General features: G+C 42.4%; 5 protein-coding genes, 2 non-coding genes and 1 pseudogene across 12 annotated transcripts in view; 6 read left to right on the forward strand and 2 right to left on the reverse strand.

Annotated features, from left to right (window-relative positions):
* Positions 1-1,550: 1,550 nt before the first annotated feature.
* Positions 1,551-76,170, forward strand: LOC110507804 (CD166 antigen homolog A). Of its 2 annotated transcripts, none has more exons than XM_021588080.3 (16): positions 1,551-2,152; positions 62,821-62,927; positions 66,087-66,288; positions 66,456-66,520; positions 66,980-67,067; positions 67,353-67,511; positions 68,555-68,679; positions 68,933-69,065; positions 69,639-69,751; positions 70,039-70,165; positions 70,440-70,561; positions 72,005-72,137; positions 72,728-72,757; positions 74,274-74,385; positions 74,495-74,645; positions 74,753-76,170. In XM_021588080.3, the coding sequence occupies exons 1-15, from the start codon at positions 2,101-2,103 to the stop codon at positions 74,607-74,609; spliced, it is 1,683 nt and encodes a 560-aa protein (XP_021443755.2). In that variant the 5' UTR covers positions 1,551-2,100; the 3' UTR covers positions 74,610-74,645; positions 74,753-76,170. The 2 variants fall into 2 exon arrangements, with proteins under 2 accessions (XP_021443755.2, XP_021443754.2); XM_021588079.3 differs by having other exon boundaries at positions 1,816-2,161.
* A 1,201-nt stretch (positions 76,171-77,371) lies between these two features.
* On the forward strand, positions 77,372-88,599 carry LOC110507801 (dual specificity tyrosine-phosphorylation-regulated kinase 1A). 4 transcript variants are annotated; one of them, XM_021588063.3, is made up of 12 exons: positions 77,372-78,763; positions 79,753-79,822; positions 81,797-81,993; positions 82,178-82,270; positions 82,447-82,635; positions 82,779-82,926; positions 83,049-83,335; positions 83,542-83,688; positions 83,816-83,956; positions 84,081-84,384; positions 84,585-84,709; positions 85,035-88,599. In XM_021588063.3, the coding sequence occupies exons 2-12, from the start codon at positions 79,813-79,815 to the stop codon at positions 85,593-85,595; spliced, it is 2,202 nt and encodes a 733-aa protein (XP_021443738.1). In that variant the 5' UTR covers positions 77,372-78,763; positions 79,753-79,812; the 3' UTR covers positions 85,596-88,599. The 4 variants fall into 4 exon arrangements, with proteins under 4 accessions (XP_021443738.1, XP_021443737.1, XP_021443740.1 ...); XM_021588062.3 differs by having other exon boundaries at positions 77,372-77,935; XM_021588065.3 differs by lacking the exon at positions 79,753-79,822.
* A 451-nt stretch (positions 88,600-89,050) lies between these two features.
* Positions 89,051-89,122, forward strand: trnap-cgg (transfer RNA proline (anticodon CGG)). The gene has a single exon. It is a non-coding gene; the product is annotated as a tRNA-Pro (tRNA).
* Positions 89,123-89,342: 220 nt separating this feature from the next.
* Positions 89,343-89,414, reverse strand: trnap-agg (transfer RNA proline (anticodon AGG)). The gene has a single exon. It is a non-coding gene; the product is annotated as a tRNA-Pro (tRNA).
* A 359-nt stretch (positions 89,415-89,773) lies between these two features.
* LOC110507800 (52 kDa repressor of the inhibitor of the protein kinase) lies at positions 89,774-94,052 on the forward strand. Its single transcript, XM_021588061.3, has 5 exons — positions 89,774-90,085; positions 91,228-91,348; positions 91,507-91,614; positions 91,769-91,805; positions 91,901-94,052. Exons 1-5 carry the CDS (start codon positions 89,997-89,999, stop codon positions 93,802-93,804), a joined length of 2,259 nt encoding a protein of 752 aa, XP_021443736.1. The 5' UTR covers positions 89,774-89,996; the 3' UTR covers positions 93,805-94,052.
* A 5,753-nt stretch (positions 94,053-99,805) lies between these two features.
* On the forward strand, positions 99,806-102,524 carry LOC110507138 (protein Wnt-11-like; annotated as a pseudogene). The gene is made up of 4 exons (XR_016492431.1): positions 99,806-99,964; positions 100,795-101,104; positions 101,328-101,582; positions 101,749-102,524. The product of XR_016492431.1 is annotated as a protein Wnt-11-like (transcript).
* Positions 102,525-117,488: 14,964 nt separating this feature from the next.
* Positions 117,489-125,328, reverse strand: LOC110507812 (diacylglycerol O-acyltransferase 2). The gene is given in 10 exon segments (XM_036965609.2): positions 117,489-119,751; positions 120,618-120,637; positions 120,639-120,806; positions 120,955-121,129; positions 121,309-121,513; positions 121,637-121,707; positions 121,808-121,911; positions 122,255-122,381; positions 122,585-122,626; positions 125,208-125,328. Coding segments are annotated over 10 exon segments (1,188 nt in total). The 3' UTR covers positions 117,489-119,596.
* The window catches only part of LOC110507809 (microtubule-associated protein 6 homolog), a 10,896-nt gene continuing 8,016 nt past the window's right edge, over positions 125,193-128,072 (forward strand). Inside the window, exons 1-2 of the mRNA XM_021588092.3 lie at positions 125,193-126,483; positions 127,597-127,822. Of these exons, the coding sequence (XP_021443767.2) occupies positions 125,735-126,483; positions 127,597-127,822 (975 nt within the window). The 5' untranslated portion in view covers positions 125,193-125,734. The remainder of the gene's footprint in view (positions 126,484-127,596; positions 127,823-128,072) is intronic.

Consider the following 128,072-nt stretch of genomic DNA (forward strand, 5'->3'; position numbering starts at 1 on the left):
TCATTATATTTGCCGATGACACAACAGTTGTAGGCCTGATCACCGACAAAAACGAGGCAGCCTATAGGGAGGAGGTCAGTGACCTGGCCATGTGGTGCAATAACAACAACCTCTCCCTCAACGTGATAAAGACAGAGGAGATGATTGTGGACTACAGGAAAAAGAGGAACGAGCATGCCCCCATTCTCATCGACGGGGCTGCTGTGGAGCAGATTGAGAGCTTCAAGTTCCTTGGTGTCCTCATGGTGTCCACCAACAAACTAACATGGTCCAAGCACACCAAGACAGTCGTGAAGAGGGCACAACAAAACCAATCCCCCCTCGGGAGACTGAAAATATTTGGCATGGGTCCTCAGATCCTCAAAAGGTTCCACAGCTGCACCATCGAGAGCATCCTGCCTGGTTGCATCACTGCCTGGTATGGCAACTGCTCAGCCTCCGACCTCAAGGCACTACAAATAGTGCGGATAGCCCAGTACATCACTGGGGCCAAGCTTCCGGCCATCCAGGACCTCTATACCAGGTGGTGTCAGAGGAAGGCCCTAAAACTTGTCAAAGACTCCAGCCACCCTACTCATAGACTGTTCTTTCTGCTACCACACGGCAAGCGGTACCGGAGCGCCAAGTCTAGGTCCAAGAGGCTTCTAAACAGCTTCTACCCCCAAGCCATAAGACTCCTGAACATCTAGTCAAATGGCTACCCAGAATATTTGCATTGACTCCCCCCCTCCCCTCTCCACACCACTGCCACTCTCTGTTGTCATCTATGCATAGTCACTTATTTAACTCTACCTACATATACGTACTACCTCAACTAACCGGTGCCCCTGCACATTGACTCGGTACCGGCATCCCCCTGTATATATTGTTATGTTTTACTGCTGCTCTTTAATTACTTGTTATTTTTATCTCTTATTCTTTTCCATATTTTTTTTAAACTGCACTGATGGTTTGGGGCTCTTAAGTAAGCATTTCACTCTAAGGTCTACTACACCTGTTGTATTTGGCGCATGTGACTTATAACATTTTATTAGATTTTATTTGATTTAAAGTAATGATTGACTGTCGTTTCTCTTTGCTTATTTGAGTTGTTCTTGCCATAATATGGACTTGGTCTTTTACCAAATAGGGCTATCTTCTGTATACCAACCCTACCTTGTCACAACACAACTGATTGGCTCAAACACATTAAGAAGGAAAGAAATTCCACAAATGAACTTTTAACAAGGCACACATGTTAATTGAAATGAATTACAGGTGACTGACTACCTCATGAAGCTGGTTGGGAGAATACCAAGAGTGTGCTAAGCTGTCATCAAGGCAAAGGGTGGCTACTTTGAAGAATCTCAAATATAAAAAATATTTGGATTTGTTCAAAACTTTTTTGGTAACTACATGATTCTTTATGTGTTATTTCATAGTTTTGATGTCTTTACTATTATTCTAAGATGTAGAAAATAGTAAAAATAAAGGAAAACCCTTGAATGAGTAGGTGTGTCCAAACTTTGACTGGTACTGTAAATCAAACTAGAAGTTGAAATGAGGTCTGTGCCCATTGGGTTATTTTGGCCGTTGTGTGTGTGGTTGCTTACATTTGTCCTATTTCGAAATGTTTTTTTGTTGTTGCATATCCCACTCTTCCTGAGACCCTCGGAGAGTGGGGTCATGGCCAGGGTCTGCCATTATCAACTTATTAAGTGCCTTGCTCAATGGCACATCATTGACAGATTTTTTCCACATTGTCGGCTCGGGGATTCGAACTAGCGACCTTAAGTTACAGTGTGTGTGTGTGTGTGTGTGTGTGTGTGTAATGCAGTGCGGAGTGGGGTCCACAAGACAGTGGTAGATCCTGGGCGGAGTTGCTGTAAACCTCTACCCTACAGAGCTTCCCGTCGTCGCTCACTCGACGCGCTCCCGCATTTTACCTGTTAGCCAAGCCAAGCGACAGAGCAGATGTTATACAACTGTAACTGAACACAGTTAGTGAATATCTCAGTATTTAACCCTGACCTTTACGGAAGGAAGTTAACTGATCGATATCAACGAACATATTATCAAACTTTAGGAACAGCGGAACAAGGATATCTGACATTTGCCAGGATGCACTTTTCCAGCTGTCTGTGTACCCTCCTCGTCGCGCTTGTCTACCAAGGTACTTACTGTATGTAGCCTAACATGCATCATATTTTACATTGTTTGAAAGAAAACTGTTACATTTTATCAACATTTTTTATAAAAACTTCATGGGAACTACATGGGGATTATGAGAATGTAGACGACACATCTAAAGTGAAAATGCTTGTTATTCGATTAGCAATATTGATTTCCACGGAGGTTTGTGAAGACACATTTGTAGTTAGTTATAGTCATGGTTAATGTTTTTTTAAACAATTATTGCACATAGCATAACAAACTGTGTAACTACAAGTTGAATAGTGCATAAGTGTGTACAGCCTCTGGCCACACTTCGTGTGAGTGTAGAATTGGTTTCGCCAGGTGATAGTGATGTGCTCTCAATTTGGGAGATCTGTCCTCTCATTTATTACAATACTTACAACAGTAAACCGAGTTTCACAAAGCAGCTGTCTAATGCAACACTTGATAAATTATTATGTACTGCTTAAATAATAGAAATATATGCCTTTCAAATTAGGAATGTGAGTGAATTACTATTTGAAATTTGGACCTGATTTGGTGCATAACCGAGTTGCAGTCAGATAACCTGCTATCTGACATATCTCATAGTAAGATGTTATTCCACACACCCTTTTCAACATTAACATGATGGATATGTGTTGTGTTCCTTCATGGAGCCCCATCCCGTGTATATTATACAGTCTATTGACCCAATAGTAGCTGAAATGATTTGAAGCCCCTAAGAGTTAAGCATTTCAGTGTTTTTGTCATGCTGAATGGGTTCAATTGAATGAATGTTGGAGATGGGTGGGGTGGTGTTATGGGGTGATTTCGTGATGAGTCAGTTCTAGGAACTGGGGGCAGGGATGATGGGGTATTATAGGAATGAGAGTGCTGTGTGTTGGGGGAGGGGGGTAACTACATCAGATGAGGAAAAATATTGAAATTTGTCTGTTTTACGTTCTGTACATTTCTTTAAAGAAATACTTTCCCCAAGCCAACAGGTACACACCATGTGTTTAAACATTCAGTCTCAACATTTAACCAAACTGCAGTGGAGCTCTGAATAGTCCACCGGGAGAGGCAAAGGAAACCTGGTCTCAGAGCATTTCGTAATATTTTGCATGTAAATCCGAGACACTCCATTTAGTATGATATGTTAAGTTTCGTATGTTATGTATTAATTTGTGTGTGTCCATCACCCATTTCATTAGTTAGGCTAGGGGTTAGGGTTAGGATTTGGATTAGGAGTTAGGTTAAAGGGTTTAGGTTAGGGGAAGGGTTAGCTAAAACGGGAAAGGTTAGGGGAACAGTTAGCTAAGATGCTAAGTAGTTGCAAAGTAGCTAAAAAGTAGTAAGTAGATGAAAAATAGCTAATTTGCTATAATTAAAGACAACTAAACTATGAGATTTGATCTTGCAACCTTTGGGTTGCTAGACGTTGGCGTTATACGCCCAACCAACCACCCTCATTTTGTTTTAGTCTTAAGTAACTATGTGTCTTATGTAACCATACTATACGTAACATATCGTACTAATGGAGTGTCTCGGAATAACGTACAGAATAATACAAAATGCTCTGAGACCAGGTTCGGAAGGGAGGTGGGTGATCTGACTTAGGTCCTCCTCTGTCTGACACTGTTACATGACATGCCTGTCATTGTAAATTACAGTGTGCCTCACTTGTCACTGTCACCCACTCTCAGGTGTTTTTATTTGAACTAGGTGGAAAAAAGAGCATCCCCTATGACAATAGCATGTCACGTGTTGACAGTTTTTCTAGTTGGACTGTATGTTGTAGCTCCGTTGCCAGTTGCCACTGGTTTTAATTTGGTTTATAGCCCTCCACACCAACATTTGATGAGTAAACATGATGCTGGCACACAGGCCGTCCTCCATAAATGGTGAAACCATGTGTCTGTTTGCTTGTTCTATGGAGAGTTGATGATAACTTTTCAATGTGCTGGTTACTCATTACACCTTCATATGCAGTCTCATTTTAAGAAGCACTAGGCAACCATCTAGTTATCTATCTTCATCAAATCACAGAATCCCGTTTAATCTATCACCATATGCCTCATTGTAAATGTTGAATTGTAGGTTTTAAACTAAGTGCTCTGTTTGTGAAGGTAGTATTCAGAATAGACACAATCAGTCAGTAATTAGATACACTGTTGATCTTTTATTCCAAAAATTATCCTCTGGCAGGCGGTTCAGGTCAATCATGACCAAAGCCTCCTACCACCTGAACAGTTTCGTTCCCTGGGCTGTGTCCCTCACCAACCGGCCATCTGGCCCATAGTAACTAAAGGACTGTGCACTCTATGCTGTACACAGCTACTGTATCTTTGAATTGTACACAGAATAACTGCACTATTACTGCATGTAGATACAGTTGAAGTCCTATGTTTACATACACCTTAGCCAAATACATTTAAACTGAGTTTTTCACAATTCCTGACATTTAATCCTAGTACAAATTCCCTGTCTTAGGTCAGTTAAGATCACCACTTTATTTCAAGAATGTGAAATGTCAGAACAATAGTATAGAAAAATCGATCATCACATTCTCAGTGGGTCAGAAGTTTACATACACTCAATTAGTATTTAAATTGCCTTTAAATTGTTTAACTTGGGTCAAACGTTTTGGGTAGCCTTGCACAAGCTTCCCACAATAAGTTGGGTGAATTTTGGCCCATTCCTCCTGACAGAGCTGGTGTAACTGAATCAGGTTTGTAGGCCTCCTTGCTCGCACACGCTTTTTCAGTTCTGCCCACAATTTTCTATAGGATTGAAGTCAGGGCTTTGTGATGGCCACTCCAATACCTTGACTTTGTTGTCCTTAAGCCATTTTAACACAACTTTGGAAGTATGCTTGGGGTCATTGTCCATTTGGAAGAACAATTTTAACTTCCTGACTGATGTCTTGATGTTGCTTCAACATATCCACATCATTTTTCTTTCTCATGATGCTGTCTATTCTGTGAAGTGCACCAGTCCCTCCTGCAGAAAAGCACCCCCACAACATGATGCTGCCACCCCCGTGCTTCACGGTTGGGATGGTGTTCTTCGGCTTGCAAGCTTCCCTCTTTTTCCTCCAAACATAACGATGGTCATTATGGCCAAACAGTTCACTTTTTGTTTCATCAGACCAGAGGACATTTCTCCAAAAAGTACAATCTTTGTCCCCATGTGCAGTTGCAAACCGTAGTCTTGCTTTTTTATGGCGGTTTTGGAGCAATGGCTTCTTCTTTGCTGAGTGGCCTTTCAGGTTATGTTGATATAGGACTCATTTTACTGTGGATATTAGAGGTCGACCGATTATGATTTTTCACCGCCGATACCGATACCAATTATTGGAGGACAAAAAAGCCGTTACCAATTAATCGGCCGATTTTTTAAATGTTTTTGTAATAATGACAATTACAACAATACTGAATGAACACTTATTTGAACTTAATATAATACATCAATAAAATCTATTTAGCCTCAAATAAATAATGAAACATGTTCAATTTGGTTTAAATTATGCAAAAACAAAGTGTTGGAGAAGAAAGTAATATATGCCAATATGCAATATGTGCCATGTATGTGCTATGTAAAAATGTGTGCCATGTAAAATATGTGCCGTGCAAAAAAGCTAACGTTTAAGTTCCTTGCTCAGAACCTGAGAACAAAGGAAAGTTGGTGGTTCCTTTTAACATGAGACTTCAATATTCCAAGGTAAGAGGTTTTAGGTTGTTGTTAATATAGTATTTATAGGACTATTTCTCTCTATACCATTTGTATTTCATATACCTTTGACTATTGGATGTTCTTATAGGCACTTTAGTATTGCCAGTGTAACAGTGTAGCTTCCGTCCCTCCCCTCACCCCTACCTGGGCTCGAACCAGGAACACATCAACAACAGCCACACTCGAAGCAGCGTTACCCATCGCTCCACAAAAGCCACGGCCCTTGCAGCGCAAGGGGAATAACTACTCCAAATCTAAAAGCGAGTGACGTTTGAAACGGTATTAGCGCACACCCAGCTAACTAGCTAGCCATTTCACATTGGTTACACCAGCCATTAGGCTGATAGGCTTGAAGTCATAAACAGCGCTGTGCTTGCGAAGAGCTGCTGGCAAAACGCACAAAGGTGCTGTTTGAATGAATGATTACGGGCCTGCTGCTGCTCAGTCAAATCAGACTTAATTATAACATAATAACACAGAATACGAGCCTTTGGTCATTAATATGGTCGAATCCGGAAACTATTATTTTGAAAACAAAACGTTTATTATTTCAGTGAAATACGGAACCGTTCGGTATTTTATCTAACGGATGGCATCCCTAAGTCTAAATATTGTTGTTACATTGCACAACCTTCAATGTTATAACAACTACTCCAAGTCTCAGAGCGAGTGACGTTTGAAACACTATTAGCGCGCACCCCGCTAACTAGCTAGCCATTTCACATCACATCGTTACACCAGCCTAATCTCGGGAGTTGATAGGCTTGAAGTCATAAACTGCAGAGCTGCTGGCAAAACGCACGAAAGTGCTGTTTGAATGAATGCTTATGAGCCTGCTGGTGCCTACCATCGCTCAGTCAGACTGCTCTATCAAATCATAGACTTAATTATAACATAATAACACACAGAAATGCGAGCCTTAGGTCATTAATATGGTCGAATCTGGAAACTATCATCTTGAAAACAAGACGTTTATTCTTTCAGTGATATACGGAACCGTTCCGTATTTTATCTAACGGGTGGCATCCATCAGTCTAAATATTCCTGTTACATTGCACAACCTTCAATGTTATGTCATAATTACGTAAAATTCTGGCAAATTAGTTCGCGGTCCAAACTGTTGCATATACCCTGACTGCGTGCAATGAACGCAAGAGAAATGACACAATTTCACCTGGTGAAATTTCTCACCGATGTACATTTATCTCTAGGAGACAGAACGCGTCTCCTTCCTGAGCGGTATGACGTCTGCGTTGGTCCGATTGTGTTTTTACTATTGTACTATTGTTTGTACAGATGACCGTGGTACCTTCAGCCGTTTGGAAATTGCTCCCAAGGATGAGCCAGAATTGTGGCGGTCTACAATTTTTTTGTTGTTGAGGTCTTGGCTGATTTCTTTTGATTTTCCCATGATGTCAAGCAAAGAGGCAATGAGTTTGAAGCGTCGGCTGGAGTGGTGTAAAGCTCGCCGCTACTGGACTCTTGAGCAGTGGAAACGCATTCTCTGGAGTGATGAATCACGCTTCACCATCTGGCAGTCCGACGGACAAATCTGTGTTTGGTGGATGCCAGGAGAACGCTACCTGCCCTAATGCATAGTACCAACTGTAAAATTTGGTTTAGGAGTAATAAGACCTGGGGCTGTTTTTCATGGTTCAGGCTCCTTAATTCCAGTGAAGAGAAGTTTTAACACTACAGCATACTAGATTATTCTGTGCTTCCAACTTTGTGGCAACAGTTTGGGGAAGGCCCTTTCCTGTTTCAGCATGACAATGCCCTCGTGCACGAAGCGAAGTCCATACAGAAATGGTTTGTCGAGATCGGTCTGGAAGAACTTGACGGCCTGCACAGAGCGCTGACCTCAAACCCATGAATTGGAACGCCGACTGAGTTCCACATATTTATTGCAAAATGAAACCTTAATGATGAATTGGAACGCCGACTGCAAGCCAGGCCTAATCACCCAACATCAGTGCCATGTTCCAACATCTAGTGCAAAGTCTTCCCAGAAGAGTGGAGGCTGTTATAGCAGCAAAGGGGGGACCAACTCCATATTAATGCCCATGATTTTGAGAATTGTTCAACAAGCAGGTGTCCACATACCTTTGGTCATGTAGTTTATATTCATTCTGATACTATAAATATTATTTGTGTCACGGTTGGCGTAAGGACCAAGGCACAGCGTATGTTGAGTTCCACATATTTATTGCAAAGTGAAACTTAAAGAAAAAAATAACAATAAATCAATAAACAAACAACTAAATGTGACTACGTGGTGCACATGCACAAACACAAAACAATATCCCACAAACACAGGTGGGAAAAATATCTACTTAAATATGATCCCCAATTAGAGACAACGATTACCAGATGCCTCTAATTGGGAATCATACAAAACACCAACAGAAAATATAAACCAGAACAAAACATAGAAATATTAAACTAGAATACCCCCTAGTCAAGCCCTGACCTACTACACCATAGTGAAACAAGGGCTCTCTGTGGTCAGGGGGGGGTAAGGGGGGGTGACTAGTTTCGGTGGCGGCTCCAGTGCGGGTTGTAGCCCCCCCCCTCCAGATCCCGGATCCGACCATTGCGCCAGGCTGAACGCCGTGCCTGGACTGGGCATTGGCGCAAAAGAAGGCTCCGGCCATGGAGCTGGGCACCGGCGCAGAGGAAGGCTCCTGCCATGGAGCGGGACTGAACATCGTGCCTGGACTGGCCACCGGCACAGAGGAAGGCTCCTGCCCTGGAGCTGGACTGGACACCTTGCCTGGAGGTTCCGGACCATTGACTGTCGCTGGAGGTTCTGGACCGTTGACTGTCGCTGGAAGTTCCGGATCGTTGACTGTCGCTGGAGGTTCCGGACCGTGGACCGTCGCCAGAAGCTCTGGACTGTGAACCATCGCCGGAAGCTCTGGACTGTGAATGCGCACTGGAAGCCTAGTGCATGGAGCCGGTACAGGTGGCACCGGACTGGTGACACACACTTCAGGGCGAGTGCAAGGAGGAGGCGCAGGACGTACCGGACTGGGGAGGCGCACTGGAGGCCTGGTGCGTGGAGCCGGCACAGGTGGCACCGGACTGATGACACGCTCCTCCGAACGCCTGCGTTGCCACATACTCCTAGCCAACTCCATTCTCCGATATCCCTCCTCACACTGTTCCATCGACTCCCAGGCGGCCTCTGGTACTCAACTTGGGTCGACCGACCACCTCTCTATCTCCTCCCAGATGTTCTCTGGCTCTTCCCTCTGCTCAGCCGCCAGCTCCATGTGTCCCCCTCCAAAAAATGATTGGGGTTTCTGTGGCCGCGGTCCCCGTCGTCGTCGCCGTCCTTCTTGCGTCCTCTGCGACTCCTGCCAAGGAAGGGTCTCCTGTCCTTCCATGATTTCTTCCCAGGTCCAACTTATTTTTCCCATCGTTGCACGTTGCTTGGTCCTTGGTTGGTGGGATATTCTGTCACGGTTGTCGTAAGAACGGGACCAAGGCGCAGTGGATGTTGAGTTCCACATATTTATTGCAAAGTGAAACTTAAAGAAAAAATAACAATAAACGAACAACTAAACGTGGTGCACATGCACATGGGAAAAATATCTACTTAAATATGATCCCCAAATAGAGATGATGAAACAATGATTACCAGCTGCCTCTAATTGGGAATCGTACAAAACACCAACATAGAAAATATAAACTAGAACACAACATAGAAATATTAAACTAGAATACCCCCTAGTCACGCCCTGACCTACTACACCATAGCGAAACAAGGGCTCTCTATGGTCAGGGCGTGACAATTTGTATATTTGTTTACCCACTGCTCATTCTCTTATAGTGTTATTCTCACTCTACCTAGTTGTATATAATGTAGATAAACTTTGTTTAAATTCCTCCGTCTGTATTCTGTCTCTGTTGTCTATTACTAGCAGCACCATATCACCAAGTCATATTCTGAGTATGTGTAAATGTACTTGGTGATTCTGATTCTGTTGTTTTAGAGAGAAACAGACGCTCGAAAAAGCTACACCTGTTCAGGTTGTTAAAAGCAGTTCCTCCGGCTCAAACACTGAGAGCTGTGACACCCCCCCCCCCCCCCCCCCCCCCCCCATGGAATAGACACCATTCAGTGTCACACCTGGTATTACTCGTCAAGCAAGTGGGGCTCTTCATTTGCTAAAGGACTACTCCGGACCCTGTTCTCGTGGGGACCACACGGTTTCATTGTCTGAGTGAAACCTCCTTGAAATGTATTCATCCACTTTCTCACTCTCCGCAACCAGTTTTTGTCATGACATTATAGATAAATGTTCAGATGACTGGTGCAGAGGAAGACTTGGACGATCTGTATTCTCAGTTTGCACTTTTGATTTTGTACCTGTTTATTTGTATGACTGTGCATTTCACGTCTTGTTTAGAGGTGGTTGTTCTATCTCCCATTGACTCCTTATGCAATGTGACCCTTCATGCAACATTTTGTTTCATGGATGGAAAGCACAATAACATGAATCTATTCATCCTTAATCGTAGATGTTTATGATCCAGATTCTATTTACAAAGCAAATTGTATGCAGGTGGTGCAAGACAGTGATATCAGATAATACAAATGTAATATAATTATTAACTAGATGTCCTACAGTGATATGCTAATTACTTGTTTTATGACAGTATTACAGGGCGGTGACATGTTAGAATATAACTTTTGTGCTATTAACCATGAGGAAAATGTCACTCTTCTTAGCTCTGAACATAGAGGATGTCACTCATGATGACATCATCATTTTGTACATTAACCTTCAATTTACAGGCCTTCAATCTGCAGATCATGATATGATGTGAGAAATGTCATGATACTGAAAATATGGATGTTTTTAGTTAGTTATTTGTGCCTTGCATTACAGTATCGCCAGTTTGGTATACAAGACTATAGACTTATTCCTATGAGTGTCTTTCACGCCTTTTCTGAATTCATTTCCTACCCCTCATTTAGATATGAATTATTGAAAAGGGCCTCAATCACACATCATACCCAATAAACATACCCCTTTTATCCAGCTTTACAAATTCTCAACTCACACTGGTAGCTCTTAATTTCCTTCAAAGGCATTGCGGGACCGTCAATGTTGTGTTTGAACTGACATTTTATGTATGTCATAGGAAATTGCCATGAGCAATGTGTTAGAGTCTAAATTAGAGGTCGACCGATTATGATTTTTTCAACGCCGATACCGATTATTGGAGGACCAAAAAAGCCGATACCGATTAATCGGCTGATTTATTTATTTATTTGTAATAATGACAATTATTAGCACCCCCACAACATGATGCTGCCACCCCCGTGCTTCACGGTTGGGATGGTGTTCTTCGGCTTGCAAGCTTCCCTCTTTTTCCTCCAAACATAACGATGGTCATTATGGCCAAACAGTTCACTTTTTGTTTCATCAGACCAGAGGACATTTCTCCAAAAAGTACAATCTTTGTCCCCATGTGCAGTAGCAAACCGTAGTCTTGCTTTTTTATGGCGGTTTTGGAGCAATGGCTTCTTCTTTGCTGAGTGGCCTTTCAGGTTATGTTGATATAGGACTCATTTTACTGTGGATATTAGAGGTCGACCGATTATGATTTTTCACCGCCGATACCGATACCAATTATTGGAGGACAAAAAAGCCGTTACCAATTAATCGGCCGATTTTTTAAATGTTTTTGTAATAATGACAATTACAACAATACTGAATGAACACTTATTTGAACTTAATATAATACATCAATAAAATCTATTTAGCCTCAAATAAATAATGAAACATGTTCAATTTGGTTTAAATTATGCAAAAACAAAGTGTTGGAGAAGAAAGTAATATATGCCAATATGCAATATGTGCCATGTATGTGCTATGTAAAAATGTGTGCCATGTAAAATATGTGCCGTGCAAAAAAGCTAACGTTTAAGTTCCTTGCTCAGAACCTGAGAACAAAGGAAAGTTGGTGGTTCCTTTTAACATGAGACTTCAATATTCCAAGGTAAGAGGTTTTAGGTTGTTGTTAATATAGTATTTATAGGACTATTTCTCTCTATACCATTTGTATTTCATATACCTTTGACTATTGGATGTTCTTATAGGCACGTTAGTATTGCCAGTGTAACAGTGTAGCTTCCGTCCCTCCCCTCACCCCTACCTGGGCTCGAACCAGGAACACATCAACAACAGCCACACTCGAAGCAGCGTTACCCATCGCTCCACAAAAGCCACGGCCTTTGCAGCGCAAGGGGAATAACTACTCCAAATCTAAAAGCGAGTGACGTTTGAAACGGTATTAGCGCACACCCAGCTAACTAGCTAGCCATTTCACATTGGTTACACCAGCCATTAGGCTGATAGGCTTGAAGTCATAAACAGCGCTGTGCTTGCGAAGAGCTGCTGGCAAAACGCACAAAGGTGCTGTTTGAATGAATGATTACGGGCCTGCTGCTGCTCAGTCAAATCAGACTTAATTATAACATAATAACACAGAATACGAGCCTTTGGTCATTAATATGGTCGAATCCGGAAACTATTATTTTGAAAACAAAACGTTTATTATTTCAGTGAAATACGGAACCGTTCGGTATTTTATCTAACGGATGGCATCCCTAAGTCTAAATATTGTTGTTACATTGCACAACCTTCAATGTTATAACAACTACTCCAAGTCTCAGAGCGAGTGACGTTTGAAACACTATTAGCGCGCACCCCGCTAACTAGCTAGCCATTTCACATCACATCGTTACACCAGCCTAATCTCGGGAGTTGATAGGCTTGAAGTCATAAACTGCAGAGCTGCTGGCAAAACGCACGAAAGTGCTGTTTGAATGAATGCTTATGAGCCTGCTGGTGCCTACCATCGCTCAGTCAGACTGCTCTATCAAATCATAGACTTAATTATAACATAATAACACACAGAAATGCGAGCCTTAGGTCATTAATATGGTCGAATCTGGAAACTATCATCTTGAAAACAAGACGTTTATTCTTTCAGTGATATACGGAACCGTTCCGTATTTTATCTAACGGGTGGCATCCATCAGTCTAAATATTCCTGTTACATTGCACAACCTTCAATGTTATGTCATAATTACGTAAAATTCTGGCAAATTAGTTCGCAATGAGCCAGGCGGCCCAAACTGTTGCATATACCCTGACTCTGCGTGCAATGAACGCAAGAGAAATGACACAATTTCACCTGGTTAATATTGCCTGCTAAACTGGATTAGTAGTTATGACTAGTGATTATGACTGATTGTTTTTTACAAGATAAGTTTAATGCTAGCTAGCAATTTACCTTGGTTTCTACTGCATTCGCGTAACAGGCAGGCTCCTCGTGGAGTGCAATGGTTAGAGCGTTGGAATAGTTAACTGTACGGTTGCAAGATTGGATCCTCTGAGCTGACAAGGTGAAAATCTGTCGTTCTGGCCCTGAACAAGGAAGTTAACCCACCGTTCCTAGGCCGTCATTGAAAATAAGAATGTGTTCTTAACTGACTTGCCTAGTTAAATAAAGGTATAAAATAAAAAATAAAAAAATAATTTGGAAATCGGTGTCCAAAAATACCGATTTCCGATTGTTATGAAAACTTGAAATCGGCCCTAATTAATCGGCCATTCCGATTAATCGGTCGACCTCTAGTTTAAATGGTTTCATTCTCTGAGGGTATCTCTTGATTTTCTCAGTCTTCCCAAAGTATCATTCATGTTCTGGGGGGAAAAATAAAATAACTTGTATATTTCGATAAGGGTCTTCTCGCTTTTGGCAATCTGGGAGCGGGAGGACATATTCATTCATGTAAAGCAATTGCACTATTGTGGCTCTGCGTCTTTTTCATTTAATTCAGATTAGGGTCACAGAGACTAATTTAGTTTTAATCCACTTTGAGGCCTCTTGATAAAAGGGGTGGGTCAAAGATAGAACCTATCCTTTTACCCAAATGCAGTGGATGAGGGTGAGCTAGCCAATAGGGCAGGGTTCCACAACTGGCGGCCCGCGGGCCAATTCGGCTGTCCCCAAATGACAACCCATTTTGGTTCTGGGTAGAACCCTTTTGGGTTCCATGTAGAGGGGTTCTACATCGAACCCAAGAAAGGGTTCTACCCAGAACAAAAATGGGTTCTTCAAAGAACCCTTTTAGGTTCTAGATAGCACCTTTTTTTCTAAGAGTGTACCTGAGTGAGAATAGGATGTGATATGCACACGTCTAGCATAGTAGATTTATTCACTCTGGTTCACTCTGATTTATCCCCTGAAATGTTCAATTCTCAGTATTCACTTAGTTTAGGGAAAAGTATTGGCACTTTCTGTTAAGAGCTCAGGATTCACTGACGTGATGTAAAATGTTTCAGAACTACAGAACTGTAGTCAGGCAACAATGAGAACATGTAAGCCAGCCCAGAAAACAGTGTTTTTCCGTAATGTAAAAGAGAGTATTTACAGACTGGACACACACAGCGATAAGATGTACAGCTTTGCTTAGAGAAAATGAAAGGGCTTGTGTGGACAATGTAATCAGTCTCAAGCAATGACTCACCGGTGAAAAAAGTATGTTGTCTGCCTGTGACAGTTTTACACACGAGGGTATCAGTAAAACAGCCAAAGGAGTCTCAATTACACTAGCTAGTGTGATTGGCTCGTCCCAGTTTTAGAGAGGAGTGGGAGATACGTTCTGTTTCAACAGTCACGATTGAGATTTCCCCTTAATCCCCCCCTTATCCAGAAAACTCACAACTCGGTTTGTATTGTCACTGGTTAGACAGGTTATAATGGCCTGGGTGGGTTTTCATTAGACAGCTTAAGATATAGGACATGTTTTACATATAGATTACATTTCCAGTCACACATTCCTGCGTGAAAGCCAAAATGTTACAATTTTGTAGAAAGGCACAGAACACCCTGGTATTTCTTTGAATGAAGATGCCAGCCTTAGAGTCTCTATCTATTTCACTCCCCATTTTCTCACAGCAATCTTTCTTCATCATAGCACTTCTGCTATTCACACACAAAAAATGCCTTATTTGTTATATGAAGGGAGTGACTACATTTTCGAGAAAGCCTTAACAACAGGAGTGAAATGACTACAACAGCACTCTCTCACTAGTCCCGTATGCCAAAATGCACCCATTGAAATGCATGAGGATATCTTTGGTTTTGGTGAAAGCCTACAGCGCACTGAAATCAGCTCTGCCCCTGTTTTGGGACAAAAATGTGAGGTTGTTTCTTGCTTTTGTTATTCACACTATCCCTCCTGCTTTCTCTAGTTTCCTGCGGACTCCCCCCGACGGTATTGTGAAGCAAGTTTCTTTTGAAACAAATGCATGGTATGATGGTGACTTCTCCTGCCGACTCCTCTCTTTGTCATGAAGATGGAACAGCACACACCCCTCTGGGAGGGCATTGAGGATCTTCCCCCTGTTTGCCCACCTCTCATATGCGCAAGGCAAGCCAAGCCTACTGGGGGAAAGTAGCTCTGGTCCATATGAAAAGCTAATGACATGGCTCATCCGAATGACACAATGATCTTAGTTGAAATATTACATTGGAAAGCCGTAAGCTTTTTACTAGGTGTGATTTAATTAGAATAGTTCATTAGCTATACCATTAGCTGGATTGGTAGTCACACATGGTTCCCCAAGGACCCGCTCTTTTTGGCACGTGAGTTCTCAGAACTCATAGAAGATCATTTCTCTTCTTCTTCTTTTCCTCACATTGCCTGATGTTTTCTGAAAAGAGACAAAGCAAAAACAGTGTGTCCCATTATTGAGAGCCTATTAAGAGCCAGGGGAGCCCCAAGCACTAGGAACTTAACCTGACCCACTAAAGGTCAATGGGTAAACGGCCAAGATTTACACTCCCCATAAAGTGATTATATTGCCACATATTTACATGGGGTCAGGGCTGAAACGGATGGTACTATCACTCTGCAGTCCAGAGTGGTCTATTGTGATGACAATGGCATTGTGCTAAAGATAAAGCAGAAATTCGAAGCGGTGGGCAATAAAATGTCATGCAATTTTCCCTTTCACTTTTAAATCACTTTCTGTTTGGCCAGTAACGTCAGTAGTGACTGGTCTCTATTCAGTCCAATGTTATTTTGCAATTTTCAGCCATGAAAAGACAGTGTCATATTTAGTGTTGCTCCATGAAGAATCCTGCCCCAGGGATCCAAACAGAAGTGTTTTATGTCTGCATTTGACCTCAGTAGTCCCCCATTCTAGCACTGCTGATGTCCCTCATCTATCCTTCTGAGATGGCGGCACACTGTGGAGCCTGGAGCTATCTATGATTACATGCTGCTTCAGATGAACTTGCAGGAGTTGTCATTCAATCCCAGAGTCCCTAACTTTAAACAAGGGACAGACATGCAGTCACTGCATATCTCTGCTTTCTGGAGAATAAACACCTGCCATTTTTGCATGCCAGGGTATGTAAACTGGTAAACATACAGCACATTCACATGTCAAGAGTGCAGAGTGTACTCTTCCTTAGTTGCTTTGAAGCATTCTTTTAGGTCTTAAACATCTTGCTCAGGAAGTTTCAAATGCATGCTTCCTCTCATGCGTTGGATTCCTGGCTGTAAATCCCAGGTGGTAAAGGGCTTTGTAAAAGAGTGGTTTTTATGCTGAAACTTATCTGGCTGTGGAGCTCTCGCTGCCTGGAATTCAAAGTCTTGTATTAGCCTTGGATGTATGGAGTTCCTTCACCTGATGCGTACATGAAAAAGCCAGAACCAAGGCTTTTGTGATCATTTGTAACAATACATTTTAGTGAATATTTTTATAGATTCTAAACAGAAAGCTGAATTCTTCCTTTTACCAAATGACAAAAAGTACTTTAAAAGGTTTGAGGTTGAGAACTAGATATATTCACTGGTCAGTCACTGGTTGATTCTGGTCTTAAGGGCGTGATACTCTTAAAACTACACAGTGAGCGAGAACTGCAATTTTCTGTTTATATAGAAGGTATATACAGTACAGTGTAGTTTTAGAATGAACTCTAAATACTCTGAATTCTTCACACCAGCCCTATTATCTTAGATGTTGAACCATTTCACGTTTAGTGAAGTAAAATTATGCTCTTGCAAATGTGTCACTGTATGGACGCCGTTGATGATGAATGCCATGTAAAACTGGGTTTGATTAGCTAGTTGCTACTGTGCAGTAGTTGTATTTTAACACTTCCATTGTGTGTCACACCTGCTCCCGCTCTTCCACCCTGGCGCTCAAGGGCGTCAGGCTGGCCTACATTACGTACTCCTGCCACCATCCTTTACGCACACCTGCCTTCCCTCGTCACGCGCTTCAGCGATATTAGACTCACCTGGACTCACTCAATCACCTGTTTATTACCCCTATATTTTGTTAGTTCCCCAGCTCTGTTCCCCGCTGCAACATTGTTTGTCATATGTCCGTGTTACCTGTGTGCTGACGCTGTTCCTGTCTTGTTCTATGTCTGTTCCTGAATAAATGTCTGACTCCCCATACCTGCTTCTCCTGTCCGGCGTCGGCTCTTACAGTCAGACATTAGTGGGTAGGTGAAGAACCTCTTGTGCACTAATTAGATGGAGAACCTAATTGTCTAATGGGACCCATCTTGAGAGGTCAAGTAGCCCCATGCTCCTGCAGAGAATTCTAAAAAGTACTTTAACTCCCACCGGAGCTGTTAAACCAGGGTTTCCCAAACTTGGTACTCGGGACCCCAAGGGGTGCGCGTTTTGGTTTTTGCCTTAGCACTACACAGCTGATTTAAATAATCAACTAATCATCAAGCTTTGATAATTTTAATCAGAACCCTTGGGGTCCCCAGCACAGAGTTTGGGAAACACCGTGTTAAACCGTGACATTTTCCCACTCATCTTTCGAGACCGCTTAAGATGGAGCACAGGAATTTGCAATGAAACACTAGAATCTGCTCTACAATGGAGTCTTTTGCTTTAGAAAAACCCTTCATGTTAGAGAGAAGGAATAATGTTTTCTAAGGAATCACAAATAAATTCAGTTGCATAGTTCCGTGTCAAGTAAATGCTGCATTATTCGAAGTGCCAGCCCAGTATATGAGAGAAAAGGAATTGTAAAATAAACTTCCAGGTGTTTCATTTTGAGTAATGGAGGTGCCATAATCCATTATGAATTTGTTTGCGTTCTCCTCTGTAGTAGATACAGCGAGGAGAGGATATCGCTTTTCCTAATGTAATGATAGTGATTTCATTTAAATCCTCCGGGTTATGCAATAAGAGATTCTCACAATGGAAAATGCATAACAATTGACTAGTCATATTAGTTTATGTGTTGTAGGGATGAATGGGTATGGCATCCCCCCCCTCTCTCTGAAGAAATCTCTGGATTACCTATCCCATGCTCCAGGCCTTGCCACTGTGTGTTTGCCTATAAACAGATATGACACAGGCAATGCATCACAGCGGAGATCATCACTACCCCTGTCTGCCATCACATGCACATTTACCCAGACAGTAATGTCTCCAGATGTCCTCACCAGTAATTGGATCGCTTTGTCACCCTTCGGCACCAGACAGCACTTTTCCGGGTTCTGATACAGTGCCTTGCGAAAGTATTCGGCCCCCTTGAACTTTGCGACCTTTTGCCACATTTCAGGCTTCAAACATAAAGATATAAAACTGTATTTTTTTGTGAAGAATCAACAACAAGTGGGACACAATCATGAAGTGGAACGACATTTATTGGATATTTCAAACTTTTTTAACAAATCAAAAACTGAAACATTGGGCGTGCAAAATTATTCAGCCCCCTTAAGTTAATACTTTGTAGCGCCACCTTTTGCTGCGATTACAGCTGTAAGTCGCTTGGGGTATGTCTCTATCAGTTTTGCACATCGAGAGACTGAAATTCTTTCCCATTCCTCCTTGCAAAACAGCTCGAGCTCAGTGAGGTTGGATGGAGAGCATTTGTGAACAGCAGTTTTCAGTTCTTTCCACAGATTCTCGATTGGATTCAGGTCTGGACTTTGACTTGGCCATTCTAACACCTGGATATGTTTATTTTTGAACCATTCCATTGTAGATTTTGCTTTATGTTTTGGATCATTGTCTTGTTGGAAGACAAATCTCCGTCCCAGTCTCAGGTCTTTTGCAGACTCCATCAGGTTTTCTTCCAGAATGGTCCTGTATTTGGCTCCATCCATCTTCCCATCAATTTTAACCATCTTCCCTGTCCCTGCTGAAGAAAAGCAGGCCCAAACCATGATGCTGCCACCACCATGTTTGACAGTGGGGATGGTGTGTTCAGGGTGATGATCTGTGTTGCTTTTACGCCAAACATAACGTTTTGCATTGTTGCCAAAAAGTTCAATTTTGGTTTCATCTGACCAGAGCACCTTCTTCCACATGTTTGGTGTGTCTCCCAGGTGGCTTGTGGCAAACTTGGATATCTTTAAGAAATGGCTTTCTTCTTGCCAGTCTTCCATAAAGGCCAGATTTGTGCAATATACGACTGATTGTTGTCCTATGGACAGAGTCTCCCACCTCAGCTGTAGATCTCTGCAGTTCATCCAGAGTGATCATGGGCCTCTTGGCTGCATCTCTGATCAGTCTTCTCCTTGTATGAGCTGAAAGTTTAGAGGGACGGCCAGGTCTTGGTAGATTTGCAGTGGTCTGATACTCCTTCCATTTCAATATTATCGCTTGCGCAGTGCTCCTTGGGATGTTTAAAGCTTGGGAAATCTTTTTGTATCCAAATCCGGCTTTAAACTTCGTCACAACAGTATCTCGGACCTGCCTGGTGTGTTCCTTGTTCTTCATGATGCTCTCTGCGCTTTTGACGGACCTCTGAGACTATCACAGTGCAGGTGCATTTATACGGAGACTTGATTACACACAGGTGGATTGTATTTATCATCATTAGTCATTTAGGTCAACATTGGATCATTCAGAGATCCTCACTAAGAGACTCCAGCCATCCAAGTCATACATAGTTCTATCTGCTACCACACGGCATGTGGTACCGGGACCAAAAACCTCCTGTGTTTTCGTAGTTGTCTACATACCACCACAGACTGATACTGGCAATAAAACCACACTCAATGAGCTGTATACCGCCATAAGCAAACAGGAAAATGCTCATCCAGAGGCGGCGCTCCTAGTGGCTCCTAGGCTCCTAGTGACTTTAATGCAGGGAAACTTAAATCAGTTTTACCAAATTTCTATCAGCATGTTAAACGTGCAACCAGAGGGAAAAAACTCTAGACCTGTAACGGCTGTCTTGGGTGGAAGAAGAAGAGGACCAAAGCGCAGCGTGGTTAATGTTCATCTTTTTAATAATAATCAAAACTGAACACTGAATAACAAAATAACAACCGAAACAGTTCTGTCTGGTGCTGACACACTAAGACTGAAAATAACCACCCACAAAACATAATTGAAAACAGGATACCTAAATATGGCTCTCAATCAGGGACAACGATTGACAGCTGCCTCTGATTGAGAACCATACCAGGCCAAACACAGAAATAGAAAATCATAGAAAAACTAACATAGACAACCCACCCAACTCACGCCCTGACCATACTAAAACAAAAGACAAAACAAAGGAACTAAGGTCAGAACGTGACAATACCACCTTTACTCCACACACAGAGACGCGCACAAAGATCTCCCTCAAACTCCATTTCGCAAATCTGACCATAATTCCATCCTTCTGATTCCTGCTTACAAGCATAAATTAAAGCAGGAATCACCAGTGACTCTGTCTATAAAAAAGTGGTCAAATGAAGCAGATGCTAAACAACAGGACTGTTTTGCTAGCACAGACTGGAATATGTTCTGAGATTCCTCCAATGGCATTGAGGAGTACACCACAGCAGGGGCTGGCTTCATCAATAAGTGCATCAATGACGTCGTCCCCACAGTGACTGTACGTACATTCCCCAACCAGAAGCCTTGGATACAGGCAACATTCGCATTGAGCTAAAGGGTAGAGCTGGGACTCACATCACCATTATCCCAGAAACCCTATACCCACTCCAGTTTGCATACCGCCCAAACAGATCCATAGATGATGCAATCTCTATTGCACTCCACATTTCCCTTTCACACCTGGACAAAAGGAACACCTATGTGAGAATGCTATTAATTGACTACAGCTCAGCGTTCAATACCATACTGCCTTCAAAGTTCATAACTAAGCTCAGGACCCTGGGACTAAACACCTCCCACTGCAGCTGGATCCTGGCCCCCAGGTGGTAAGGGTAGGTAACCAAACATCCGCCACGCTGATCCTCAACACAGGGGCCCCTCAGAGGTGAGTGCACAGTACCCTCCTGTACCCCCTGTTCATTCATGAGTCATGGCTACATTTTCCGATGACACAACAGTGGTAGGCTCTCTGCGCTTTTGACGGACCTCTGAGACTATCACAGTGCAGGTGCATTTATACGGAGACTTGATTACACACAGGTGGATTGTATTTATCATCATTAGTCATTTAGGTCAACGTTGGATCATTCAGAGATCCTCACTGAACTTCTGGAGAGAGTTTGCTGCACTGAAAGTAAAGGGGCTGAATAATTTTGCACGCCCAATTTTTTGTTAAAAAAGTTTGAAATATCCAATAAATGTCGTTCCACTTCATGATTGTGTCCCACTTGTTGTTGATTCTTCACAAAAAAAATACAGTTTTATATCTTTATGTTTGAAGCCTGAAATCTGGCAAAAGGTCGCAAAGTTCAAGGGGGCCGAATACTTTCGCAAGGCACTGTATACATACATTCTTCATTGATGTTCATGCTTCATACAGTGTTGTCTTATGAATGTTGCTGTTGCTTGTTCTTTTGTCCGTGTGGACTATTGAGAGGCTGTTGTTCTGTACGTACGGAATGTTCTAGAGGAGGTTTTTCATTTGACTATTCAAAGTATGAGGATCCGGCCCAATTGCTCTCCAAGCCAACAGACTCTTTAATCAGGAGATGTTTGCTGAGGGGATTGATTTTGTTGGAAGGATATGAGTCATACAGCTGAAATGTTGCTTATCGACAGGCTTCTGTGAAGTTATTGTGTCTTTCTGCTGCTGGTGATAGTGAAGGCAACTCAGCTCATTATCAGGGGAATCTGCAAAGCTCCTGTTCAAAAGCACCAGTGTTGAAAATTGTTCTCTATAGACAAACAGGAGGGGATAATAGGGAAATACGCATAGCATGGCGCCAGGCTAAGTGGTTTAAAGCACTTATGTTGATATATGGCTGCTCTCGTGTGATGATAGCAGGAGAAAAAGTAATGGCCATCAAGTCATTTGTAGTAAAACTAATGAAAATATGTTACGCCTGAGAATGAATGCTCATAAGCAAGAGACATCGAAGTGAATGGTAATTTTCAATGTGCGATGACAGTTCTAACAATAGATTGATTTGAAGTTAAAATACAAGTGTTCAACTTCTTTCCTTTGAATCTGAAGAAGGTAACAATCTTACCAGATTATAACCTTTTTATACAAGTCCAGATTTAATGTTCTCTATCCCACACAGTATATAAAGTGTATTAATTGTAGTTTTATAATACCCCTGTGTTTTCAAGCCTTTGAAAAAGGTGTAATTGGACGGCAGTCTGCAGTGAACTTACATAAGCAATTTTGCTTGTAATTGTGAAGGGAAGTGTCGCTGAAGTATGCCATTTTCTTGAAGAGCTTGAATGACATTTGAATGTATGCAATTTCTCATACATTTTTGTGGCAATGCCACGTTTTATAATAATGGGTAAAAGGCAAACATATATTACTCTTGTTGTGTACTGTATGTAGTAGACTTACCATTTTAGGCTTACTGGAATCCCGACAAAATCACAACACAGAAATTATTACAAATGGCGTGCGCCTAGCATGCGCCATTGCGCGCATGTTGATTTTGTACCCCCACACCAGAAACGATCAGGACACGCAGGTTGAAATATCAAAACAAACTCTGAACCAATTATATTAATTTGAGGACAGGTGGAAAAGCATTAAACATTTAAGGCAATTTAGCTAGCAAGCTTGCTGTTGCTAGCTAATTTGTCCTGGGATATAAACATTGGGTTGTTATTTTACCTGAAATGCACAAGGTCCTCTACTCCGACAATCAATCTATATTTTCTGTACAGTTGCCTGTTGGGGAACCGCTTTGCATTGCACACTTTAATTGAAAAACACATCTGCAGGTATTAATACCTACTGACCCCAAGCTGTATAGCCTGTATCATGCTCAACCAGTTTGAAAAATACCATCGTTTTTTGTCAGAAGTTGTAACTGTCGCCCTTTGCCAGCGAGGCCGGGCGTGGAGACAGTGAAAGTCTTGTGTTTTCAACTCGTGCTGTCCTGGAGGGATTCATGTTAGTCAGTGGACTGTGTACTCAGTCTGTTATTGGACCTACACAGCGTTCTTTCTCTCCTTAATCTCTGTGTTTATCTCTCTGAGGGAGTGGGGGGGGGGGGGGGATCTCTACTCTAGATCCATGGCTCAACATTGACCTTAGGGTCAACAGGCAGAACCTTTGGCAGCCTAGCCCAGAACCTTAGAATGGCTGTTTGTGACCTGGGGTGGGCTCTCCTTTGAGGAAGGTGGGTCATTATTTGGTGTTGGTGACATGCGGGGCCAGCACTGCTCATCAGTGATGGACGTCGGTCACACCTGTCCCAGGTGAATTACTACACACAAATCTTACTCCCCAAGAGGGATATCTTTCACTCATAATCCAGCTAAAGAATAACACATTCTCGAGTGATGTTCGTTTCTCTTCCAAAGAGTGTGCCAAATCCCAGCCAAAGAGTGTGCCAAATTGTCCAGCACATTGGATGCTACTTCCCGTTAAACGCTTTATTTGGTTAGTGCATCTATAAATTATCTACAGACTATCAGTAACATTTCAACTAACCATCTACTAACCCTAGCTTTAACCCTAACCGTAACCCTTATCCTAACCCTAAACTTCACCATAGCCCTAACCTTAACCCTTACCCTAACCCTTATTCTAAACCTAACCCTAACCTAAGCAAGCAGTTGCTTATCAACAGATAGTTTGTTGATAGTATTACCATCTGTAGAGCATTTGGACTATCCATTTTCTAAAGCAGAGTAAACAATATTATTTCTGCAAGGAAGACACTCAAGACATATGTTCCTTTTGGAATTGATAGCAACAGTAACTAGGAACATGATATCCCCCTCGTAAATCAAATCAAATGTAACACAAGAAAATAACAATAACGAGACTATATACAAGGAGTACCACTACCGAGTCAATGGCAGGGGTACGAAGTAGTTTAGATAAATGAGGTAATACAGTATGTACATGTAGGTAGGGGTAAAAGTGACTAGGCAGTCATGATATATAATAAACAGAGCGGCAGCATATGTGAAGAGTGTGTCTTTGCGTGAGTGTGTGTGTGTCTGTGGCGTCAATATGCTTGTGTGTGAGCATATGTAGTGTAATTATGTGTGTTGGAGTGTCAGTGTAGTATGTGTGAGTGTGTGGGTAGAGTAGTGAATGTATCAGGTATCAAGGGAAGACCCAGATGCAGACACGTCGAATTGACAATGGTTTAATATTCCAACAGGGGCAGGCAATAGACAGATCAAGGCAGGCAGGGGTCAGTAAACCAGAGGTGGGGCAAAGGTACAGGTTCGGCAGGCAGGCTCAGGGTCAGGGGCAGGCAGAGTGGTCAGGCGGGCTTAGAGTCAGGACAGAGTCAGGACTGATACCCCAGGGAACACTCAAACGGATATAGGCCCATGGCAGAACAGGGAAGAGTGTTGCGGGGTACTCAACCCACACCATCTGCTGGCTCCAGGAGGTGGTGTTGGCAGAGACCAGGCAGAGCAGAGTAGTCTCAAGATCCTGGTTGGCTCGCTCCGACTGGCCATTGGACTGTGGGTGGAACCCAGAGGACAGGCTGGCCGACGACCCAATGAGGGCGCAGAATGCCTTCCAGAACCGGGACTAGAACTGAGGACCCCGGTCAGAGACCATGTACACGGGCAGTCCATGGATCTGGAAGACGTGCTGCACCATGAGCTGGGCCGTCTCCTTGGCTGAGGGTAGTTTGAGGAGAGGAATGAATTGAGCGGCCTTGGAAAACCAGTTGACCACATGGCACTGTTGCCCTCAGATGGGGGGAGACCCGTGATGAAATCCAGGGATATGTGGGACCAGGCCCGGTAAGGGACAGGCAGTGGTTGCAGAAGATCAGCTAGAGCTTGCCGAGGAGTCTTATTCTGAGCACAGACAGTGCAGGCGGAGACAAACGCAGCAACATCCGGAACCATCGTATGCCACCAAAAGCGTTGTCGCACGAAGGCCAGGGTGTGACGGGAGCCTGAGTGGCAGGCAAGCCTGGAGGAATGGGCCCACTCCAGGACGGCAGAGAGGACAGCATCAGGCACAAACATCTGATTACCAGGGCCTCCCCAAGTTTCGACTGGGACCTCTGCGCCACCCAGACCTGTTTACCTATACCCCAGTTGAGTGCTGTCACCAGGCACGAGGTGGGAAGGATGGTCTCGGGCTCTGGGGTGGTACCCGTGGGGCTATAGCGGCGGGACAGTGCATCCGGCTTAACATTCTTGGATCCCGGCCGGTACGAAAGGGAGATGTTGAACCGTGTGAACAGCAGGGCCCATCTGGTTTGCCTGGAGTTGAGGCGCTTGGCGGTACGGAGATACTCCAGGTTCTTGTGGTCGGTCCACACGATGAATGAGTGTTCTTCCCCCTCCAGCCAGTGCCTCCATTCCTCCAATGCCATCTTCACCGCGAGGAGCTCACGATTCCCCACATCGTAGTTCCTTTCTGTGGCGTTGAGGTGGTGGGAGAAGGCAGTGCAGGGATGTAACTTGAGGTCCCGGACAAAACGCCTGGACAGGACCGTCCCCCACTCTGACATATGAAGCACAGGGGATTCATGGGGAAGATGGGCGAAACCTGAAGGGGGGTGGAGACAATTACAAGGACAGGTGAAACAGATCTGGGTGTGACAGAGTGTGCACAAAAAATAAATATATTAACTCAGCAAAAAAAGGAATATCCTCTCAATGTCAACTGCGTTTATTTTCAGCAAACTGTAAATATTTGTATGAACATAACAAGATTCAACAACTGAGACATAAACTGAACAAGTTCCACAGACATGTGACAAACAGTGCATCTTCTCCTCATGGACTGCACCAGATTTGCCAGTTCTTGCTGTGAGATGTTACCCCACTCTTCCACCAAGGCACCTGCAAGTTCCCAGACATTTCTGGGGGGAATGGCCCTAGTCCTCACCCTCCCATCAAACATGTCCCAGACGTGCTCAATGGGATCGAGATCTGGGCTCTTCGCTGGCCATGGTAGAACACTGACATTCCTGTCTTGCAGGAAATAACGCACAGAATGAGTAGTATGGCAGGTGGCATTGACATGCAGGAGATGCATGTCAGGATTAGCCTGCAGGAAGGGTACCACATGAGGGAGGAGGATGTCTTCCTTGTAACGCACACCATTGAGATTGCCTGCAATGACAATAAGCTCAGTCCGATGATTCTGTGACACACTGCCCCAAACCATGACAGACCCTTCACCTCTAAATTGATCCCGCTCCAGAGTACAGGCCTCGGTGTAACGCTCATTCCTTCATCGATAAACGTGAATCCAACCATCACCCCTGGTGAGACAAAACCGCGACTCTTCAGTGAAGAGCACTTTTGCCAGTCCTGTCTGGTCCAGTGATGGTGGGTTTGTGCGAGGATCTGCCTTACAACAGGCCTACAAGCCCTCAGTCCAGCCTCTCACAGCCTATTGAGGACAGTCTGAGTACTGATGTACCATCCTGGTGTAACTCAGGCCGTTGTTGCTGCCATCCTGTACCTGTCCCGCAGGTGTGATATTCGGATGTACCAATCCTGTGCAGGCGTTGTTGCACGTGGTCTGCCACTGCGAGGACGATCAGCTGTCCATCCTGTCTCCCTGTAGCTCTGTCTTAGGCATCTCACAGTACGGACATTGAAATGTATTCCCCTGGCCACATCTGCAGTCCTCATGTCTCCTTGCAGCATGCCTAAGGCACGTTCACGGAGATGAGCAGGGACCCTGGGCATCTTTCTTTTGGTGTTTTTCAGAGTTTAGTAGAAAGCCCTCTTTAGTGTCCTAAGTTTTCATAACTGTGACCTTATTTGCCTACCGTCTGTAAGCTGTTGGTGTCTTAATGACCGTTCCACAGGTGCATGTTCATTAATTGTTTATGGTTCATTGAACAAGCATGGGAAACATTGTTTACCCTCTCTGGGATATGTGGGACGGTAGCGTCCCAACTGGCCAACATTCAGTGAAAATGCAGGGCGCCAAATTCAAATAAATTACTATAAAAATTAAACTTCCATGAAATCACACATTCAATTTTCCAAATTAAAGCTACACCTGTTGTGAATCCAGCCAACTTGTCAGATTTAAAAAATGCTTTACGGCGAAAGCAGCACCCGAGGATAGCACCCAAGCAAACAAACACAGACCATCATATTTCAACCCTCCAGGTGCGACACAAAACGCAGAAATAAAAATAGAATTCTGTATGCTATATACAGGGGGTACCACTACAGAGTCAATGTGCGGGGGCACCGGTGTCGAGGTAATTGAGGTAATATGTACATGTAGGTAGATTTATTAAAGTGACTATACATGATAAAAACAGAGAGTAGCAGCAGTGTAGAAGAGGGGGGGATGCAAATAGTCTGGGTAGCCATTTGATTAGATGTTCAGGAGTCTTATGGCTTGGAGGTAGAAGCTGTTTAGATGCCTCTTGGACCTAGACTTGGTGCTCCGCTACCGCTTTCCATGTGGTAGCAGTGAGAACAGTCTATGACTAGGGTGGCTGGAGTCCTTGACAGTTTTTAGGGCCTACCTCTGACACCGCCTGGTATAGAGGTCCTGGATGGCAGGAAGCTTGGCCCCGGTGATGTACTGGGCCGTATACACTACCAGCTGTAGTGCCTTGCAGTCGGAGACTGAGCAGTTGCCATACCAGGCAGTGATGCAATTTGTCAGGATGCTCTCGATGGTGCAGCTGTAGAACCTTTTGAGGATCTGAGGACCCATGCCAAATCTTTTCAGTCTCCTGAGGGGGAATAGGTTTTGTTGTGCCCTCTTCACGACTGTCTTGGTGTGCTTGGACCATGTTAGTTTGTTGGTGATGTGGATGCCAAGGAACTTGATGTTCTCAACCTGCTCCACTACAGCCCCGTCGATGAGAATGGGGGCATGCTCGGTCCTCCTTTTCCTGTAGTCCACAATCATCTCTTTTTTTCTTGATCACTTTGAGGGAGAGGTTGTTGTCCTTGCACCACATGGTCAGGTATCTGACCTCCTCCCTATAGGCTGTCTCATTGTTGTCGGTGATGTGGCCTACCACTGTTGTGTCATCGGAAAATGTAGCCATGACTCATGAGTGAACAGGGGGTACAGGAGGGTACTGTGCACTCACCTCTGAGGGGCCCCTGTGTTGAGGATCAGCGTGGCGGATGTTTGGTTACCTACCCTTACCACCTGGGGGCCAGGATCCAGCTGCAGTGGGAGGTGTTTAGTCCCAGGGTCCTGAGCTTAGTTATGAACTTTGAAGGCAGTATGGTATTGAACGCTGAGCTGTAGTCAATTAATAGCATTCTCACATAGGTGTTCCTTTTGTCCAGGTGTGAAAGGGAAATGTGGAGTGCAATAGAGATTGCATCATCTATGGATCTGTTTGGGCGGTATGCAAACTGGAGTGGGTATAGGGTTTCTGGGATAATGGTGATGTGAGTCCCAGCTCTACCCTTTAGCTCAATGCGAATGTTGCCTGTATCCAAGGCTTCTGGTTGGGGAATGTACGTACAGTCACTGTGGGGACGACGTCATTGATGCACTTATTGATGAAGCCAGCCCCTGCTGTGGTGTACTCCTCAATGCCATTGGAGGAATCTCAGAACATATTCCAGTCTGTGCTAGCAAAACAGTCCTGTTGTTTAGCATCTGCTTCATTTGACCACTTTTTTATAGACAGAGTCACTGGTGATTCCTGCTTTAATTTATGCTTGTAAGCAGGAATCAGAAGGATGGAATTATGGTCAGATTTGCGAAATGGAGTTTGAGGGAGATCTTTGTGCGCGTCTCTGTGTGTGGAGTAAAGGTGGTATTGTCACGTTCTGACCTTAGTTCCTTTGTTTTGTCTTTTGTTTTAGTATGGTCAGGGCGTGAGTTGGGTGGGTTGTCTATGTTAGTTTTTCTATGATTTTCTATTTCTGTGTTTGGCCTGGTATGGTTCTCAATCAGAGGCAGCTGTCAATCGTTGTCCCTGATTGAGAGCCATATTTAGGTATCCTGTTTTCAATTATGTTTTGTGGGTGGTTATTTTCAGTCTTAGTGTGTCAGCACCAGACAGAACTGTTTCGGTTGTTATTTTGTTATTCAGTGTTCAGTTTTGATTATTATTAAAAAGATGAACATTAACCACGCTGCGCTTTGGTCCTCTTCTTCTTCCACCCAAGACAGCCGTTACAGGTCTAGAGTTTTTTCCCTCTGGTTGCACGTTTAACATGCTGATAGAAATTTGGTAAAACTGATTTAAGTTTCCCTGCATTAAAGTCACTAGGAGCCTAGGAGCCACTAGGAGCGCCGCCTCTGGATGAGCATTTTCCTGTTTGCTTATGGCGGTATACAGCTCATTGAGTGTGGTTTTATTGCCAGTATCAGTCTGTGGTGGTATGTAGACAACTACGAAAACACAGGAGGTTTTTGGTCCCGGTACCACATGCCGTGTGGTAGCAGATAGAACTATGTATGACTTGGATGGCTGGAGTCTCTTATATAGCCTTAGACTTTGGGCGACTTTGGTAGAGTGCTGTAGCTCATGTTCATTTTCAACCTGTCACAGCAGTCCTCCAAAACATGTGATGTCAGTTAGTGGACATTTAAAAATACACAGACAGGATGCCCATGCAGGTATTTAATCCTCTGTGTTTATTATCTGCATTCCGTGTGCTCATTCATGTTATCTGGCCTGTGTAGTATTCTGAATAACCTCTGACCCAGTGTTTAGAACGTCAAGCAGAACACAAATGCTCCGAATTCAACCACTAATGCCCTCTTATTACCAACCAGGCTGTGGAACTTATTGGAATGGAAGACAGGCCTGGTCTGTTTCATTGGGAAGGGTTGAAAGATCAGTTCTGTCATTAGATGTTCCACAACACAGTACACTACTTTCTGGGATCATAAGGAATCATCAAGCACCGCTATGGCAATTACACAAGATGAAAGCCATCGCCGGTAGTCAGTTGAACAAATGGGAATATTTGTATTTGCTTTTTTACAACATAAGACATATATTATTGATAGCCAAAGTGGGCCTTGCTTTAAAATCGGACAATAATGAAACTGTAGGTTCTGCTGAGTGTATACATCCATTAATCATTCATTTTGCATTAGGGAAATGTCAGCTCCTGCTTCTTACAACATCTAATGAAGCACTTTCAGATCAATAGCTGGACGGTGTTTTGTTTACACATTGATATTAGTGATCAGCCTTGAGGTCTTATCACCTGACTCCCTCCACACACGCCGCCATCTACACAGCCAGGGGAGGAGTGGGGCTGCTAGCATGATCCAGGCTAAGGAAAAGGTTTAGTTTACCCTAAACAGAGGTATTTTGTGGCACCAATTGTGATCGGTACAGTGCCTTGCGAAAGTATTCGGCCCCCTTGAACTTTGCGACCTTTTGCCACATTTCAGGCTTCAAACATAAAGATATAAAACTGTTTTTTTTTGTGAAGAATCAACAACAAGTGGGACACAACCATGAAGTGGAACGACATTTATTGGATATTTCAAACTTTTTTAACAAATCAAAAACTGAAAAATTGGGCGTGCAAAATTATTCAGCCCCTTTACTTTCAGTGCAGCAAACTTTCTCCAGAAGTTCAGTGAGGATCTCTGAATGATCCAATGTTGACCTAAATGACTAATGATGATAAATACAATCCACCTGTGTGTAATCAAGTCTCCGTATAAATGCACCTGCACTGTGATAGTCTCAGAGGTCCGTCAAAAGCGCAGAGAGCATCATGAAGAACAAGGAACACACCAGGCAGGTCCGAGATACTGTTGTGACGAAGTTTAAAGCCGGATTTGGATACAAAAAGATTTCCCAAGCTTTAAACATCCCAAGGAGCACTGCACAAGCGATAATATTGAAATGGAAGGAGTATCAGACCACTGCAAATCTACCAAGACCTGGCCGTCCCTCTAAACTTTCAGCTCATACAAGGAGAAGACTGATCAGAGATGCAGCCAAGAGGCCCATGATCACTCTGGATGAACTGCAGAGATCTACAGCTGAGGTGGGAGACTCTGTCCATAGGACAACAATCAGTCATATATTGCACAAATCTGGCCTTTATGGAAGAGTGGCAAGAAGAAACCATTTCTTAAAGATATATATAAAAAGTTTTGTTTAAAGTTTGCCACAAGCCACCTGGGAGACACACCAAACATGTGGAAGAAGGTGCTCTGGTCAGATGAAACCAAAATTGAACTTTTTGGCAACAATGCAAAATGTTATGTTTGGCGTAAAAGCAACACAGCTGAACACACCATCCCCACTGTCAAACATGGTGGTGGCAGCATCATGGTTTGGGCCTGCTTTTCTTCAGCAGGGACAGGGAAGATGGTTAAAATTGATGGGAAGATGGATGGAGCCAAATACAGGACCATTCTGGAAGAAAACCTGATGGAGTCTGCAAAAGACCTGAGACTGGGACGGAGATTTGTCTTCCAACAAGACAATGATCCAAAACATAAAGCAAAATCTACAATGGAATGGTTCAAAAATAAACATATCCAGGTGTTAGAATGGCCAAGTCAAAGTCCAGACCTGAATCCAATCGAGAATCTGTGGAAAGAACTGAAAACTGCTGTTCACAAATGCTCTCCATCCAACCTCACTGAGCTCGAGCTGTTTTGCAAGGAGGAATGGGAAAAAATGTCAGTCTCTCGATGTGCAAAACTGATAGAGACATACCCCAAGCGACTTACAGCTGTAATCGCAGCAAAAAGGTGGCGCTACAAAGTATTAACTTAAGGGGGCTGAATAATTTTGCACGCCCAATTTTTCAGTTTTTGATTTGTTAAAAAAGTTTGAAATATCCAATAAATGTCGTTCCACTTCATGATTGTGTCCCACTTGTTGTTGATTCTTCACAAAAAAATACAGTTTTATATCTGTATGTTTGAAGCCTGAAATGTGGCAAAAGGTCACAAAGTTCAAGGGGGCCGAATACTTTCGCAAGGCACTGTATCTACCAGCACCGTATGCAACCATATGCAGATAGTATAAATACAAGGGGCCCCTCCAGCACCCATGGAAGGCAAATGTTCAAAGCACCAGGTACTGGGGGAGAGAGAGCGAGAGAGAGGGAGGGGGTAATAGTGAACTCTGCAGGGGATGCTTTAGGAGAAGACACTACCTGCAACTGAATCAAATCAAATCAAACCTTACAGTGAAATGCTTTCTTACAGGCTCTAACCAATAGTGCAAAAAAGGTATTAGGTGAACAATAGGTAGGTAAAGAAATAAAACAACAGTAAAAAGACAGGCTATATACATTAGCGAGGCTATGAAAGTAGTGAGGCTACATACAGACACCGGTTAGTCAGGCTGATTGAGGTAGTATATACATGTAGATATGGTTGTGACTATGCATATATGATGAACAGAGAGTAGCACGGGCCGTACGCACTACCCTCTGTAGTGCCTTGCAGTCAGAGGCCGAGCAATTGCCGTACCAGGCAGTGATGCAACCGGTCAGGATGCTCTCGATGTTGCAGCTGTAGAACCTTTTGAGGATCTGAGGACCCATGCCAAATCTTTTTAGTTTCCTACGGGGGAATAGCCTTTGTCATGCCCTCTTCACGACGGTCTTGGTGTGTTTGGACCATTCTAGTTTGTTGTTGATGTGGACACCAAGGAATTTGAAGCTCTCAACCTGCTCCACTACAGCCCCGTCGATGAGAATGGGGCTGTGCTCGGTCCTCCTTTTCCTGTAGTCCACAATCATCTCCTTAGTCTTGGTTACATTAAGGGATAGGTTGTTATTCTGGCACCACCTGGCCAGGTCTCTGACCTCCTCCCTATAGACTGTCTCGTCGTTGTCGGTGATCAGGCCTACCACTGTTGTGTCGTCAGCAAATTTAATGATGGTTTTGGAGTTGTGCCTGGCCATGCAGTCGTGGGTGAACAGGGAGTACAGGAGGGGACATAGCAAGCACCCCTGGGGAGCTCCAGTGTTGAGGATCAGCGTGGCAGATGTGTTGTTACCTACCCTCACCACCTGGGGGCGGCCCGTCAGGAAGTCTAGGATCCAGTTGCAGAGGGAGGTGTTTCGTCCCAGGATCCTTAGCTTAGTGATGAGCTTTGAGGGTACTATGGTGTTGAACGCTGAGCTGTAGTCAATGAATAGCATTCCTTTTGTCCAGGTGAGAAAGGGCAGTGTGGAGTGCAATGGAGATGGCATCATCTGTGGATCTGTTTGGGCGGTATGCAAATTGGAGTGGGTATAGGGTTTCTGGGATAATGGTGTTGATGTGAGCCATTACCAGCCTTTCAAAGCACTTCGTGGCTACGGACGTGAGTGCTATGGGTCTGTAGTCATTTAGGCAGGTTGCCTTTGTGTTATTGGGCACAGGGACTATGGTGGTCTGCTTGAAACATGTTGGTAGTACAGACTCAATCAGGAACATGTTGAAAATGTCAGTGAAGACACTGACATTGTCAAAAGACACTGACATTGTCACAGTGAAATGTCAGTTGGTCAGCACATGCCCGGAGCACACATCCTGGTAATCCGTCTGGTCCCGCAGCCTTGTGTATGTTGACCTGTTTAAAGGTCTTACTCACGTTGGCTACGGAGAGCGTGATCACACAGTCGTCTGGAACAGCTGATGCTCTCATGCATGCCTCAGTGTTGCTTGCCTCGAAGCGAGCATAGAATTGATTTAGCTCGTCTGAAACATACTAGGTATCTGAATGCAGGTAAAACACCAGTCATTCATTGTCGAAAGGCAATGGGTTAAGAGCAGCCTATAGCTTTATGCTTGTTCTTCTCTGTTTTAAACTGACTACTCCAAAGGTCCTCTCCTTGTCGTTGTTGACATAATAGGCCAGCTACGACGGTTTTGGGGGTCCAGGTTTACTTGTGAAGTGGTTTGTTACAGGGACATTGTTAGAAAGAGCTTCTAATGAAATGGAACTGAATGGTAAATTGAATATCAAACGAACTCAGTCTGAGAGAGAGGACAGATACTGGCCCTAGAAATTGTGCTCATGCTCTGCTGCTTCTGTGCTAGCTTTGCCTCAGGCAGGGAATAATAAGAGAATCATTTTATGGCTGGTCATATGGAGATAAAAAGTCAGACACCTCCTGTCTGATGCAATACCTGTTGAAGAGGTGTGTTGAGAGTAGGAACACTTTGATGTCAAGAATGTTGTCTTCAAGTGCCAATACCATTTTGAAGTTGCCTCAATAACACTTTTGTCACAGCGCAGTCAGACCAAACCTGTCATATTGGACCAGTGTGCTATGTAATGATATACCTGTGAGGAGGCTAATGTCTTTGTAAAGAATAGAAAGGCCCGCACACTTTTATGCTCCCAATTCACCTCCTTGTCTTTTCCATAGACATGGCGGAATCAATTCAATTTCTGCAGCAATTAGGAGAAACATGTTCTTTAAAGGTCACATGTCGACATAGGTGTTGAGCCTCCTGAGGTAAGAATGTCTGATTTGTCATCAAGTTCATTCAAAGTCAGACTCCAAAATGTGGTTCTGACTTGGTGGTCAAGCCCTCCCACACTGTTCTTTCACTCTGTAGTCTGACTAGTTCAATGTTACATTAAGTGCTTCCCTAATATACTGTACGTAACCCATAGACTACTAGACTGAGGTAATCTCAGCTTCTGCAGAAACAGCAGAATGAAGTCATTGCTAAAAACCTGGAGGCGGTGAATTAGTTTAGGAGTTAATGGACCACAAGGGAAGCAGTGTGGCTGTATTTTGTTAATGGTATGATGTTGGCTTTAATGGCACCCCGTTAATGGGAGATATTGTTGGATCTTTGGGGTCAGTGCTGCGAGCCTCCCATGATCTGCCCTCCCTTGTCTGGAGAGACATTCCTTAACCACCCCTCCCCTGGGGTCCCACTCCCCAGCTGCACCCCTCAAATACATAATTCACAACATAATGGATGTGATTTCAGAGTGCAGAGTGCCCAACAGAAGGCTGCTGTTTCTGAAAGCAGTTCCTGTACCCTCCCTGCTCATCCACGGACGTAATTTATGAGTTTTTTAAAGAGGCTTTACTGGAACTTGCGTCGGGTTTGAGTGCATAGAAGAGAACATTTGAAAGACTAATGATGCCCACAAGATCAATTTCAGGGCAGCCAGCCTCATGCTGGTCTTTCTAAATTGGTGGCTTTTCTTTTTTCTTACAACGCCTGTCTGTCTCGTCTACATACATACGCTAACATACCCTCATTCACCCTAATGGCTACTGACCATCCTCTTTTTTGTAATGCAGTATGGCCTTTTGGTCCTCAGATATAATGGAAAATCACAGCATAGATATAGCTTTGTAGTGTCCCAAATTCATAAATCCAGCTATACTAATATACAGTGGGGAGAACAAGTATTTGATACACTGCCGATTTTTCAGGTTTTCCTACTTACAAAGCATGTAGAGGTCTGTAATTTTTATCATAGGTACACTTCAACTGTGAGAGACGGAATCTATAACAAAAATCCAGAAAATCACATTGTATGATTTTTAAGTAATTAATTTTCATTTTTTGCATTTCATAAGTATTTGATCACCTACCAACCAGTAAGAATTCCGGCTCTCACAGACCTGTTGTTTTTCTTTAAGAAGCCCTCCTGTTCTCCACTCATTACCTGTATTAACTGCACCTGTTTGAACTCGTTACCTGTATAAAAGACACCTGTCCACACACTCAATCAAACAGACTCCAACCTCTCCACAATGGCCAAGACAAGAGAGCTGTGTAAGGACATCAGGGATACATTTGTAGACCTGCACAAGGCTGGGATGGGCTACAGGACAATAGGCAAGCAGCTTGGTGAGAAGGCAACAACTGTTGGCGCAATTATTAGAAAATGGAAGAAGTTCAAGATGACGTCAATCACCCTCGGTCTGGGGCTCTCACCTCGTGGGGCATCAATGGTCATGAGGAAGGTGTGGGATCAGCCCAGAACTACACGGCAGGACCTGGTCAATGACCTGAAGAGAGCTGGGACCACTGTCTCAAAGAAAACCATTAGTAACACACTACGCCGTCATGGATTAAAATCTGGATGATCCAGAGGAGGAATGGGAGAAGGTCATGTGGTCTGATGAGACAAAAATAGAGCTTTTTGGTCTAAACTCCACTCGCCGTGTTTGGAGGAAGAAGAAGGATGAGTACAACCCCAAGAACACCATCCCAACCGTGAAGCATGGAGGTGGAAACATCATTCTTTGGGGATGCTTTTCTGCAAAGAGGACAGGACGACTGCATCATATTGAGGGGAGGATGGGTGGGGCCATGTTTCGCGAAATCTTGGCCAACAACCTCCTTCCCTCAGTAAGAGCATTGAAGATGGGTCGTTCCAGCATGACAACGACCCGAAACACACAGCCAGGGCAACTAAGGAGTGGCTCCGTAAGAAGCATCTCAAGGTCCTGGAAATCTTTGGAGGGAGCTGAAAGTCCGTATTGCCCAGCGACAGCCCCGAAACCTGAAGGATCTGGAGAAGGAGTGGGCCAAAATCCCTGCTGCAGTGTATGCAAACCTGGTCAAGAACTACAGGAAACGTATGATCTCTGTAATTGCAAACAAAGGTTTCTGTACCAAATATTAAGTTCTGCTTTTCTGATGTATCAAATACGTATGTCATGCAATAAAATGCTAATGAATTACTTAAAAATCATACAATGTGATTTTCTGGATTTTTGTTTTAGATTCCGTCTCTCACAGGTGAAGTGTACCTATGATAAAATTACAGACCTCTACATGCTTTGTAAGTAGGAAAACCTGAGAAATCGGCAGTGTGTCAAATACTTGTTCTCCCCACTGTAGGTAGCTAACAAACTTTCTATAAAAAAAATATCAAACTAAACTGTAAAAAATATATACAGTTGAAGTTGGAAGTTTACATACACTTTGGTTGGAGTTATTAAATCTAGTTTTTCAACTACTCCCCAAATATCTTGTTAACAAACTATAGTTTTGGCAAGTCGGTTAGAACATCTACTTTGTGCATGACACAAGTAATTTTCCCAACAGTTGTTTGCAGACAGATTATTTCACTTATAATTCATTGTATCACAATTCTAGTAGGTCAGAAGTTTATATACACTAGGTTGACTGTGCCTTTAAACAGCTTGGAAAATTCCAGAAAATTATGTAATGGCTTTAGAATCTTCTGATAGGCTAATTGACATAATTTGAGTCAATTGGAGGTGTACCTGTGGATGGGCCTACCTATATCGACAGTAAAACAAGTCCTATATCGACATCACCTGAAAGGCCTCTCAGCAAGGAAGAAGCCACTGCTCCAAAACCGCCATACAAAATCCAGACTACGGTTTGCAACTGCACATGGGGACAAAGATTGTACTTTTTGGAGAAATATCCTCTGGTCTGATGAAACAAAAATAGAACTGTTTGGCCATAAGGACCATTGTTATGTTTGGAGGAAAAGGGGGGGGGGGCTTGCAAGCTGAAGAACACCATCCTAACTGTGAAGCACAGTGGTTTATTTTACCTTGATTTAACTAGGCAAGTTAAGTTAAGAACAAATTCTTATTTAAAATGGCAGCAGGTTAACTGCCTTGTTCAGGGGCAGAACAACAGAGTTTTATCTTGTTTGCTCTGGGATTTGATCTTGCAACCTTCTGGTTACTAGTCCAATGCTCTAACCACTAGCCTACGGTAATGCACAAACAATGCACAGACTGCTGGGGTCGGAGTGTCATGTTGTGGGCGTGCTGCAGGAGGGACTGGTGCACTTCACAAAATAGATGGCATCAGGAGGAAAGAAAATTATGTGGATATATTGAAGAAACATCTCAAGACTTCTGTCAGGAAGTGAAAGCCTGGTTGCAAATGGGTCTTCCAAATGGACAATGGCCCCAAGCATACTTCCAAATTTGTGGCAAAATGGCTTAAGGACAACACAGTCAAGGTATTGGAGTGGCCATCACAAAGCCCTGACCTCAATCCCATAGAAAAATTGTGGGCAGGACTGAAAAAGCGTGTGCGAGCAAGGAGGCCTACAAACCTGACTCATTTACACCAGCTCTGTCAGAAGGAATGGGCCAAAATTCACCCAACTTATTGTGGGAAGCTTGTGGAAGGCTACCTGAAACGTTTGACCCAAGTTAAACAATTTAAAGGCAATGCTACCAAATACGTATTAAGTGTATGTAAACCTCTGACCCACTGTGAATGTGATGAAAGAAATAAAAGCTGAAATAAATCATTCTCTCTAGTATTATTCTGACATTTCACATTCTTAAAATAAGTGGTGATCCTAACTGACCTAAGACAGGGAACATTTACTAGGATTAAATGTCAGGAATAGTGAAAAACTGAGTTTAAATGTATTTGTCAAAGGTGTATATATCATGTATTTGTTTCAGCCTCATGGTAAGCATTTATTCCTACTTACTCACAAAACTAAGGTAAACAGCATCCCTATATATTCCTCTTTCTAAGTGAGTACTCTGCTCAAGCATGTGAACATTTTTAATTAAACAGTTTCAGTTATTTGGAAGTTAGAGATACAAGATTTTCTCTCACGATTGCGCTGTCAGCAAGATTCAAAACATAGGATAAATTGCAGGTTGGAAATGGAAAATTCAAGTATTAATAATTTACAGAAATGATCTGCCAATGCTTTCCTCGTTTCATCACTGTAAAATTGACTGAGCTATTTTCGGCATTTACTGTTGGCAGCAAAGATCAGTAACACACATTTTGTTCTGTTCAGTAACTCCTGATCTTGAATGCTATTGAGCTGGAACCTGTGTGAATATCAAGGCCTGTTTTTTTCTCTGTGACACTGGGATGTGGAAAACTTCTCTCATGGGACGGCAGATGGGGGAAAATGAGGCAACTGTTCACAAACAATGCACAGACTGCTGGGTAATTTGTTTGCCTCACCTGGTGATGGCTTAGGGTTCAAAGGAGACAAGCAACAGAGAGAGGCTTCATATTGTCTGCTTCTGTGTGTTTACTCTTCAAAATAAAATCTGGTGATGGAGAATCTAGAATAGACTTTTCAGCAGGTGTTGCTGGTACCTGTATTGTCGAGTGATAGAAGAAATGTGTTAAAGGAGAATTCCAGCACTTTTCAACATAATTTTCCTTATCTCCAGTACCATACCGGTGTCACTGTCTACATATGTGAAAACGGTGCATTTCTACGCTTTATAAAAATAAATATGAAGTTAAAAAGTTCTACCCGATGACATCATCAATAGGTTAAACATTTTAGAAACAGTGATTTTCAAACACTAGGAGATTCGCGGTGACATAGGGAGCAAGAAGACACCCTCCCTCTGGCTAGAAACTCATTGAAGTTTTTGAAAATCACAGTTTTTTAAAACTTTTAATCGTACCCTTATTAGTGGAACCCTGTTGGGTGTCTTTTCAAGGCCACATCTTAGAGAGTAGTAGAATAGTATCATTATGCACCGGTCAAACAAGCATTGGTAACTGTGTATCGTGCACCACAATATTATTTTATTGACATTGAGCAGTTGAATGATGACTAGTTTCTACTCTCTCATGTTCCTTGGTCTTTCTTGTCCTTTTTTCCCTGAGTATTTCCTGCTACCACAAAGAGAGGGAAATGGGGGACCTGATCTTGTCTAGTGGCAAGTCTGTACAGGTATTGATTGAGCTCTCCTCGGGAACTGTCTTGGACAGAGATGACAGGAGGGGGAATTTCAGTCATTAGATGACGCAGGACGCAGGACAGGTTGGACTGCAGGCTAGGTATGGTATGAGCCCTTACACTTAAGGTGTTGACTTCTTTACATGAAGATCTCACCAGTCATCACTAACAGGCACAGAGGCTCAGCTCAGGAGAAGTCCCTTTTCAGCTGAGGTATATTGTCCCTGCTCCTCTCAGAGCTGCATGTTCAATATGTCTTGTACTTTTCTGGAGTGACTGTCAGTGTAACACAACCGTTTTTTGGTGTGGTTAGTGAATAGAGTATTCACTATAGCTGCTCCTCTCAGAGCTGCATGTTCAATATGTCTTGTACTTTTCTGGAGTGACTGTCAGTGTAACACAACCGTTTTTTGGTGTGGTTAGTGAATAGAGTATTCACTATAGCTGCTCCTCTCAGAGCTGCATGTTCAATATGTCTTGTACTTTTCTGGAGTGACTGTCAGTGTAACACAACCGTTTTTTGGTGTGGTTAGTGAATAGAGTATTCACTATAGCTGCTCCTCTCAGAGCTGCATGTTCAATATGTCTTGTACTTTTCTGGAGTGACTGTCAGTGTAACACAACCGTTTTTTGGTGTGGTTAGTGAATAGAGTATTCACTATAGCTGCATCTTTCCTTTGTGTTATTTTGTTCTTCTGATACACAGGAGGAAGCATTTACAGGAACTCACAAGGACTGTGTTTCTTACAAGGCCCTTCCGTGCATCAGCAACTTCGTATTATTTACTACTCGTCATAGAGGCTGCAATTTTGTCAGTTCTGTCAGTTGTTTCGAAAATGGGGCTGTAAGGCCTAAGTGTTGCTATACTAGCTGTGTAGAAAATAAAGCCAATGTTCCAGATAGATTGCACTCTGCACTGTATATTTACTTTTTAGCACATGACTCCTTTGTGTTCATCCAGACCCCATAGCCATTACAATCACTACACAAGGTCATAGCCACGAGAAGTAGTTTGGGGGTGGGGTCCTGAAAAAATCATGTAGCCCTCGCTACAGATGGCTATATTGGTCCGCTAATACAGGACTAGTAAAGGCCAGGGCACTACTTTTAAAAAATATATATATTTTGTTCACAGATTTTTCAGGGGATGCTGCAACACCATCAGCACCCTTACTTCCCGCGGCTATGCACAATTTTATTTCATAGTCAGTGAAAATGGCCAGATATTGATCTAATATATGTTATCCTTCTGGAGGTTTTGTCACCATACATGATTGACTAATATCTGGGGAATCTACAGTAAGTCACATCTGCTATAGAGGACTGATTCATCAATGCAACATATGCTAGTTTTGGTCTCAGTGTTAAAGAAACTATATAAACATTTAAATGGACCTTTTTCAATAAGCAATTGATTGCAAAATATATAGTGAGTGAGAAAGTGAGAAAGGAACCTTGGGTTCCTCCTAATTTTTCTGCTTCTCAGACTCTCAGTACAAAATGTTTCAGTCATAATTGCCCTCGGACCTAGAAGTGTTGACCTGAATTGATAAGAACCCAGATTAAACCAGTCTATAAAAATCTTAATGTGTGTGCTTTCTGTTTTCCCACTCATTTCAGTTGTCTTTATCCTGTGTGTCATGTCTAATCATGTCTAGCTGGACTGGAGCTAGGCTGCAGAACAACATGTTGCTTGTCAGGGGATAGCATCAAGCAGAACAACATGTAGCTTGTCAGGGGACAGCATCAAGCAGAACGACATGTTGCTTGTCAGGGGACAGCATCAAGCAGAACAACATGTAGCTTGTCAGGGGACAGCATCAGGCAGAACAACATGTAGCTTGTCAGGGGACAGCATCAAGCAGAACAACATGTAGCTTGTCAGGGGACAGCATCAGGCAGAACAACATGTTGTAGCTTGTCAGGGGACAGCATCAGGCAGAACAACATGTAGCTTGTCAGGGGTCAGCATCAGGCAGAACAACATGTAGCTTGTCAGGGGACAGCATCAAGCAGAACAACATGTAGCTTGTCAGGGGACAGCATCAGGCAGAACAACATGTTGCTTGTCAGGGGACAGCATCAGGCAGGACAACATGTAGCTTGTCAGGGGACAGCATCAGGCAGAACAACATGTAGCTTGTCAGGGGACAGCATCAGGCAGGACAACGTGTAGCTTGTCAGGGGACAGCATCAGGCAGGAATAATGGACACTAAAAAGCACAACACAGATGGCCGGGTGCTCCCATGGTATAGCCTGTGTGGTGCGCTGAACAAAAAGGACCCTGTGTGATAAGGTGTGCTGTCAGTTATCCATCAGTGAGATGATTACATCCCTTCCTCAGAGTGAGAGAGAGAGAGACAGAGAAAGGGAGATAGAAAGAGATGTACAGCTGTTTGTCACAAACCTGTTCAACTGGTAGCTCTATGCATGTCAAAAATGTTTACAAACAGGAATCAGTTAAACAACATGGTTGTGGTCACAGCTGTAGCCCTGCCATTGTAAATTGGCTTACAATGAGCTTGATGAATCATTGACTGAACCCCATTGATAAAGTATGGACAAGACAAACATACAGTAGTTCAGCTTTTATCTTCAGCCTCACATTCCAATCTAGTTACATTAGTTAGCTCATAGTACTGAACAGCAATGAAGAAATGGTAGGCTAGGCTAAACAGCTCTGTATTGTTTTGTTTTTTCAGATTCTAGATGAAAAAGATTGAGTTTGTTAAATTACTGTTCTCTGTGCTCACTCAAGAGACTCTAGGGATATGGGAATGAAAATGCTGTGCTTCTTGGTTAATAATTCAAGAATAGATGGAAGGAAAAGAAAAATGTCATGCAGAGTTAAGTTTCCTTTGATTTCTGCTGCCTATACAAGTAGTGTTAACTGTAGGAGTCTGGCCTTTCTGCAACCAGTATTGATCTAGTTAGAGTGGTTCTCCTAGCTGCTCTCTAACCCCTGCATTCCCAGCTATTTGCCATGGTGACTTTGTGGACATGCACCATGGGATCACCATTCATTGCACAGCCCATCAGTTTCAGCACTTAATAAGTGTGAGCTTATTTTTGTATCTCTCTCCGAAGAGGTGTGTGGCACAGAAAGAGAGGGATATAGAGAGGAAGAGGAACAACCAGGGAGAGGCAAAGGAGAGGAGTGCAGACAGGGTTTGGTGTGTGTGTGTGGGGGGTGGGTGGGGGGGGGGGGGGCTGATTTCCCCAGTGAGGGTGTATCTCCTCAGGGACAGGGCCACCTTAATCAGGAACATGAAAGTATCTTCTGGCCTGTGGTGCCGGCGCCTCTCTGTCTGTCTGTCTGTCTGTCTGTCTGTCTGTGTGTCTGCCTGTCTGTCTGTCTGCCTGTCTGTCTGTCTCTCTCTCTCTCTCTCTCTCTCTCTCTCTCTCTCTCTCTCTCTCTCTCTCTCGCTCTCTGCCTTTCTTTTATTTAATTTCCCAGTTCCACTGTATGCAGTATTAACTCATTTTACATTGAACCTGAGGATTTGACTTTGCAGATGATTTCACATCAGAACTGGTCTGAACTTATTAAAAGGTCCAATGCAGCTGTTCTTATCTCAATATCAAATCATTTCTGAGTACAGTTAAGTAACTCACTGTGAATGCTTTCAATAAACATTTTCAAAAATAAACAAAAATAGCTTCTTAGCCAAGAGCCATTTCTCACTCAATAATTTTGCAAGGACTGTCTGGGAGTGGGGAGGGAAAACTGAAAACAAGCTGTTATTGGCAGAGAGGTTTGAAACTCTATTTGTTATTGGTCTATTAGCTAATGTACAGGCAGAAATTTAGGGAGGTCTATTTAAATAGCTTTTACACTAAAAGGGCGTTATCAGCATTTTCACCATTTCACAGTATTATTCCAACCTCATAGTGTGGAAATATATATACAACATAGGAAAATCACTTTTTTTGACTGCAATGGGCCTTTAAAGCTTCAGAGGACTTAGGCTGATAGGATAATGTGTTACAGTATGGTTGTGACACTATGCTAATGTAGCAGATGTCCCACAAAGACAAGAAGACTGGTCTCGGCACCAGTGTAACAGATGTGATTGTACTTCTTAACTCTCTTGCTGTGTGTTTAAAAAAAAAAGACTGTCCAGCTAGCAATCCCAGTGGATTGGTGTTTATTCTGACGATAGACACAAGGAAGCACATTAGATGTTCAGGACAACAGTATGTTGATGGCTGTAGATTCGGGAACTAACATTAAATTGGCAGTTGAATATGTGTGGTTATTAGGCCTACTGTGGGTCGATACTGATAGTGACTAATATTTAACCTGATAGAAATAGGAAACAGAGAAAGTCGGGGGGGGGGGGGGTAGCCTATAATTAAGAAATTCGATAGTGCCCATCCCTGCAAGTTAAAAAGCCGTACAATTTAAATTCTGCATTTCATTAACTTAACTGTAGGAAAGTTGATGTTGGTGTGCTTCAGTTTGCTGCCATATGACTGGTTTCACATTTGTCTTCAGCGATTATAAGGTCAAATATATCTCAAATAAGTATCATTTATATTTACAATTCCATGATCCAAATGGATTACTAATTTACCTACTTCTTATCAATAGCTTTTAACAAGCTGTAAAATACAGTGCAAAGAGAATGGTGTTATTTCTATCAGGAAGAAATTTGTGCTTTTTCCACTTGGAACCGGAAGGTTCGTTAGACCTTATTCATGGTTTCCCTGCACGTAAAGGTGGTGGAATTATGAGGGGATTAAGTCAAGGTCAGGATAAGGCGTATCTGTGAATGGCATGCTATTCTCATGCTTAAGTTCATGGTCAGTATACGCGTAGAGAGAAAAGTGCATAAAAAGGGAATTGTGTTCCCCATATAGAATTTTGTTTGGATGTCAATGCAACCAAATATCAACATTTGAAGAATATCTTTTGTGCCACTGACTTAGTCTGGCCTTAATTCCAGTTTGTCTACAAATGAATACTTCAACTTGTCTGTTAGCATGGAAATAACTGAATTAGCAGGGAGCTAATGCGACCATAACATTTAGAACATCAAATCAAAATCAAATCAAATTTATTTGTCACATACACATGGTTAGCAGATGTTAATGCGAGTGTAGCGAAATGCTTGTGCTTCTAGTTCCGACAATGCAGTAATAACCAATGAGTAATCTAACCTAACAATTCCAAAACTACTACCTTATACACACAAGTGTAAAGGGATAAAGAATATGTACATAAAGATATGAATGAGTGATGGTACATAGGCATAGGCAAGATGCAGTAGATGGTATCGAGTACAGTATATACATATGAGATGAGTAATGTAGGGTATGTAAACAAAGTGGCATAGTTTAAAGTGGCTAGTGATACATGTATTACATGAAGATGCAGTAGATGATATAGAGTACAGTATATACATATACATATGAGATGAGTAATGTAGGGTATGTAAACATTATATTAAGTAGAAATAACATACACACAAAAGCACATCACTGGAAGCCCCCAATATCTAAACGGGTACCGTAAACATACATATATATCAATATATATATATATCCAACATGTAATTAATAACACACACACACACACACACACATACAGTACCAGCCAAAAGTTTGGAGACACCTACTCATTCAAGGGTTTTTCATTATTTTTTACTATTTTCTACATTGTAAAATTATAGTGAAGACATCAAAACTATGACTGTTGAAAAGCATTCCTCATGAGGCTTGTTGAGAGAAAAAGGGGGTCTGAATACTTTTTCACTGTATATATATATCTCAATGTCTGTCGCCAAGTGAACTCGTTGTAAATACTATTTCAGAAGGTGACCTACTACTTGCATGTCAATATCAGACTGGGAAGAATTGCCGTTCACAATCTCCCCCCCCCCCCCCCCCCCCCAATGGTATAACACCTTATTAATATGTACATTCAGCGAACCAATGGGAATACATAAACATCGAATACATATTTTTGCAGAGGCAAGTGGAAACATAACCAACCTTGTTACACTCATTATAGACCGGACATTTTAAATATATTTCACTATTTAACTCCTGAAAAATACCATGACATGTTAATGTCATAATTCCACTGTCCCGCAGCCCAGGTAGGAAGTTCATAAACTTGATCTCCCTCTGAAAAATGGTGTCTAAACATTATTAGTTCATGCTACTATTTGATTTGCAACAATTGGGGGTTGTATAAACCTAACTGTGCAGCAATGTATCATTTTACAAATGCGATCTCTCCTGGACCAGTAGGGTAGCTAGCCCAAGAATGAACATGAAACTAATAATTCACCATGGAAACCGTAAACTCTCAGAATTCCATTAATTAATTAACCAGCACAGTGCGGCTAGCACGAGTGCCTTCAGAAAGTATTCACACACCTTGATTTTTTCCACATTTTGTGTTGCAGCTTGAAATTAAAAAATGGATTAAATCTTCTTTTTTTTCACTGCCTACACAGACTACCCCATAATTCCAAAGTGAAATTATGTTTTTCAAAATTGTTATTTATTAATTAAAAATGAATAGCTAAAATGTCTTGAGTCAGTAAGAATACAACCCCTTCGTTATGGCAAGCCTAAATAAGTTAATGAGTAAGAATTTGCTAAATAAGTCACATAAAAAGTTGCATGGACTCACTCTGTGTGCAGTAATAGTGTTTAACATGATTTTTGAATGACTACCTCATCTCTGTACCCCACACATACAATTATCTGTAAGGTCCCTCAGTTGAGCAGTGAATTTTAAACACAGGTTCAACCACAAAGACCAAGGAGGTTTTCCAGTGCCTTGCAACTGTCTGGTGAAAAGCAGACTGAAACAGGTTTTCCTCTAGGATTTTGCCTGTGCTTAATTGGTAAATATTGGTAAAAACTGCACCTATTGGTAAATAGGTAAAAACAGACATTGAATATACCTTTGAGCATGGTGAAGTTATTAATACAAAGTGTTATGTTTGGGGCAAATCCAATAGAACACATTACTGAGTAGCACACTCCATATTTTAAATTCAAGCATAGTAGTGGCAGCATCATGTTATACGTATGCTTGTAATCGTTAAGGACTGGGGAGTTTTTCAGGATAAAAAAGAAACGTAATGGAGTTGAGCACAACCTGATTCAGTCTGCTTTTCACCAGACACTGGGAGATTAATTAACCTTTCAGCAGGACAAGAACCTAAAACACAAGGGCAAATCTACACTGGAGTTGCTTACCATTTTCAATACATTTGCAAAAATATCTAAAAACATGTTTTCACTTTGTCATTATGGAGTGTTGTGTGCAGATGGTTGAGAAAATGTTTATAATTATTCCATTTTGAATTAAGGCTGTAACACAGCTAAATGTGGATTAAGTATAGGGGAATGCATACTTTCAGAAGGTACTCAGAAGGTACTCTAGATGCCAATGATTTGTTTAGCATAGCTATGTCAAATTAATAGAATGATTAGACTTAACGACTGGGTCAAAACATGAGAAAATAACTAGCAACTTGTTGGTAGTTGTTGGAAGGATTGGACCAAGGTGCAGCGTGGAAGGCGTTCATCATATTTATTAATGTGAACCAGCAACAAAACAAATGAAGAGTAACAAAACGTCCAGCTTTGTAGGGTTCAAAAGCAACAATACCAAATTAAGATCCCACAAACAACAGGTGGGAAAAGGCTGCCTAAATATGATCCCAAATCAGAGACAACGAATGACAGCTGCCTCTGATTGGGAACCATACTAGGCCAACCTAAAACCGAAAAAACTAGAATTTCCACCCTAGTCACACCTTGACCTAACCAAATAGAGAAATAAATAGATCTCTAAGGACAGGGTGTGACAGTACCCCCCCTCCCCAAGGTGCGGACTCCGGCCGCATACCTGACTCTATAGGGGAGGGTTCTGGGTGGGCATCCAGCCTTGGTGGCGGCTACGGTGCGGGACGTCGACCCCGCGCCACTCGCGGATCCGTCTGGTTTTGGTGACGCCTCTGGTGCGGGGATCGTTGCCGGAAGCGCCGGACCGTGGATCGGCGTCGAAGGTTCCGAACCGTGGATCATCGCCGGGACTCTGGACCGTGGATCGTCGCCGGAGGAACCGGACTGTGGATCGTCGCCGGAAGCTCCAGACCGTGGATCGTCGCCGGAGGAACCGGACCGTGGATCGCCGCCGGATCGTCGCCGGAAGCTCCGGACCGTGGATCGTCACCGGAGGAACCGGACCATGGATCGTCACCGGAAGCTCCGGACCGTGGGGACTCCGGACCGTGGGGACTCCGGACCGTGGGGACTCCGGACCGTGGATTGTCGCCGGAAGATCCGGACCGTGGATTGTCCCTGGAGGAACCGGACCATGGATTGTCGCCGGAAGCTCCAGATCGTGGGGACTCCGGACCGTGGATCTCCAGACTGTGTATCGTCGCCGGAGGAACCGGACCGTGGATCGTCGCCGGAAGCTCTGGACCGTGGATCGTCGCCGGAGGAACCGGACCATGGACCGTCGCCGGAAGTTCCGGACCGTGGGGACTCCGGGCCGTGGATCGTCGCCGGAGGAACCGGACCGTGGATCGTCGCCGGAGGAACCGGATTGTGGATCGTCGCCGGATCATCGGCGGAAGCTCCGGACCGTGGATTGTCACCGGAGGAACCGGACCATGGATCGTCACCGGAAGCTCCGGACCGTGGGGACTCCGGACCGTGGATCGTCGCCGGAAGCTCCGGACCGTTGATTGTCTACGTCAGAATCGGACCGTAGATCGTCCCCGGAAGCTCCAGACCGTGGGGACTCCGGACCGTAGATCGTCCCCGGAAGCTCCAGACCGTGGGGACTCCGGACCGTGGATCGTCGCCGGAGGAACCGGACCGTGGATCGTCGCCGGAAGCTCCGAACCGTGGATTGTCTCCGTCGGAACTGGACCATAGATTGTTGCCGGAAGCTCCGGACCGTGGATCGTCGCCAGAGGAACCGGACCGTAGATCGTCGCCTGAAGATCCGGACCGTGGATTGTCGCCGGAAGAACCGGACCGTGGATCGTCGCCGGAGGAACCGGACCATGGATCATCGCCGGAAGCTCCGGACCGTGGGGACTCCGGACCGTGGATCGTCGTCGGAGGAACCGGACCGTAGATCGTCGCCGGAAGCTCCGGACCGTGGATCGTCACCGGAGGAACTGGACCGTAGATCGTCGCCGGGAACTCCGGGCCGTAGATCGTCGCCAGAGGCTCCGGACTGGGAACCGTCGCTGGAGGCTCCGGACTATGAACCTTCACTGGAGGCTTCGGGCCATGGATCATCACTGGAGGCTCCGGGCCATGGATCATCACTGGAGGTCTGGAGCGTAGAGCTGGCACAACAAGTCCTGGACAAATGACCACCTTTGCACGGCAAGTGCGGGGAGCTGGCACAGGACGCACTGGGCTGTGAGGGCGCACTGGAGACACAGTGTGTAGAGCCGGAACAGGATGTTCTGGACCGTGGAGGCGCACTGGAGGTCTGGAGCGTAGAGCTGGCACAACGTGTCCTGGACAAATGACCACCTTTCGCACGGCAAGTGCGGGGAGCTAGCACATGATGCACTGGGCTGTGAAGGCGTACTGTAGGGCTCAAAAGCAACAATACCAAATCAAGATCCCACAATCAACAGGTGGGAAAAGGCTGCCTAAATATGATCCCCAATCAGAGACAACAAATGACAGCTGCCTCTGATTGGGAACCATACTAGGCCAACCTAGAAATGAAAAAACTAGAATGCACACCCTGACCTAACCAAATAGAGAAATAAAAGGAACTCTAAGGTCAGGGCGTGACACAACTTCAGAATTTTTTAATTAAAAAAAGTATAATATTTGTATTAATATGTTGGCAAGCATTTTATAAAAGCAATAAGGCCCTCGAACCCGGCGACGATCGTGTGAAAACTCCCTACTAAGGGCTGTTCTTAGGCCTGAGGTGATAATCCTTATTTGGCTTATTTCTTAAGTAGTTATACACACCGTTCTACTATGAATGTTCTTTGTTTTTATACAGTGGCTTGCAAAAGTATTCACCCCTTGGCATTTTTACCCCTTACAACCTGGAATTAAAATGGATTTAAAATGGAACATGCCTACCACTTTGAAGATGCCAAATATTTTTTATCGTGAAACAAACAAGAAATAAGACAAAAAAAACAGAAAACTTGAGCATGCATAACTATTCACCCCCCAAAGGCAATACTTTGTAGAGCCACCTTTTGCAGCAATTACAGCTGCACATCTCTTGGGGTATGTCTCTATAAGCTTGGCACATCTAGCCACTGGGATTTTTGCCCGTTCTTCAAGGCAAAACTGCTCCAACTCCTTCAAGTTGAATGGGTTCTGCTGGTGTACAGCAATCTTTAAGTCATACCACAAATTTTTAATTGGATTGAGGTCTGGGCTTTGACTAGGCCATTCCAACACATTTAAATGTTTCCCCTTAAACCATTTGAGTGGTGCTTTATCAGTATGCTTAGGGTCATTGTCCTGCTGGAAGGTGAACCTTAATCCCAGTCTCAAATCTCTGGAAGACTGAAACAGGTTTTCCTCAAGAATTTCCCTGTATTTAACACCATCCATCATTCCTTAAATTCTGACCAGTTTCCCAGTCCCTGCCGATGAAAAACATCCCCATAGTATGATGCTTCCATCACCATGCTTCACTGTTGTGATGGTGTTCTCGGGGTGATGAGAGGTGTTGGGTTTGCGCCAGACATAGCGTGTTTGCTTATTTTTTTCTTTAAGCAATGGCTTTTTTCTGTCCACTCTTCCGTAAAGCCCAGCTCTGTGGAGTGTACGACTTAAAGTGGTCCTATGGACAGATACTCCAATCTCCGCTATGGAACTTTGCAGCTCCTTCAGGGTTATCTTTGGTCTCTTTGTTGCCTTTCTGATTAATGCCCTCCTTGCCTGGTTCGTGAGTTTTGGTGGACGGCCCTCTCTCTGGCAGGCTTGTTGTGGTGCCATATTCTTTCCATTTTTTAATAATGGATTTTATGGTGCTCCATGGGATGTTCAAAGTTTCGAATATTTTTTATAACCCAACCCTGATCTGTACTTCTCCACAACTTTGTCCCTGACCTGTTTGGAGAGCTTATTGGGTCTTCATAGTGCCACTTGCTTGGTGGTGGCCATTGCTTAGTGGTATTGCAGACTCTGGGGCCTTTCAGAACAGGTACAGTGCCCTGCGAAAGTATTCGGCCCCCTTGAACTTTGCGACCTTTTGCCACATTTCAGGCTTCAAACATAAAGATATAAAACTGTATTTTTTTGTGAAGAATCAACAACAAGTGGGACACAATCATGAAGTGGAACGACATTTATTGGATATTTCAAACTTTTTTAACAAATCCAAAACTAAAAAATTGGGCGTGCAAAATTATTCAGCCCCCTTAAGTTAATACTTTGTAGCGCCACCTTTTGCTGCGACTACAGCTGTAAGTCGCTTGGGGTATGTCTCTATCAGTTTTGCACATCGAGAGACTGAATTTTTTTCCCATTCCTCCTTGCAAAACAGCTCGAGCTCAGTGAGGTTGGATGGAGAGCATTTGTGAACAGCAGTTTTCAGTTCTTTCCACAGATTCTCGATTGGATTCAGGTCTGGACTTTGACTTGGCCATTCTAACACCTGGATATGTTTATTTTTGAACCATTCCATTGTAGATTTTGCTTTATGTTTTGGATCATTGTCTTGTTGGAAGGCAAATCTCCGTCCCAGTCTCAGGTCTTTTGCAAACTCCATCAGGTTTTCTTCCAGAATGGTCCTGTATTTGGCTCCATCCATCTTCCCATCAATTTTAACCATCTTCCCTGTCCCTGCTGAAGAAAAGCAGGCCCAAACCATGATGCTGCCACCACCATGTTTGACAGTGGGGATGGTGTGTTCAGGGTGATGATCTGTGTTGCTTTTACGCCAAACATAACGTTTTGCATTGTTGCCAAAAAAGTTCAATTTTGGTTTCATCTGACCAGAGCACCTTCTTCCACATGTTTGGTGTGTCTCCCAGGTGGCTTGTGGAAAACTTTAAACAACACTTTTTATGGATATCTTTAAGAAATGGCTTTCTTCTTGCCACTCTTCCATAAAGGCCAGATTTGTGCAATATACTAATGATTGTTGTCCTATGGACAGAGTCTCCCACCTCAGCTGTAGATCTCTGCAGTTCATCCAGAGTGATCATGGGCCTTGGCTGCATCTCTGATCAGTCTTCTCCTTGTATGAGCTGAAAGTTTAGAGGGACGGCCAGGTCTTGGTAGATTTGCAGTGGTCTGATACTCCTTCCATTTCAATATTATCGCTTGCACAGTGCTCCTTGGGATATTTAAAGCTTGGGAAATATTTTTGTATCCAAATCCGGCTTTAAACTTCTTCACAACAGTATCTCGGACCTGCCTGGTGTGTTCCTTGTTCTTCATGATACTCTCTGCGCTTTTAACGGACCTCTGAGACTATCACAGTGCAGGTGCATTTATACGGAGACTTGATTACACACAGGTGGATTTTATTTATCATCATTAGTCATTTAGGTCAACATTGGATCATTCAGAGATCCTCACTGAACTTCTGGAGAGAGTTTGCTGCACTGAAAGTAAAGGGGCTGAATAATTTTGCATGCCCAATTTTTCAGATTTTAATTTGTTAAAAAAGTTTGAAATATCCAATAAATGTCGTTCCACTTCATGATTGTGTCCCACTTGTTGTTGATTCTTCACAAAAAAATACAGTTTTATATCTTTATGTTTGAAGCCTGAAATGTGGCAAATGGTCGCAAAGTTCAAGGGGGCCGAATACTTTCGCAAGGCACTGTATATATATACTGAGTTCATGTGACACCTAGATTGCACACAGGTGGACTTTATTTAATTAATTATGTACTTCTGAAGATAATTGGTTGCACCAGATCTTATTTAGGGGCTTCATAGCAAAGGGGGTGAATACATATGCACGTACCACTTTTCAGTTTATTTTTTATTTTTTAAGTTATCTTTTAAATTTCACTTCACCATTTTATACTATCTTGTGTATGTCCATTACATGAAATCCAAATAAAATGTAATTTCAATTACAGGTTGTAATGAAACAAAATAGGAAAAACGCAAAGGGGGGTGAATACTTTTGTAAGGCACTGTAGCTTACAGTTTATTCACTGTTAGTCAGCACCTCTACACTAAATCATTTTTGTTATGCTTTTTATTAGACTATTTTTTATACTAAACTTTAAATGGAGTGCACACATCATTTGTAATTAAAAACAGAGTGGGGTGTTAAGGCTAGTAATTTAAATGGCTGATTATTCAGTTTATGGTTACCATTGTGTCATGTTGATGGTCACCTGCTCCTGTTGCTGAGGATAACCTTATCTTAACAGGCAGCAGGAGCTTTATCCTTTGCAATTGTGTAATTTAGCACATTGCGATTCGTTCCCATTGTGGTCCATTGCACTCTGGACAGTCTTTTTTTCCATCCAAAATCATTTTAAGTTCTCCAAGAGGGTGAACACAGCTTTATTTGACTATTCAAAAATAACAATTTGAATATGAAATACAAGGAGTAGCTAATATCCAATGGAAATAGGATAACTTGACAACTGCTGTGTTCGAGATTATACTGTGTGGTTTTGTGTTCTTGGGGGTGTAAGGTTTAGAACTTGGATTTCAGACTTTTGGTTAAACATTTATATTGAATAATGTTGTGTTCTTTTGTAAATCCTTGTAACTCCTTTTGTCACTGTCCAGTATTTGCAGGTATACCAGGTTCTATTACTGTGTTCAGTTTGATGTGTAACAGAAGGGGTATTGAGTGTTGAAAATCCCACGTTGGGCTATTAGATCTGATGTGCACATACAATACAGGCTGCAGGATGCCACTGGTCACTCTGGACAGATCTGTGTGGAAGCGATGGTAACCATGGTGAAAGCATTTACTCCCATTCTAAAGGGATTCAAATTCAATGGGGCATGGGAAACAAATGAAAACACTTCCAATGGTTGCTTACTGTTTGCTAACAGGAATCAGTGTTTTTCTTTGGGGAAAAATAAATACTAAATTGATGTGGCATGTGCAAGCAGCAGTGCTTGACTTGGACCGGAATTGTCCGGAGCGCTGTACCGCCACTTCAACATTTTGGGAAATTGCGTACCACCTCTATAAACCTTTTTAACGGCTTTTTGAGGAGCAACGGAAGTGAACCCTGGAACCCCAGAGATTTTCCGGTGTGTTTGTAAACAACAGCTGAAAATAGCTAGTTGGCTAAGCTAACTTAGTCTAGTTGTTTTTTCAAGGTCAGTGTTTTTTTACCATAGCATTCGCAGGTGGGATGGTCCTTACATTTCCCAAAGAAGCCTCGCAGTAGGCTGCATTGCCTGCATGGATAGTAACATTAGCAGCAGCAGGAAGTGGCAGAGCCAGGATAATGTGTAGCACACGGGTAGTTTTTTTTAATCAAGTTCTATTCCTCTATTCTAGTTCAATCAAGTTCTAACCCTCTATTCTAGGTAATATCAGGTAGCTAGATACATATAAAATGATATACAGACATCCAATATGAGTTTATTTAATGACACAAAGGTTAGCTTGATCTGCTAAAAATGACAAGTTAACTACCTAGCTAGTAGCTAAGATATCTAGCTGGCTAATGAACAAGTTTTCAGTCCCAAAGAGAGAGCTATGACAATATAAAAATACAATTTCAACGAAATATCAAATGTCACAGTGGGGCAAAAAAGTATTTAGTCAGCCACCAATTGTGCAAGTTCTCCCACTTAAAAAGATGAGAGAGGCCTGTAATTTTCATCATAGGTACACTTCAACTACGACAGACAAAATTAGAAAAAAAAATCCAGAAAATCACATTGTAGGATTATTAAGAGAGGGACCGACCTCGGAGGAAGTCGTGACGGTACCCCGGAGCCGCGCGTCGACACCGGCCTCGGGGACGACCTGGAGGGCGAGGCGCAGGGCGATCCGGACGAAGATGGTGGAACTCCTGCAGCATTAAAGGGTCCAACACGTCCTCGACCGGAACCCTGCACCTTTCCTCCGGACCGTACCCCTTGCATTCCACGAGGTACTGAAGGCCCCTCGCCCGACGCCTCAAATCCAGTATGGAGCGAACGGAGTATGCCGGGGCCCCCTCAATGTCCAGGGGGCGGAGGAAACTCCCGCATCTCAGACTCCTGGAGCGGGCCAGCCACCACCGGCCTGAGGAGAGACACATGGAACGAGGGGTTAATACGGTAATCGGGGGGAAGCTGTAACCTATAACAAACCCTGTTCACTCTCCTCAGGACTTTAAATGGCCCCACAAACCGCGGACCCAGCTTCCGGCAGGGCAGGCGGAGGGGCAGGTTTTGGGTCGAGAGCCAGACCCGGTCCCCCGGTGCGAACACCGGGGCCTCACTGCAGTGGCGGTCTGCGTTCTCTTTTTGGCGCAGCACGGCCCGCTGAAGGTGAACACGGAGAGCTTCCCATGTCTCCTCTGCGCACCTGAACCAGTCTTCCACCGCAGGAACCTCGGTCTGACTCTGATGCCAAGGCGCCAGAACTGGCTGGTACCCCAGTATGCACTGGAAGGGAGAGAGGTTAGTGGAGAAGTGGCAAAACCCTCACGTCCTTAGCCAAGGTAGGCCACCATTACCTCCCGCTCAAACAGCGCACTGTCCGACCGATCCCAGGATGACCAGACGAGGGTGACGTGTGGGCCCAATAGATCAACCGGTCACGAACAGCAGACGGGACGTACAGACGCCCAGCGGAACAATGGAATGGGAGTGGGCTCTGCACGTAACGCCTGTTCAATGTCCGCGTCCAGCTCCAACACTACCGGCGCCACCAGGGGATTGTGGGAGTGGGATCTATGTCCTGCTCCTCTGTGTCGTACAGCCGGGACAATGTGTCTGCCTTCACGTTCTGGGAGCCTGGTCTGTAGGAAACGGTAAACACAAAACAGGTGAAAAACATGGTCCACCTTGCCTGAGGAGGTTTCAATCTCCTCGCTGCCCGGATGTACTCCAGATTGCGGTGGTCAGTCCAGATGAGGAAAGGGTGTTTAGCCCCCTCAAGTCAATGTCTCCACGCCTTCAAAGCCTTGACGACAGCTAACAGCTCCCGGTCCCCCACATCATAGTTTCGCTCCGCTGGAATGAGCTTCTTCGAGAAGAAAGCACATCGGCTGAGTTTTGGTGGCATACCCGAGCGCTGAGAGAGCACAGCTCCTATCCCAGCCTTGGACGCGTCCACCTCCACTATGAACGCCAAAGAGGGATCTGGATGGGCCAGCACGGGAGCCGAGGTAAACAGAGCCATCAGGTGACGAAAAGCAAACGCACCGGGCCCCCCTTCAGCAGTGAGGTAATGGGAGCCGCTACCTGACCAAACTCCGGATAAACCTCCGGTAGTAGTTGGCAAACCCTAAGAACCGCTGCACCTCCTTTACCCTAAGAACCGCTGCACCTCCTTTACCCTAAGAACCGCTGCACCTCCTTTACCGATACCCTAGGAAGGAGACGGACTGCTGGAAGAACAGGCACTTCTCAGCCTTGACGTACAGGTCATGCTCCAACAGGCGACCAAACACCCTGCGCACCAGGGACACATGCTCGGCTCGTGTAGCGGAGTATATCCGAATGTCATCAATATACACCACTACACCCTGCCGGTGCAGGTCCCTGAAAATCTCATCTACAAAGGCCTGGAAGACTGATGGCGCATTCATCAACCCGTACGGCATGACGAGGTACTCATAGTGCCCTGAGGTGGTACTGAAAGCCGTCTTCCATTCGTCTCCCTACCGGATACGCACCAGGTTGTAAGCTCTCCTGAGATCTAGTTTGGTGAAGAAGCGCGCCCCGTGCATGGACTCATTCACTGTGGCTATGAGCGGTAGCGGGTAACTATACCTCACAGTGATCTGGTTCAGACCCCGATAGTCAATACACGGGCGCAGACCTCCCTCCTTCTTCTTCACAAAAAAATAAACTTGAGGAAACGGGTGAAGTGGATGACCGAATGTACCCCTACCCAGGGATTCGGAGACATATGTTTCCATAGCCTCTGTCTCTGCCTGTGGAGAGGGGATACACGTGACACCTGGGAAGTGCAGCATCTACCAGGAAATGTATCGGTGCAATCGCCCCGTTGATGGGGTGATAATTGAGACGCCTTCTTTTTGGAGAAGGCGAGCGCCAAATCTGCATATTCAGGGGGAATGCGCACGGTGGAGACCTGGTCTGGACTTTCGACCGTAGTAGCACCAACGTAGTAGCACTCTCGCAACCACCCCGTGAGAGCCCTCTGTGGCCAAGAACCAGTGGGATCATGACAAGCTAACCAGGGTAGGCCTAGCACCACGGGAAATGCAGGAGAGTCAATAAGGAAGAGACTAATTCTCTCCTTGTGACCCCCCTGCGTCACCATGCCCAGACGAGCGGTGGCCTCCCTGATCAACCCTGACCCTAATGGTCGACTATCGAAGGCGTGAACGGGGAAGGGCACAGCCAAGTGAACAGCCATGTGAACAATGGGGATCTCTAAACTATGGGTGAACGATCTATCTATAAAATTCTCTCAATCGCCTCAATCGATGAGCGCCTTATGCTGGGAATGCGGGGAAAACTCAGGAAAAGTGACATACACAAACATGTGCAACAGAGGGTCTGGGTGAGAATGGTGCCGGCTCACCTGGGGTGACGCCAGAGCGCCCTGGATGGACAGGTCCACCAGCTGGTCGAACGTGAGGGTGGTGTCTCTGCAGGCCAACTCCCGATGGACGTCCTCGCGCAGACTGCAGCGCTAAATGTCGATCTGGGCCCTGTTTTTCCATCCCGCGCCGGTAGCCAGGGTCCGAAACTCCAGGGCGAACTCCTGGGCGCTCCTCGTCCCCTGCCTCAGATGGAAGAGGTGTTCGCCCGCCGCTCTACCCTCGGGCGGGTGGTCGAAGACTGCCCGGAAGTGGCGGGTGAACTCCTCAAACTGGTCCAACTCTCTTCACATGGTGTTGGCCAACTCCAGGGCTTTCCCGGTGAGGCCCGAAGGAGCCGGGTGGACGGTTGCCAGGTATAACTCCAGCTGCAAGAGGAACTCCTGGCAGTTCGCAGCTGTCCCATCGTATTCCTGGGGAAGGGAGAGACGAATCCCACTGGGACCAGGAGAAGGAGGGGCGTGTAGTGGAGACCTTGGCTGTGCTGGTGGAGGTGCTGGGAGGTGCTGCGCTGTCTCTCCCAGCAGTCCATTGTCTGGACAATGCGGTCCATGGTGGTGCCAAGATGGTGGAGCATTGCTGCGTGCTCCCGGACGCGCTCCTCCACCCCTATACCCGGGGTACCTGCTCCTGCTGACTCCATAAGTGTGGTCCGGAATTCTGTAAGGGGTGCATACTGGCGGCAGAGAAGTCAGGCGCAGAAGAGCAAAACTGATTTACAACGGCGCAGTTTAATAAATAAAACCACCGTTAACAGTACAATAATCAATGGGTAAAACCCATCACACACCAGCATAATGTGCACAAGCATTACAATAACCAATTCCGGACAAGGACATGGGGGGAACAGAGGGTTAAATACACAACATGTAATGATGTAATTGAAACCAGGTGTGTGGGAAGACAAGACAAAACAAATGGAAAATGAAAGGTGAAGATCGGTGACGTCGACCGCCGAACGTCGCCTGAACAAGGAGAGGGACCGACCTCGGAGGAAGGCGTGACAACTAACCATTTACATAGGTGTTCTTTGTATGATATGAAATAAAGTGTTTCATTAAGCATTGTGTACCTAGGATGCCTAGGATGCACCTAGGATGCAACCCCTGTACACAACAGCATTTCATACCCACAAAGCAGCATCCATTATCATACCAAAACTATGATCTTGGTTGAGCTAAGATAACCATACTTTAGGTCTGGGCAAGTGAGATCACCACACGATGGCTTCTAGGGCTTTCTTACTTTGTCTTTCCTTGATTACTCGCATCCTATCTCCTCACCTTTATTGTATTGCAACTGTATTGTCCCTCCCCTCTCACCTTCTTCTCCAATGGGTTTTTAGAAGGGGATGAGGAAAGGAGTCGAGGAAAGATGAATTGAGAAAGAGAGGAAGAATAGCCTAATTGAACAACAATCTCTCCCAAAACATGAATATCCAATCTTATAACAGCCTACTTTATCCATTTGATCCCTGATTCGTTGAATGAGGGAATCATTTTAGAAAGACATAATGTTGCAATATTTTATATCAAGGGTGGGAACCATCCTCCAGGATAGCTACTGGGTATGCAGACATTTGTTCAAGCCCTGGTATAACTACATTGTAGCCTAAACATCAGCTGCTCAACAGGACCTTGATCAGCAGACTTGGGCTGGATCAATAGCCAAGCATGCACACCCAGGAGCTCTCCAGATGGAGGGTTGACCATATTTTGACAACATGTGACTAACAGTGCAGTTCTACTTTGTGGAGCGGTTAAGTGCCTTGATCAAGGGCATAAGGGCAGGAGATGGTAGGTCTACATGGGATCAGACACAGCAGCCTTCCAGTGTCAATAATGTTTACTTTTTAATGTAGATTATAATAATAGTCATGGAAAATGTGTAACAGTGAATAATCAGGTCTCTATAGCATTTAGTCATTTGTGAATTTTAGTAAACATAGTCTAATGGACCGACTTGGAAAAAGACAGCACTTCTTTCATCCCAAATCAAGCACTGGAATGCAGTGTAGCTGTCACGGTCTTCATAAAGAGGAGACCAAGGCGTAGCGTGGTAAGCGAACATAACTCTTTAATAAAAGAGAGAACACTGAACAGAACTAAACAAACCATGACGCAATATGGCTAGTGCAGCACAGGCAACTAAACATAGAATAACAACCCACAAAATGACCAAAGCATATGGCTACCTAAATATTGTTCCCGATCAGAGACAATGACAAACAGCTGCCTCTGATTGAGAACCAATCTAGGCAACCATAGACATATAAACACCTAGACTAGAAAAACCCCTAGACATACAAAAAACCCTAGACATACAAAAAACCCTAGACAATACAAAAACTAAACAAACCACCCTTGTCACACCCTGACCTAACCAAATAATAAAGAAAACAAAGTTAACTAAGGTCAGGGCGTGACAGTATCGTCTGTAGAGATAGCATACTCTGCTGCTTTTGTTGGGGAGATGCTGCAATGGAGGTGATTCATTTAATGTAAAATTAAGGACAGTTGAGTACTTGGTTTATTGTTTACGTATGGGGTTAAGGCTTTTTACCAGTAAATCTAGCAGATACAGTTTGTTAATTTCCGTCCTTTAGCCTCCAGTCTAGGTGTTTTATTAGTTCTATGGCTCTGCTATGTCATTTCCTTTCCTAACCACCCCCTAACCCCGACCTGAAAAGGCTGAAATGTGAGTGCTGTTGATGGCTAGCTGAGCAACACCTTGTATTCAGTTACTCCATGATGTCGTGTCTTTAAACGAATCATGTAAATTGAATTAACTAGGAAGTCGGGGCACCACAGAAGATCAGATTACAAAGTTATACTTTTCCAAATATAACTCTTCAGATATTTTAATATCTGATCAATTAGTCTTCTATTTCTGAATTATTCTTTACCTCACGTCACTCATTTGAAAGTCGAAAATTGTTGGTTATCTGCACAAACCCCGCCTTTACTATAAATCATCCATACACCAATTGGCTTAATCATTTATTTTACTAACTAACTAAATAATCACAGAAATGCATAATCAAACAAACAGTAGATATTGGTTACTAACAGATTCCCTAGTGGGATAAGCCAATATGACGGCTTAGTGGACAAAGGGAAGTGGGTGTGGACTGAGAAAGTGCTGGAAAGACAAAATGGATTCATTACATAGTCTATAATTATCGACATTGAAATGCTAGTCATTCGCACAGGAACGGCCGCTCATTCGAGGATAATTGCAAGTACATATTTACGGTGTATGTCATTGTTGTCTTCTCTATTGGAATCCGGTCCGTCTGCTGGAGAATTCATCCGAGTCTCTCTCTTTCTGTTTCCCTGAAGATCAAAGTATTTCATGATTAGAATGGATACTTCAGAGTACCATTCAGAAATGTTCTCATAGAATAGGTGTTTCGGCGGTTGTCGGTATTCTCGTCCCAGGTTTACATAATTTCTAGCTGCAGACTAGTAATTTGTATCTAACATTTGCTCTTATTCTGTAGGGATTAATAGTCTCAGAGTTGAACCATTTCCAGATGTGTAGCCAATGTTCCATGTGGTATAGTTTTTTTGTTTTGGGTCTCAAACCTGTGCTACCTCAGTTTACACCGAGGTATGCATGGTCTTAACTATTCGCAATCACAGCTCACACTGTGGGTTTGCTTAGTCTGAAGAGGATTTCCTCAGGAGGGGTTTTTATTCGTAACAATAGAAAAGGTGGTTCCATGACGCCAGATCATGTCTGTGCTCACGGGGACGGGCCAATGACTTAGTTAAACTTTAAAGGGAATACAATTCCCTCACATAAAATGTTTAACATCACATTATATCATTTCACAAATAGTTTCATCTTTACTCATTCAGTTTATACAAGAATTAGATGCAAACACAGTAATTGAGAAATGTACACATTCAGAGATATATTATGTGTGTTTCCTGTCCTTTGTGAGGTCACCAAATGAAACACATTCAACATAACTGTCCCTTAAGTGTCCACTGACCCTTCCCACATTCTCACAAGTGGACATATAGTTTCATTTTGGGGATTTAGGAGTTCGGCCACGTGAAATCCTTTGTTCACTCTGTGGTCTCTCTCTCTGCATGAAAAGGGGAAGAGAGTCTCCGCCAGGAATTTACGACCTGAGATAACAGAACCTGGGTGTAGGAGAGAATGAGAGAGGGGGAAGCTACGATCTACACCCAGAAAGGGCCACATCATGACAATGAGGACCTCTTTTTTTCCCTTCTCTATGCCTGTGTGACAATCCCTTCCATCAGTCTCTCTCTCTCTCATGCTGGACTTTGCCCCTGTTTTCTCACTCTCTCATGCTGGACTTTGTCTACACAGCAACATATTGTACAGATTGGGGGTGGGAAAGGATGTGAAGTAAAGTGGCTGTAAATAAGCCATTTCAAATGTTGGCTACACTTGTGCATTTTGTTAATGTGCTACAAGGTAGACTGACACCTGTCAATTAACAACCTGATAGATATTTATGAAGATGAGTTGACATTCCCCACAACAGTCAGTAAGACCTGATTTCATTTGAAAGTCAATAGATCTCGGGCTGTGTTAAATATAATTAGATTTTCCCACAGACAAGGCCTCCTGAGTGGCGCACTGGTCAAAGGCACTGCATCGCTATGCTAGCTGTGCCATTAGAGATCCTGGTTCGAGTCCAGGCTCTGTCGCAGCCTGCCGTGACCGGGAGACCCATGGGTCGGTACACAATTGGCCCAGCGTCGTCTGGGTTAGGGGAGGGTTTGGCCGGCAGGGATGTTCTTGTCCAATCGTGCACTAGCAACTCCTGTGGCAGGCTTGGCGCAATGCATGCTGACATGGTTGCCAGGTGTATGGTGTTTCCTCTGGCACATTGGTGTGGCTGGGTTAAGCGGGCATTGTGTCAAGAATAATTTTTGCATATATATTTTTTACTTTTACCCCTTTTTCGTGGTACCCAATTGGCAGTTACAGTCTTGTCTCATCGCTGCAACTCCCATACGGACTCGGGAGTGGCGAAGGTCGGGAGCAGTGCGGCTTGCCTGGGTTGTGTTTCGGAGGACGCACTGCTCTCGACCTTTGCCTCTCCCGAGTCATACGGGAGTTGCAGCGATGAGACAAGACTGTAACTGCCAATTGGATACCACGAAAAAGGGGTAAAGGTTTAAAAATAAATATATAAAAATATATTTTCCTGACTGAGTAAATGACCAGTAAATTCCTTTTCCTGACTGAGTAAATGACCATGTGTTTTTCTCTCTCTCTCAGTGAGCGCTATGGATACTGTTATCGGCCTGTATGGAGAGACCGTTGAGGTGCCATGCAACAATGGAGCCCCCAAACCAAAGGACCTGTTCATAACAAAATGGAAATACGTAAGTTGTTGATATACACTGAGTATACAAAACATTAGGAACACCTTCCTAATATTGAGTTTCCCCCTCTTGCCCTCAGACCAGTCTCAATTCATCAGGGCATGGACACTGCAAGGTATCCCACAGGGATGCTGGCCATTGTTTACTCCAATGCTTCCCACAGTCGTATCAGGTTGGCTGGATATCCTTTGGGTGGTGGACCATTCTTGATACACAATCCATCCACCTGACAGGCGTGGCATATCAATAAACGTATTAACCTCTCTAGGGTACGTGGGAACGTCCCACCTGACCAACGTTCAGTGAAAGTGCAGGGCGCCAAATTCAAACTACAGAGATCTCATAATTAAAATTCCTCAAACATACATGTATTATACACCATTTTAAAGATAAACTTGTTGTTAATCCCACCACAGTTTCCGATTTCAAAAAGGCTTTACGACAAAAGCATACCATGCGATTATATTAGGTCTGCACCTAGACACAAAAAACACAGCCATTTTTCCAGCCAAAGAGAGGAATCACAAAAAGAAGAAATATAAATAAAATGAATCACTAACCTTTGATGATCTTCATCAGATGGCACTCATAGGACTTAATGTTACACAATACATGTATGTTTTGTTCAATAAAGTTCATATTTATATCCAAAAATCTCTGTTTACATTGGCGCGTTGTTATGTTTTGCCTCTAAAACATCCGGTGACAAAACATCCAGTGAAAGTGCAGAGAGCTACGTCAATTTACAGAAATACTCATCATAAATGTTGATGAAAATACAACTGTTATACATGGAATTAAAGATAAACTTCTCCTTAATGCAACTGCTGTGTCAGATTTCAAAAAAGCTTTATGGAAATAGCACACCATGGAATAATCTGAGTACAGCGCTCAGAGACCAAAACAAGCAATACAGATACCCGCCATGTTATGGAGTCAACAAAAGTCAGAATTAGCATTATAATTATTCACTTACCTTTGATGATCTTAATCAGAATGCACTCCCAGGAATCCCAGTTCCACAATAAATGTTAGTTTTGTTCGATAAAGTCCATCATTTATGTTCAAATACCTCCTTTTTGTTTGTGCATTTAGTACAGTAATCAAAATGCGCAGGCACTAGGTCCAGACAAAGTAAAAAAAGTTATATTACAGTTCGTAGAAACATGTCAAACGATGTATATAATCAATCGACCCCACAGACACTGTATATTGGATAGGCTAAGACTTGAAAACCTACAAATCTCAGATTTCCCACTTCCTGGTTGGATTTTTTCTCAGGTTTTTGCTTGCCATATGAGTTCTGCATTACTCACAGACATCATTCAAACAGTTTTAGAAACTTCAGTGTTTTCTATCCAAATCTACTAATAATATGCATATCCTAGCATCTGGGCCTGAGTAGCAGGCAGTTTACTCTGGGCACGCTTTTCATCCGGACGTGAAAATACCGCCCCCGTCCTCCCGGGTGGCGCAGTGGTTAAGGGCGCTGTACTGCAGCGCCAGCTGTGCCATCAGAGTCCCTGGGTTTGCGCCCAGGCTCTGTCGTAACCGGCCGCGACCGGGAGGTCCGTGGGGCGACGCACAATTGGCCTAGCGTCGCCCGGGTTAGGGAGGGCTTGGTTGGTAGGGGTGTCCTTGTCTCATCGCGCACCAGCGACTCCTGTGGCGGGCTGGGCGCAGTGTGCGCTAACCAAGGTTGCCAGGTGCACGGTGTTTCCTCCGGCGCATTGGTGCGGCTGGCTTCCGGGTTGGATGCGTGCTGTGTTAAGAAGCAGTGCGGCTTGGTTGGGTTGTGTATCGGAGGACGCATGACTTTCAACCTTCGTCTCTCCCGAGCCCTTACGGGAGTTGTAGCGATGAGACAAGATAGTAGCTACTACAACAATTGGATACCACGAAATTGGGGAGAAAAAGGGGTAAAATTCAAAAAATAAATAAATAAAAAAATAAAAAAATACCGCCCCCTACCACAAAGAAGTTAAACCGCATGATCATTACACAAGTGCATCTTGTGCTGGGGACAATAAAAGGCCACTCCAAAATGTGCAGTTTTGTCTCACAACACAATGCCACAGATGTCTCATGTTTTGTGGGACCGTGCAATTGGCATGCTGACTGCAGGAATGTCCACCAGAGCTTTTTTCCAGAGAATTTAATGTTAAGCCGCCTCCAACGTTGTTTTAGAGAATTTGACAGTGCGTCCAACTGGCCTCACATCTGCAGACCACGTGTATGGCGTTGTGTGGGCGAGCGGTTTGCTGATGTCAACGTTGTGAACAGAGTGCCCCATGGTGGTGGTGGGGTTATGGTATGGGCAGGCACAAGCTATGGACAGCAAACACAATTGCATTTTATCAATTGCAATTTGAATGCACAAAGATACCGTGACGAGATCCTGAGGCCCATTGTCGTGCCATTCATCTGCCGCCATCATCTCATGTTTCAGCTTGATGTCGCAAGGATCTGTACACAATTCCTGGATGCTGAAAATGTCAGTTTTTCTATGGCCTGCATACTCACTAGATATGTCACCCATTGAGCATGTTTGGGATGCTCTGAATCGACGTGTACGACAGCATGTTCCAGTTCCCGCCAATATCCAGCAACTTTGCACAACCATTGATGAGGAGTGGGACAACATTCCACAGGCCACAATCAACAGCCTGATTAACTCTATATGAAGGAGATGTGTCGTGCTGCATGAGGCAAATGGTGGTCACACCAGATACTGACTGGTTTTCTGATCCACTCCCCTACCTTTTATTTAAGGTATATGTGACCAACAGATGCATATCTGTATTCCCAGTCATGTGAAATCCATAGATTAGGGCCTAATGAATTTATTTAAATTGACTGATTTCCTTATGAACTGTAACTCAGTAAAATCTTTGAAATTGTTGCATGTTGCATTTATATTTTTGTTCAGTATATATGTATACATGTCCTCTTCAAGCTTTCAAACTTCCAGAGCAGCAACAGTGTAAAAATAATGATTAGATATTCTAAAATATCTGTTAATAAGTCATAAACGAAGTCTATTTAGCTCCTTCACCATTAGTGGGTGAATGATATGTTCAATGGTTTCTATACCAAGTCCTACAGTTGTACAGCTCCGTTAGCTAGTTTTTTAATACCCAAACTGTTTTATATTTCCAGGACAATGGGGACCTGCTGACCCAGCTGAAAGACCAGGATGCCTCTGTCATAGCCACCAACCAGTACAAAGACCGTGTCAGCATGGCCGAAAACTCCAGCCTGCTGATTGCTGCAGCATCACTGAAGGATGAGAAGATTTTCACCTGCATGGTGGTGGCTGGGGCTGACATCTCAGAATACCCTGTCAAACTCCTTATCCACAGTGGGTACATAAGGGCAATATTGCAGCCATACTAATGCATGCTATGGAATGGGCCTTTGAGGTACAGGTCAATGCTGTGCTGTGTGATATTATGATGGTTAGTCAGAGTGATAGTGAGTGCTTTCTGAGATGCCTACAGCTTGTTAATGTTATTAACTGTTCTACAGAGGCTCCAACCGGAGTGGAGATCACAGCCCTAGCCGCAGAGCTGGAGATTGGCAAACCAACCCAGGTAGGTTCATCATATGCTTTTGCTTATGCCTAGATTATATTAAGCAGGAATATCAAGGGAAATTGTTCATTGGAGATGAAGTATCTTGAGGCAAACTAAAGAAGGACGGTGTGGCTGGAATGAAGAGTGCTTTGAAGTGATCCTGATGAATTAGTAAACAGCAGAATATCCCTCCTCCAATTAAAACAACCATGGGATGGATCTAAGAGGAGGTTTAAAATGCTTTGGGCATTTCATGCTACATGGGGGGGGGGGGGGGGGTTCACAAATGCAGTAGATCCACCACAGATGAGAGCTAATTTGCACAGATATTTTATCAATTAAGCAACAAAAATATTGGAATTTTATTGAGCTACTTTTATAACGTAAGGATTTTCCAACCTTTTGTATGCCCTTGTGGATTGTTCTAAAATAAGATTTTTCCACTTTTTTCCTCGCTTTGTTTTATCGTCTGCACAGCTAGGGCAGTGCAGCGCCCCTGATTCCAACCCAGCTGCCAACATCACATGGTTCAAGAACAAGAAACATCTGGTGGCGGATGGGAAAGGTACGTTATTGAAGTTCTGATAGATTATTTACAAGTGGTAAACAACTGCAGGGGGCTGAAGATTGCACATTCACACATTTCACTTGTTTGGTGTGAGATTCCACAAGAACCGAGTAGTTAAATATCACCTCTCGAGCTACATATTTTCTTCAATTCTCATAAATGTGTCTGTTTCTACAGGATCCAAAATGTCAGTAACTTGGTGATCATATTATTGTTTATCTGTGTGTCGATATGCTACTCTGTAACCATACCATTTCTAATCAGTATTGTTGTTATTTTTAGGCATTACAATCAGTTCCAAAGTGAAGGTGGACGAAGTCACTGGCCTCACCACCACTTCTTCCACTCTTCAGTACACAGCAGAGAAGGGAGACACAGATGCTCTGTTCACCTGTGGGACCCTGAACGCATTGTCCTCCCCAGTCTCCTTCACTGTCACCTGTAAGTAACCAGAGAGCCACCAAACTACTCCAACTACCCAAAATAGCCCAACTACCTAAACTGCTCCAACTAACTACCCAAACTTGCCCAACTACCTAAAAGGCCCCAACTAACTAGCCAAACTGCCCCAAAGACCTAAACTGCCCAAACCAACCTCAAACTCCCTCAACTACCCTTACTACCTAAACTACCCAAGATGCCTCAGCTACCTTAACTGCCTCAACTATCCTTACTGCCTGTAACTGCCCTAACCGACACAACTTCCCTAACGGCTGTCTGTCCTAGGAAGGCTATTGATCTGCTATCAGCCTCAGCAGCCAGCAGTCAGTGTATCGACAACCAGATTGATGGCTGTTTTATTTTCAACTTATAGTCCGATCATTTGTGCCTCTATGGCTCTTTTCTTGCAGCCCAGACAGACAAGAATAATGACACAATAATGACACTAATTTAAAAATTATGTGTCCATGAGTCTGTTGTGGGAGTGATTCGGAGCGTAGCGTTCGAGGAATAGCATAGTCAATGTTATTCACTCGAAATGGCCCTTTAAATAGGACCTCGGCGGCTGTTTGAATCCTGTTTTTAAAGAAATGTTGGCAATTTGGCTGATCTGGAGCAGCATCATTGATGTTTGAAAGGAGAATTTTGTCTAGAGCCTCGGGGTGTGGCTGCCGTTCGACCAGCTCCGCCGCTGCATTCAAAAGCAGCCATCGCCACAGGAACACACTCAGAAATTGAGTGTACAGCCCTGAGGACGTCACTAGCTTGGCTAGTCTGCTTACTGAGATGGTCTTAGAAGCCCTGTCTGCCCAGGGTCACTGTGATGGTCTCAGAAGCCCTGTCTGCCCAGGGTCACTGTGATGGTCTCAGAAGCCCTGTCTGCCCAGGGTCACTGTGTTTCAGGTCACTGTGTTTTAGGTCCCTGACTGTGTCCTCCTCCTCTCCGGCTCCTGTTCTCACTCTCTGTCTCTCCTCTCCATCTCTGCTGCTCTCTTGCTCCTGTTCTCTCTCTCCTGGTATTTATCTCTCTCCTCTCCCTACAGACCCCACAGAGAGGGTCAGTCTACATGTCATTTCTAAAGGGCCCCTTATGGAAGGAGACAACGTGACTCTGAAGTGCAAGGCCGACGGGAACCCACTTCCCACCAGCTTCAACTTCCACATTCAGGCAAGCTCTCAATGACATGACTCCACTATCCTCCCACACAACCAGAAACCCCACCTGGCATATGCCCTTAGTTCCTAATCTGACCCCTTTAATTACTTGCCTTCTACTGCCATTGTCCTCTTTAACCCAGTCAAACCCTACACCTGGTCAAACTCTACATGTCTTACAGCATCCACCCTGTCTGTGAAGCGCTACATTAACCTAGACTCAAGCCCATATGAGAGTTTCAAAATGTATCCTTATGTTCCTAAAGAGAAAGGTGGTGAAGGTGGAGAACTCTGACTCCTACACTGTGACTGATGTCACACGTGACAGCACAGGGGAATACAAGTGTTCTATCATTGACAATGCCAAGATGGAAGACTCCAAGAACATTACCATCAATTGTAAGTCACTCTTTATCTACAGATATCTTTATCAATGTTTTAAGCTAGCTAGCATTAGTTCTTCAATTAAGTTATGTATTATCTTCAACTGAAATACTGCCAGCAATTTATTTAACAATGCTAGGCCAGCAATGGATTCATGGGAAATACCAGCCATAATGATAGCCCATTTCCTGCTACTATAGATTGCGTTTGGAAGTGTGTGGGAAAATTACTTATCATCTAATTCATAATTCATTCTTTGTCCGGCAGTATAAAGTCATTAGGGTTATTTTTCTCAAAGGGGAACATTGTCAGAGTATATTTCCGTCTGCAACCGCATCCCTCAGCAGGAAAGGACATACGGTTTGTTATAGAGAATAGAAGCCGAGCATCTCGTCTCACGCTGTGAGGTGAAAATACTTGGAAAGCTCACTTCCTTTAATGCGTTAAATAAGCTGGATCAATGCGGACGTGCTGAGGCTTCTATAGGGAGCTGATATGGTTTTCAACAGGAGTGCTGTGGCCCCTTCTCCTCGAGGCGGTTAACTGCCTGCTTACAGTGTGTCTTTCTCCTCCCTTCCTCCCTTTCAGACCTGGATATGAGTTTGAGCCCCTCTGAGAAGGTCATGAAGAGCGCCGGCGAAAGCTTGGCTCTGAACCTGCAGACCGATGCGTCTGGAGAACTCAGGGTGTCCTGGACTAAGGTAAGACTAAACAGTACCAAAGTTATTATAAGGCCTAGATTTATGTTTTTGGTTGGAAATGGGTGATAAAACCTTATTAAAGCAATAAGATGACTTCAGCGTGTTTTTCATAATTTAAATGAATGTGAAGGGCGCCTAGTGGTAATGAGCATTGGGCCAGTAACCAACAGATCGCTGGTTCTTGAACAAGGCACTTAACCCTAATTGCTCCTGTAAGTCACACTGGATAAGAGCGTTTGCTAAATGACCAAAATGCAAATGTAATGGTTGATCTTATATCATTCCAGGACAATGACAAGCTAGACAAAATGCCAAAGTTTGACAAGCTGACCTACTCTGATTCTGGAAAGTATGAGGTTGTGGTCACCATGGGCGCTCTCATCAAGAAAGCCTCTTTCGAGCTGGTCGTTGAAGGTAAAGACTTTGGGACATTTACTCAGTTAAGGCTTTTGTGCTGTTACTGGTCACATTCAACACTGTTTTTCAAAGATAGGATTTTGTACCTGTTGCTAATGATAGACCTTTATTCAAAGATCCTGATTCCCCAGTAGCTGTTTCACTTCAGGGAGAGGCTTTCTCCATATTTGTTTGTGTTGTCCATACATCATGTGGTGTTGTTGCATGGCATGGTGCAATCATTTTCTTATTCGTTTTGGTGTAGCTGAGGAGGTCATGCGTCTTCTTACAGGTATTCCAGTCATCCGGCGGTTGGCCAAGCAGCGTGGCGAGGACGGCCAGCACAAGGTACTGACCTGCGAGGCTGAGGGCTCCCCCAAACCCACTGTGGCCTGGAGCGTCAACGGCACCTCGGTATGAACAAACACAGACATCTTCACTAAGGTGCCAGAACACTCCACTGACACACAGGAGGTGCCATTAGACTTCACACTCACAGGGACACTCATTATACAGACCACACATACTGTATTTATCCATCAGTTACTGTAAAATGCACAACACCCTTATCTATCCTGGAATAGCAGTAAAGACTCATAAAATCATTCGTCTATCTGGAATTCTCTCAAAGCAACACCTTGTGCCATGCACCCATTTTTCTGTGGCGTGCCATCACATGAATGGAACGGAACACACAAATCCTCGCCATCTTTCCGGGTGTGTTACTGCCGATATGAAAGCAGCTCCTGACCTTATAGAAACAGTCAATTTAAGCTTCCTTTTATTGGAATCTGTCAGGAAGCCAGGGAACTCTAAATCTGGGAAGTTTACAGTCAATGAACCTTTGGATGTCTTTGTAGTGAATCAGTGCTTGTGGTATTTTACTGTCCACACTTTTTCAGACAGACAAACTTCCCCCATAATGTCTTTCACTATGTTACTATTTGTGACTTCCTAAGTAACTTCTCTTCTTGAAACTTTTCAGACTGACACTTCCCAAACTGATGGACTCAGTGTTTTTGTAGATAGGTTTCCTTCTCTCAGATGCACACCACGTTTATTATGCATTGGTCTGTCATGAAGACAAAGGATTTTTGTTCTTGGCGTACCTGTGTGTGCACTGATAGCACAGCTACACAATGAGCCAGCATGAGATTGTGTGTGTGTGTGTGTGTGTGTGTGTGTGTGTGTGTGTGTGTGTGTGTGTGTGTGTGTGTGTGTGTGTGTGTGTGTGGTCATGTCCCATGACCACACACACACCCATTGGGTCTGCATGATTAATCCACTCCAAAGCTGCACTGACCTCTTTCGATGAATGTTCTATGGCTGAGTCACTCACACACAGTAATTTAGTCACAGCTCACATTTCTGCGCATCTGGGGACAAACACACCAGTGCATTCAACGTTTAGAAAAAAACCTGTTCACGGTAAATAGGATAAGACATCAAATGTAAGTTTAGTGCTGGCTCTTTTCATAGCAGACGCACCATATCGTATTCTTAGAAGATGTGAAATGGGTGTTGCCTGTTTGTCTAGGGGTTTCTCTAGTCCTCTGCCTCTATGCCCTGAAGATACTTATTTTCACGAATAGGTTGAGCCTCACGAAAATACAACACCACCTCCTAGTGGTAGTACATGAACTATACATATTTTATTTGATTCGAACAACATTCATTATGCCATGGAATAATATAAGATTCCATATATTCCTCGCAATAGAATTCTATGATATGCATCTTTGTGCTATTACTGAAGAGGAAGCAGCTATGTTCTGCATGGCATTTAAATCTCCATCAGATACACAAGATATACAATAAGCCATTATACACTAACAGCTGCGTCTATTTAATTTTCAGGCTGATGAAAGTCCCTACGTCAATGGGAAGATCTCATACAAGCTGACCATTGTGCCTACAGTCAACCTGACCGTTGTCTGCACTGTGTCCAATGAGCTTGGCCAGGACACCAGGGCTATTAACGTGTCGACCTGTAAGTACAGTGTGGTGGTATGGCCTAAAATTCCCTGTCCTATCCCCTTCCTTCCTCTCTAAAGGGTAACTCCACTAATCCTTGTGTGAATCTGGTCGATCACCCTCTCCCAATGCTAACAAACTCCCCCACTGCATGATGATTAGTAAAATGTTTTATGGAGGGAACCTTGCCATGGGGACCTAGTTCTTGTCTCTAGCCAACCTAAAACATGCTACTATGCATACTGGACATACTATGCATGCTCCTCGGCAATAATTTCCCTTTGGTTTCTGCAGTATTTGATTAGATAAATCAGTACAGACAGCCATATCTCATTCATCTTTGTGTTTTTGGAAAAGCATTTTTCCCTTTTTCATTCTTCTCCCTCACTTTTGGTCTGTTTGTCGGGATGCTGGACTATCCTTTCCCCCCTCTGATGTCATGTTCTCAGTTTGCATGCGACCAGGAAATCTAAACAACCCACACCGTGTTACAGTCAATCTAGAGTCTAACATAGCCGATAACACACTGTCTGACCAATAACATTATACAGTATACTTAACTGATTTCTGGGTTGGACGTTAATATAACTCTATATCTGATTTCAGTATTTGAGGAGGTGAGAATGGATAAACAAGGTAAGTTGTGATGATCTTATTTAACATTTCCTGTAGCAAGAGGGAGGAGAGGAGGGATTCTGTAGGAAAATATATAAGCTTCCCAGAGAAAGTGGAATCTGCTATTGTGCATTATACCCTCCAGAGCACAATCTCAGATTAACAGCATCCACAAATTGCCCCACTGCTGAAACGCTGTTGAACAACAAGATGTGGTGCTGGGGATGTAGGAAATATTTGTTAAGATAAACATACAAATTCTGAGGATCAGAAGGAGTGGAGCCACCAGCATCCTGACAATCTCTCAATGTTATCCATCCTTTCATTTGCCAATATTGTATTTATTACATGTTCACAAGGAGCAGTTCACATTTATCTAAATCATAATACAGAACAACCATTGAATTTTGCAGCATGAATGTGTATACAGTACCTTATTCATTCATATGTATTCATTGACATTTATACACAGGTTTGGGGAGTAACTGATTACATATAATTAGTTACGTGTAAACTGATAATTTTTTCTTCTTCTGTAATCAGTTACGTTACCAGCAAAAATATTGTAATCAGATTACAGATACTTTTTAAAAAGTAGATTATTGGATTATTTTGTAGATTAAAGGATGTTTTGTGAAAAAATACATTGCCACCTTTCTATTTTCTTAATGAAATTAAATTCAGCATTGAAAAAAGGCACAAGTTAAAACTCCATTGGCCTCCCACAGTGAAAAAGCTGAAATTCACTACTTTCGTTGATCTGCTTGCTCTGCCCTCATATTTATCCTCATGTTTTACCATTTTCTTTTGGGACTCAAGTTTGTTCCACCTGAGTGTTTTACTTGCCATTACTGTGATATGTTGTTGTTGTTTATCTACCTTAGTTGAATGCACGTTAGTGCTCTGTAAGTCGCTCTGGATAAGTGTGTCTGCTAAATTACCAAAATGTAAGTGTTTTGCAAGTGTTCATTTTTACATTTACATGTTGGTAATTTATCACACACTCTTATCACACCATTGTCAGCAGACTTCTGATACCAATGCAGGATGAAAGGGGGACACAAAATTGTGAACCGCTATAAAATAAATGGTATAGAAAAGTATTATTATTTTATTGTTTTGTAATACGAGTTACAGGTCTCGAAAGTATATTGTTACCAAATACATTGAATGTAGTAGTTCAGGCTGGTGAAATACAAAATACTCAAAAGTAATTGACCTCTGGTCAGAGACCACTATGATGACATACCAAATGCGTTTGATTGATCATTTTTGTCTTCTTCTAATACCTCTTAAAGGAAAGTAATCCAAAAGTAAGTAATCAGATTACATTACTGAGTTTGGGTAATCCAAAAGTTACGTTACCGATTACAGTTTTGGACAGGTAACTAACTAGTAGCTGTATCAGATTACATTCCAAAAGTAACCTACCTAACCCTGTTTATACATACGCAAATGTATTTTTTGCAGTCTCTTCGTTTGCAGAATGTTCTCTCCTTGTTTCTGATGTTTCTCCTCTCTCTCTGTGCCTTTACAGGCTCATCAGATGACAGTGACACAACAAAGTTGGTGGTGGGAGTTATTGTTGGTCTGCTCCTGGCCACTGTAGTTGTGGGTCTAGCATACTGGCTGTACATGAAGAAATCCAAGTAAGTTCATTAAATCAAAATGCCATTCATATATAGCATGTTATGGTGATGTATGTATTATTATTGGAGGGCTATGATTTGTGTTAAATAACCTGATTGGTGTTAAAAGGCAAGGCAGCTGGAAGACTGGTGAGAAGGAGGATGGATCCACTGAGGAGAGCAAGAAACTGGAGGAGAAAATAGAGGAGAAGCTGGAGGAAAACAGCCAGAAAGTTGAGGTGTAAAGAAAAGGAATGTTTAAAGAATGAGAGAAAGAAAAGGTAAAGAACATGTCTTGAAAAACACGTCTATTACTGTATATTAGAATATTTACTTCTTATGTTTTAGATTAAAAGATTCTGTTAACATCATCACAATTTTTCTGCAGTGCGGAAGCGGAAACTAGAAGCTTTTGCTCACTTCTGTTAAAATTTGAAAAGGGGGCATTGAACTGGATGAAGACCATTTGGATTTGGACTTGTCCACAAAACTTTATTTCCTCTGAATATTGAAAGAAAAAAACTGGCTAAATGAAAGGATACGTGTTGTACATAAGCCTAAATTGTCTGCTCTATGGATAAAATGTGTTACCTTTCCTTTGTAATAGTTTTTGTTTCAAGTGTTGGTTAAGAAGGATTTGGTCAAATTGAGAAAAATGCCAATTGGAGTGTTTGGCTTGGATTGAATTAACGTTATTGCTATTAGAATAACTACTGGACCATATGCCTTTTCTGTAAGGATGTGTGCATTGGCCTATACCTCCCTGACCCTCAATGCATTATAGAGGATCTGAAGGTCTTCGCCACTGTTCCATCTCAGTTCCATATCATCAACACAACCAAACACCCATTAACACAACCGAACACAGTCAATACATTTTGTACATTTTTTATGGAACATACACTGCCATTTTGTGTAGTCTCCATTGGTAAAATAAACTGTTGAATATTTTAATGAAAGGGCTAAGGGAAGGGTATAGGCTACATAACTAGCTTTGGTTGTAACGTAATATGAGTTAAGCATTATACCAAGATGCATCACTTTGCATTGCAGGAAGTAGAAGATCTGTTGTACAAATTATTTCATGACATGTTACATGGTTCCTGTTTGTTTTTTTGTACATTTTTGCCATCAAAAGTATCAGGAGATTGAGTGATGCTGTTAGGCATGCAGTACACTCTGACCATCTGTTTGTGTATCAGTGGGTTGTGTTTAGTTTGGACATAACCACTACATTACAGAATATGTCTTATCTCAGTTGTGTTCATAGTGTTAAATTCTGTGCTTTTATGTCATTTTGTATGTGTAAAGAGACAAGTTGTCCAGTAGTTGCATACTTCACAATTTAGGTCAGGGTTATGAGTAGCATTTACTGAACCTGCAAATATATCAGACCTAGATGTAATTGTGATTTGTTTTGGTTATTTTTAGCTATTTATATTGTTCAAGATTACAAGGTTAGCATCTCTGTTAGTTCTATTCAATTATTCTCACAAATTTAACCACTTAGCTTTAAAGGTACTGAACAATTGATAGTAATTTCTTGCAGTTATTTGACAATAATAATTATAATGTAAGCCTTCTGTGGATTTTGAGGCTTCTGTAGATTTCTGTGAGATTTACCACATATCTCATACTGTCAGCTTGCTGTTTGTGTCCTGCGTTGTAGTTAATGTGAAACCAACAAATTGGAAATAAGACCAAAGAGGGTAAATATTGCCATGCAAGTATTGTAAATACTGGTTTTTGTTTTTGTACTTTTGTTTAAAATAAAGTGTAGCCTACATTTTGAAGAATCATGTTAAATAATGTTTTGTTGGCTCTGTCATTCTGCTCACAATACATCATAAAAAGTATTGCCATCAGATATCTTTGAGAATAGGTACATAAACACCCCCAAATCCCAGAGAATCAGTCTCTTTTCATTCGTATCATCCATAAATCAATATTTTACAATTGGACCACTATTGGGCATTCCTCTACACTAATAGCAGGGCACTGGTAAGTAAATTCAGAATCACACAGGACCATGACAATCAGAAATCCAGAACTGCACATAGAAAGGATGTATGCTGCCATCCATTGGCCAAAGAGCATAGCACAAGGATTTGCTTCATCATCATTCAGAGATCAAAAATGTTATTAATAAGATCCCACTTGGATATTTCAATCAGGTTGCTTTCAGTAGTTTGATCGGATTCATTAATATCTTGTCACATGTTAAATGTTACTAGTAAATTCATGTCAAGAGTCAAGTTTAGCTAAACTGAGTTCACAGAACCTTAGAGGACCTTTAAGCTGACAGCCATACAGTATAGACTAAAGATAAATCAAATGTGGATGCCCTTTATACAGCTCGTCTGCTGTCCTGATCAGGAATGTACTTTACAGATGGGTTCTTCTATGCAACAATATCACACAGCTTGTTTATATTCAGGAATCATGATGTCAATCTGACTGTAAAAAATACTAGGTCTGTATGTCTTGCATTTCATTTTCTGAAAATGTGTTATTGCAGTCAAACATGGATGCAATAAAGTTTGGCAAATTCCTGCAACACAACTAACTATTCATGCATTTTTTTTCGAATTTAGAAATCCTATCTAGATTATTTTATTCTACTTTAGAATGTTATATTTCAATCGAGACAATTTATTCATTAGAATTACTGATTGATTGACAAATTATGACAGCATACAATTTTGAATCTATGGTTGAATTATCCTCGTCATTGGTTCATCCGGGGATTTGATAGATTGATTGACAGTTGTCATAGTAACAACTCAGGCAATCGCCATTTTGTCAGAAGGTCTTTTCAAATGTTGTCCCTTCCCGCCGGAATAATGCAATCACTGGATATACTATTGACATTTGTGTTGAAAACGATGCGTCGAATGGATCGGATTAGGACAAGTAAAAGGCAAATGATTTAGCATAGTTTAAATATATCTAGTGGGAGCCGCACTTACAGTTGTCAGCGTCTCTGGTCTACCGGGCCGGTTCACTGCGCAGGTTTGGGACGCGCGCCATTTTGTGAAAATTGACATAAAACATTTTGTCCAAAAATAAGCGTGTATCTTAGGGCATGATATTGGTTTCATATTTTTGGGTCTTCATTATTTTTCGTTATGGTTTCCTACGTCCATGTTTCCGGTGGTGAGCTTGAAAGAAAACGGAACAATTTGAATGTAGCTACCTTTTATTTTGCAGTTGAATTCTTAGCTACAGAATATTGTTAGCTAACCTTCGCTAGTTAATAGTAGCCACGTTCGTTTAGTCAACTAGATAGCTAGCTGGCGCTAGTCGTCAGCTGGTGTTAGTCGAAGTTGGGTGGATAACTAATTGTGTTGGTTGGGGACGCATTTGATCGTCAAGAAGTTTTACTTGGATGGCCATTTTTTTTAACTTGGTTTGCCAGTGGAGAAGACTTTTCACCTTCGCGTTTCGTGAATTAGGTTGACTGTGACTGACTTAACTTAGCCGACGACAGTGGGGGCGGAGAAGCTCAAGCTGGATAAGTTGCCCTATCATACAGGTTAATTGACTTTAAATGAAGATCGTGCCATCAGAGGTGAGCCCGTGTATGAAGCTGACTGTGTGTTGTGTAAAAAAAAGGTAGATAACGTTACATGGGGTGGTAATTAGCTAATGTAACTTACGGTCATCTAGCTAACGATCAGCAGCAACCATTGCATTGGCCGGATGTCGTAAGAATGTTGCTAACATTAGCCAGTACAGATTCGCTAGCTAACGTTAGCGCTCTGGATCTAGCTACACCTAACTTTTTTTTTTTTACCTAGCTAGTTAGATTTTTTACAAAAATTCTAACAGCATTTCCCTTTAGTTGTAACTAACGTTAGCTAATATTATCTATCGGTTAACGTTACGTCAAAGTATTAACGTAAATTAATAGCTAGCTAACAGTAGCTAACGTTAAGTATTTATGGGCAAGCAAAGCTGACGCGTTAACTACCGTAGCTAGCTTACGTTAACCTGTTAGAAAGTTGGGGGCAAGATAACGTGGTAGCGAACGTTCGAGTATACGATCGTTAGCCAGTTAACAATTAGGGCCCATAACCAGCGTTATTGGCTTGCTAGTTAACTAACTCGCTAACTGGTCATCTAACGAAGCTGGCTAGTAAGCTAACGTTAGGCCCATACAGCTCGCTCGCAGAAGACGTCGTCACTACAATCACTGGCGAGAGGAAACGGATTGCTTGCCTTATTAACGTACCAAAGCTAGAAGGGTAACGTTAGCTAGTGAGTAAGCTAGCTATGTAGTATGTGTCATTGTAGACGAAGCCAGACTGCCACTGACATAACTGCTCTTGAGAAGGCTTAACTAAACTGATGATTTGCTTTCGAAATTCCAACCATGGCGAGATATACTCCATCACCTGTGAGTAGCTAGCTAACAGTTAACAATTCCTTATTTTGAATTGATGACAGGCCGTTTTGAGTGCAAGTATGTAGTTAAACTGAATCGTTTTAATAAATAAAACATGTTATAGGGTAGTCCGTTAGATATAAAGTTACATACAACACTTAAAATTCGAATTAAAACTATATCCATGTAGATAGGCCTGTGTTCATGCTTAAACTCAATAGTCAGGAAAGGAACTGTTCAGAAGACGTCCTGAAAACGGAATGTTTCGATCGTTTATGCTTCACAAGCAATTACCTTGGTTATCCTTAGTGGTACAGTTGGAAGCATTATCTTTACTTTATATGCACCTTTCTGAATAATTTAAATGGTCTACAGTTTGTGTTCAAAACACTTTTGCGTTGCAATGTGGGCTTGTACTGCATATCATATTTAGCAAGCATTCCCACACTAAAACTACTTAAGCTCAATGTCTATAAATGTCATATTTTATTAGCTAGTTGCTGTTGAGTCATTTGGGTCATCTTCATGACATTTGTATATAAAGTTAATAAAACTCCAGAACTTTGCAAGTGACTAAAGACATTCTGAGAGGAGATCGCTAATGTTACCAGGTCACAACAATGGTGAAGCTGATTTGACCTGCTTGTTCGGATTGCACCTGTTTTTTGGTGTGAAACCATGTTTCTGAACTGTTCTTGCAGCCTCATACATCATAGCTTTATAAGGTTAATTGTGTTAGGCATGTTGAGAATCATTGGTTCACTGAGATGAACCAGACTGACTGGGAAATGGTGGTTGTTGGAGTGATTATAGTTTTCTAAAGTTACAAAATATGTGCATTTTACTATCCAGTAGTTTTATTTTTTTGCCCTTGCCATTGCAGTGTTTTGGTATTTTTCCTCACTCTTTTTTCTGTCAAGTTTTTGTGCTTTTGGAAAGTAAATCCAACCTAAAAATGCACAGTCAATGAATGATACTTATCTCCTTTTTGTTCTTTATAGTGGGTTGTGGTTTGCTGCTGGACTCTCCTTCCAGGATGATATGAAATTTTACAGGAGACGATGCATCCAGGTTAGCTGCAATAACTGACATATTTTCTCTTTCGTGGGGAGGAGGCACTCTTCTGAATTTTCCCCCCACAACCTAACCATATCTTGTCAATCAGAAATATACATGAAAAATAATACTTAAATTATTAAATAAATTACCTGCTTACTTCAAAACAACTTTCAGTGCAAAGCAAATTGCACATGAAGACATTTCCACCATAAATTGTCAGTCACAGTAGATTTATATTATTTATTAGACTTTCCACATGTTCAAATTCAGACTCTTTCAATTCTTGATTACCACTGCCTTGTCGTGTTCCTCTCGACCATTACAGTGCATTCTCCCTGGAATTTTGGCTGCATTATTAAGTTTACCATTTGGAATTGGGATTACATTAAATGGAGTGAAGTTTAAAATAGAACCATGGTGCACCTCAAGATGTCAGCCAAGAAAGTGGAGAAGAAAGAAAGAAATGCCAGTCATCCTTAGACTAGTATTTTGCATTTAGTGAGCTTGGAAGCATGCTTGAACAACTGGCAAGCATTGTTGAACAGTTACACAAAGGACAAGTGTGAACTGACCAGCCCCAGATATAATTATGAAGGCCTATATAATATTAAATGTACAATATTATACATATGTCACAATTGATAAAGTATGGTACTGTACTACTTATCGTGATTAAGTAGTAGGGTTAGAATAGGCTACCATATTTGTTTTTGTCAGATTCTGAGGTCACCCCCACAATCAGTGATGCCTAATACATGTTTTATTATTGTAAGTATGACATGTCAGAAATAGCATATTACAATTGTATAATTCTAATCTAGATTCTCCTGCACTAGCTACTGTACATTTTTATTTCAAAGGTTTTCCTAATAATATCTATCTGGATATATTTGTTCCTCCACAGCTGGGTCAGCTCTGTCTCTAGTGCTCTCAGATGGAGTGCAGGTTTTGGGCTGTGCTGCTATTTTGCTGCCAGGCTCTAGTGTGCTGAAAGCGGCCTCTAAGTGTGCCAAAGTTCAATTTTATTTCTTGTTTATTTCTTGGTTTCTCATTGGAAAATGGGAGCTGCTCTGCCCTGGCAACAAAAGTAGGTTATTTGCATACTGCGTTGTGATTGGCCTGTGCGTTGATGGGCTTGCCAAATCACGCTGTATCTCTGTGGTGATAGGCTATGCTAATTAGGTGCTGTTGCTGGGATTCTGAATAGTGGTTACTGTGTAGCGTTGGTGAATTGTGTTGTCTGGTGAGAGATGCTGATAGATGAACAAGCAACATAATAATTTTCTGATTCCTTTTCACATAAAGAGAAGGATGATTTACTTCCCAGGGTGTATTGATATTTCATTTTTATTCCTGATTTTAAAAGTACATATTCTACAGCACCCCCCCCCCCAAAGGCTAATAAAAAGATAAATGCCTATTTTCTTTACCATATGAACATGTTTTTTATCTGTGTGTGTGTGTTGTTTTTTTAAGCCTTTACACGGATATTTTGTATTATTACTAGTGTAAGCCAAGAACTTCCATTTGATACAAAGGGGCCCTCATGGATGCTAATACAAACATACCGTATATATAATTTGAATAATTGGACTATTTAACAGTAATACATGGCACTATATGTCTTCCTACTCATGTCAATGTATGAGGTAAATTACACCGACTGTAACATGTTAGTTAGAATTCATCACCCATTCCTAGTTAAATAATAGTTTGAATTTATCAACATCCCATTTCAGAATTTTAGATAATCATTGAGATTCATACTGCATTGTAAGGGTTAATGGTCAGTGTGCTGAAGTGTCTTCCACTTCTAGGTCTCTTTTAGATCAGTTTGTCAAGGCAGGAAACCTTCCATTGACAGAAATCAGTCTGAAATTTTTAATTGAGTTGTCACTACTTCAGGGGAAGTTTGTATAATGTATATATATTTTTTATTTATTTACAATATCAGTGTTAATTCATGTCAATGTTTATTTCTTTCAGGAGGAGAGACTTCAGCATGCAAACCTTCGTCCGTCCGGCTGGCGCCCTCTTTTTCTTTCCACGCTGCTGGTCTTCAGATGGCTGCTCCAATGCCCCATACGCACCAGCAGTACAGTGACCGCCACCAGCCGAGCACTGACCAAACTGCTGCGGTCCTACCGTACAGCGACCAAACGCAACAGCTCACTGCCAACCCGGTATTCAAGCAACACAGAAACCTTTCAATTTGTTACAGATACAAGTGTTTAGAAATGTACAGAATCGTACACTTTTTAATGCCCAATAGAAATCAGAACTTTAACTAGCCTTTCATTTTGATTGCAAAATGTAAGAATTATTTTTAGTGTTGATCATGATTTCTTTTGTGGTTTGTTGTTACAGAGGCACATGCCCCAGTGCTTTCGTGACCCTACTTTGGCTCCCCTGCGGAAGCTCTCTATAGACCTTATCAAAACCTATAAACAGATCAATGAGGTGAGACTGGTTTCTGCTGTTCAATATACTGCAATTGTCACAACATTTCGTATTTGAGTGTTTGAATTGCAGATATAGTAACAAACAATGCAAGTTAAGAATATTTTTCATATTCTCAGTTAGATCAAGAAGTACGTATGCTCATGTCTGTATTTGGGTTATTTCCTGGAATTTAGGTGTATTATGCAAAAAAGAAGCGGCGACACCAAACGGGTCAGGGTGAAGACTCCAGTCACAAGAAAGAGAGGAAGGTCTTCAATGATGGCTACGACGATGACAACTACGATTACATTGTCAAGAATGGGGAGAAGTGGATGGACCGCTATGAGATTGACTCCTTGATAGGCAAAGGGTCATTTGGACAGGTACACTTTTTTTATAAATGATTATCAACATTATTCCCATGATCAACTTTGGAAATTGCTCTCATTTTGAGCACTTGGGCAGCTTGTGTGATTAAAACATAACAAGAAAATGTTGGTGTTTTTTCTCTTTTGGATTGCTGTAGGTTGTAAAAGCTTATGACCGTGTAGAGCAGGAGTGGGTTGCAATCAAGATCATCAAGAACAAGAAAGCTTTTCTCAATCAAGCCCAGATTGAAGTGCGCCTCCTAGAGCTCATGAACAAACATGACACCGAGATGAAATACTACATAGGTAATGCACTCTAGTGCTTGTCTGTTGTCCAAGCCATTATGGCGCACTATCATGTTTTACACTAATCTCTCTTGTATGTGTATCAGCCACACTTGACTGACGCTATTTCTCCTGTCATGTAGTTCACCTGAAACGTCACTTCATGTTCCGGAACCACCTCTGCCTGGTGTTTGAGATGCTCTCATACAACCTGTACGACCTGCTGCGAAACACCAACTTCCGCGGTGTCTCTCTCAACCTGACCAGGAAGTTTGCTCAGCAGCTTTGCACTGCGCTGTTGTTCCTGGCCACGCCCGAGCTCAGCATCATCCACTGTGACCTGAAGCCAGAGAACATCCTGCTGTGCAACCCAAAGAGGAGTGCCATCAAGATAGTGGACTTTGGCAGCTCCTGCCAACTGGGACAGAGGGTATGCTAATCTATTACTTATTGTCTTGGTCCAAAAGAGTTTAACCTTGCATCTTGCACAAGTCTCATTTTTTGCGTATGTTCTGTATACCGTATGTACCGTATGTTCTGTATTGCATATGTTCTGTTTTCAAGATTGCTGTAATGCTGATATCTGTAACGATATCGATAAGAATGGGTTGTGATTGACTCTTTCTCCTTCCTCAGATATACCAGTACATTCAGAGTCGTTTTTACCGCTCCCCAGAGGTGCTGCTGGGCATGCCCTATGACCTGGCCATCGACATGTGGTCCCTTGGCTGCATCCTGGTGGAGATGCACACTGGAGAGCCCCTCTTCAGTGGAGCCAATGAGGTACAGTGTGCTTGACTGACTATCTGGAGGTTGTTTTAAATATAGCCAACTTTGAGTGAATAAATTTGATACTGGCAATTAACATTTTAATCCATGGCAATATTTTGTTCTGTTCTATAATTCTCAGGTGGACCAGATGAATAAGATAGTTGAAGTTCTTGGTATCCCCCCCAATCACATTATGGACCTAGCCCCAAAAGCCAGGAAGTTCTTTGAGAAGCTATCGGATGGCACATGGAGCGTTAAGAAGACCAAAGATGGCAAAAGGGTGAGTGCTGTAGTTCCCTTCTCAATCTGATGTCCTAACATTGGCTTTTGGTAGTGTTGTGTATTCAGGTTCAAGTACCTGACATCCCCTCCCTGTCTCTCCCCCTCGTCTCTCTTCTGAGCAGTATAAGCCTCCAGCCTCTCGGAAGCTCCACTCCATCCTGGGTGTAGAGGCTGGTGGTCCAGGTGGCCGGCGGGCGGGGGAGTCTGGCCATGCTGTTGCTGACTATTTGAAGTTCAAGGACCTGATCCTTCGGATGTTGGACTATGACCCGAAGAGCCGCATCCAGCCCTACTACGCCCTGCAGCACAGCTTCTTCAAGAAGACTGCAGACGAGGGGACCAACACAAGCAGCAGTGTGTCTACCAGCCCAGCGCTGGAGCAGTCCCAGTCCTCTGGAACCACCTCCAGCACCTCTTCCAGCTCAGGTAACACTCCCTGGCTCACTCGACCCTCTTTCTCTCCTCTGAATATTGCAGTTGTGGACTCCTGTCTCAGTTTTTCAGTGCACTGGTGGGAAACCAAACCGATGGTGGTGCTTAAAGTATTTTCAACCTTTTCTATGTTCAGTCATTTTTGCATTGTCTTTGAGTGTGATGGGCTGAGGTTGTGCCCTCTTCTCTTGCAGGAGGGTCGTCTGGGACAAGTACCAGTGGTAGAGCGAGGTCAGACCCCACCCATCACCACCTACACAGTGGAGGGCACTTTGGGGCAGTGATGCCAGCCATTGACGGTGACACCCTCTGTCCACAGGTGACATGTCTTTGTCATTCATTTGAATAAGCTAATTAATCAATAGACAACCTGTTGTAAGTTCTAATGTAGTCAATATTATTTACGTGTAATTAAATGCACTGGGAATTTAATTGTATTTTTTTCCCAAGGAGCATTTCATATTTTAGTCATTTAAGCAGATGCTCTTAACTAGTGCAACTTAGTTAATGCATTCATCTTAAGATAGCTAGGTGGAACAACCACATCAGTCATAGTAAGTACATTTTTTTTCTCAAAGTATCGATCAGCAAAGTCGGAGCTTGTACGAGAGACATTAATTGATTTCTCTGTGGTCCACTGACAGGCAAGAAAGCCTTACCCTCCCCCATTGGTGTGGGGAGGTGGGGTTGGACCAGAGCCGGTGGCCGGAGAGACCCACCCAGTCCAGGAGACCACCTTCCACGTCCCCCCTCAGCACCCCAAGGCCCTGCACCCCCATCATCACCACGGGCAGGTGATGGCCACACGGCCCCGCCCGCGGCACTACACCTCCCCCACACACAGCTCCTCCACACAGGACTCCATGGAGGTGGTGCATGGCCATCTGTCCATGACCTCCCTGTCTTCCTCTGCCTCCTCTTCCTCCACATCTTCCTCTTCCACTGGGAATCACGGTAACCAGGCCTACCAGCTCCGCCACCTGCCTTTTGGGCATCATGGCGGGCTGAGCATGGGGATGGGTGCCTTCTCGAACCCCAGGCAGGAGACAGGCATGGCTGCCCACCCAGCTTACCCCATGGGCACAAACACGGGGCCGTCTCACTACCTACCAGAGGGCCACCTGGGCATGAGGCAGGGCATGGACCGGGAGGAGTCTCCCATGACTGGAGTGTGTGTGCAGCAGAGTTCCATGGCCAGCTCGTGACTGCACTGACATTTGGCTGTGTGTTCCCCCTGTGCGTCATTTTTAAGGTGGTGTTTTTTACAACAGGTGTGTCGAACAAAAGCTGCTCACGTCAGAAGGGAGATATCGCTGAACCGCTACTACAGAGAAGAACCTTTGTTAAAAGAATATGTGATATCCGTCATTTCTTTTTGCAATCATTAGGCACATGATAATGTTGCAGAATAAGCATAGTAAAATTGAGACATTCATCTGCCATTTCACAAAATTCATGTAACAAATAACCACCATCTGGTATTACGTGGCAAAATCTTCTGGTGAGCATTTGGGGATAAAGTTAGAAGCAGTTTTACAGGTAGCTGTCTAATGAAATGCTAACACATCCTCTTATTTCAAACTGGAATTTCTGACATTTTTCTTCCACAGGTTGTTGATTGTTTTACCCTTTTTTAAAGTGAATTTTCACAGAAGAGCTGCTTTTAAAACCTTTAGCTTGACCAGGAGGAAGGTGTTTGCGGTGATATTTCGTGTTGTCTGTCGGTATTGTGTAACTCTGTGAGAGGGGAGCACATAGCAGTGAAGTTCCTATAGTGTGCGCTGGCCCAGACAGTGGAGGGGATACCCTGCAGGTGAAAGATGTCAGGGGGGAGTGCTGCCCACCTGGGTGCCTGATGAGCTGGCCCTGGCCTGGCACAGACGAGAGAGCAGATGAGCTCTGGAGAAGAAAAGGGTCCGGCCCAGCGTGAGGAAGACTGGTTCAGTCAGTGGCTGGTTCTCAGATAACCTTTTGGCCTTACGACTCATGGACTTGGAATGGGTCGGAGCTGGATATCATTTGAATTAAGATGGCTTTCCTCTATTTTTATCTGTAGACAGCCCTTAATTGTTTAAGGAGAATAAAAATTATAGAAAAGGGTCATTTAAGAATGAAGATTTGAGGCCTTTCTCTACAAAGATTTCTCATCTATGGGGCCCCACATTACAGGGTCTTCTTGTACACACCAATCTCCTAAACATTACTTCCTACAAATCTTGTTCACAGATTAAGGATTTTGTGGTAAAAAATAATAATAACATCCAGAGTCCATTTTTTTTCTCCCCTTTTTTCTCCCATTTGCATGTAGTTCCTCATCTGAACACCTGCACAAATGTCTCCATCTTAAACACGGAAACTGAAGAGAGAAAAATTAGTTAAGTGACTGCCTTTCTTTCTCCTCAAATTATGCTGTGAATTTTACAAGAATTTATTTTCCCTTAGGATTTTTTTTAATTTTTTATACCAAAGCAGTTTTATAGCATATTAGGTGTCTGTAACCAATAATGTAGCAGTTCACCAATTTTGACTCGGTTTATCAAGATCTTATTTTAACATCAGTACAAAACCGCTGCAATATATTGCTTTAGCAAAACTGGAAACCGTTAAATTCAACAACTGTTAACTACCGTATATTCTAAGCAGATTTGGTTGCAATGTTTTTCCAAACCTGTTTCCATATTAATTGGTTGATTATTTTGGGGAGTCTCTTTTAACCTTGGTATGTTTTGAGACATTGGTAGTTACTCTGCAGGCTCCAGAGTAGCAGAATTAAAAGCTGATGGTTCAATGTAGACCACTGCATTCTGTTTCTGCATTTCTCCCACTTATACTATTTTAAAGGGTTTTGCTGCCTTTCATACATAATTTGGCAACATGCTAGCTACTGCCATAAAACTCAAGACTATTGTTGTCTCATTACCCTGGCAGTGTACAGACAATTGCAGTAAATCTGATTTTCTGAGTGATTTGGAAGTACACCTCCTTGTGAGCTTGGTCCAATTCAAATTGGAAGGGTACCAGTCAGCCCTCTTGCTAATGTCCTGAGCATGTGTGCTCAACTTTGGCAGACATGCATGTCCCTAGAACTCTACCGTTAGTAAAGGCATTTTTCGTTCATTTTATTTTATATCAGGGATTTTTAAGTGCTTTTTTTATTTTTATTTTTATTATTTTTTACTCTGGAAAGTAACTAGACCAAAGTCCTGCTCATAACAGCCTTCTTAGTTACACGCAGACCGCAGGACACTTCTATTGTCATCATAGTTCAATGGAGAGACCATCACAAGGAAAAATCATGTTTGGTATAACCACAAGCTCAAATGTAAAGCTACCTGTAATGATATCTAAATTTTATCTGAATGTTTTAGGTTATAATCACAATCATTTTTCATACCCCTCCATGATTTTTGAGACTCAGAAACTGCCAGTGGTTTTGCTGACACTCATACTGGTACTAAACATTCCAAAATAAAGATTTAAAAAACCTCTTAAGTGTGAGCCTGTTTCAGATCATGCTGATTGACCTCTGATCTAGAGCAGTTGTCATGAAATGCAGCCCCTTTTTAATAGTGGAAATAGAATTTATGTATATATTTATATTTTTTTAATAAAGGAAGTATAGAACTCACTACCTTGCTCCTGCTGGTATGTTGATTATGTTTGTCAATTTGGTGACCGTTCAGTGGGCAAGATCTCAGTTTTCTTAGTCAGTGGTGTAACGTGGCCTCTGGGCAGAGGTACTTGACTACATCAGGACAACACTATGAGGTAGGGTTTGAATCAAACAGGGAAAGCTAGATCTTCAAACCTTAATTTTCACAGGGTATATTGTAAGTGCATGTACATCCACAAACTTTACTTTTTGGTTGTATGAAAAGCACATGGGGGGGGAGTGGTTCCATTTTCAATAAGGCTGTTATGTTTGTGGGTTTCACACATGTTTGAGTACTTGTTGACATATCCTCACCCTACAGAAGCCCAAGTCCTCTGATTTTAATTTGAATATATTTACCTTCAATTTTTGATTTCACATTTTATAACATTTTTTTTTGTACATGCACTATAAAACTGAACAGCATGGAGAAAAGGATAAGTCCATGTATCCACAGATTGTAAGATCTAGTCAAGACTTTGCTGTGTATATGACAATGCCCTTTGTATTATATTAAGACCGTCTTATGTATGATATATAAAAAGAAGTTAATTGAACTGTTGTGAGCCTCTGTTCCTCTACACTTCTTTACACACACCAGTGTGTATTTCTTCCAGGAATACACTGTCTTGTACCAATGCTATTACCACCACAAATACCAAATAAATGACCACGATGGTGGCCAATTTTGTGCTCAATAACTGTTTAACTTCATAACTCCTTTGTGTAGCCTATTATTATAATTCAAACTCATTGATAAACTCGGTTTAGCACAAATCAAGACGGTAGAGTACTAGTGTTGGGAAAAAAAGCCTGAATGATTCTTGAGTAATACACAACAGCAAGCTACATTTAGTGGGTGTAGATGAGTTTTAGATGAGTAGTATTATAGAGTATTGTGGCTGAAATTACTTTATGAACGTGATTTGTCGTTAATCTGGCCAAATGATGAGAGAAATCAACTGGAATTTACTTGATAAGAATGTTGATCAGCTTTTTCTATGACGTGGCTCGTTGGTCTAGGGGTATGATTCTCGCTTCGGGTGCGAGAGGTCCCGGGTTCAAATCCCGGACGAGCCCATCTTTTTACATTTGGAGAGCAACGGTAGATGGAATGTTGCAACATAGCAACAACGTCGTAAAAATAGTTCATTTGGTGAAATTACATAGAGATTTAGCAATAGCCTTTTCATTCCGCGAGTATAATTTTCCATCGTTTTAACTCGTGCAAATGTGTAGAGAAGTCACCATGATTCCATCCACAACGTTGACCCTTATTTAATTTCAGACATTAAAAAGAGGGCTCGTCCGGGATTTGAACCCGGGACCTCTCGCACCCTAAGCGAGAATCATACCCCTAGACCAACGAGCCAGATAGAACAAAATTGCCACATGTTTTAAATTTATTCAGGCTTTTATCGAAGCACGTTTGTATTGTCTTTTTTATGAGCCTGACCTGCAGCAGTTTAAAATGTACTATATTTCGCATTTTATGTCCAATTGCCATGACAAACCATATTTTTGCAATTTGGGGCACCTCTGATTCGAGTGTAACCAGATCGTTAGTGTAACGTTGAAGACAGAGCGGCCATCTGCAAGTCTCTGTTCACGGGTTTTAGGCTGATCCTAGGTAAGTTTTGCTTTTAACCCTTACAATGTAAATGTAGAATTGTTGTCCGTCAGAACTGATTTTGGATCTGTGCTTAGAGAGAACGCCAATGAACACGTGACGTGACATATTTTTTTTTTTTTTTTTTTGTGGAATGGAAGCAGTTCGGTTTCCTTTTTCTCCTCTGATGAATCCTCCAGTCCACGCTTAGCACTGTTGCGCGTTTTGTTAGGTTAATTTAAAAGTAACAGGTAGCTAGCTAGCTTGTTTAATTGACATTTTTTAAACCTAAAACATATTTATTAATACTAAATTGATTTGAAATTGAGTACACGTTTATGCACAATGCCCAATTTTTGCGCGGCTCCAAATTGCACCAGAAAGAGCACTCAATCCGATTTGGCTTTTTTCAGGTTTCCAAGAGATCCAGAAAGGTATTACAAAGTTTGATCATCACAATATGAACCCGTACTTTTCTTGGGGAGTAATTAATTATTCTATAGCTGGCTATAGCTATGTTGTGTTCAGTAGCACGCTAGTCATCAAAGCTAACTTTAGTATATGGAAAATGGCTAGCTAGCCTGCTTGTTAGCCTGCACACTTGCAGCGAGGTAGGTGGTGTGTGTGGAGCTGGTGATGTGTGTGGAGCTGTAAAGATAAGTTAGCCCCCATTGCATTCACGGTGTTGATCCATCGTACCTCTAGTGAAACGATTGGGAAATATATACACCAGGTACCATTTAATTAATGGTTCTCAAACTCTGGTCTTGGAGAGTGAATGGGCATGCTGGTTTTTGTTCCACCCCAGCACTAAAACAGAAAAATAATCAATTCAATGCAGGTGTAGAAGCACGGTGGCTAGGAAAAACTCCCAAGAAAGGCCAGAACCTAGGAAGAAACTTGGAGAGGAACCAGGCTATGAGGGGTGGCCAGTCCTCTTTTGGCTGTGCCGGGTGGAGATTATAACAGAACATGGCCAAGATGTTCAAATGTTCATAGATGACTAGCAGGGTCAAATAATAATAATCACAGTGGTTGTCGAGGGTGCAACAGGTCAGCACCTCACAAGTAAATGTCAGTTGGCTTTTCATAGCCGATCATTCAGAGTATCTCTACCGCTCCTGCTGTCTCTAGAGAGTTGAAAACAGCAGGTCTGGGACAGGTAGCACGTCTGGTGAACAGGTCAGGGTTCCACAGCCGCATGCAGAACAGTTGAAACTGGAGCAGCAGCACGGCCAGGTGGACTGGGGACAGCAAGGAGTCATCAGGCCAGGTAGTCCTGAGGCACAGTCCTAGGGCTCAGGTCCTCCGAGAGAGAGAATTAGAGAGAGCATACTTAAATTCACACAGGACACCAGATAAGACGAGAAATACTCCAGATATAACAGACTGACCCTCGCCCCCCGACACATAAACTACTGCAGCATAAATACTGGAGGCTGAGACAGGAGGGGTTGGGAGACACAATTAATCATCGTCTTCAGTCTGGATCTTGATTATTTAAAACTAATAGTTTTTAGGTAACTAGGCCTACCAACAAAAAGCCAACTAACCCCTCCTAATATGGTTTGTTCAGATGTAGGCTCTGGGTTGAGAACTGTCGCCGGGCCGATCTGGAGGCAAAAACATCAGACCAACTCAATAAACACTACAGACTGTGTGCCAAACACTTTGACCCGGCTATGGTTTGTAAAACAGTAAGTGTGTGTCTAACCACAAATATCTTTGTTTGAAACATGCCTACCTCACTGAACAATCTCTCTTTGTAGATAATCTTACATGTGAGAGGTCTTGAGCTGTGTTTTGATATTCATGTATTTGAATAACTTGTTTTTTCTTCATTATTGTTTTTCAGAGCCCTTACAGAACAGTACTGAAGGATACTGCTATTCCAACCATATTTGATTTAACAAGCCACCTCAAAAATCCTCATAGCAGACATCGCAAGCGGATCAAAGAATTGGTATATCTTTTCTTTTTTGCAAGAACTTTATATACTAGTGTTGCTTTAAAAAGGAATATTTTACTGGCTTCATTTCTGTAGGTCTGTTTTCAATGTAATAGTAAATTGTCTAATAATAAACATTGTCTTATGTTTTAAATAATTGTTTTAACAGACTGAAGAAGACATAAGGAGAATTAAAGAGAGAAGATGTAAGTTGCATTGTTTTTGTTTAAAAGCATTGTCGTATCCATACATTTGTTGAACATTAACTTATATCAAATTTCATTTTTTTGTTTCCTTGCAGTGGCATCCTCCATTGAACAGCTCCACTCAAAGAAAGACATTGAGGCAACCGAGGGTCAAGATGCCGCTGAGGAGGAAATCAAGCTGTCCGCAGAGGAGAAGGACTTCCGAGATTACCTGAGGTCTCTGTTTGAGATCGTTGTCATGCTAGGAAAGCAGAACATCCCATTGGAGACCAATGTCCCAGAAGGAGTAGCGAGAGATCCCAGTAATTTCCAGGCCTTACTGGAGTACCGCATTAATGCTGGAGATAAGGCTCTGAGGAGGCGGTTTGAGGCCACAGCAGTGAATGTGGAGTACCTCTCCGCATCCCAGCAGAGCCAGCTCCTTGAAGTCTGCGAGGGCACTGTCAGAGAGGAGGTCCTCATGGAGGTGAGAGAGAGTCGCTTCTTCTCACTGGTCACAGGGGACCTGGTGGAGTTCGCTGGGGAGAGACACCTGCCTCTCTTTCTGCGGTTTGTAGACCAGTCCAATGCTCTCAGGGAGAAGTTCTTGGACTTTCTGCCGTTCGAGGGGGACGAGGCCTCACTGGTAGAGAAGCTGGAGACCCAGGTGACAGACGGGTGGGGGCTGAGAATGGAGGACTGCCGCGGCCAGGCCCATGTAGCCACCGGCACCTTCGCCACTAAGATGAAAGCTGTGGCCGTCGGACTGATGGGAAAGTACCCCATGGCAATGCACACGCCTTGTTCCACCTGCGCACTGAATATCCACCTCGCCAACAGCCTTCCCTTCCCCAGCGTGCAGGTTGTCATGGCAACCCTGAGAAAGATTGATGTCTTCTTTAAGCAGTCTCGCTCTTTGCAGGCTGAGCTGGAGAAGGCCATCTCTGTTTACCACCAAGAAAATGATGAGAAGGCAGCTGAGCTGAAGGAGGCTTGTAGCTCTAACTGGACAGAGCAGCACAACGTGTTTGAACTGACTGTGGACCTGCTTGAGTCCCTCCTGCTGTGCATGGACTGCATTCGGGACAATGAGAATGTCAAGTTCCCTGATGCTATAACTGGGGACGCCTACTCGATCGCAGAGACCCTGGCTGACTTTGAGTTCATTGTCACCTTGGTCATCCTGAAAAACGCTCTTTCTTTCACACGAGCCTTTGGCAAAAACCTGCAAGGGGAAGCCCTTGATGTGTTTTTCGCTGCCAACAGTCTAACAGCCGTCCTGCACTCTCTGAATGAAGTCTTCGACAACATTGAAGTCTACCATGAGTTTTGGTTTGAGGAGGCTGTGAATCTGGCGGGTACCATGGAGATCCCAGTGAAGGTGCCTCGTCTGTTCCTCCGGAAGCACCGTTCGGCCGAAGCAGGCGAGATCCCTCCAGAGACTTACTTCAAGGAGTACGTGACAGTCCCTGTGATCCGTGGCGTCATCGATGAGGTGGACGACATCTTCTCCCAGAGCAACCTCAAAGCCCTCAAGTGCCTGTCCCTGGTCCCTGCCATCATGGGCCAGATGAAGTTCAACACCTCAGAGGAGAACCATGCAGATGTGTACTGCAAGGACCTCCCCAATCCAGACACGCTGCCCGCTGAGCTACATTGCTGGAAGATCAAATGGAAGCACCGGAGCAAGGATGTCCGCCTGCCCTCCACCATCCACGAGACACTTCAGCTGTCGGACATCAAGTTCTTCCCCAACGTCAACTGCTTCCTGAAGGTCCTGACCACCTTGCCTGTCCTGATGCTGGAGGACAGCAACAGCTCTGAGACATCCAGGAAACGTCTGCAGACTTATCTCAGTGACACACCTATCAAACACAGGTGCAAGGGTCTGGCTGTGCTCCACATAAACTCTCACGTTAAGCATGACCTGGATGTCATGGTTGACAAATACTGCAGACTGTACCCTGAGGATGAGCCTGAACATGGGGTTGAGGCTGAGATCAGCACTGTGGTGATATAGGATATTAAGTTTGTTCAGTATAAGGGGACAAAATCAAATTCAAATTACATTCAAATAACGTCTCCCTGTTTTATTATAGCTTTAGTGTTTGATAGGTTAATGTGAATTGTAACTGTAAAGGGGTTATTTTGGGGGGTTATTTTGGGCATAATTGTGTAACAATTTGAGCAATTAATATTGCCATTAAAAATGTTTCTAAAAATGTATATTTATTTTGAATTAAATGCCACTTGGTGTCTTGAATGATACTGCTCTTTATTTTATTGGTATTCATCATTTTTTGTTTTAGGCGTAAAGCCTATTATAAACTATAGGCTACCACTATAACTTCGGAGGGTAAATATGTATTTGTCATCATTATTTGCAAGTCTGTTTTATGACAACTTTACAAAAAGGTTATACCATTTCCCTCCTTTATGACACAAGCACAAGTCTACCAGTTACTGTGACCTGCCCATGACCTCGCGTAGAGTCGGGAAAATGATCCCAAGATACTGTAATGATATAATGTTGCAATTTTACCGTAGTCTACGTTATTGCTAGGATGTCAGAGGGTTGTCTTGAAATTATTTGGGAAAATCCACAAGAGGGCAGTCCAATCTCAAAAGTGTCAAAGTACATATCGTCATCCCGAAAGAGCCATAGGCCTAGTAATGGCGTCTTTTTGTAGGCACTAATTCCGCAATGGTTCATTGGACAAAGCCTATGGGGAAAATAATGCCGTTCTTTTTTTTTTTTTAAACACCGAAAATAAGATTGCGGTAAATTCATGAAGGTCATGTTAACGGACTGATATTATCGCACAGAACAAAAGCTCTCATAAACCTTGTGTTAAACTCGAACCTTATTTTTGGCATTTGTCCCAAAACACTGTTTTTCGCATTACTTTTCCCCATAGGAGTGGTTGAATGAACTAGTGGCAACTCATTTCCGTTTTTTAGGACTACAACTGGCGAGATGGTAAATTGATACACATTAGTACAGCTCAAAATTACCTGTTGGAAACAATTCTGATAATAACAAGAATTTGTAATATGTCCTGGTAACAAGTGTTTTAGTATGTCATCACCTAATTGGGCGAGAGTAATGCATATGCAGCTAGTTGACAGCTTTTTCTGTTTGGTATGTCTGACATCACACGGCGCCAAGAACTACGCGGGCACAACTGTGAGCTCCAAATACGTTCACTTTTTAAAGGGGATGCAAGCAAGTCAAGCAAGACATTTCATTGTAGCGATTCAGTGAACCGTTCATTTTCCACCGGTATTATTTTCTGTCTACAGAGGAAATTAAATGAATAGGATATTTATCTAAATGTTTTCCTGGTGGAGGAAATCCACAGTAAGGTAGGAAGCAACATTGTTATTTGGATATATATATATTTTTTTTAAATAGCAGATACATGAATGATTATCAATGCAAAAATGTACACTCCAGGATTTATTCTGGTAATAACAAAATTATGAACTTAATTGTGGAATTTATTTTTTATATCCCTATTTGAGCAGAAATAATAAGTAAAGAGGCACAAACAAGACTTGTTCTATGATATTGAAATGAACCACACTTTTTTAAAGATTCAACGCTGACTTCTGGAATAACAACGAAGAGCTACCTCCGCTGCATGTTCTGTCAGTTCCTCCACATCACCTTCCTCAAACTATGCACTGGAATCCAGTGGCTGTAAGCAAATCAATTATTCTCACTAGCTCTATGCAACTTTCTAACTAATCGTCATCCTGATAGGCCAATGTCCATTGCTCGTGTTTCTTGGCCTAAGCAAGTATCTTATTATTGGTGTCCTTTAGTAGTGGTTTCTTTGCAGCAATTCGACCATGAAAACCTGATTCACGCAGTCTCTGAACAGTTGATGTTGAGATGTGTCTGTTACTTGAACTTTGTGAAGCATTTATTTGGGCTGCAATTTCTGAGGCTAGTAACTCTAATGAACTTATCCTCTGTAGCAGAGGTAACTCTGGGTCTTCCTTTCCTATGGCGGTCCTCAGGAGAGCCAGTTTCATCATAGTGTTTGAAGGTTTTTGCGACTGCACTTTTCCGCATTGGCTGGCCTTCATGTCTTAAAGTAATGATGGACTGTCATTTCTCTTGGCTTATTTGAGCTGTTCTTGCCATAATATGGACTTGGTCTTTTACCAAATAGGGCTATTTATTTATTTTTATTTTTATTTCACCTTTATTTAACCAGGTAGGCCAGTTGAGAACAACTTCACATTTACAACTGCGACCTAGCCAAGATAAAGCAAAGCAAAGCAGTGCAACAAAAACAACACAGAGTTACACATAAACAAACGTACAGTCAATAACACAATAGAAAAATCTATGTACAGTGTGTGCAAATATAAAAGATTAGGGATGTAAGTCAATAAACCGGCCATAGAGGCAAAATAATTACAATTTAGCATTAAATACTGGTGTAATAGATGTGCAGATGATGATGTGCAAGTAGAGATACTGGGGTGCAAAAGAGCAAGAAGATAAATAACAATATGGGGATGAGGTAGTTGGGTGTGCTATTTACAGATTGGCTGTGTATAGGTACAGTGATTGGTAAGCTACTCTGACAGCTGATGCTTAAAGTTAGAGAGGGAGATATGTCTCCAGCTTCATTGATTTTTGCAATCCGTTACAGTCATTGGCAGCAGAGAACTGGAAGGAAAGGCGGTCAAAGCAGGTGTTGGCTTTGTGGATGACCAGTGAAATATACCTGCTGGAACGTGTGCTACGGGTGGGTGTTGCTATGGTGACCAGTGAGCTGAGATAAGGCGGGGCTTTACCTAGCAAAGACTGGAGCCAGTGGGTTTTGTGACGATTATGTAGCAAGGGCCAGCCAACGAGAGCATACAGGTCGCGGTGGTGGGTAGTATATGGGGCTTTGGTGACAAAACGGATGGCACAGTGATAGACTACATCCAGTTTGCTGAGTAGAGTGTTGGAGGTTATTTTGTAAATGACATCACCGAAGTCAAGGATCTGTAGGATAGTCAGTTTTACGATGGTATGTTTGGCAGCATGAGTGAAAGAGGCTTTGTTGTGAAATAGGAAGCCGATGCTAGATTTAATTTTCGATTGGAGATGTGAGTCTGGAAGGAGAGTTTACAGTCTAACCAGACACCTAACTATTTGGAGTTGTCCACATATTCTAAGTCAGAACCGTCCAGAGTAGTGATGCTAGTCGGGCGGGCGGGTGCGGGCAACAATCAGTTGAAGATCATGCATTTAGTTTTACTTGCATTTAAAAGCAGTTGGAGGCCACGGAAGAAGTGTTGTACGGCATTCAAGCTCATTTGGAGGTTTGTTAACATACTGTCCAAAGAAGGGCCAGATGTATACAGAATGGGGTCATCTGCATAGAGAGGGATCAGAGAATCCCCAGCAGCAAGAGCGACATCATTGATATATACAGAGAAAAGAGTCAGCCCAAGAATTTAACCCTGTGGCACCCCCATAGAGACTGCCAGAGGTCCAGACAACAGCCCTCCGATTTGACACACTGAACTCTATCTAAGAAGTAGTTGGTGAACCAGGCGAGGCAGTCATTTGAGAAACTGATACGAGAATTATGTTCTCAATGTTCATAAACCCAGTTTAATTCACTACTCAGCCTGAAACCCAGAATTTGTAAGAAACTGGTTGAAATGAATCAGGTGGAGGCCCAGCTACGATAGTACGTTTATTTACGAGAGCGCGCTGCTCTATTGTACAAAACAATTCATTTTATACTGGCTTCTTCCACACACACATTCACACAAACATACGCACACACATTCACACTAACATTAGCACACAATGTCCTGCTACCCAGTCGACAAAGATTAGGGGATTCTGGGAGACTTACTCCCCATCCTCCCTCAAGATAGGGAGACCCTGGGAAGTACTCTCAGTGGCCCCAGCCAAGGTCGGCACTGAATCTTGCTCAGACAGTCTGTCTGTTATTCAAATAAGGTTTATGGACATATTGTACAGATTATGGTTATACATAATTCTAATCAATTTCATACTCATACGATTATACGGCTCAGGGTGGACTATTCTAGTACATTCATATAAATTCCATCAACAGAAACCAAGGCTATTGAGTCTATCTTCTGTATACCTTGTCACAACACAACTGATTGGCTCAAACACAGTTTTCCCCAATTGTTTACACACTAAAATTGGAACTTGAAATGCAATCACCGAAACCTGAAACTCATGTACCAAATCCCTAAACCAAGTCTGCAAAATTGCAAGCACTATTCCTGCTTTACACTCAGTTTTCAATTCTATATCACACTTTTTGCAAAACACTACACACAGTTCTCTGTATTAGGCACAACATTCAAAATTAAAATCTCTGCCAAGCTCTATACACCAATTGGCAACTCCCACTCCTCACAGGTGTAAACACTAGTTGCTGAATTGTTCACTTAGAAATCAGAGCTTTAGTGCTATAAAAGGCCACAGATGAGCTCTCCTGTTTTGGAGGAAAATGGAAGTCAATGGTGAATCAAGAGCTAGAGGTGAATGAGTGAGAGTCAGAGGAGCAAGAGGAGGATGAGGAAGGACAGTTGTCTCGGATGAGATCAGGGCCACATTGGTTGACCATGTGTTCAACCATGGATTGAGTGTGAGGGAGGCTGGGTAGAGAGTTAAACCGTGTAGCGGCCCAACCTGTATATTTGAGTAGGTATACATTACTGTAACAGTCTTTTACAACCGGCTACAGTATAACACTGAAAATGCAAAAGGCATAAACCTACTGATGGGATATTCATAGTAGTGTTTTGTGTTGAGCACATCAGTGTGTTGTTGGTTGGTAGACAGCTCTATTCATATGATGCATGTGTGTGTTATTTTGATGCAAAAAAAAAACATTTTGGAAAGAGAACAGATTTGACTGCAGTGTTTGCTTTTGCTAGAGATTTGTAGAGTTTTGCATTTTGTGGTTTTGTGTTTAGAGTTTTGGGAAAATGGGCCAAAGATTCAGCAAACGTGTGTAAACAATTGTGGAAGTGTAAGAAGGAAAGACATTTTACTTTTAACAAGGCACACCTGTTAATTGAAATGCATTCCAGGTGACTTCCTCATGAAGCTGGTTAAAATAATGCAAAGAGTGTGCAAAGCTGTCATTAAGGCAAAGGGTGGCTACTTTGAAGAATTTCAAATCTAAAATATATTTTTATTTGTTTAAGATTTTTTTGGTTACTACATGATTCCATATGTTATTTCATAGTTTAATGTCTTCACTATTATTCTACAACGTAGAAAATAGTACAAAAATAAAGTAAGAAAAAATTACCAACCGTGGTGGGGCCCATTGATCATCAGTTATCATATTAAAAAAGTCCTACACCCTATGGCAAAATGTGTAGAATTGCAGGAAATTAACTGAAAAACGGCACATTTTTCTCCCCGCCACATGGCAAAATAAATATAATTTTTTGTGGCCCCCACCCCCACCAAAGTTGCCCATCCCTGATGTACATATGCATTTGCTTTAATAACGTTTCTAATTAATTGGAGAATCCCATTGAAAAAGTTGTATAGCCTGCTGAATTGTCTCTGTAAGTGTCCAGGAGAATACAATTCCAGATGTGAGTTGAAGCGAGGGGCTTAAGTACTCTGAACCCTGCCAGTGTAGAACAGATCCTCTTATAACACCTGTCTCTCAAAATGTTTAAATCAGGTTTAACACCCCTGTTGAAAGTTATCTGGGTCTGGACACCACCCTCTGAAACTAGATCCTGGACTTCCTGACCAGCAGACCACAGGCTGTGAGGATTGGCAACAACACCTCCTCCACACTGACTCATAACACATGGGCCCCCAGGTCCTCAGTCCTATGCTGTATGCCCTGTTCACCCACGGCCACGTGGCTTTGCACGACACCAACTCCATCAAGTTTGCTGACGACACCACGGTTGTAGGCCTGATAACCAACAACGATGAGTCCATATCAATGAGACTGCAGTAGAGAATCACGAGTTCTACATGTTTAGGGATGCACATCACTGAGGACTTGTCGTGGACCAACCACCACTCTTGTCAAGAGGGCGCAACAGCGTCTCTACTCCCTAAGGTGGCTGAAGACATTTGGCATGACGCCCTGGGTCCTCTCCCACCCATCCAGGACATCTACTCAAAAAGGGACGCGAGGAAGGCATGCAGCATCATCAAGGACCCCATACAGACCCCATACAATCCTTTAAAGCATCCTTCCATCCTTCCGCATTTTAGATTATTGTTTTTTCCCTCTCTTTCACTTATCACTCTTTTTTCTTGTTTTTCCTTCACCCATGATTATTTATTATTAAGCTCTATGTTCATGCCTGCCTGCTTCCATGGCTTTTGCACTTTGTGTGGGAGTTGGATGGCATATCTGTCGCGTTCTGACCTTAGTTCCTTTTTTATGTCTTTATTTTGGTTGGTCAGGGCGTGAGTTGGGGTGGGCATTCTATGTTGTTTTTCTATGTTTTGTTCTGTTGTTATATTTCTATGTGTTTGGCCTAGTATGGTTCTCAATCAGAGGCAGGTGTCAGTCGTTGTCTCTGATTGGGAGCCATATTTAGGTAGCCTGTTTTCTATTCTGTTTTGTGGGTGGTTGTATCCTGGGTAAGTGTTCACCATACGGGACTGTTTGTTTGGTGTGTTGATTTTCTTAAATATGTCATTATGGACACTTACCGCGCTGCACGTTGGTCTGATTCTTGCTGCTCCTCTGAAGAGGAATTTTGTTACAATATCTTAGGAAAATAGTTTCCATTGCCTTAGCAGCTTGGTAGTCAGATGAAGTTGGTCTCTCAGGAGACCTAGTACTTGCATATCTTTGGATGGGTTGGTTTGTTTTTTTAAAATTTTATGGCCCATTGTGTGTTCTGGTCATAAATGAACTATGCCACTCCTACCAGTGCTGTTGTAAGTTTGGAGACTAACCCTCTTACTGTATTTAGGGCACAGAAACATCACTAAACATTGAAGTACCTCTAAGAGCACACCAAAAAACCTCCTGTTGATCTGAAATATGTTTCAGGAACCAGGGAGGCTGGGCTTCTCTATGCCCGGTCTGCAGCAGCTCTCTCCCATGCCTTATCTCAGGGCTGCTCCACTGGAGGTGCTGTGCTCGTGTGGTGTGAACCCAAGCAGTAACTCTAAACCTGGCCTCCGCTGGAGCTGTCCTAACAACCTGCACTACGGCCTCCACATGGGAGCAATGTTCACTGACACACCCATGAAAGCCAAGAGGTCACGACCCCAGGCCAGCACACTAATGCACCACCACAACAGTGAATTGGGCAGAAAGGTAACACTGGCATATTTATTTTAATGTTGTGATTTATGGTACCCTACATCTAGCAATTTACAAAATGTTTCAGTATGTTTTATTACTTGGTATTTACAAAAATTGAAGTCAAGTGTGGAAGGGAGCTACATCATGGTCACCCTAAGATTTACATGTTCAAGTTTTTAAATGGAACAGGTGAGGAACAAGGGACATTGATAACCTTTGACTGATTGTGTTTCAGGCTTTGCGTGAGGCTCTGGCAGGTGGAATGGTGTGTCTGGCTCCTGCTCAATCAGGAGAGGTCTGCAGATGCTGGTTGCCAAAGCTCTAAAGACTAAGTACATGTCTGCCACTAAGGTGATCCTGCGGTCCGTGGGGGTTAGGACACAGCTAGTGCCTCGAGAAATTGGCATTCGGCCAATCGGAGACAGCGAGCTGGTGTATCTACAGAGCACACCGGACTTCTGCACAGAGGATGCCAAGATGAGCTCACTGGGTTAGTGTCCAGTCAGTAGTAACCTTCAGGGCCAAACATTAGCTTGGTGTGTAATATGTTACATGACAAAAATTGGGCATTTGTACATGGCTGTCTACAACCTTAAATGCATTAAGCCAGGTGTCAGTTGTAAATATTTTAGCTGCTTGTTTCTTTTTCTCCATAGACGATGCAACGAGACGTTGAGTGGCAGTGACGGCTGTGATCTCATGTGCTGTGGTCGAGGCCACAGTCCTTACAGAGTGGCTGGTGGAGAAATGCCACTGCAGCTTTCACTGGTGCTGCTACGTGAGCTGGAGAACATGTCACAGGACAGTGGAGAGACACGTTTTGCATGGGAACTAACCAACTCTTCAACTTAACCCAGGCTTCTCCAGGATTGAAATCAAAGAACTGTACCAACAATATTTTTACTTTCAGCTCTTGCCTAATATAAATTCTGACGAACATAATTCATTACATTTCAGAATATTTCTATCACTGGGTATTCTATGAATATTGCCAGGGATGTGTGTTTATAAAGAATTATTCATATACTGCTGTTATACCATCAAGATCATTTATTATAATGCATCTATGATGTCTTGATTATCTTTGTGGAAATGGAAATCCCTCAGGAATCCTAAAGGGTGTATATTATTTGACCTATGTTTTTTTATGTGAAACAGTTGAAACAGGAATTTAAGAGGGTTTCAGGGATCTGCACTTCTCTTATGTAGGACGATGAAGTGTTTAATACAGAAGGTCTCATTTTATACTCCTTTTTGTAACCTGAGCAGTATTTGGTGGCTGTTTGTGACTGGGAACTTCTGTAGCAAGTACACAGCATAGTATTTGCTAGGACTTAGCTGCTACAAAAACAAACTTAATATACTATTTGAAAAACTTGTCTGTACAATTTAAATATCACACAGTATGTTTAAATAAAAGTGTATTTCGCAACATTTCTTTTTTTTTAAATCCAAATATCTACATGGGGCGGTGAGTCGGGTGCAGGTGAAACGTTGTAATAACACAACACTAACATAAGCCAGTACGCTGAGACACGAACCATACCAACAGATGAGTGAACCTGGGAGAGTGACACATAAAGGGGAGAGAATGATGATGGTAATGGAGTCCAGGTATGAATGATAATGATTCACAGGTGTGCGTAATAAATCCCAGGACCGGTGGTCAGTATTCTGACGTCGTATGCCAGAGGGGAGGAGCAGACGTGACAATGGGACTGTTCTTTAGTCAGTCTATTAACATCAGTTTTATTTAGAGTCAGTGAAAAGGAATAAGGCATTTTTACTCTAATAGCTGCTGGCTTCTATTACAGTCTTGGAGCTCCCCTCTGTACTCCTTTGCAACCAGAGGACTTCTCTGACACAGGCCGTAAATTATTTTCATGGACACCACCACTACACAAGTGATCCCTTCCATGAACAAAAGATGGTTCTATGTGGAGCATCTGTCGGACATATTCCACACCAGATCAGAGCTACACAACATATGCCTACTCACTGTTGGCTAAACAATTTTGTAGTTAAGTCAAGTGTCATCTCTTTCCCATTGATCATAATCTCCTGTTGTACAAAAAAAAAAAATGCATGAATTTTCCAGAGGCTCAGAGTTTGTCTTATATTTCCAGGTAGCTCCTTTCTTATGTCCTTCACTTTTAAATTTTCCCGCCCCCTGTTTTCTTTTTTGTATTGATACATTTTTAAATGTTTTATTCTGTTAGTAGATTTTGAAAAGCTGTGTAAATCATTCTCCAAATGAATCATGCAAATTAGCATTTTATCATTAGACGTAGAAAGTATTTTTGAAATGCTACTTGAATTATTACTGTAAAATATTATTGTAATATTACACATTCTTGCCAGTTACATATCTAGCCCTCCTTATTAGTCTTCCTCACTGCTAATAGAATTAGTAGCATAGCATAGCTAAACAAATACCTAGCTGGACTAGCTGCATTGGTCATTTTGCACTAACTGTTTTGACTCATCACATAAGCTGCTGCTATTATTTATCTATCCTGTTGTCTACTCACTTTACCCCTACATACAGTGCCTTCGGAAAGTATTCAGACCCATTGACTTTTTCCACATTTTGTTACGTAACTGCCTTGTTCTAAAATGGATTACATAAAACAAATCCTCAGCAATCTACACACAACAGATTGCTATAATTACTAAGCAAAAACTGGTTTTTAGACATTTTTACAAAATGTGTTAAAACTGAAATACCTTATTGACATAAGTATTCAGATCCTTTGCTATGAGACTCAAAATTGAGGTCAGATGCATCCTGTTTCCATTGATCATCCTTGAGATGTTTCTAAAACTTGATTGGAGTCTACCTGTGGTAAATTTAATTGATTGGACATGATTTGGAAAGGCACACACCTGTCAATATAAGGTCCCACAGTTAACAGTGCATGTCAGAGCAAAAAAACAAGCCATGAGGTTGAAGGAATTGCCCTTAGAGCACCTTGACAGGATTGTGTCGAGGCACAGATCTGGGGAAGGGTACCGAAACATTTATGCAGCATTGAAGGTCCCCAAGAACACAGCCTCTATCATTCTTAAATGGAAGAATTTTGGAACCACCAAGACTCTTCCTAGAGCTGGCCACCTGGCCAAACTGATCAGTCGGGGGAGATGGGCCTTGGTCAGGTAGGTGACGAAGAACTCAATGTTCACTCTGACAGAGCTCTACAGTTCCTCTGTGGAGATGGGAGAACCTTCCAGATGGACAACTATCTTTGCAGCACCACAAATCAGGCCTTTATGGTAGAGTGGCCAGATGGAAGCCACTCCTCAGTAAAAGGCACATGGCAGCTCGCTTGGAGTTTGCCAAAAAGCACCTAAAGACTCTCAGACCATGAGAAACAACATTCTCTGGTCTAATGAAACCAAGATTGAACTCTTTGGCCTGAATGCCAAGCGTTACGTATGGAGGAAACCTGCCACCATCCCTACAGTGACACATGGTGGTGGCAGCATCATGCTGTGGGGGATGTTTTTCAGCGGCAGGAACTGGGAGACTAGTCAGGATTGAGGCAAAGATTAACAGAGCAAAGTACAGAGAGATCCTTGATGAAAACTTGCTCTAGAGCACTGAGAACATCAGACTCGGGCGACGGTTCACCTTCCAACAGGACAACGACCATATGCACACAGCTAAGACGATGCAGGAGTGACTTCGGGAAAAGTCTCAATGTCCTTGAGTGGCCCAGCCAGAGCCCAGACTTGAACCCAAATCAAACATCTCTGGAGAGACCTGAAAATAGCTGTGCAGCAACGCTCCCCATCCAACCTAACAGAGCTTGAGAGGATCTGCAGAGAAGAATGGGAGAAAATCCCCAACTACAGGTGTGCCGAGCTTGTAGCATCATATCCAAGAAGACTCGATGCTGTAATCGCTGCCAAAGGTGCTTCAACAAAGTACTGAGTAAAGGGTCTGAATACTTATGTAAATCTAATATTTGCGTTTATTTTCAAATAAATTCACTAACATTTCTAAAAAAACAGTTTTTGCTTTGTCATTATGGGGTATTGTGTGTAGATTGATGAGGGGGGAAAACTGTTTAATACATATTAGAATAAGGCTACACACTTCAGCACTCAGCGGTCCCATTTTTAGACCTTGTGTGGCCTACCACTTCACAGATTATCCATTGTAGCTCCTAGTCGTTTCCATTTCACAATATCAGCACTTACAGTTGACCGGGGCAGCTCTTGCAGGGCAGAAATTTGACAAATTAACTTGTTGGAAAGGTAGCATCCTATGACTGTGCCACGTTGCTAGTCACTGACTTCTTCAGTATGAGCCATTCTACTGCCAATCTTTGGAGATTGCATGGCTGTGTTCTTCGTTTTATACACCTGTCAGCAACGGGTGTGGCTGAACTAGCCAAATCCACAAAGTTGAAGGGGTGTCCACATACTTTTGGTGTAGTGTAACTGCCTCACTTACCTCGTATCCCTGCACATCAACTCGGTACTGGTAGCCTGTGTATATAGCCACAATATTGTTACTCATTGTGTATTTATTCCTTGTTTTTTTAATTTGTTTTTTATTTTTCTCTCTGCATTGTTGGGAAGGGACCGTAAGTAAGTATTTCACTGTTAGTCTACACCTGTTTACAAAGCATGTGACAACATTTGATTTGATTAGACTTATTAACCCATGCAGCTGCTGCTTGCTTGCCTCCAAACTGACTCTCCAATGCAGGATGACATAACACCCTAGCAGGATGAGTTAGTCTTTTTTTGACGGCCTCAGCAATGATGGGTGCTGACGTCATCAAAGTTTGAGTGCTTCTTACAGTCCACCCTGTTTTCCTCTGATTGTGGCTGGCTGCTTTGGGGAACTTATACTTTATTTTTCTGTAATTCTCTTTTTATTAGAATGTTATTTTCTTTTAACAGGGGTTTCATAGACAACCAAAGTGTACCAAAAGACTAAGTACAATAAAAGGATACAGCAAAACATTATACAATCAGGCAGTCATAAAATAGAGAGAAAAAATATATAAACATATTTATAACATGGGGCATTTATGGGAGGACTACATAGGACCACAATGGAGACCAAATGTTCCTAAATGTATCAGACTTCTGGTGTAAATCGAAGGTAAGTTTCTCTAGGGATAGAATAGCAGAAGCTTGAGAAAGCCACATTCTCGCAGATGGTACTTCAGGTGTGGACCAAATCAAATTTCATTGGTCACATACACATGGTTAGCAGATGTTATTGCGAGTGTAGCGAAATGCTTGTGCTTCTAGTCCCGACAGCGCAGCAATATCTAACATGTAATCTAACAATTCCACAACAACTACCTAATACACACAAATCTAAATAAAAGGAATGGAATAAGAATATATACATATAAATATATGGATGAGCAATGACTGAGAGGCATAGGCAAGATGCAATAGATGGTATAAAATACAGCATATACATATGAGATGAGTAATGCAAGATATGTAAACATTATTAAAGTGCCATTATTAAAGTGACTCGTGATCCATTTATTAATGTGGCCAATGATTTCAAGTCTGTATGTAGGTAGCAGCTTCTCTGTGTTAGTGATGGCTGCTTAACAGTCTGATGGCCTTGAGATAGAAACTGTTTTTCAGTCTCTCGGTCCCAGATTTGATGCACCTGTACTGACTTTGCCTTCTGGATGGTAGCGGGGTGAACAGTCAGTGGCTCGGGTGGTTGTTGTCCTTGGTGATTTTTTTGACCTTCCCGTGACGTCGGCTGTTCTGGAGGGCAGGTAGTTTTCCCCCGGTGATACGTTGTGCAGACCGCACCACCCTATGCCTAGCATAATAACAATATGCATTGTTTTGGCTAAGTTAACAAGGGTATTGAACAGACATTCAGGGTCAAACACAACGTGACAATAAAAGTAGGGCAAATATAAATTCTGAGCAGACCAGTACTATAGTTGCAGATTTGGCAGAGACCCCTCCTAAATCCTTAGGCTTCATTAGACTGGTAAATTTGGTTCTAGATTTCTTATTGTTCCAGATATATTTAGATATATTGGCATTCATTTTCTGGAAAAAAGGACTGAGATAGACGGCAGGGGATATATTGGAATAGATCATTTAGCCGAGGAAGGATATTCATCTTGGTAGAGCAGTTAATCAGGTCCTGTTTAATCTTTGTGAGCAAAGACATATCATTTGAAGTGCTCAGGTCTTTAAGATTTGGAGTAACATATGTTCCCAAGTATTTTAAGCTTGTTTCGGTCCATTGGAATGGAGATATCGTTTCTAAGTTGATTGTAGAGGGGACATTCAAAGATAAAGCCATGGATACAGCAACATTAATGTTGTACTCTGACAGGTTACCATATTCAGATATGATGTCCATTACTGCAGTGACAGAGGTCTCTGGTTTAGACATGTATAAAGCACATCATCAGCAAATAATGAAATTCTATGCTCTTCATCACCCATGGAGATGCCCCTGATATTATTACTAGACCTTATTACCTCATCCAGTCGATGTATGACTAATGAGAACAGAGCAGGAGATAAAGGACAGCCTCGACGACATCCCCTACCGATAGGAAATCTTTCTGATAATTTACCATTTGTGTTAACTGCCGCTGATGGGTCAGAATTAAGTCATTTTACTAAATTAATAAAACGGTCACCCAGATTCACTTTTTCTAATAGAGCAAAAAATAATTTCCACTCAACTCTATTGAAGGCCTTTTCGGCATCGAGAGAGACAATGAGTGCATGGTCTTTAATTCTGCCAAGGTGGTTTATGATATTCAAAGCACGTCTCACATTGTCCTTTCCAAATCAATCTTGTACATTGTGAAGTATAAAGAGATTTATTGAAGTCGCAAAACTTATTATTGATAAGCAATGGAAAAGAGGTAGAGATATCTGCCATCCTTATAGACTTAATCAATCTTTCATTCTGTTCTTTTAATAAGCCTAGGCGTAGCGCTAGCGGGACAACTTCCGGTGAAACTGGAGGGCGCGCAATTCAAATAAATTATCATAAAAATGATGAATATTAAACATTTAGGTACAAATAAGTGTCTTATCGGGTGAAAGCTTACATTCTTGTTAATCTAACTGCACTGTCTGATTTACAGTAGCTATTACAGCGAAAGCATGCCATGCGATTGTTTGAGGACGACACCCCACATTTAAATATTTTTGACATGCTTTGTATGCTCTAATATTGAGTTTGGCCTTAGCACAAGCTAGTGAATTCCAGTTCACCTGGGTTGGCTGTTGTCTATGAAAACGGACTAGATGCTTTACTTCAGCCTCCAATTTTTCCCTATTTTCCATTCTAAGCTTCTTGATCAGAGAGGCTTGGAAAATGATATAACCATTTATGGTTGCTTTTATCAGCATCCCAGATAGTTGCAGCTCAGACAGGATTGTTGAGCCAGTAATGTGATCATTTATATTTTATCACAGAGCAGAATCCTTCATTGTTAAGCAGAGAATATATCTCATTTGGGGGATTGTTTTGCCCATTTCAATATCTATATACACTGGGGCATGGTCAGAAATTACTATAGAACCAATAGCACATGACTGGACAACATGCATGTAAGTGGGCATAAAAAAATTGTCCAATCTAAAATAGAGTAGAAGGTATAGTCTCTGACATTAGGATTTAGCTCTCTCCATACATCTACTAAACCAGATTAATCACAAACGCTTCTGAGAGCTTTTGAGGCTCTACGATTCGAGACTGGAGCAGTTAATGATTTATTCAATTTATCCAATGTCAATAGTGTGCAAAGCTGTCATCGAGGCAAAGAGTGGCTACTTTGAAGAATCTCAAATATAAAATATATTTGGATTTATTTAACACCTTTTTGGTTTTACTATATGATTCCATATGTGTTATTTCATAGTTTTGATGTCTTCACTATTATTCTACAATGTAGAAAATAGTACAAATTAAGAAAAACCCTGGAATGAGTAGGTGTGCCCAAACCTTTGACTGGTACTCTTATTGGGTGCATGGACTGCTCAAATAAAAGTTACTCACGTTCCCATCCATCAACTGGCCATGTGTGCACCCTAATAACATAACTAGCAGCCTTCACGAATCTGGGTTCTGTGCCGCTGTCGCTTACTAGGTGTAGTAAAATGTGTGGCTAGCCCCCTGGGAAGTAATGTAATCCTGAATTTAGCCAGGTGTATCAGGCCAAATCTGACTCCTGCCTTGTGAAGGTGGGCTTTTACATCTTTACATGCAGCTCTGGGAAGTCTGGGAAGATTTGGATCCGCTTGTCATTGTAGTTCAACTGTCCTCTTTCGTGGGATGTCCAAATCATTTTCTCTTTGGTCTGGAAGTAATGTAAGTGGAGCAGAATTACTCTGGAAGGGCGACCGGGCTGTGGTTTTGCTGCTAGAGTGCGATGAGCCCTGTTGATGACAGGGCCTGTCAAACGTTTCTCTGCCGATGACGTCTTGCAGGAAAGAGGCCATGAACTCGGTAGGATTGTGCCCTTCCGTCCCTTCTGGGATTCTGACCACACATATATTCTGTCTCCGGGAACGGTTTTACTGTTAATCTAGACTACTGTTAACCATTAGCTTCACATTCTCAGAGGTAAAATTGGTGTTTTTGGCCTCGTTTTTGGTAAGCCGCTTATCGATGTTGATCAATGATGTTTCCAAATGTATTTTTTGGGCTTGTGTCGTGATAGTTTTTTGTAGTGTTGCCATAGTTGACTGGACTTCTGTCATTATTTCAGGTCGTAGACTTGACACAGAGGAACAAAGTTCGTTCATGAAATCAGAGCGTAGTGTAGCCATTTCTGCGTGGATGGTGACTAGCATCTCCATAACGTTAGCATCCACCATCTTGTTGCTACTCTTGTTTATCGTTTCGTCTTGTTTTCCAGGTTCCAGACATATCCAACAATGCCACCCAAATGTTGCTAGAGCCAGTAGGTGTGCAGAGGGTGTTCAACTACACAAACTTGGATGCAGCGCATCAGTAATATTAACAAGAATGAAGCAAAGCACTGGCCTTTTTCAAACACAATTTCCATACAGCTTTGGTATTGTTTTATGTATTGTTGAGCTGCCTTATTTAATCTGCTTTATGTATTTATGTGTTATGTGTATTTCATAACAATGTTTGTCTGTCACCAGCTGGCTGGTAATGGGTGGATTAGGTGGTTTATTATCGCTAAGCGCAAGACACAACTGAGTGAACCAACCAGTGACATGCTTACCAGGGTGTTGGACAGTGTCTGATTTGGTCCACCATAAGCATTTTTAGTTAAGGTTAGGGATAGGGTTTGGGTTGTAACCCTTTCCCTAATTCTAGCTTCATGCCCACATCCCGGTTCAACCCTAACCTTAGCTTCAACCACAACTCTAACCCTAGCTTTATGTATGTATGTACAGTATGTATGTGTTTAATAAGGATGATGTCAACTGCTGTCTTCTGTGTGGTAGTGGTATACTGAGACAACTTGCTAGAACATGTTCTAGAAAGTTGCAAAGAGGTGCGGATCAGGCAGGCGAATTGGCTTTTGCTTTTCAACCTTTTCATCCAAAACCAACCAACACAGACACGTGGGCATGCGCACGCACACACACACACTAAGATCTGCAATGCCAGCTGATGTAATTACCTTCAGGCCCTTGTTGATTGCTGGACAACTTTCTACTCTATGACCATTGATCTGCATGGTGCCAGTCAGCCATAGATGAGGTTGATATTCCATTTGAAGTTCAGTTGTATGTTTCCCGCTTCCTGAAGTTTCTGGTATGCTCTCCACTCGCTCTTCTCAGTGTTAGTTTTTTTTCAATCACTCTGGCTCATTTTTCAGATGTAAGTAATATATTTCCAAAATTAAGTACAAAACTTTAAACTGATAACACTTTTATGGCCCCTATCTTATGTTCAGAACCTTTGATTGTGCATTCATTGGAGTTTCACACATATTCCACCCCGGACTCATTCATCCAAAATCCGAGTGTTCTGTTAAATACCATGAGCAATCTTTGTTTATTCACGAATACATAGGATAATGAAAGGCTCACCATTTAGTCATTTGAACCACGTAGCTTTTTTTTCAATTGCTAACAAGCATCAGTCAAGACTGAAGTCACTTTTTCAAAACTCTTCAGTTTGCATTACCAACATGCATCTTGGCCCAACAGTTAATCTCACCTCAAACCACTTCATACGTCTCAAAATAAACTTGTTCGACCATAACACTGGCAACAACTCCCAATCAGAAAGCATACATTGTCACTCATAACACACTGAACTAAAAATCCCAAACAAGGAGCCTTACATAAATTATGAACTTCTCTTTGAGGTTTGAATGATTTTTCACATAAATCATTATAGAATAAGAACACCTCACTTTATTGACTGTACTAAAGTATATGTAACAAGAATTCATCAGAAATGCAGCAATTTGCTTCAATAGCCTTTCTATATCTTTTGTGGTCAACCATGGGGTGTTGGGTTGAGTATGCAGAGATTAACACAGAGACAGGGAGGTTTTAGTCCGTAAACAACTTTACTAGGACATAAAATAAACATAACAAAGAAAATCACGTAAGTTTGGCTCAGTCCTTCTTCTCAGCTTTTGCTCTGTGTCGGTCCTACTCCGCGGTGTGCCACAGTGGTCCTTTTATTTGGTGTCCACGGCTGGTTGGCACTTTCCCCTAATTACCTCCACTTGGCGCTATCCGTGTTGGGATGCCCAGCTCATGTACTCCCAGCAGAGGGAGACAACGTCGCATCACGTACCTCCCATCTATTACCATCCTCCTGAGTAGACCTCCTCAAAGTGTGGTCACTTTGCATATAGTAATGTACTTGTGAAAAATACAATTTTGAAACAAAAAACGAATTCCTGAAATTCCAGGGCTGCAATAATTACAACAACAAAAAACAACTACATGTATAGTATAATCAATAAAAATGTACAGTAATGTGAGGGTTCTAGTTCTCCCTCTCTCCTGCATTTGACCACAAGTTCTCATCAACATCACATCATGTGTCTTCTCTGGCGATGCATCTTGGAAAGTATCTCCTGGAATGTCTAATCCAAACCTGGCAGTCTTCAGGAGAAGTATCTCCACACCCTGGCAGTCTTCAGGAGAAGTGTCTCCACACCCTGGCAGTCTTCAGGAGAAGTGTCTCCACACCCTGGCAGTCTTCAGGAGAAGTGTCTCCACACCCTGGCAGTCTTCAGGAGAAGTGTCTCCACACCCTAGCAGTCTTCAGGAGAAGTGTCTCCACACCCTGGCAGTCTTCAGGAGAAGTGTCTCCACACCCTGGCAGTCTTCAGGAGAAGTGTCTCCACACCCTGGCAGTCTTCAGGAGAAGTGTCTCCACACCCTGGCAGTCTTCAGGAGAAGTATCTCCACACCCTGGCAGTCTTCAGGAGAAGTGTCTCCACACCCTGGCAGTCTTCAGGAGAAGTGTCTCCACACCCTGGCAGTCTTCAGGAGAAGTATCTCCACACCCTGGCAGTCTTCAGGAGAAGTATCTCCACACCCTGTGTTCATGGCATCCAGTAAGGACATCTGGTCATGTGGATGGTGGTCATAAACCTTCCACCTCCATGCAGAGAAAAAATCCTCTATGGGGTTTAGGAAGGGGGAGTATGGAGGCAGGAATAGTACTGACATCCTGGGATGTGCAGCAAACCAGTCTGGGACTGCAGCAGAGTGGTGGAATGCCACATTATCGCATACAACAACGAAGGTAGGGGAGTTTCTGGCCCCTCTCTCCTCCGCTGGCACAAGTTGATTATGCAGGTCATCCAGAAAATAAATTTGCCTCTGTATTGTAGGGGGAAATGAGTGGTTTGTGTAACAGCAAACCATCATTGAACAGTAGAGTACACATTGTGATGTTAGCTCCTCTCTGGCCTGGGACATCCACGGTTGCTCTCTGTCCAATCACATTTCTTCCCCTGCGGTGTGTTTTTGCCACGTTGAATCCAGCATCATCCACAAAGATGAATGTATGTGCAGTTTGCCTGCCTTCCATCTCCATTACTCTCTAAAATACAGTAAATCCACAGTTTTACAGTACTTTACATTATGCATAGCTGTGTATGTACCCTGTTTGGTTATTGAACAGACATCTTACCTGGACATATTGATACTGGAGTTCTTTCACACGTACACCGTTTCTCTCAAAGGGTACAACTGCTTCCTCCTTATTTTATGTTTCTCTGGGACTCTGGCCATTGTCATTGTGCTGACTGTATTCACATTCCCAAAAGTGGTATTGTCTGCCAGCACTCTGTTTCGAATTTCCCACAGTTGTATTGCATTGTTGACAATTACCATGTCAAAAATGCCAATTTCCTCTGCATCTTATAATATTCTGCCTCTCCCTCCTGTGGGAGGCAACCTTTGGCAACCTACTGAAAAACGCAAGACAAGACAAGCAATATATTTCAAAATGTCAGTACATACTGTATTGTACTCTAATATGTAGTTAAATTATCATTGAAGGATGCACATCTCACTTGTTGTTTTGCTGCAGACGCTGCAGATTTGGTTGCACCCTTAAACCAGCCTCTCTCAAAGAGAGACCATGGTTTACAACATGGTCAATAATTGTGGCCCTTATCTCATCAGAGACCGCCGCTCTTGGTCTTCCTCTCCTTCGTCCTCCACGCATTCTCCCTCTCCCTGCCACTCTTCTTTCCCCACCAACCTGTCTTCCTTGATCCATGTTTCCAAACTAAATCATTTTGAAGCCGTCCTCTTTTGTCTGTTTGGTAACAAGAATAAAAACAGGACACTTGGTAGGCTTTCAGATGAAATTGCAGTCAGCTGGGTTTGGAATGATTAAATATTCTGCTGAGATTTTCTATATGTTTCAATCTGGTTACTGCATAAATGCACAACATTTGCCATCATTCCGCTTTGAATGTGTTTTTAACAGTTTTGGAAGCAGTGTATTAGCATTTGAAAACGTGCTGCAAATATATAGTTTTGCAGGTGGTGGAGTATGAATGAGAAAAGAGTTAATGGATTTCGGAGAATGTGGTCATTGAATGCATTTTGTGTGGAAGCAATGAAAAATGATTCACAGTTTGGTCCATATACACTTATGTGTCTCCAATAGCAAAAAATAGAGGATACACATTTCAAAACGATTCTTTTTGAAGTGCTGCATAGAAAGAATAGTAGATGGTAAATATAATTTTCCATACAGTATTTGACTATAACTTGGAAAGCACTTTTTTTGCATCTAATGGCAGGTTGTGTGCATGTCAGTCTTACAGTTTCATTGTCCTTATACAGTACATACGTAGGACAAATCAGCAGAAATAGGGGTATTGTAAAGCAGTTGGCTACTGTAAAAACATAGCATGGTGTTGTATGCCATTTCTGCCCTATGCAGCATTGTACAAGTCACACCTTTTCTATGTGACTTGTACAGTATCACGTCTCCCTACTTGAAATTCATCAGCTTACAGTGTATCAAGGTAATTCTGATAGTGAGTGGAATATATTGTTATATATAACCAAGTTATTTCAGCGGTGCATTGTACACTACACTATAGTTCCAAATGGCAGCACATAGAGTGACTCTTTCCAATTTGGAATGATGCTGTAGTATTTACCACCACATCCACATAAGGTTTGGTATTACCTTCCAACATAAATTGATGTCAAATTGATACATTTATGAGGTAAACATATGCCGTACAAAAGTACAGTTTTCAGCGGTTATCAAACTGTATATGTTAACTAGGCACTACATCATTTTGGTTATGTACAGTTGAAGTCGGAAGTTTACATACACTTAGGTTTGAGTCATTAAAACTCGTTTTTCAACCACTCCACAAATTTCTTGTTAACAAACTATAGTTTTGGCAAGTCGGTTAGGACATCTACTTTGTGCATGACACAAGTAATTTTTCCAACAATTGTTTACAGACAGATTATTTCACTTATAATTCACTGTATCACAATTCCAGTGGGTCACTAAATTGATTGTGCCTTTAAACAGCTTGGAAAATTCCAGAAGATGATGTCATGGCTTTAGAAGCTTCTGATAGGCTAATTGACATCATTTGAGTAAATTAGAGGTGTACCTGTGGATGTATTTCAAGGCCTACCTTCAAACTCATTGCCTTTTTGCTTGACTTGGGAAAATCAAAATAAATCAGCCAAAACTTGTAGACCTCCACAAGTCTGGTTCATCCTTGGGAGCAATTTCCAAACACTTGAAGGTACCACGTTCATCTGTACAAACAATAGTACGCAAGCATAAACACATTGGAACCACGCAGCCATCATACCGCTCAGGAAGGAGACGTGTTCTGTCTCCTAGAGATGAACGTACTTTGGTGAGAAAAGTGCAAATCAATCCCAGATCAACATCAAAGGACCTTGTGAAGAGGCTGGAGGAAACAGATGGAAACATAACCTGAAAGGCCACTCAGCAAGGAAGAAGCCACTGCTCCAAAACCTCCATAAAAAAGCCAGACTTCAGTTTGCAACTGCACATGGACAAAGATTGTACTTTTTGGAGAAATGTCTTCTGGTCTGAGGAAATAGAACTGTTTGGCCACAATGACCATTGTTATGTTTGGAGGAGAAAGGGGGAGGCTTGCAAGCCGAAGAACACCATCCCAACCATGAAGCACGGGGGTGGCAGCATCCTGTTGTGGGGGTGCTTTGCTGCAGATGGGACTGGTGCACTTCACAAAATAGATGACATCATGAGGGAGGAAAATTATGTGGATATATTGAAGCAACATCTCAAGACATCAGTTAGGAAGTTAAAGCTTTGTCGCAAATGGGTCTTAGAAATGGACAATGACCCCAAGCACACTTCCAAAAGTGTGGCAAAATAGCTTAAGGACAACAAAGTCAAGGTATTGGAGTGGCCATCACAAAGCCCTGACCTCAACCCTATAGAAAATGTGTGGGCAGAACTGAAAAAGTGTGTGAGAGCAAGGAGGCCTACATATCTGATTTAGTTACACCAGTTCTGTCAGGAGGAATGGGCCAAAATGCACCCAACTTATTGTGGGAAGCTTGTGGAAGGCGACCCGAAACATTTGACCCAAGTTAAACAATTTAAAGGCAATGCTACCAATACTAATTGAGTGTATGTAAACCTCTGACCCACTGGGAATGTGATGAAAGAAATAAAAGCTGAAATAAATTATTCTCTCTACTATTATTCTGACATTTCACATTCTTAATTCCTAACTGACCTAAGACAGGGAATGTTCACTAGGATTAAATGTCAGGAATAGTGAAAAACTGGGTTTAAATGTATTTGGCTAAGGTGTATGTAAACTTCCAACTTCAACTGTAGTTATCCATTTTGAGCAGTTTGAATAAGTTACAGTTAATTGTATTGTTAGCAAATGACAAGGCAAAGAAAAGTGAATATTGCATTTTGAAAAGCAGATACATATATTGAACATGTATCCATATTGAAAGAGTGATTTGGTGAAGTGAACAAGTTACTTTCTTTGTTTTAATCAGTCAACTGAAAATGCACTTAGAGTTTTGAAACATCTCAATGATCTGTTTTGAGCTTAGAAAGGGGAATGTATTCAACTGAAATGTGTCTTCCGCATTTAACCCAAACCCTCTGAATCAGAGCGGTGCGGGGAGGCTGCTTTAACACATCCATGGCAGCTGGGGAACAGTGGGTTAACTGCCTTGCACAGCAGATTCATGACAGATTTGTACCTTGTGAGCTCAGGGATTTGATCCAGCAACCTTTCAGTTACTGGCCCAACACTCTAACCACTAGGCTACCTGCCGCCCCATGTACCACATACTTGTGAAAATTGCACTAAAGGGATAGAAAACACTTGTTCAACCAATAAAAATACATTTTAGATGAAACTCATAAACCCATGTAGAGTCGCTTGCTCTAGTTCCTGCTATTAAATGCTTGAGTTTGAATGAAAGGAAGCCATTGTTTAATGATCAATAAATCTTTTTTTAGGACATCCTGGAAAGTTCAAATTGCAGAGCGTTATGTGTTTCTTATTATAATTTATCATATTGATTTAGAAACAAGGTTCAAAACAACACCTGCTTGACAACTACCACTGCTACACAGACAAAGATATGTTTATCTTAAACTTGTCGATTGAACCCCTGTCATAATAGAAGAACAAATTATATTTGAGTGCAAATAAATATCTTGCAACGACCAAATAAAACACCTTAATTTTGGTGAGATGTAAAGACAAGCGATATAAACATATATATTTTTAAACGTACAGTGTTTGTGCTTCTTTTGAAATAATCATACCAATATACATGACATGTTAATGATGTATTCTACAGCTGTTTGTCTAATAAAAATACATTTTGGAATAGTTTTTTATTTGTTAGTTCACTTTGAACAACTTCATGATACTACTAAAAACTATTGTGTTTATCCACATTTTTATTGTTTAGCCGTAAAATCCAGAACATTAAAACAACAACAATTACAGGGTGAATGGCTCAAAGGCATCAGTTCTTTACAATGAACAAACAAAGATATCCAATGTTTTAAAAGCATATGTTTGAGAAGCAACTGAAAGTCAATACGGTGACAAACTGTATCTGTGGTAGCAAACACCCTACACCCTCAACAGATGCACATGATGGCTGAAGGGCTGGGGACCACTGCACTGACTGACAGGCAGATTCAGGGCTTCAGTGAGGGCTTAGTGGATTAATGATTCATGCTATGATAAATAACATCAAAGGCAATTCATTCTTTATCACCATTTTTAAGAAGGAATAAGACATGTAGTTTGAAGACAGTTTTATGTTTTTCTTGTTCAATGCCCTTCTAAAATAAAGGAATTTATAGCGTGTTTATGAAGACCTACATTCTTATCATTGTTATGTGAACAGATAGTCTCAGATTATGATAATGTGGCAGCTACATCTTGAGTGTCTATTGAACCTCATTTGCTATTATGTTGGAAAAATTCAGATACATTTGTGAATTTAGAGAAATAGTCTCTCTCTGAACAATATTTTCTTTAAATATACGCACTGATCCACTGAATAGTTATATTAAAACATACAAGCAACTAATAATACATGAAAATGTATGCCTGCTTGATATACAATACTTTACAAAAGGTTTGAATAGCTGGCATACGTTCGTTCGTTCAATGTAGTGAAGAGTCAAGACACACCTGTGTGGCCATGAAAGTGACTTGTTAAGACAAATACAGCAAAGATTTGACATCACAATGTTTTCTTTGCAAATATCTTTGGAAAATGCCAAAAAACAACCCCGTTCTGATTCATCAAACAAAAATATGATGGATTTAAAATACACATTCTGTTTTATTTACTTCAGCAGAACCATAAATTGAGAGAAATATGCCCCTGGTGGTTATATTGAAGTGAACGTGATGAGAGCAATAATGCATAAAATGTGTTGCAGCAGGCTATGCTTCCAGACAGCAAACAAATAACAACCCAGGACACTTCACCTAGTGACTATCTTAGAAAAGAACCGGCAGCATTAATGTCTTCACTCATGCTGCCAAACATACCCTCGTAAAACTGACTATCCTACCGATCCTTGACTTCGGCGCTGTCATTTACAAAATATCCTCCAACACTCTACTCAGCAAATTGGATGCAGTTTATCACAGTGCCATCCGTTTTGTCACCAAAGCCCCATATACTACCCACCACTGCTCTCGTTGGCTGGCCCTCGCTTCATATTCGTCGCCAAACCCACTGGCCCTTGGTCATCTATAAGTCTTTGCTAGGTAAAGCCCCGCCTTATCTCAGCTCACTGATCACCATAGCAGCACCCACCCGTAGCACGCGCTCCAGAAGGTATATTTCACTGGTCACCACCAAAACCAATTCCCCCTTTGGCTGCCTTTCCTTCCAGTTCTCTGCTGCCAATGACTGGAACGAATTGCAAAAATCACTGAAGCTGGAGACTCATATCTCCCTACACTAACTAAGCATCAGCTGTCAGAGCAGCTCACAGATCATTGCAGCTGTACATAGCACATCTGTAAATATCCCATCCAACTACCTCATCCCCATATTGTTTTTTTGTTTGTTGCTCCTTTGCACCCCAGTATCTTGACTTGCACACTCATCTTATGCACACCTACCACTCCAGTGTTAATTACTAAATTGTAATTACTTTGCCACTACGGCCTATTTATTGCCTTACCTCCCTAATCTTACCTAATTAGCGCACACTGTATATTGAATTTTTCTATTGTGTTATTGACTGTACATTTGTTTATTCCATGTGTAACTCTGTGTTGTTGTTTGTGTCGCACTGCTTTGCTTTATCTTGGCCAGGTCGCAGTTGTAAATGAGAACTTGTTCTCAACTGGCCTACCTGGTTAAATAAAGGTGAAATATATATATATATTTTAAATAACCTTTGACCTGTGAGATTTTTCTGTTAGTCACAGCCTCAGTCATTATGTACAAGGCTTATCTGGAGCAGCCAAAGAGCAGTACTTGTGTCTGACCCAGCCAGAATATGACCACACCTCAGTGAATCACCAGTACATTCCCCTCCCTCAGCCCAAAGTGGGTCTTGTGCTTTTCAAATAGCTGTGTAAGGGAGCGTACGTACATGGTGTGGTAATGGTTCACTTCTTCTTGGCTGGGTGAACTGATCTTGGCCATCTCCATGGGTTTTCCAACTGAAAGACAAAATCATTTTCTAACCAGATGACAGTCTCAGTGTTACTCACCCTAAAATAGATCAAAATGCACTTGAATTCTATACTGAACAAAAATATAAATGCAGCATGCAACAACTTCAAAGATTTTACTGAGTTACAGTTCATATAAGGAAATCAGTCAATTGAAATAAATTCATTATGCCCTAATCAATGTATTTCACATGACTGGGCAGGAGTTTTTGCCCACAAAATGGCTTTATTACAGACATGAATACCCATACCCCCCCCCCCGGATGTGGAGGTCCTGGGCTGGTGTGGTTACACGTGGTCTGTGGTTGTGAGACCAGTCAGATGTACTGCCAAATTCTCTTAAAGAATGTTGAAGGCAGCTTATAGTAAAGAACTGAACATTCAACTGAGCTCCCTCAAAACTTGAGATATCTGTGGCATTGTGTTGTGTGACAAAACTGCAGATTTTAGAGTGGTATTTTATTGTTCCCAGCACCTGTGTAATGATCATGCTGTTTAATCAGCTTCTTGATATGCCACACCTTTCAGGTGGATGGATTATCTTGGCAAAGGAGAAATGCTCACTAACAGGGATGTAAATAAATGTGTGCACAGAATTTGAGAGAAATAAGCTTTCTGTGTGAATGGAAAATTTCTGGGATCTTTTATTTCAGCTCATGAAACATGGGACCAACACTTTACATATTGCATTATATTTTTGTTCAGTATAGAGGCCATTCTCCACATACATAACTTAGTGGCACTTTGTTTTAGGGGAACAGAAATGACTGAGAAATGACATGGTCAAATGGTAATTACATAGCAATAACTTTACAGAACACCCCTTGTATTTCTAGGGAATATGGTAAGCTTACCAACTGAGTTGATGGGTTTGGCCCCAGGTGTCAGGGGAGAAGAGGCCCCAGCCCTGAAACACACAGGGGGCAAAGCCCAGGATCCTCTGTAGCCCCCTCTGGATCAGCCTCCACCAAGATCCCTCATTCAGAATCAGCTGCTTAAACACATCATTCTCCCCAAACAAGTACTCAGGCACCAGGTCAGCCCTGGTAGACAATAACACAATAAGACACAACACAACATAGTCAGTCTCACCTCCAGATGATCAGTGTGACAGTCTGTTTTTAAAGTGTATCTGCTTGAATCAATGTAGCTTTCTGGTGTGGATCGTTTGTGTATACCATGGGGACTTACCCTTGTTGCAGAGCCAGTTTCACAAAGCTCTTGCGGTTCTTTAGGGTGAGACAATGAACTCCTGGAGTACAGTCCAGAGATTCAGCTGCCCCTCCAACAGTAAGAACGACTGCATTCCCTGTCCCATTACATGACAGAATGAACTCCAGTGTGGCGCGATTCACAGGACAAATCCCTGAATAATAACAAATCACTCTTTTTAGGAGCAACATTTACGGAACTACTCAATCATGTCTATAAATGAAACCTTTACTGTCCTTGAAGGGAAATTAATCTACAATGTATGTTCACGTTATAAACAATCACTCATTGTTTTAGTATGGGTTGAAACTAACCAGAGACCAGTATCCTCACCTGCAGACATCAGGTACTCTCTGGCTAATGGCATGTGGCAGTTTCCAGCCAGGGTAGCCACAAATGGTGTTATTCCAGGGAACTTGGCTGAAAAACCATTGGCTTCTGTTGCAAAGTTACAAAGTGCTCCAAAACAAAAGATTCCATGTGGGTGGGAGCCTAGGATATAGTTTAGATTGGGCAACAAGTTGTGGGTCTTGATAAGCTGGAGTCAGAAGATTGTTAAATATGAGATTCGACATTGAAATTATACTAATTATTAAATATTGGCCACAGTTAATTTCCCTATAGGAATGTGACAAAGCAGTGTGCAGTTACTATCACTCACTCGGATAGGGAAGTAGTCTCGGTAGTAGGTCCAAACTGTCCAGTTCCTCACCCACGAGAACCTGCGGCCAGCTAGGAGTCAACACATCATATCATCAACAAAAAGCTACAGTAAGTCTGAAAAACAACCAGTACTCCAGCTGTATTCTCTATAATGTAGCATTTAGCTTGCCTTGTTTGTGTGTGTTGCAATCATAGACGAGCCAGGTGGTGTATGAGGCCCACCAGTAGTCAGTCCAGAGGAGGTACAGCATCACCACAGAGCATATAGGGCCTGGTCCAACACAGAGAGGGGCAAGAGGATGAAACACAGATTAACTTTGAATTGTCAAACATCCTATTGTTTTTTTAAATCTGAGAAAATAAAAAAATCTATACAAAAAAGCACACAAGTTTGAGAATCATAATTGACTATTTGTGTTGTGTCATAGCCAGTTAGAGGTTGTTCAACCCATTAACACTGTGGTGCAGTGTTTATGCCCGCTAGTACGCAACAGTTTTCCAAGAAGCACAATAAAAGGCTGGCCATTTATATACTGTTCATAAATTAAAAACAAAAATCCAGTGCTTCAGCCATTTGACAGTGAAGTATATGGAGCTCAGCAGATAATCTCACCTAATGATGAGGAAGGAGACAATGAACTGCATGACAGAGAAGACCTGGACCTGGTTCTCCAGCCTGGGACACCAGGCCCAGTGCATAGAGAGCAGGGACTGCAGGGATGACAGGAGGACGGATCCAGTGCCTGGAACACATCACATTAGGATTGCTAAACTTAAATGTCAACACTTTGCTACTTAAAATGCAATCAGATTATATTTACGGGAACTTGAAAGTACACAAAATATGTAACAATACTCAACACAGTTTGTGAAAGAAATAAACCAAACTTAATTAAGAGTGAAGATACTGGAATGGATTTATTGCACCCTGTAAAAATGATCTTACCTCGCAAGACACAGGTGTATGCTGCAAGAATTGTCTTCTTAACTACAAAATTGAACATAGAAAGCCAGAAATGTTAGCTGTCAAAGGGCAATAAAACGAGTTCTCTCTATTACAACCCATGACATCAGTGCTCTCTCACACTTGGTTGAACAAGTTTATACCCCTCAAAGGAGGGGCGACAGTGTGAAGGGTGCTGTGACTGTCACAGAGCACATTGTGTACTCTCTTTGTATTATTGCAGGGGACAACTGAACATTGTCCTTGAATATTATCTGTTTCATTATGTCAAAATGTTGCCTCTCTTTAGTCATATAACATGCCATTTATAAGCTACATAAGCAAGCAGTCTGGTCTCATAGACTAGGCGTCAAATAGCATAAAAAATAAGATATGTTATGTTTGGTATGGTTACACAAGACAAATGGTTACTTAAGGCAATAACGAAAGTAGGGTGGTTGGTCAGGGTGGATGGGTGGTTGTATAATGTGAACGTCTAGCAACTCAAAGGTTGCGAGTTTGAATCTCATCATGGACAACTTTAGCATTTTAGCTAATTAGTGACTTTTGAGGTAGTTAGTACTTTTTAGCTACTTCGCAACTACTTAGCATGTTAGCTAACCCTAACCTTAACCCATTTAGCTAACCCATCACCTAACCCTAACCTTAACCCTTTTAGCTAACCTTTCCTCTTTCTCTAACCCTAACCTTAACCCTTTAACCTAACTCATAAATGTAACCCTAACCTTAACCCTAACCCCAAGCCTAGCTAATGTTAGCCACCTAGCTAGAATTCGTAATATATTGCACTTTTGCAAATTCGCAACATACTGTACGTTTTGCAAATTTGTAACATATCATACTAAATGGAGTGTCTCGGATTTACATACAGAATAATATGAAATGCTCTGAGACCAGGTTGAAGCAAGGGATGAATTGTGTGTCAATGATGATTGTCAACTAATAAAGGAAATGTTAGCAAAATCGAATAGAGAAGTAAATATAATTTTTCTTTGATTGGACACATGTGTTTGCTTAAACAATCAATCCATGGACCATGAGGTCAAAATTGAAATGAACAGATACACAAGCAGGGAAAATCCAATGGTAGTCATAGGGTGAGAGATTCCATTGCAGCGCTTTGAGACAATGTGTCTCAGAGACTGTCCTTGGTTCATAGCAGCTATTGTAGCTTCACAAAGCACATCTTTGTTTCGCAATGATTCTGTAATCTTAACATTTTTGCTTGATAAAAGACACCTTGACCCCACATTGAAACCAATGAATGAATCATTGTGAAAATAAACATGAAAATGTATCTAGCATACTGAACATATTTATAAGGAGTCTTCTGTGAATCAAGTATAATAGAATAAATACTGCCAAATTTTCCTTACTTAATGTACAGATTTAAACATTCTGACATTGCTCATCCTAATATTTATATTTAGATATTTCTTAATTCTATTCTTTTACTTTTAGATGTGTGTGTATTATTGTTAGATACTACTGCACTGTTGGAGCTAGGAACACAAGCATTTCGCTACACCCGCAATAACATCTGCTAAATATGTGTATGTGACCAATAAATTGTGATTTGATGAGCAATGACAGGTAGGCTATCCATCAATTCCACTTCTAGTCTCATTGATGGAAACAAAATGCCTAAACACATTATAAGCCTCATATTGGCTCATCATATAACTTTCCCACATGATATGAAACCCAAACAATTGTGCAATTTACCCTTTCCCAAAGCCTATGTAATATAGCCTACCTTCCATTATAATTGGTGTTACTCTCAGCCATGTGTAGATGTTTTGAATAATGTACTGGTTGTTCCAACTATTTGTAGCTTTTTCTATCCCTCTGTGTTTCTGTTTGTTCCCAACAGTGTTTCAGTGACTGATATTTGTGACCTTCTATACTCAATAAAGTAGGACAACACATTGAATCACACCCCACTACCCTCAAGCACCATAGGTCTACTCATAATTATTCAGTACTGATGCTATAACTAAAGCCTACTCACAGAGCTTTAAGCTATACATATACAGGTAACTTCCAAAATAAAGGAAACACCAATATAAAGTGTCATAAATAGGGTGTTGGGTCACCATGAGCCAGAACAGCCTCAATTCACCTTGGCATAGATTCAACAAGTGTCTGAAACTATATTGGAGGGATGTGACACCATTCGTCCAAGATAAATTCCATAATTTTGTGTTTTGTTGATGGTCCTGGAAAACGCTGCCTCAGGCGCCGCTCCAGAATCTCACATTAGTGTTAAATTGGGTTGAGATCTGGTGACTGAGATGACCATGGCATATGGTTTACATAATTGTCATACTCATCAAACCATTTAGTGACCACTCATGCCCTGAATATGGGGACATCCTATGGGATAGTAGCCAAAATAATGGCCATTTTTATACATGACCCTAAGCATGATGGTTTTAATTGCTTAATTAACTCAGGAACCACACCTGACTTCGTGATACTTTGTACCCCTAATTTATACTCAAGTTTTTCCGTTATTTTGGCAGTTAACTGTACATCTCCCGCCATTAATTTTAATTTGTAGTATGTGAGTGCTGAGGTATGCTATACTGTACACTAGACCGACGTTTGCCGTGTCTGTACAGCATCATCGGAAAAGGGAGGGTTAACCAGGCAGCATCTCCTCCCTCTTTGCGGCCTAACGGTGACGGACCCAGGTGACAGTTCACCGTGCAAACCCCGGGCATCTTCTGAGGTTTCTGGAACGTAGCGGGGTGGGGCCCCTCTGATGCGCAACCAGAAAGCCGATCCAGACCGCGAATGCAATGGGCTCCTCACAGCAAATTCAGTCTATTTCAGTTTAAATTATAGTAGCTTTGTAGAACCAGTAGCCTACAAAGGACTTTCCTCATTTGTATTATAAGGCTCTTCAATTTCTTACCATCCAGCAAGCATCGTAGGATTTCTGAAAAATAGAGACATAGGTAGACACGTACATTTTTCTGACTGGACAGAATTTGAGTGTGCGCAGGGAGCATCATTTTCCCGTCTCTGGTCCGTGAGTAGGACGTTCATCCAGGCCTCTCTCATCAGTAGCCTAAAACTTTGATTCAGATTTTAAGTGCATAGGTTATTATATATCTATCGTTGATTATGGCCTGGCCGTGCATCACACGGGCTTGCTGCATTAACCGCTTCTGGAGTGAGTTAGACAAAGCGGACATCGCTGTGCCTTTGGTTTTCACGAAATATTCGGATGTGGCTGAGGTGCAGCATCTCCACCCTCAGCCTCCATCTAGACAGACGAGGACCGGCCCCATCACCATAGAAACCCAGCCTTCTCACAGTGAACAGGAGGCGGCGGCAGTAAAGGCACCGCCCGCGACTGGTGCCGCATCAGGAAAACATGGCTGTAGTGCGTCTGTGATGCGCCAGGATTTCAGGGAATGGAAAGATATACGCCCGGAGCCCAGCTGCAAACCCAAGAATGAATATCACCCCTCCGCGACACCTTTCCACAACGTAACACAGTATCAGAAGGATTATAAACCATGGCCTGTCCCGAAAAAGGGAGACCACCCCTGGATCCCCAAACCCAGCCCAACTGCCTCCTTCGATGCCCAAGAACGGGGCGTGGGGACCACAACGAAGCATGCAACTACAGAGCACGAGAGCGGTGTGGAGAAGAGTGAAATTGAAGAAAAGGTGCAAGAGAAAGTATCCAAAGAGAGGAAAAAGAAACCAGTGAAGAAGGATAAAACTGTAGAAAAGAAAGTGAGTGCCAAAATGGAGGGACAGCCACCGGCAGATGTCACTGTGGAGGGGAAAGGAAGGGCAGCAGCAGACGCGCTGAACAGACAGATAAAACAGGTCGTCTCAACTGGCACTGGCAGCTCTTATAGGTGAGGATCTGACTACAGTGGGACTATGTAATTCAATGAATGTTTATTATTGAATTACATTATGAACACATGTTCTGCCTCTGAAATATACATGTTACAGTTTAAATATGTCAACCCTAAATTAAACATGGAATGTAGGCCACAAATAACTTTATTGTGGAGCCCAAAAGTATTTTAATAAAAAGGCCTAACACAATATTTTGTGTTGCCTGGACAATAGTGTTCAGTGTACAATGTATTACACAACATCTTAATATATAATTGCAGTAACTACCTAAATACATGCATCAATTGTTAATCAATTTATTTAAATGTTGTGCACATGTTGGTAAGCTAAGAACATATTGTGCACAACATCTAAATACATTTGATTAATAATTGATGCATGCATTTTTGGTAGTTACTGTACTAGCAGTAGCAAAGCCAAGATGCATGTAGCCTTCAGTCTATTGACAATAAAACACACATCATCCCTACTGGGCTATATAATCTACTCAAGAAAGCCCACTCTACCTTTCCATCATGAACTGTACATGTCTGTTTTTTTCTAGGTTCATCTTACTTTTTTTTTTTGTGAGATATTTGATCTAACATACAGTATGTTCTCTAATTTCAGTGTCCAGTGATCTAATATTGTCATTGATAGCTGCTGCAGCATTGATTTCTCCCTGTTTCATTCTCCTCTATGGTTTTACCAGATCAATACAGTAGCACATCATGTCAAGGCCAAGGCAGGAAAGGAACTCTGTATATCCCTAAGGCCTCCCTGGAGGGGCTCTCCCTCATTTGTTTCCCTCATTTTTGACTGCATGGTCAATTTGTTTTTGTGTAAAATGTGTAGAGTGTTTTGCAGTTGTCGTCTGTGGGTGAAAGGAACCAGAAGCCCTGTGTTGTAGTTACTGTAATGGGGAGTAAAGTGACTAACGAGTAATGCTACCCTCCCTGTGTAGACTTCGGCTGTAAATCTGATGAGTCATTTCAGTCCATTTCCTTCCACAGATTTTGGGCAACAACATTGTTTGTCTGGGATTCATAATAAAACTAAGTGATTTTTTTGATGATGAACTGGGGAACTAATGAGTTTGCTGAGTTTGCTGATTCATTGTTTTTCAGAAATGAGTTCAAGGCGTACAAAGATGTGAAGCCAGTGAAGTCAACCAAGCCCCAGTCTCAGTACAAACCTCCTGCAGAAGACAAGGACAAGTCCAGCCTGGAGACCAGCTACAGCGCCACCTACAAGGGGGAGCAGGCTAAGGTGCAGCCCACTGACAACAAGCTGCTGGAGCGCAGGAGGATACGCAGCCTGTACAATGAGCCGGGTGGCAAGGAGACCACCAAGGTGAGCCCACATCAACATGCAAGTGACAATGAACACTGACTATTTTATGTTAAAATGTCTATCTAATTGCACAAAATACATGTTCAATTTCGAGTTTTCAAACCCGTTGCTCTGACGGGCCAATTCATGTTTATGTCTCAGTGAAAATGAGGATAAATCCAAATAATGCTAATTAAACTTCAAACTGCATTAGTTACATTGGACATGGTTGATTTCATGTATATGTTCTCCTTCAAGCAACATACTATTT

The sequence above is a fragment of the Oncorhynchus mykiss genome, chromosome 27, assembly GCF_057628025.1.
Source record: "Oncorhynchus mykiss isolate SJ-2025 chromosome 27, ASM5762802v1, whole genome shotgun sequence".
Taxonomy (NCBI): Eukaryota; Metazoa; Chordata; class Actinopteri; order Salmoniformes; family Salmonidae; genus Oncorhynchus; species Oncorhynchus mykiss.

Coding starts and splice junctions, on each gene's coding strand:
- LOC110507804 (XM_021588079.3), top strand. CDS start 2,101: ATGCACTTTTCCAGCTGTCTGTGTACCCTCCTCGTCGCGCTTGTCTAC. Junction 62,928..66,086: donor TCATAACAAAATGGAAATAC/GTAAGTTGTTGA, acceptor TTATATTTCCAG/GACAATGGGGACCTGCTGAC. Junction 72,758..74,273: donor GGTGAGAATGGATAAACAAG/GTAAGTTGTGAT, acceptor GTGCCTTTACAG/GCTCATCAGATGACAGTGAC.
- LOC110507801 (XM_021588063.3), top strand. Junction 83,336..83,541: donor CCTGCCAACTGGGACAGAGG/GTATGCTAATCT, acceptor CTCCTTCCTCAG/ATATACCAGTACATTCAGAG. Junction 83,689..83,815: donor TCTTCAGTGGAGCCAATGAG/GTACAGTGTGCT, acceptor TATAATTCTCAG/GTGGACCAGATGAATAAGAT.
- LOC110507800 (XM_021588061.3), top strand. CDS start 89,997: ATGCCCAATTTTTGCGCGGCTCCAAATTGCACCAGAAAGAGCACTCAA. Junction 91,615..91,768: donor GCAAGCGGATCAAAGAATTG/GTATATCTTTTC, acceptor TTGTTTTAACAG/ACTGAAGAAGACATAAGGAG. Junction 91,806..91,900: donor GAGAATTAAAGAGAGAAGAT/GTAAGTTGCATT, acceptor GTTTCCTTGCAG/TGGCATCCTCCATTGAACAG.